Source organism: Cavia porcellus, unplaced genomic scaffold (genome assembly GCF_034190915.1).
Source record: "Cavia porcellus strain 051 isolate PalLab524CR breed Dunkin Hartley unplaced genomic scaffold, mCavPor4.1 scaffold_1, whole genome shotgun sequence".
Taxonomy (NCBI): Eukaryota; Metazoa; Chordata; class Mammalia; order Rodentia; family Caviidae; genus Cavia; species Cavia porcellus.
The window spans coordinates 18,952,262-19,072,138 of NW_026947484.1; the positions used below are offsets into that span (position 1 = coordinate 18,952,262).

Sequence of the window (119,877 nt, forward strand, 5' to 3'; positions counted from 1 at the left end):
TTATCTTAATTTCTACCACATGTTTACAACTTCTTTAGTTCTTTACATTTAGATAGTCTTAAATTTTGTAGATATTTTCTCACCATAATGAAAAAAACCTGAAACTGAAGCTTTCAAAAATTCAATAGACGGGGCTGGGGATTTAGCTCAGCGGCATAAGCACCTGCTTTGCAAGCAGGTAGTCGTGAGTTCAATCCCCAGTACCGATAAAAAAAAAAAAATTCAGTAGACACCAACAACAAAACTAATAGCAAAGTTTAAGTTACTTTTGATATAGTAGAGGACTTTCTTACATTTGGAACCAAGTTCTTTATAATGCTTCCCTCTCTTTAGCCTAAATATCTTATAGAATTTACTTGAAAATGTTATATTAAAAAAATGAAGCCAGGTGTGGTGGTGCATGCCTATAATCACAGTACTTGGAAGGATGAGGCAGGAAGACTGCTGAGAATTTGAGGCCAGCCTGGGTGAGTTCAAGGCCAGCCTGAAATATACAGTGAGATCCTGTCTCCAAAAAAAAAAAAAAAAAGAAAGAAAGAAAGAAAGAAAGAAAGAAAGAAAGAAAGAAAGAAAGTTAACACTTTATGTAGAATAATAAAACTAGAAGAGAAATTTTTTAAGTTAGAACCACCTTAGGTATCATTTGTGAATCTAGTGATGAGGTCAGGCTAAGGACTGGAAAAGCCCACATAACACAATCGCAGGACTGCTTGTCTTAACCAGCTCACTCGGAAATTCTCAACATTTGCCAAAGGTGAAAGAAGAGATAACACATTTGAATCATATTCATAGATAAATAAAGGTCAGTCAAAGATGGGAACATAACAGTTAAATCATAAATGTATCCTCTCAGATGAATTGTTAGTAAATGTTAGTAAATGATAATCCTGCAAGAGAAATATTTAGAACATGTTTTATGCAGTAAAGTTGCAAAAAGAAGTAGGAAACAAAACAGTAAATGAACACTGAAATGATGGAGAGTGCGCACGTTGCATAGCAATGTTCAGATCCGAGCAGAGCCTGAGACTCCGTTCCTGTGTGAGTCCAACAAAAGGAAAAATTTACCAGTAGTGAGTCTGTGGGCCTGAACTGCACGTCTCCTGGTCCCATCAAAGATGAGCCTAATAAAGCCTTAGGTGTCACAGATCTTTCTGGCTTTAGTGCTATATGACAAATAGATTACTATTGTTTCATATGAAAACACATGGCTTGAATGGACAGAATTTTGTTAAGAGTTTAAGAGTTAATTATTTTTTTAAAAAATATAATGGGCCATTCTTTACCTATTATTGGAAAATAGTCATTCTGTTACTGGGTTGGGGGACTTGTCCAGGTTCTCGATGTTCTCAAAAAGCACCAAACAGGACAGCTATGAGTAGGAGCAGGATCAAAGATTTATTTGGAAGAGACAAGATACATACAGCAAGCCAGTGAGAAGAGCTCATGGCACTGAGGGGTTTGGGTACTGATGCTTTTAAGCCTTAGGATTTAAGGTGCAAATGAACACCTTAGCTCAGCCTCTCATCATGCTGTGGAGTTTCTGACCTTTGATAGCCCTTGGAGGAAATGTCATGGAGGTCAAAGCCCTGGGGGAAAGGGGCAGAATATTGAATCTGCATAGTTAATAACAGGGTAATTAGGGTTGGGGCTGGTCATAGCTGCAGAAGACCACCGGGTGCATGCCCAGAGGCGTGCGGTATGTAAGCTGTTACTGAGTTACTTTTTCCCACTGTGTTTAGATGTGGGCATCCTGGTCCTGGGCTAACTAACGTCTAACAGAGGACACAGCTCTAGACCCAGAAAACTGGCTCCCAGGCAGGTTGCTCCCTTTGGTCCATTTCTCTCCTTGGTTCCCTTATGCCTCAGATCTAGCCAGGAAAGCAGGGTCTGAGGTAGGCTGACTGTCCCTTTTTTCTCCAGCCTTTTTCTTGCTACCTCCATGCTTTCCTTGTGTGCCAGGGCACCTGAATGTACGCACTTCATCAAAGTAGGCAGACATCATGTGGAAAAATACATGTAACACTTACTAATACAGTTTATTGATCAAACCTCAGGAAAGTGAAATTAAATACAGTTCACCAATAATGTTTCATGGGTATTATAATATGGATCCTAAAGAATTATTAGATTTTGAAGCACAGTATACTTGATAAAAATTATTATCATTATTTTAGGAGACTCAATAAGGGGGGGACCTATTGGCTTTATCAAAAAAAAGATATTCAACTCTATACTTGTTGTTGAAAGAAAAAGAATAGTTATTAGTTTTAAACAATGATCACTTCCTTAATTGCACATAAAGCAGATTATCAAAATGCAGGTGAATGGTGAGAATCAACAGGAACAAAAGCAATAAATAGTCGCTTATTTGCCGTCACGTACTTGTGCAGTTTCTCCTTAATAGCAAGTAACACAAAATGAAGAGTGCATATTCAAAGGACTTTGGCCAAGAAGGACAGGTAGCAATTTCAAGCATTAAAAACTGACAAAAAATAAATATATTCCTGAAAGCACACTCAGAATCCTCTTTAAAAATTTAAAAAACATTTTATTTGGAAGTTTTATACAAATTGAATATCTATTGTCTTTCCTGTTCTTCGGTGCTTTTGTTATATAAAGAAAACAATGATTATTTTTACCAACACCCATATGAGACATGTCCTGGTCCCTTAACTTTACCCCAGTGTGCCACATAGGTATAACCATTTTCTGTGCGTGATCCTGACAGGAAGCCTGAGAAACCCTGTGTGCAGCCTGGCAGTGTTAAATATAGAATTATTCAGATTATATGTGGTGTATTTTGAGGCTCGAGATACTTTCACACAAAAATAGTGAAAAGGAGCCAGAAAAACTAAAGTCTATCTTTACAAAATTGTTTTGAAAAGGATTATCATATTTTTTTAAAACATTAAAGCACAAAACTGAAGAGCTCCTAAACAAAATGATCAAAATGATAAACTTTAAGCTCATTCATAATTTTAATTTATCATCACCTTGAAGAAATATCAGGTATTAAAAGCCAAATGACTACTTCATATAGTAATGTGAATTAGTTTTTTTTAAGAAATGGTTTTATTGAAGAATGGGTTAACTTGTTACCCTTTTCTTCTGTTCTGGTCTTGCTAATTTCTCCCAAACTTATTTGCTCAGTTGAACCAAAAACAATTTTCCACTGTGTTCTCTAAGGTCTCCCACAAGGGGTCACCCAAGGAAACCAGGAGCAAGCACATACTTGTCATGGGAAAAGCACTACAGGGTCCCTAACCCTGCACTCTGAGTGACACAGACCTTGAAGCTATCGTCGAACGTGAGCAGGAAAAGGTCAGAGATAGGCACCAAGACAAAATACACTGGGCTGTTTCCCCAACACATGTCTCTTCACATTTAGTACCAGTCAAGTAGTATTTTCATTCCAGAAAGCATGAAGGTGACATAGTCACAATAATAATGGTCAGCAGCAAATAATTTCTTCAGAGGGAAGGAGAGGAAAAAGAGAGGAAAGGAATCTACCATGTATGCTGCAGTGATAGCCAACTGACAGAAAAAATTTGAAACAAAATTTCTCAAGTGGATAGGAGTTGTTGGAATATTAAGAGACTTTTACAATAGCAGTAGCAATGATAATTATTGCTATTGTAATCAAACACTATCATACTATTTTGATAATAAGGGATATCACAGACAGGGTATCTCCAAATCTTCTGAGACCTAAATGTGCAGTTTGTAGAAAACTTAAATTTATCAAAATGTCCCTTATATTAGTTAAAAGTCAAAATTAAAACCTCAGCCTACACAGCAGCTTCTAAGGCATCAAAAACTTGTATTAAATTCTATACTCTCTTTGGTTATCTGCCTTAATTCCAACCCTGACAAAAATAAATGAATTCAAGACATAAACATCAGATACACTGTATCTGGCCGGGATTACAGTATTACTAAGTATATTAAAATTGTCTCTCCTTACCTATGAACTCTGAACATTAACATAACTTTCAATTCATATACAACTTAGAAAACTAAACATCTAGGAAAGGTAATAATGATATAAGGTATATTTTACACTCAATATCATGGGTTACCCAAAGGTTTTCGAACCGTCAGTAAAAGATCAAATGCAACACAAATATACCACAAATAATATTTTGAAATTAGCTTTTAAAATATCACATGGAATTAAAATATAAAATATAACTCAGTTGACTGAGTTATACAACTGTCATTTCAAACAACCGGAGGCACAGTAAACACTCATATATAGTATAATACAGACAAGTAGCAATTATAAATATGTTACGCTAAATGACTTTAATATTTGCTAGTTAATAAAGAATCCCTTTAAGTCATTTTTTGGCATGGTGTTTAAAGGCTCTGTCAAGACTGGATGCAGGGCATTACTCATTCAAGGTTCACAGCATGTAGCACGGAGTCTTCAAGTTGCAATACAGTTAAAATGTAGGTTTGCTCATGTATTCTTCCATTGTCTGAAAGAAAACAGTGAATTAGAACAATTCTCTCTTAAATCACATCCTTTTTTGAAATTTTTTTCATTCTTTCATACTTCGGGGTTTTTTTGGGGGTTTTTTTTGTTTTGTTTTTTTGCTATTCCTGAGGAAGGTTTTCAAAAACATATGTGGACATAAATATTTATATGCTAATCAAAAAAGGTGGCTCAAAGTTTGAGTATCATTTGTATATACAATCATATGGCTGGAACTATATATAGTTTTCAACTGAGAAAAAGCTATGCTTGGTCATAAAATGAATGTCTTACAAGAGAAATGCAAAAGCAACAGCTATCAACGTGTCCCTGTCGATTTAAAATAAATGTCTGCCAAAGTGATCACAGAGATCACACCCAGGCACATGCACCAGGAAAAACTTCAAGTGAACTTGTGTAACTGATGTACTGTTCCCTATATTGGGTAGAACAACTCTATCACACTTATTGCCATGACATAAAAGTCATGACACATCATGACTATGAAGAACTTCTGGCATGTGTTTTGAAAAGACTTTCCTCCAAAGTATACAAAAAATTATTTCTCTATCCTACTCATCAGTTACCAAGTTTGCTAACAAGCCACAAAGCTATCATTTTCTTCCAGTGTGTGTGTGTGTGTGTGTGTGTTGGTACATTCGAAAAGATGTACAATTACAAGCAGTTATACAGTTACACAGTGACGGTGCTTTCTCTTACACTGCCTCCTAGGACTGGCTTGGGTGCTTGTGTAACACCATAGCTGCAGGTTTAATCAATAAGAGCGCTCAAGGGGGCTGCAAGTTATCCATAGGCAACACCCTGCTTCTTCCACCACCAACAACACCTTTAGCAATCAAAGCTTGATGTGTTCCTAGGCTTGGAAACCAGCATAGGCGATTCCTTCAAACCTGCCAGGAAACACTGCCATGTAGGCTAAAGAGACTAAGACCATTGGCTGTGCAGGCTGCCTAAAGGACACCAGGTTAAAAATCTGGCTCTCTAACTGCTTTTGCTGCTTTGTTTTGAATCCCTGGGCTCTATTGTTCAAAATCCTTATATTCAGTCATCCCCACTTTCTTCTCAAGCTCTGAACCCTCTAAATGAGCCCTGGTCCACAGAAAACCTCTCCCTGTACTTCTTCCTAAAGACACCATCCATGTTTATTACTTAGCTGGGGAATCACACTGGCCAGACAGAACCCACGCTAGCTTTGTGGAGCGAAGAGCTCATGCCATTTTAAAAAGGAACACAAAGTTATAAAAACACAATTAGGTATAGTTTATTTAGCATGAAAACAGAAATGATAAGTTACTAATAGTTAAAGAGTATAAATATTACAAAACCCAGAATAGCATCTATTTTCATTAATTAAATGCTTGACTCTCCTCTCTACTATCTTATGTTCATTGTATAGCTTTTAAGTTAACTTATTTTACTTTTGCAAATTTAACTGTGTCAGCATCTGAGCACATTTTCGGGCCATTTCTGCAGCCTGGGAGAAGCTTGGATAAGTCAGAGGCCCTGGATGGGGACGCATCCTATACCACCAGACGACTCCAGCCATTAAACCCTGCACTGATTGCCTGTCTGAGCCATGCATGAACCAGTAAGGCATTTTTTTTTTTTTGGTACCAGTAATTGAACTCAGGACCTTGTACTTGCCAGTCAAGAGCTTGTGCCACTTGAACTCGCTACTTGAAGGGTTTGGAACAGACTTTTTAAAAATTGATGCAAATTGGGGCTGGAGATTTAGCTCAACGGCATAAGCGCCTGCCTTGGAAGCAGGCAGTTGTGAGTTCGATATTTGGTACCGATAAAAACGAAAAAGACAAAAAAAAAATGCATGCAAATTTTAAGAATCCCTGATCTTGCTTTCCCAACAGTAAGGATGCAGTATGTATCTTGGGTTTCCTGTATTCTGCTAGCACTGTGCTATTTCTTACACATTCTGCACTGTATGCATGACGACTTTCTGCCACATTCTGGTTTGGCTTAGTTGTTAACACGGCTTATGCTTTGAAAGGTAACAGTGTTGGGGTGCATCAAATAGGTGCCCATGCATCCACACAAACATGGGGTATCATCCAGCTTGAGCTGAGACACGGCTTAGCATTCCTTAACATGCTTATTGTGTAAGATATTTGCTGATGGCTGCCCCCACTGGTGATTGTAGGAATTGCAACCTTTGGGTACTTTCTTGTTGAATTCTTTTTCCTTCTAACAACTGTCATCTTCACACTATTGATCCTTTCTTCCAAGTAAGTCATCCCAACCAATTAAGCCATTTCTCCCCTATTACCAGCATCTAGCTGCACTACACTCAGAATACACTGTGAGCCTCTGAAGATTTGAGACCATGTTTCTTCACACTAAATATGTGAAGCCAGCTTTTTCTTTCTTTTTTCCCCCATGAAACTTTTATCAAATGGAGACTAAGGAAAGGTGCAGGCCTACTTCAAAGTCTACAGTTGCTTGAAAAGTGAAAGCAAAGTCACTCCTTAACCTACAGGCACTAAAACCATGTGCTTTGGTCCAAAGAACAGACAATAAATTGATTTTTCCTTTATACTCTTATCTCATTTTCTTCTACTGCTTTTAAACTTTCTCAAGCAGAATACATATGCATTCAGGTTTTCAACGTGCTCCCAAAAACATTCTCTGAATTCACTGTGGTAGGTACTAGGGCCCAAAAGGAAAACCATAACATATTCTCTATTTGGGAGGTGCTGTTAATTCAACAAAAACAATTTCAGGGCAGCCATGGCATTCCCTGCTCATTCCCCAGAGATCTGAACCCCCAATAGTGCTGAATTGCAAAAGAACTCTCCTGTGAAATATCTGTTCCCCAGATTTCAGTAGAACTAGAAACTACATTGCAAGCTCTTTAACATATGCTATATTCAGTAGTGCAGGGGTAGGGATAGATTTTAATATAAATCATGGGTGCCTTGACCCCAAAACAGGAAGCTCTACCTACTGGAGCACCTGTGAAAAGCCTGTTTTCTCCTACAAGGAGATCCCACCTTAAGGACCTGAGGATACCATTATAACAACTTCAACTACCAACACATTTTAAAAAACATGATTCTAAGGAATTTCCAAACCACTGATTTCTCTAGTGCCTTATAAAATCTCCTTCCTGAAGTATTTGGAGAGAGCCAGGTAAATATCAGAGTTCAAATACATTTCTAAGGGAGAACACCTCTAGTAATGAATGTGTTGGCCTTCTGATAGGCCCCCAGAGCTGCTTAGGAGGGCCCACTCAAATAGATACCTGGCTTCCTGTTCACTCAGAGGAGGATGGAATTCCTGAGGGGCAGGAGAAAATGATCAGTTCAAAGAGGCCCCAAATCAGGGAAATCATGCCCAATACTGTTTCGTTAATTTAACTTTGCATTTCCGAACAGCAGGACAAATGGCTTTAACACCAAGTCCCCCACTTTATAAGGCTCAGCCTCCTCTTGACTTGCTGTTATAAAGCAGGAAGGTGGAAAGACGCACTGATGTCTGAGAAGCACCCAGCAGTGGCAGAGCAGAGATAGAACCCCAGAGTCCAGGACACACACGCAAGCTGCGGAGGACATAGGGGACTACTGTGGGTTAAGTTCCCCAGTTAGGTATAATGCAAATTCAAGGCTGCTCCTAAAAGAAAAGTCCTGTACATTTTAAGTACACCTCGCACACAGAGTCAGGAGCAGTACCAAAAGGATGATTCAGGGCCATTTACACCACTGCAAGCAAGTCCTGGTGTTTGCAATTTATTTATGCAAACAGGAACACACACAGGCTTCCCGGGAGGTGTAAGAAATTTTAATTAAAATGATAAATGCCATCTTCAATAAAAAAGCTCTAATATTCCCAGCAAATAAAATAACTATGTGCTGCTATTCTCCTTTCCCAAGGCAGCACAGATATTTTAATGATAGTCCTTTTATACAGCTCATAAAATTACTTTTGCAAAAACCAGCACTAAGCATTTGATACATTTTTTGACAGTGAGGTATCTTCACATTAAAAGCTCGGCCAAATAGGATGAGAAAAGACTTAGGAGCCCAACTGCTTGGGTTCAAATCTCTGTCCCATACCACTGGGTCCAACTGAGCAGGCCATTTAATCTCTGTATGTGTCAGTTTGCTTATCTGTAAAATGGGGTAACAGTACTACCTACTTCTAAAAGAGTTGCTGAAAGCAGTAAGCTAGTGCAGGTAAATTGCTTAGAATTTATAACTAGTACAAAATACTGAGTGTTGGTTAATATACTTGTTATCATCACCATCATCACCACCACCATCATCACCTCATCATCTTTTCCATTATCATCATCATCTTTTCCAGTGTATATAAAGTTATACTTACCTCCTGTAACATGTCAGACTCTTCAATGGCTTTAACAGCAGTTTTCTTAGATGTTTCCTGAACTTCTCCACCTATTATAAATTCATCCAGGATAAAATACGCCTTTTCAAAATTAAAGATAATATCCAGCTCACAGACCTAGTAGGATAAAAACAAATGTTTTGATAAACTTGCAGAAGTATCAACAGAAACATTCATGTGTTTCCATCTTATCCAACATTTGCATCCATGTAACATGCTAGAGCTAAAAATAACTGTATCAGTCACTTTCCCATGGATGGGCTAAAATACGCAACATTCACAATTTAAAAGAGGGGAGGTTTATTTTAGCTCAAGGTTTCAGAGGGTTCAGTTCATGGCTGGCTCCACAGCAGAAACGGTGTGTTAGAAGAGCATAGCAAAGGAAAACTGCTGTTCTCATGACAGCCAGGAAGCAGGGAGGTAGAAAAGGTCCAGGGACAAAAACGCAGCTTCCTCCTTCAACCAGCTCCCAACAGCTCATTCAGCTGTGAACTCACCAATGGATTAACTCACCGATGAGTACAGCATCCCATGATCCAACTACCTTCCCAAAGCCCAACCTGGGAGACAGTTTAGATCTAAACCATAACAATATCAGAAATTATTTTCAGGACAGAAAAATAAAACCCGAGAACCAATCAAGTAAAATCACATTCTATTAAAGCAGAGCCAGACCTTGGGTAATCATGTTTTATATCGCGAGAAGGTATCTGAGGCACCATAGGGGAACAAGGCAGCTGGGTCCTGTGACCTCTGCACAGAGGAACGCTGGCCCCAGCCACGCTGCAGGGACTTCTTCCCTCTGGTCTGGAATTCCTCTCTGCACTTTCAAATTCGTTCAAAAGTTCACTCTTCAGAGGCAAATCAGCTCAACCATGCTATTTTCTCTCAAAATTGCTCCACTGGCCAGTGATTCTCAAACTTTAGAGTGTCATCAGCAGACTCCTTAAAACACATACTGGGACCTTGTCCCTGGGTATCTAAAGGGTCAGACCCAAGAGACCACACCTCTAACAGGTTCTGATACGATGCTGACACCTAGGGCAGTGGTCAGTGGTCGAGAACCACTGTCACAGGTCACTGCTTCAGGCATAGCCTGATAGATGGTGGTATGGCAGGACAGCACAGGACAAAGCCACACACTCGCACATCCCAGACGAGGCTCACAGGGCCTCAACCAGACAGCACTTCAGGCGCTGTCCGTGCTGGCTTCCTCCCCCTTACACCTCAGTAACTTGCGGGCACCTGACTTTCCCTTTGCTTTCACACCCACCCTGCCCACCCGAAGCTGCTGTCTTCCAGGTGGCTCACTGAAATCTCCAGCACCCACATTTACCTCTTGGCAGCTTTGAAAAGCAGCCCACAGGTCTGTTTCTTGAAAATATCTTCTCCTGTGGTCAGCGGCTGAAGCAGTAGCTAGCGTTTAACGCCTATTCTCCTCCTCCCCCTCCGATGATTCCCTCTCAAGCTCTCCAGATGCTTTGTCTCCCTCTCTAACATCTTTCTTTTGAGACTTATGGAGTGCAGGGACAAATCCATCAGCAGAACAGACCACATCTCTGCCACCGCCTGGCCATGATCTTCTCCTTAAACACTGGTGCTCATCATCACAGCATCTTCTTTGCAACACACACACTCACGTGGACCCTCCCACTGGCTCTCAGGGCTGCATGCAGCACGCGGCGGCTAAGTAAACCTAGATGTCTGCCCCTGACCTCCACCTTGACACGAGCCCAGCACTTTCCCCTTTTGACAACTCTACCTGGACACTCCGTGGTTCCTATTACACTGTACCAAACAGATCTCAAGCTGGCTTTTTTCCTTCCATACTTATGTTTTTGCTTTGCAACTGCAACCTCTTTCTAGCTGCCCGATCTACTTCAGTCCAGAGCCCATCTCATTTTCTCCGTCTCTTGGTCTTGTCATCTATATTTGGCCATAAGTCCTACTAACCCCACCATCTAAATCCATCTCTAACCCTTCTCCTCTTCTCTGGTTCACAGGCCTGCAGTACCTCCTAAGGGGCCACCGCGATGACCTCTAGCAGAGTCTGTGCCAGCTCAAAGGCATCAGTCACGCACTTGGCTAAACTGCTGACCCTGTTCCTCTCCTGTGTGAGGTCATACGTTCAGGAGAAAGTCTAGTTTCTCAGCATCGTGTGTAGGAACTGCAACAGTCTCGGGCCAGGCGCTGGTCTCTGCTTTCCAGTGCTAGCATTCATCTCACACTACAGCCACGTGTCAGGAACTTGCTGTTGAAGTTTCCACCTCGGTGCATTGCAGCAATTCCTGGGATGTTTCCCTACATGCCCTTTCCTTTATTTACCCACTGGCGAAACCAAGCTCACATTTTAAAGACAAATTCAAAAGTCACTAGACACAGTGATCCTTCTCCACATCCTGTCTGCGTCATTTGCATTTTGTATCCTTTCCTCTAGGTTCTCCCATCTTCTGCACTCTGGTATGCACTAACCTACAGATCGATTAGCACTCCCTGAATTCTAAGCTCAGGGCAAAGACCTTGTCATAGTCCTACAAAGACCTTTGTATCACTGGTCGCTGGCAGGTGGGAGAGAGTAATAACAATGGACACAACTGCAGAGGCACTGAATGTGTCCACCACCACATGGGCTTCATTTCTATTCTGCGGGGACTGAGGGTCTTCCAGACAATTCTCTGATCCTACTGAACACTACAACTTTATATAAAATTGGTGTCAGTATTTTAGCAAATTGCTCCATATATTTAGGTCAATAAACTGCAGACTCCATGCCATGGAACACGGTTTATGTTGACAGATCCAATTGAATCTAGAAGCATGTGGACAAATGAAAACAGAATCGTTGTAACAAATTGCCGGCTCAGAACAGCTCATCTGACTCCAGTGCAGAAGTTAATCTTTTCAGTCACTATAAAACAGCATTAAATCAACCATAAGCAGATAGGCATGTAGGTAGATAAATAGCGATGTACAGCTACAATTCTCTCTCCTCCTTCCTAAGTATTTCTATATACATACATACATACAGGGCTGATTTTAAAACTTAGAAAAAATCTGTTCACTGGGATATGATGCAATAACTTAGGACTTCCCCACCCATTAGGTTTTCTTTTTAAGAACAACCTTCAAAGATAAGTGGCATAATAAAAAGGCATGTCCTCGGCTTGTGAACTCTTTTTTTCCCCCACTCACTGCACAAGTCTGAATGATAATGGGAACAAAGCTTTCTACACAAACATTTGGAGAGACTGGAACACAGTGTGGACCCAGAACCACTACAAGCAAGGTTAAAATCACAGCAACAGTGTGGGGACAATGATTGGAAGGCAGAGAAGGGTAGGTGGAGGGGAAGGGCTAATACCCATGATATGAAGGGATTCCTGCAAATCTCTAAGCCAAATCATAATAGAAAAAGCAAATAAAGGCTATTCGAAAATGACTCACAGATAAGAGATGAAAGGAAAGCAACCAATACACACCTAATAAAATGTGCACTTTCATCAGTAGAAAGACAAATAAATATCTGAACATTGAAATCTGAAGTGTTCATCTGAAAGTTAAACGGTAATATCTAGCCTGGTGATGGTACAGACAAATATATATTCACACTCACTATTAATGGAATTTATAAATTTTGTAGAATATTTTGGAGGGTTAAATTGCATTTACCAATTTTAAATGTAGATTTCTGACCCACACCACAAGGAATTTATTTTTAAGCCATACTCAAGTTAAGTAACAATAATACGCAGTATATGAATAACAAAAATAACAGAAGCATCATTTATAATAATAATTGCAGACAAGTCAAAGTCCATCCTTAGGAAATGTTTTTTGGGGGAGTAGGGGTAGTGGGAACTGAATGTAGATCCTTTGCACTGAGCTACATCCTCAACCATTTTGTCATTTTTTGTCTTGAGACAGGGTTTAAGTGACCCAGGCTGCGTATTGCCAAAATGGCATAGGAATTCTATGGAAAATTTGGAAAGAATGAAAATTTAGATACACAGATGTAGGAAAAAAGCTTCAAAATAGACTTGTGAGGGGAAAAAAAGAAACGTGTTGAATAATATGCAGAATGAAATCACATTTTTAAAACTATATAGCCCTGTTCTGCTGGGGATTGAGGGTCTTCCAGATAATTCTCTGACACTATGGAATGCTGTGACTTTATATAAAATTGGTGTCAGTATTTTAGCAAAGGACATGAAAAATGGACAGTATTTTGAAGTTTTAAATAGTATAACTAAGTAAAAAGGAATTGCAGATTACACACACAGGCACGTGAAAAAAAAACATAGAAATAAGAAGTGAGCAGAGATCAGGAGAGGCCAAGGTCAAGAATCAGAGCAGTGGGTACAGAGGAACCTCCAAACTCAAGATGGGGTAGACCAGGAATCCAAGACTGACAGGCACCTCATTAGATAAACCAGCAATCAGAGTCCTGCAGAATGGGCCTGACAGTCACCAATGCAAGCTCTAGGAAATTATTTATACCCCACTCCCAGGCCTGTAGGGTCTTCCGGCAGCCGTGGGGCATTTAACTTACTGTGACTAGTTTCAAGTTACAAGAATCAGATAAGGTATTGTGCACAATCAGACACAAACACACACACATACATGTAATGTAGTTACTATCTTAGATCATTAAGAGAAATAAAGGCACTAGATTCGGCGGCATTGTTGGGATTGATACAAATGAGCAAGTATTTCACTTACAACAACTCTAAAGTGCTACTGTATGGCTAGGCAATGAGTCTAACTCCATCTAAGAATAAAAAGAGGTAATATCCCAGGTAAAATTCAGGTTTCCTCAGTTACTACTTAATTATACAAGTCTTTCTACTCTCAGGTTCTTTCCCAGGAAATAAGAGCTTTGCGCTTGATGTTCAAGAGACTCTAGGCTATGTAATAATGGAAATACTGTGCCTTCCTCTCCGTGCACCATGTTCATAAACACGTGGACCTGGAAAACAGCTTACAGAGGACCTCACCTTGCGTTCCACTGCAGTGTGTCCTGAGATCGTCTTGGATAGAATACATGCTGCGATGAGATTATTTCTGGCATTTCACCAACTGAATCGTTTTGGATAAAGTCTGAGAAGCATCTGCCCTGAAATGAATTCTATTCTAAATACGAAAGTTTCAAACCACATGCAGGAAATGTGTCAAATGAGAAATTACAGATTCGCAGACTGGAGAGACAGAACCAGGCCTCACTAGGAGGAGGTCCCTGCCTGGAAACTAGCACCACGCGTGGGCCGATGCTGGAGTACGGCAGCCAGACCCAAGCTCTCTCTGTGAGTCAGCGCCATGCACAGCCTGCAGAGAGGACCAGGCCTCACCAGGGAGTGATCCCCGCCTGGAAACCATATCATTCTCAGTGTTTTCTTGAGTTGGATTTTATTCTCTTTTGTTTTGTTTGATAGCAGGAGCAGCTATTTAAAAAACAGCAAGACATATTATGGTAGCCATTTTGGATTTACTATTAGCTTATTTTGAAGTCCTTCATTGCATTCATTGTTTTGTTTTTTATTGTTTCTACTCTTATTCTGTTCTGTTTGATTTTTACCATGTCTGAAGGTATCTGCAGCTATTTTGAAGACAACAAAAAGCGTTACTGTAACTACTGTTGATTGCATAAGGTTTTGAAGTCCTATATCTCTTAAGTACTAGTTTATTTTGATTGGTTTTATCCTGTTTTATTTTCCTTGGTTTTATCCTTTTTTAAAATAAAAAAATAAATTACATAAACACTATAAAGCTCTATACAAAATAAAAAGAACTGTATGCAACACTCAACTATAGAGCAAGGAGCAGTTCATAAAATCTTGCTATTTACTCTCTGCTTGGCCTACACATCAGCCCCATGAGGTTAGCAAAGCAAATAGTTCTTTCTATTAACCTTTCTTTGAGTGTCATTTTTCTCATCTAGAGATAGAAGAAAGGTCACAAGTCACAGATCCGTTTAGTGGCCAGGCTGACAGTGGGATCCGGCAGCCTGCACCGTGCTCCTTCTCTTACAGGGGAAAAGCTGCTTACGTCAAGTCAGAAAACTCCCGGGACAGCAACATCCACGCGCTCTGAGTGCCTCACTGCAAATTCACACTACGCGTGGTCTGCAATGGAAAATATGACAGGTGTCTAAACTTCAAACAGACCCTTATCTACTGTGGGACTCTAAGGTATGTCTTCTTAGCCTCCATAAACTGGGGTTAATCCTGCTAACTGAGGACACAAAGATTAACTGGTTAATCCTTATAAATCTCTCTGGAATTGAAAAGTGCTTTAAAAAATACATAACAAATTAGTAACCTGAGATTTTGATATATCTGTCTTCAAAAGATAATATTTTTTAGAGTTAGAGGGAAAGCTCAGTACAAAATCTTTCCCTGGATAATATAAGGAATTCAAGGAAACCTCTGGTATTAGCATAAGAGAAAAAGAAAACCAAAGAGAAATATATTCCTGGGATGATGTCAATGACAATCACACTGGCAGCCTTCCCTCATCACTGTTAATTAATAAGAATTGAATACCTACGGGGCATAGAGCCTTGAAGTGCTCTTAGCTTAATGAAAGATTATTGCATTTTTTTAGTAAATTAAATTATGGCTCATGACAAAGACAGAGCTTCTAAAGGTGCCTCAGAAGAGGCTGGAGAAGTCCTACTGGAGAAGTAGGAGTTCCTTCTGAGTCTCCTGCTGCCTTTGTATGCGTGAAGGTCATTCAAATCCTCTCAAGAAGTAAAGTTTCCTGAGATATATGGTTGAATTTTGGTTAGAAACATTGAAATCAAAATTCAGCCTCACTTCCTGTTTTCACTGGTGTTTCATTACTGTTTTTGTTTTTGAGTACAGGAAAACAGAACAGGCCAAACAAGCATTTAGAAAGGAGGGGGGAAAGGCAAAGTATAGGGGAGCTCCAGCCCCTTGCAAAAGGCTACATCTGCAGTTTATTTCAAAGAAAAGTACCAAAATGTCAGAATGCACTGGAATGAAAGAAACTATTCTATGAAGTAATATTACATGCAAAAATGTATATTTGCCAATTTCTTTTTTTAAAAAACTTGGTGAAACAGGACAAAGATAAAATAGTGTAGCTGTCTTATCACTTCTATATAGTGAAATCCCTGCAGCAGCATTTTAGCTTATTTACAAGGAAAAAAGACAAAAGGAGGGAGAGAAAATCCTTTTATAAATCCTTCCAGTGTCCAATATTATGAAAACTTTTGAAACTTATGAAATCTGACAAAACTACAAGCAATATTTCTCAGTCTGTTCCTTCCATTATGAGAACACAAAAAAATTCTTCTGAAAGCAAATTCTTCTAACATTTGATAAAATTTCACTTGGAAAGCAAATTCACTTAATTTAAAAAAATTCTTCAGTGAAAAAGGAAACTGGGCAGAGAATATTTCTGAGAGGAAAACTTTTCCAAGTCCAAGGACTTATTTCTTACAGTGGTGAAATGGGTTAAATGTTTCTAGAGTATCTGCTAAAATCCGGCCCCAAACGGGTTATTAGTGGTAAGGAAAGTAACAAGCAGGTTGCTCGCTGTGACCGCAGAGACTCAGCCCGTGACGACCACGCAGCTCTGCATGACTTAGGGCTGCCGCTCACTGGCCCAAGTCCTGGAGCACTGGCCACAGAGCGCCAAGAGGGGTAAGCAAGGGTGGAGGCGTGGTCTGGGACCAGCGTTTTGAAAGCTTAAGTCCCAACCTAGGAGGTTTAAACTTTATTCATGACGGGTAATCAAAAGTGACTGAAGGAGCGCCACAGCTAGACCTGTACTTTGTGAGAAAGATGGAAACCAACAGGCCAAGAAAGGAAGCAAAAGAGAGCCCACAGGCAGAAAGAGCCAAAGACAAAAGTTAAAAGAAAAGCAAAACTGAAATCCCGTATTTATTAATCTATACTAGTAACAGTAGAAAGACAATAGATTTTAGTCTAATTTGAACAGACAAAGGCAGATTCTAGTAACAGAAAGAGAAAGACAAAAGAAACTGTCCTTATATACAAATGGCGAATAAATACATGAAGAAATGTTCACCATCACTGGTCATTTGAGAAGTGCAAATTGAAACAGGTTTGAGATTTCATCTCAACCCAGAAAGAATGGCTGCCATCAAGAAAACAACTGATAACAAATGTTGGCGAAGCTGCTGGGGAAAAAGGAACTCTGCTCCACTGTCGGTGGGAGTGTAGACTGGTGCAACCACTGTGGAAGTCAGTATGGAGAATTCTCAGAAGACCAGGATTGGAAGTTCCATTCAATCCAGCTATTCCCCTCCTGGGTATTTTCCCACAAAAACTGAAAAGGTCATATCACAGTGATATATGTGCACACAGGTTCATGGCAACACAATTTGTAATAGCTAAATCTTGGAAACAAACAACCAAGATGCCCATCAACCACAGAGAGGATGAAAAAGATGTGGTATTTTTATACAATGGAATATTACTCTGCTATAAAAAAGGATGATCTTGCGGCCTTCATAGGCAAATGGAGACAACTTGAGGCTATCCTCATTAGTGAAATAAATAAGAATCATATTTATAAATATCACATTATGTCTGTAGTGTAAAAAGAAATAAGAACTGTAGGAGTAATAAAACCCAAAATGTGTAATTGCTATTGTAAAAAGGAGAGGAAAAGAAAGTGCTCTAAAGGATATAACTGCATGTATGTTGAAGTGTGTAGGATTGATAACCATATTCCTAGGTTTTTGTTAGATAGTTGAACAATACTGTTGCAGTCTCGCTGTTTGAATGTCCACTTTCTCTGCTTCACTTTTGTAACTTGAACAACTGTTTCTAAGAGGACAATAGTTAATTATCAACCAGTGATTTCTTACTGTTTTTTTAAAATTATGTATTATTTCTACTCTTTTTCTGTTTTTTTTTTCTTTAAATTAAAAAAAAAAGAAACTGTCCTTTTGCATGGGAGGATTCTGTAATATAATAAATTTCACCAAGATAGATTAGATTTTCAAAGGATGAGTCTGGTTCTAGACCATGGGAAGCTCAGCGAAGACATCACCAGTGAGGAGGGGCCATCTGGCACAGGGTTTCCTAAAGAGTCAGGGGTCACATGCAGGGAAAGAGAAGTAAGAGGTTGAAAAAAGGAGGGGGAAAGGGAGTTTCCAAGGAGCAGCGTCCAGACTCATAGGACAGGAAGTGACCAGGGTCACAACAGAGCCAAGATGAGAGAACACAGAGAAAGCACTGCAGTGAGCAACGATACAGTGCTGTGGGGAGGGGAAAACATGAGAGGCCTCAGTGGTGATGTGATCTCCTGGGGCAGGAAAATCGGATCCGTTTCTGAAGACTGGGACAGCTGTAATATGATATTGGTGTAGTATGCCCTGGAAGCCAATGCAAATAATAATAATAAAACATTATAGAATAACAACAGGAAAGGATATGATTTGGGGATTTGGTTTGCTTTTTCCCTTATGTATTAATAATACTAAAAGACTTGCAGCTTAGGAAGAAAGAGAAGAGATAGAAATTTAAAGTAGAAAGGAGATGACAAAATCAAGGAAGAGTAAGAGAAAGAATAATCAAGAAATCCTTCATGATTAAATTTGGGTTCACTGAAAAAAGGTCTCCACTGAGACTCTGCTGAGAATTACACACTGGGAGAAGAGCCCATGTCTGATCCAAGACAGACACGCACTGTCACCGGGACAAATGCAATTTGTATTTTGGACTCAGAGAGAAGGAACTGAGAGATGACACTGAAGAACTGAGACGAAGTCTGTGCCTGATCCTCACAGACCAGAAGGACACTTACATTTCCAAAGTATTTGTCCAGCAACTCCACATAACGATGCACAATCTCTAGTGTCAAGAGCTCATTGTCTTGATTTTCTACTGCACAGCAAAAATATAAACTAGCATACCTTGAAAAGAGAAACATAAAGAAAGCAAATACGATGAGACATTAAACAACCTACAGATGCGTTTTCCCAACGAACATGCGAAACCACCTCCTTTTCTCCACAGATTCTCCCCATCCAAGAGTGAAATCACCATTCAGCACTTCAAATATCTTCCCCAAATATAAAACAGAATATATAAAAAATATTGTGGTGGGTGAGTCATTTGTGTCGATTACATGCAATGCTTTCAACAAAATTGTACCTTGAAAAGCTATGATCAGGGAGATGGTATTCCAGGCCCACGGTAATCAAGTTTATTTATGCCTCTTTTCAGCTTATGACTGGCCTTTGTGAAAGCCCCTGATGAGGCTCTCGGGAGTCAGTGCTCCCCACCTTTTCACTCTACATTGTAATGTGCCCATTCTAACGTGCCTCACTGGATCAAGACTAAAGCTGGGCCCCACAGAGGAAGCTTGCGCTGCCGCAGAGTGTACCCATGGGGTTTTAGGAAACTCTGCTGCTTATGATGCTGGATGCAGGGTCAGCCTGGCCACAGTTCGGTCCTGGCTGAAGCATCAGTTACCTGGGTCTTTCTGGGCAAATCTCTCAGGCCTCTTTTTTTCTTTTTTTTAACCTATAAACTGAAGTTTCTTTCTTACGTCTTCTTTCTAGTATGGTCTACGTCAAGCAGGTACAATAAAAACAATATTTAGGCTTGAAAGCCAGAAAGATCTTGATCTGAGTCCTGACCGTGCTAATTACCACTCGATTACTGTGACTGAGAACTAAGTACCTAAACTCTGGGTCTCAGTTTACCATCCACAAACATGAATAAGCACATAAAAGTCGCCCAGTGAACAAGTCTCCATCTTTCCATGCCCTATCCTGCCTTTCTCTGTAGCACTGGTTCCTAAATGAAAATATTTTATCTGTTTACTTAATAAGTAAACATTCCATAAGAGCAGGAATGCTATGTCTTTCTTGTTCACTGCTGTAGCCTCAGATATGAAGACAATGCCAAGAACGTATTAAGTGCTCATAAAATATTTCTCAAATTCATATATGCATTATCAAAACATAGCTCATCTAGAATTCATTCAGACATCCCAAAGTCATTTCAGTAAATAGGAGTTCTTCACCAGTTACTCCGCTGCTACAAATCTTAGGCTCCAGGCTTCAAAAATTGCAGAAAACGATGCAATTTATATTGCAATCTAAAATGTGCAGGATTAGAACAAACAAAGCAATAATGACAAATTCCCTTCTCATAAAGTTACTCACACCTTTTATAAACAAGTTTTAACTCCTTCCAGTCGATAAAACTGCTTGTCCTGTAGCCACGAGAGAGAATAATCTGAATAATTTCCCTGGTGATCTTTTTTCTTTCTTTGTCAGGAAGAGTGGTGTACCATTTCTGCAGCCGCAATTTCCCTTGTCGACTGAAGAGCAATATGAATTGTATCTAGAACAAATAAAGGACAGGGAAAAAAACACGTGGGCAACCAATCGTTCTGCACAGACACAGAAGTTCAGTGTCTGGGTTTACACAGGAATATAAAGTCTGAATGGGTGAGAACACACTTCTCAGCATGAGAACCATTTCATCTGGTAAATTATATTTAATCCACAAGAGAGGGGGAAAAAAGAAATGTGTACAGCACAAATATATCTTACTTGTATGAGATGAAGATACTTTTTAAGTTTGAATTCCTTTTAAGAGTTTTAAACCCATTAAGAGAAAAAAATATATCAGAGAAATAGTACACTGATTTAAAAAAATCAAATTCTTTCTTCTCTGGTAAAAAAAAAAATTAAGTCAATAACAGTAGACGAGGGTCTAGGGATTTAGCTCAGTGGCATAAGTGCCTACCTGGCAAGTGTGAAGTCATGAAATAGATCCCTGATACAAAACAAAAAAGAAGAAGAAGAAGTAGAAAATTTGCATTAAAAATTACATTCAAGCTGGGCTTGATGGACCATGCTTGTAGTCCTCGTAGTCTGGGAGGCTGACATAGAAAACACATAGAAGTTCAAGCCCACTCCAGGCAATGGAGTGAGAACATGTCTCAAAATATATTTTTAAAAAAATTAAGGGGGGAAATATAGCTCAATATCAAAGCCCTGCATTGAATCTCTGGTATTAGAAAAAAAAAATAGGCCCTAGTTTCATATCACAACTATAGAAATTAAATGAATGCAAAAATGCAAAGGAGCCAGGTGTGGTGGCACACTCCTATAATCCCAGCACTCAGGAGGCTGAGGCAGGAGGATCCTTGGAATTTCAAGACCAGTCTGGGCTGCAAAGTGAGTTCAAGGCCAGCCTGAACTGCATAGTATGACAGTGTCTCAAAAAGACAAGAAAGAAAGAAAGAAAGAAAGAAAGAAAGAAAGAAAGAAAGAAAGAAAGAAAGAAAGAAAGAAAGAAAGAAAACAAAGAAATGAAAAGGAATGAAAGTGAGATTTTAGCAAGGGGAAAGAGGGAGAAAGGTCCTAACCTGTCTCAGAGGTAAGCTCTTTACTCATTCTCATGGTGGTTTGCTTTCGTGAGAACTGCAGAATCAACCATCTCTAATTACAGCAGTGTTTAGCATCACAGAAGTTTAACAATTAAGAAGGTGTGGTGACTATACCAGGAATGATTTTATTTTCAAATAAGTTTTGAAATAAAGATTCAGATTTAAATAAATTTCAAAAGTTTCAACTAGCAGAAGACACTGTTCAATTTAGAAATTTACTATGGTTCCATGAAAGCAAGGTAGATTTTGTTTTCAGAAATTATCCAATGACCTGATCTTTATTTTATAAGCGATTTCCTTAACACATCACATTAGAAGGTCAAGTCTTAAAAGCATCATTTATTTTGTTGAGTTTTTGGTTTTTAAAAAAAGAAAATGCATTGTTACAGATCATTGTGTCGTGAAGAGAAAAGACATATTGAAAATGAAAAATAAGTACTTGTTCTAGTACTTGTTCAAGTTGTTCAACTTTTTACAAATATAATATTTAGCTCTTCATTCAAGAGGTTTAGCTGTGAATATCATAAGAGCCATGACCACTCGCGAGGTGGCAATAGTTGAGAGCCAGATGAAACAAACCTCTTCACCGACATGAGTTTAAAGTCTGCTTAACAGCTAAACTTTCGTCTTAGAAAGGAAACCTCTGTTAGAGCAAGGATCTGAGAATGAAGACATCACAGGTGATGAGAAACCAAGCTTAAAAGCTCCAGTCATTCAGCGGCTTTAAGAAAAATCACCCTCAGTGTGGAATTTTATCCACTTACAGCACAGTATTTTTTAAAATACCCACTTCCCCTAATGACATGGGAATAAATAATTCCGTAATGGAATGTATTTACAGTCACTATTGCCTAGGAACCATATTGAGAAGGATATTTTTGCTTCCAAGAAGAGTTGCCACGAAGACAACTATCACTCTACAACTGAATGGTTATAAGAGCAAAACTCTCTGCTTGATGAAACTGCTGAATCCATCAACTTTTGAACAGTCAGATTCTTACTAGAGAAATGAAGTCCACACATTTGCTAGGTGTTCACTTTCACTGCCTCGCAAGAAATATTTTTTCATTCCTATCTAACCTAAATCTCTTTTGGTAAAATTTAAAACAATTTTTATTGATTTTTATCCACAGGGCATATATAAAGAGACGATATCACCACCCTTAGGATATTGCATATCACTATTTTTCACATATTCAAAGACAGCCTTCAAAGTTTCCCTTAGACTTTTTCTTCCAGAAGAAATAATCCACGCTTTACATTTCCTCCTTATTGGCTTTTATAGCTTGAATCTTAAATGTCCTCCCAAAAGCTTATTTGTAGAATGCTTGACCCACAGCGATGGCACCATTAGGAGGGGGAAGAATCTTTAGGAGGTGAGGCCTAGTGGATGGAAGGCCACTTGGAGTATGTTCTGAAAGGTAGGCCAGGCCCTAGGGGGTCTCAGCAGTCTGTCTGTCTGTCTTTTGTGCACGCTCTCTCTTTCTCTCTCTTTCTGCCTCCCCCTTCCCTCTCTGCTCCTGGCCGCCATGAGGTTTTCCTGTACCATGCACCTCGCCTCCCACAGACAGCTGACTTCCCCCCTGGTTCTATATTTGGATCTCATAATTCTCACTGTTGTGTGTCCTCTGGGATTCTCCATGGGCTAAACATTACTTTAAACCCAGTTCTTTTGAGAGACAGGATCAGTTGCTAAGGTTAATGGCAGTCTCCTTTCTGCTACTTCGATGTTACACACAGAGCTCAGGATCAGATGCTCCTGTTGACACGGTGGTGATACAGAACAATGAACAAACAGCAATTTCCACCCTAGCTGTGAACTCAGGACTTGATACATAAATCTGTGTAAAACACAAAAATGTGCTCCATGTTCAAAAGAAGCAACAAATCCATTCAAGGTTATCCAATTACTGTGGCTGCCTAGGACATGGCTAGAAAGATCCAGTCCTCCCAGGTTCTGCTCCGATAAGAACTGAGCTTGGCTAGGGGACCATTCTCTCGTCAGACTTCCTGGTGTAGCTTGAACAAACTGGCAGAATAAAACACAGCAATTCACAAGTTCATCACCTCTAGCAATTAATTGTATCCAATTTATCAGTTTAGTGATTCAGGGCACATTTGACTAATACGTTCAAGAGGTTAATCAAATACTATTTTTGATTAGCATTAGCTTAAAAGTAGGACAAAAAAGCAAATGGGAGGGTTTTTTTTCAATATTTGCAGAGTCAACTTGAATTCCATGTCAAAAATAAACTCAACGTGAATTCAGTAAACAGCATCCCAACATTCTCCTGCAAAAACATAGCTGGGAAAAAGAAGCACAGGCTGACTTTCCCACAAAAGCTAACCAGCTGTGCGCAGGTGGGCTGATGCTTGCCTGCGGGGGGGGGGGGGGGGGGGGGCAGGCTCCGTCACATCTCTCATCCCCAGCCAGAGGAGCCGTTTCTATCGGCCACCATTCTGAGGAGTCTGGTTGTGGCAGATGACTCCTCTCACACATTCTTTGTCCTCACAGCATCCACCAGGGCAATCCCCTGCCTCATTGGGCAGATCCCTAAATTCTCACGTTGACTTGGAACTGGAACTATACTGGGTGTTTTCTTGTTATGTTTCTAAAGCTTGTCCAGAGAGGCACCATTAGGCCTCTAAGGGGAGCACAAAGCAGACTAGTACTGAGCCAGAGGCAGGGTCGGGGATACAGCTCAGCAGCACAGCACCTGCCTGGCAAATGCAAGGTCCTGAGTTCAATCCCTCGTACCCCGCCCCAAACAAAAGAAAGAAAGAAGAAGCACCGGGGATTTAGCTCAGTGGCATAAGCACCTGCCTGGCAAGCGCGCAGTCATGAGTTCGATCCCCGGTACCACAAAAAAAAGAAAAAGAAAAAAGAACCCGAGTTAGCATCCTCTTTCCAGTTGAATATGTACAGTGAAGGCTCCAAAGTTTTACTTTTACTTTTACTTCTCAATGTTTGCAAATCTTCCTGCTCCTAACCTGGGTTCATTAACTGGGTCAGCATCCAAGAAAAGAGGAATCCAGGAGTCTGTCCCAAATCTATCACGCCATGAAAGCCACCTTCTCAGGACAACCTGGTATTTCAGGATCTGAGCCATGAATATAGCAAATACAAAGAACACGTGCCTCTTCTCCAGTGGCGGGACCCTCTCCAAGGAATGCGGCTGGGCCTCTCGCCAAAACTGTGGTGGGGGCCTTCTTAGTACAAAGAAAGACAATGTGATGCAATTAGTTCCTGTATATGCATGTACAGTTCTATCACGGCTCTGTAACGCAGACTGCACCCAATCCAGCTATAGTTTGTTAGTGTGTCACCATATAAACAGACAAAGACACAAGAATTGTATGAAAGGCAAAACTCTGTCATACTGGGGCTCAGCCTTTAGATGTGAATCCACCAGGTCAGTGCCAGCCCAGATAAACTCGGCTTCCTGGAAAGAACCTCAGTGTTGGTCCCTCTATGCAAGAATCCCGCCAAGCTCTCATTTCATGAACCTGACTGTTGGGAGCTCGACCGAGTGATATGAGGCCTGTGGTGAGGAGTGAAGCCTGAGCTAGATTGCCCCTCCCGTCGACCGAGTGATATGAGGCCTGTGGTGAGGAGTGAAGCCTGAGCTAGATTACCCCTCCCATCGAGTATGCCAAGATGGCGCCCATTTCCTGCTCCCTAGCTAGTAAACAACACGCCCTGTAAGCTAGTCTGCCCAGCAACAGCTGACGCTGGCCAATCAGCTCGTCTTGCCTACTTTGATGTGATTGGTCGATGTGTCCATATATATGCTGACACCACCCCTAGTTGGCCTACCAACACAGCTGACAACACACTCCAAGGATTGGGGATAGTGGCTGCCCCCCAGGTTAGTGCCGTGACCCTGCCTTGGGGTGATGAGGAAGGTCACCGAGGACATTTTCAACCTTTTGTCTTGCAGCTGCCAGTATCCTTGTGGGGAAGAGACGTTCTCACCCAGATGGATGTCACTCTTACATCCACCTGCTCTCCCCAAGCCAAAGGGATACTCAAAAATCAGGGATATGTCCCCGGCAAGGGCCTGGGCGCAGCCCTGCAGGGCCGGACATCCCCCGTACCTGTAGAAAAAAGGGAAGGTAGACACGGGTTGGGTTTTTCCTAGGGGTCACTGAGAAACTTCTCCTGCCCGCTCCAATTAAGATCACCTGGAAATCTCAAAATCCAGTTTGGGTGCCTCAGTGGCCCTTACCCAAGGAGAAGCTTTTAGCATTAACTGAGATAGTCAAAACCCAGTTTCAGGCGGGACATGTAAAGCCGTCAACCTCCCCTTGGAATACCCCTGTCTTTGTTATCAGGAAGAAATCAGGCAAGTGGAGGCTGCTCCATGATCTGAGGGCTGTCAACTCACAGATGCAGCCCCTGGGGGCGATCCAGAGGGGACTACCAGCCCTCTCAGCCATCCCTCGGTCCTGGCCAGTCTATGCCATAGATCTTAGAGACTGTTTTTTCTCAATCCCCCTGCATCCAGAGGACACCCACAGATTCGCCTTTACCCTACCCACCATTAACCAAGAGAGTCCTGATCAGAGGTACGAGTGGGTTACATTACCCCAGGGTATGGCCAACAGTCCCACCATGTGTCAGATGTATCTTGATTTTCTACTGGCCCCCTTGCGTGAAGCCTTCCCCAGAATTAGATGTATTCATTACATGGATGATTTGCTAATCAGTGCAAAAGATGTGACTGAGTTGGAGGATATGCTTGGCCAATTGGTCAGGGCCCTGAGAAAGGCAAATTTACATATTGCCCCTGACAAGATTCAGGGAGGAGACATAGTGACCTACCTGGGCACCAAAGTCTCCCCCACATCGATTTCTCCACAAAAGGTAACCATCAGAACAGATAGCCTAAGGACCTTGAATGACATGCAAAAGCTACTGGGAGATATAAACTGGATCAGACCTTATTTACACATCCCTAACTCGGACTTAAAGCCCCTGTTCGACCTCCTGAAAGGAGACCCGGATATTGCCTCCCCCAGGGAGTTCACCCCGGAAGCCAGAGTTGCTCTGAGAAAGATAGAGGAAGCCCTAAGTACAGCTGCATTGCGGAGAATTGACTCAGAACAGCCTTTTGAGGTCTGCTTGTTGCAGACCGTTTCTCAACCTACGGCAGTGATTTGGCAAAAGGGACCACTTTTGTGGGTGCACCCTAAGGTCTCACCTGCCAAGATTATCGAACATTATCCGGAAACGGTCGCTTCCCTGGCCTTGGAGGCACATGGCAGGGCTATCCAACATTTTGGCTCTGCACCCCATGCTATTCGGGTACCTTATACCGCTTCTCAAATAAAAATCCTGACTGCTTGTATAGATACGTGGGCCATCCTGAGATGTGTTTTTCTTGGGGAGATAGACAACCAGTTCCCCAGGGACCCCATACTACAGTTTGTTACTCAACATCCGGTGATATTTCCAAAAATCACCGCGTCCACACCACTTACTCCTGCAACAACGATCTATACGGACGGGTCAAAAACCGGGATAGGGGCTTATGTGGTCTCAGGTATGCCTCCGATCAGCATACAATTTGAACCAGATCAACCACAGGTGGTAGAGTTACAAATTGTACAAACCGTCCTCGAGAAGTTCCCAGGGGCCCTTAATATTGTTTCTGATTCAAAATACGTTGTTAATGCCATGCAGGTCCTTGAGACTGCGGGCCCGATTAAGCCAACCTCCAAAGTGACTAATTTGTTTTTGTCTATCCAGACTCTGCTGATAAATAGACACAACAAAATATACATCACTCACATAAGAGCACATACGCGCCTGCCAGGGCCCATGGTACAGGGCAATGCGGCAGCTGACGTGGCCACTCGCCCGTTGTGGATACTCAATATGTTATCTTCAATAGAACAAGCCCGTCTGTTTCATGACAGATTTCATGTCAACGCCAGGACGTTAGCCAACCAATACCACATTTCCAGGGCTGACGCGCGGGACATCGTACGGTTATGCGGCTCTTGCGCCACATACACACCCGTCGTATCAACGGGAGTTAACCCCAGGGGATTGATTCCTGGCGACACTTGGCAAATGGATGTCACACATATGATAGAATTCGGATCTCTTAAATATGTTCATGTCTCTACGGACACCTGCTCTCATATTATATTTGCGACTGCTGAAACTGGCGAAAAGGTGTCTCATGTAATCAATCATTGCCTGACAGCTTGGGCCGCATGGGACAAACCAAAAATATTAAAAACTGATAATGGACCAGCTTATACAAGCAGAGCCTTTAATGAGTTCTGTGAAAAAATGGGGGTACAGTTAAAACATGGCATCCCATACAATCCCCAAGGTCAAGGAATTATTGAAAGGGCTCATAGGAGCCTTAAAGATATTCTACAAAAACAAAAAGGGGGAATAAGTCAGGGCCTGCCCCCAAAGGCACGGCTCTCCATGGCACTGTTCACATACAATTTTCTGAACCTGAATAACAACAATCACTCCCCGGCCATGGAACATTGTAATCCATCTCCTGGCAATAGGGGATGGGTGAAATGGAAAGATGTCCTGACGGGACAATGGATGGGCCCGGATCCAGTAGTTAGCTGGAACCGAGGTGCGGTTTGTGTTTTCCCGCAGGAACCAGGACGAGAACCATTGTGGGTCCCAGAACGGCTGACGCGTGTGGCGAATCCAACGAAACATAATGCAGGAGACACTCCAAAACTCAACGGCAGCGGACAGCCTAATCAAGATCGGTCCGACCAGGATATTGCTGCTCGACCGAGGAATACCGTATGACTTATGGGACACAGTAATGATTATGCTCTCGATAGTAATTGGCTCTCTTTTAGGGTACGGTGCAGCCAGAGTGGCTAGGCCACGCCGCCTTCCGGCAGCCCCCTTCCTTCTGGTTTTGATGCTCACCACCACTACTGAAATAGGAGCAGACTTGGTGTGGGCAGCAATACATCATCCGCCAGCGCTAGCCGCTATCTCCACCACAGCCCCCTCTCTCCCAAAGTTGTATGCAAAAAACTGCTCCGCCAGATTGCCTTGCATACCAGATATACCGTTAACCATCAGACCCATACGTTTTGACCTTCCCATCACCAATGACGTGGTCATTTTTTCCACTAATAGTAACCCCTCGTGTCACCGGGGATCCTGCGTTAGCTTCCTGCCCCTCCTTGTAAAATGGTACAATACCTCCCTGACGGTGAGGTTGTCTGTCCCATCCCTGCATTCGCCTGGATGTTTTAAAGCTGGCACACTTAGCGGCGGAGTCATCACTTTTAACTCAACCTGCAAACCCCGAGCAGCCATGCACACCCGTCCCGATTTCCCCACATGCCCATACCGTGTGTCCCCAAGCCGAAAAAGACAGATGGTGGACCTGTCACAACTTTCATGGCAGCCCTGTACTGTCGACGGCGTGGGAGTGACTCATCTAAACATGTCTTGGTGGTCCCGGTTCTCTCCTCCATCCGGTAGTAACAACATATTCGCGTTGACCTGGTGGGAGTCCTACCTGAGAGTGAACAACAAGTGGGCAATAAGCTTCCCCTTCCCCCTTAATGAAAATTGGTTGTGCCTCTCCACCGGAGCCTGCATGGACTTAAGACCCATGCTCGCTATTAACGCTTCTGCCTCTAATGGAACCACCAATGTCACCCTTAATTCTGAGGCTGCATGCGTAAAACCGCCCTACTTATGGGTATTCTCTGCTGACATCTCCTTTAAGTGCAGTAACCAACCATGCTTTACAGGGAACTGCTGGAATGGGTCTTTCCCGTATGCTATGTTGGCTCTTCGACCCCCACTGATGTGGGTTCCCTTTAACGAATCTGTTTGGGTTCATCCCGTCTATCAGCAGGACCAACTACCCATGCTCAGACGTAAGAGAGATTTTGGGATCACAGCGGCCCTGACAGCACTGTTCGTGACTCTGACTGCGACGGCTGTGACGGCTGCCGTTGCTCTGACCCAGTCTACGCTGACGGCTCAGGCCTTTACCAATCTTACGGACACCACCTCCCTGGCGCTGAGGGAGCAACAAGAAGTCAACCTCCTCCAGCACAACGCCATAATGGCGTTACAGCAGCAGATCGACCTAATCGCTCAGGAAGTCCAGGGACTCTGGGAGGTGGCTAACAATTTATGTGACGCCAGATGGGCATTCACCCAGTTGTGCGTTACCCCCATCCAGGTCAACCGTTCGGCTTACAGGCAATTTCAGGATTATGTTCTCACCACCTATAATTCTTCCTTTTGGAACGCTAGCGTGCGCCTGGATATGACTATCCGGCAGCTAGATCAGATAGAGGTGCCTATACTTACAGCCTCCTTTTTTGATGATGTCCTAAGCCAGATAGGCTCCTTCTTCAAACCTTCGTCACTTCTTGCGTATGGGATCATTCTTGCTCTTGTGATTGTCACTCTCGTGACTCTTAGGTGCCTGCGGTCGATAAGGGCGACCCAAAAGACACATATGACATTGATGATGTTGCTGGCCCAGAGTCAAGGGGATTCCACACCTAGCGTTTTCTGGGCTCAGGCTAGAAAGGCACGGCTCCTTTAACCAGTACGTGGCTGCCCTCGCCATTATTCTTACGGATGTTCTAGTATTATTACGTACGTCTCCTTCCCCGTCGCGGCTGCGAACTTAGACTAGAAGGACCCCACGCTTAAGGCGTGTTCCCATTGATAATTAGAAAATAGTAATTAGTGATTGTAGTGAACGGGGATTATGGTTGGTAATTAGTGATTACGCGGTTCCTCAAATGTCACTCGGCTGACCCCTCCGTGTCTCCCCCAAGATATAAGCTTTAAGAGTTGAGTGGGCAAGCCAACGACGGGTAAGACGGGAGAAGTTCTCCTGATCAACCTAAGACAGGCTCTACTCCGAGGGTCCTCTAGGGAGTGAGAGTTATGGCATTGAGATGCGAGACCAAGGGTACTGCAGTGCCATCCGCCTCGAGGGTTGAGGGGAAGGCAGGAATGAATGTCTATATGCATCCAGGTTCGGTTCACAAAAGCCTGGCCCTGCGAAAAAATGAACCACTCACCTTGAGCATGGTCCTGGCGCAAGGATATGTACGAGACAAGGTGATGCACAGCAGGGTATAGACCTCTACATTCTCTCATGCCTCGGCCTGCGAAATAGGCCCACTCCCAGACACCTCACATGGACCCACAGACCACACTATCTTAATAAATAAAGAAGGGGGAGATGTTGGGAGCTCGACCGAGTGATATGAGGCCTGTGGTGAGGAGTGAAGCCTGAGCTAGATTGCCCCTCCCGTCGACCGAGTGATATGAGGCCTGTGGTGAGGAGTGAAGCCTGAGCTAGATTACCCCTCCCATCGAGTATGCCAAGATGGCGCCCATTTCCTGCTCCCTAGCTAGTAAACAACACGCCCTGTAAGCTAGTCTGCCCAGCAACAGCTGACGCTGGCCAATCAGCTCGTCTTGCCTACTTTGATGTGATTGGTCGATGTGTCCATATATATGCTGACACCACCCCTGGGGCGAGAACACACACCAAGGAGAGGGACTGCTGAGAGAAGCACACAAGGAGCCGTAGGGAACGGACCAGAGGAGGCTTCCCTCAGGCGGGATCCGAGATCCCGGAACAGGGCGTACGGAGAGAGAAAATAAATCAGAGGCTATCCGCCGACTACTCGTGTCGTGTGTTTTTTCCTGCCGGCCGGGATCGACACCGACACCTGACTGTCCTTCTCCTGTGGGGGCCTGGATCCTCTGACACATCTTAAACCACCTGATTCCTCTGATCTTGGCCTCTTGGGTTCTTTTTCTAATCTCTATGGCTCCTCTGCAAATCCCAGCCTGGACTGGTCTGGTCCCATCTATTTTGATCTTTTTTCCAATACCCACACACCCAAGAAAAATCACAGAGGGCTTCACAGGTTGGTGCCACTCTAACTGTGATGGGCCAGCTCAGCTGAACCTCCGATGGTGCTTAGATGTTTCCCGGGCACCTCCCAAGGTAAAGAATCTCCAGTCATCTGCCTTTCTCTTGTCAGTTATTCTACATCACCACGTCGCCCCTCACAGTCCCCGCTTCCATCCTCACTGCCACTCGGGGTGCTCCTCAGCCCCTCCAACAGCTGCAGGACACTTTCTTCTGCCCTGGCCTTCAGCCCTCACCTGCCTCTCTGGGAGGGTGGCACCATCTATACTCCCAATCTAAGCCCATCTTCTTGCATCCTGCTGCTGCTGAGAAGCTGAATCTCTCATCCTTCAAACAAATGGCCCTCTTCAGAACTCTAATTTTCCTAAGAAGTAACTGAATGGAAAGTGTCAAAGACCCAGTAATTCTATTCCTAAAGCCTATCTTAAAATGTACCTTAAGATGCAGATAGATATTTAAGTACTAGATGTTTATGCAGTTCTTTACAGTAATATGCAAGCAATAAATAAAACTAGAAAATAACTTCAAATCCAAAACTAAAGTCTTAAGTAATATTTATTAAGGGTTTCAATTAAATAAGAATATCTATGTTTAAAAATATATAAATTGTATGTGTAATATTATAGCAAAAATGTATTATACTCATAAAGAAGTTATATGGAGGAAATACATTGTTATTAATAGTGGTTATCTTAGAATAGTGGAAATATAATTGTTATTTTCTTCTTTGTACTTGACTGACCTTTCCAAAATTCATGTATGTGGTTCTATAATTAGAAAAAAATACACAAATAAAAAGAATCTTGGTGAGTTCAACACATATCAGTCAGCATTCTCTCTGAAGGCCTAATACTAAGTAAATGCCAAGGTTCTTTCAACAAATATAATTATACCTCAGAGAGATGGCACACAATTCAGAAGAACCTGCGGTATTACATAAAACAGTAGGAACCATGACCACCAATGTTTGTAGAGAGCATGGGGATGAAAAAGTGGGGGACAGAGGACTGTTAAGGCAGTGGATCACTCTATCATACCAAAATGGCGACACAAGCCATTGGAAATTTGTCCAAATTGATAGAATGTCGAACACAAAAAATGGACCTCAATGTACTCTGGGTGGGCTTCAAACTCATAGGATGTAACAGACACACCCCTCTGGTACAGGACATTGATAAATGATGGTGGCTACAGTGCAGGGAGCAGTGGTACATGGAATGTCTCTGTCCTTCTGTTCCATTTCTCTGTGGACCTAAGCTGCTCTAAAAATACAATCTTAAAAAAAAAAAAAAATAACAAACTGTGTAACGAGACAAATGTCTCCTAGCCACAAGATGCCAGGTAGGTATGTAAAAGGACAAAACAGAGTAGGCAGGAAGTGTGTGAAGCAATCATTGTGGCCTTCTTAGGAAAGGGAGCTCTTACAATTACTTTTCTCTCCTTTCAAAGCAATGTTATTTAATCTGGCAGTGAAATGAGAAAGGGAGGAACCCAGAGGTTAGGCCCTCTTCACACTAAGGACAGCATTGCTTTGGAAATAGCAGGCCGTGATTGCTGAGTTGCAAAACAAAGTGGATCGCATTTCTCTTCTTTTTAATGAAACAGAATAGAGGAGAGAACAGTGCACCCCAGAGCAACTGCACGTGGTCAGGTAAGTACTGTTTCCAGAAACGTGACTTGATCGCAGACCTCAGCTAGGTAGTGGTATAAATAAATGCGTGTCTTGCTATAAACTGTGACAAAAGGAAGAACAGAAGGAGGACTGAATGACAGCGGGGAAAGTCATCCGCAGGAACAACACGCCTGAGAAAGGGATTCCACAACCAGGCAAAAAGCAAAACCAATGTTTAATGTGGGGCTGGCTCAAGAAAATGATAACAGAAAAGTGAAAACACTTTTCATTTAGTGTTAATATTTAACTTTTAGTCAGTGTTGGGTACCAGGAAGAAGCCTTATATACAGCTCTGTTTTTCAAGCTTAGGAAGCAATTATTTGGGTGGGACATTGGGTGTGTTAAACAGTCAGAAAGCTGACCTTCAATAAGGGCAGGAAAAGAGCTAACAGAACAATCCTGCATTTGAAACAGGAACAAGCCCAGACTTGTTTTTCTTAATGCTGAAAAATGTAATAAACAAGGAGAATAAAGACAAACACTAACTTCTTTCATGTGTCAGTTTGCAAATCTTCCACCTCACAACCAACCCTTCCCACTGTCAAGATGAGCCTGAAATAGCCAGCTAAGATAATGGGATTTTAGAGACCTGTCAGCAGAGATCATTTATTCATTTGACCAATACCAATACTTCCTGACTATAAAACATACAAATATAAGGTTTGGGTCCTGCACCTCAGGGAGCTTATAATTGTGACAGATAAGGAATCAAAAGAAAGTTCAAGTAAACATATTGAATTACACACAGACCTTTAGTTACCCCCCCCCCATAGTGGCATGGTACGGTCAGTAATAAAATTTCCAAAAATGTATTACGTCCCAAAGACTAAGAGCCTATGGAAAAGATGACAGGAGTGGAAAGGTTTCCACCAATCTCTGGAAGACGGAAAGGAGACACATGTATGACCACTGATTTAGCAAAATAGGGAAAGCTACAAATTTAAAAGGTGGATCCCAAAGAGAAACCAGCCATCTCTCACGGAGAATGCCCATGGGCGGTACTTAGGGGCACCTGGACCCTAAAAGGTAAATGACAGGAGATGGTTGAGGACAGGAGTCTGGCTGAAAATCGCCCTATGCTATGGTTGGCATTTGCCACTCGCAGCATTCCCAGGGGCCACAGCTAAGTGAGAACACATAATCACATGCAAACATGTACACACACATGCACAATGTTCCCAATTAGTTTTTACAAGGATAAATATAGCAAAGGCCATGCACGTGCAACACTCAGAACAGCTCCAATCACAAACACATGAATAACACTGCATACAGCATTGCAAGATGTCACTGGACAACACAGGAATTGCCCAGCCCCATCATGTGACCACTGTAACAGACACTGTTGGTAACTGAAAGGTCATTATGCAACACATTCCTGCATACTTAACACAGGCTGTATTTCCACTGAAGCGTTCATGCAAACCCTCTAGGTCCTTATGAAGAAATATTTACAGACTTCTTCTACTCTCCTACCTCTTAAACCAAATTCAATCTTTATTCAAGAGAGAAAGTGTTTCTGAACCACTACCTTTACCTCTAGATAAAGGATAAAACCCATCTCTTCATTCAACAGACTGATTCTTCCCTGAATCCGTGAAGTAACAGAGCACAGACCACTGGGTAACAGACAACCCTCTCAGTCCTGGGTGAACACTGAGAGCTGCCTCTGAACGTCTTAGCACTCCACTGCCAGACCCAAGCAGAGCACACAGGTCCCCGGGCATCTCAGAGAAATTTCTAACAAGAAAGAAAGAGGCAGAAGCTGAGCACAAATCTGTAATCCCAGCTACTTGGGAAGCTGATACAGGAGGGTCACGAGTCTGAAGTCAGCCAGGGCAATACAGCAAGGCTTTGTCTCAAAATGAATAAATAAATTTTTAAAATTTAAATTAAATGTAAAGAAGAACAGAAGACATGAAACAAGTAAAGAAAAGGAAACCATTGGATAAAGTAGCAAAGTGCGATACAGAACACACTGTTCCATATACACACAGACACACACAAAATATGCTCAGAGTTAAAAGAAGGTAGAGTCTGTAACAACAGAATAAGGTTCTGTTTTTTAAAGGACAAGAAAAATCTCTTGAAAGCTAAAAGTATGATGACCAAAATAAAGAAATCCCCGAGACAGTGTAACAAAATAAAATAAAAATGAACGGAAAGTTGAGGAAAAGATAGAATTATCAGGAGACCAAACCAGAAGGTGAAATGTCAAGCACGACAGAGCAGAGATGCTGGGAGAAAATATCAAAGAAACAATTCAGAATTTTTCCTAGGACTAAGGAAACAGGACTTCAGATTGGAAGGACTCACTGAATGTGCATCATAATGAATTTTAAAAACGCAGTAGCACAAAACTTGAGAACAACCAAATAAAGACTTCAGGATATCCAAGGGATCAGAAATCAGAAACATTCCAACACTCTCGTAATAATAGATGTTAGAAACTAGAAGTCCACCCAGAGCCAAATGATCAATCAAATGAAAGAGAGAGCTAAAGAGACACTGGATATTTTTAATCAGGCAAAGACTGAAACATGAAATGAAAATAAAAAAAGAAATATGCCACTAGAATTTCCTAGAACCTACTGAGGACACGCGTCAGCACACAGGGGAGGGAATGCAGGGGCACACGGGACCAGGTGAGAGCCAAGGAAAAGGCCAGAGTGACTGCAGCCCACAGGGCTGAGCGGGACTCCTGTGGGAGGGCGCGGCAGGAGAGAGAGGGTCTGCCGTGTGCAGGAATATCGGATTTCATAGATGACTTGATTATCTGTTGGTATCGTTGATTTTGTATCGTTGGCAAAAGGACTGACAGGTATTGAGATGCTTTGCTAGTGTACAATACTGACAGATACATAGAGCAAGTTGGAAAAATGAGAAAATTACAACTCCGAGGGAAAATTATACAAGAAATCATATTCATGGGTCTTAAACTAATTTAGGGTATATGTGTGTGTGTGCATTGGGGATGGGGAAGGGGAGACAGAATAAAAGAAAATGGTCAGTTACCATCACAGAAAATACATAATGTAAAAACACGATGAATGGAAAACTACCAGCAAGACATAGGATTCAGAAAAATAAAGACAAACAGTAAAAGAAAAGGTTGCTCTTTAAAGTAATTGCCTCTGGGAGAAAAATTTGGGAACAAAGCAACGGCCACTATTTTAATTATAAATAATCTCTGATTTTTGAAATTCTGTGTGTTTGTGCGGCTTGGATTTAAAAATAAACAAGTAACTTTAAACTAATAAGAGGTGGTGGAGTACCTGTTTGACAGGGCCATAAAACCGGATTCTGAGTTGCTGTTCTCTCTTCTTCCTCCCAGGTCAAATGCAAGAGTCAGATAAAATCCAAAAGTTTGTCAGTTGTTCTAAACTACCCAATAGGAGCTGTCGTTTGATTTTATATACGATATGGTTTTGTTTTTCAACCTGAACCAGTTCAGTAGGGGAGGATACTATTAATTTACTAGCTTCCAGATTGAAAAAGACATTTTAAAAGATTTACTTAGGACTTATAACATTCGATTTGAATTCTAATATTCCTAACACAAAGTTTTCCAGCTACTGAGGTATCAGTTGACAAATAAATTTAGATATATTCAGTACAAAATGGGACGTGTGATATATATGCACAATGTGAAAGGTTTACCACACTCAAGCTAACATAGCCATCACCTTAACTATCACGTGTGCCTGGGTACAGGCATGTATATGTCATGCATGTGGAAGAGGGTGGATAATTTAAGATCTATTTTGTTAGCAATTTTCAAGTATACTATTCAGAGGCTATTCCATAGGTAAGTAGAAGGACACTCCACTGATTCTTTTGGTAGTAACAGACCATGCAATTTCTAGCTGACTTGCTGTCTTGTTCCCTCAATGGCAATTTTCATTAGTAACCTTTTGAGTGCTTAAGCCAGGAGTCTACCCCAGAGCAGCTCGAGGTTGTTGATGAATCAGTCATTCAGGCTCCTTCGCTTCTTTCATCTGATGACCAGTCATCTTCTGGTCAGGTATTTATCCAGTCTTCCCAAGTTTCCTGTAAGATGGTACTTTAGGAGTCCCCAATTGTTCACCTGTGTGTATATTCTTTTTGAGTGTCTTTTTAATGATCAATGGTACCAGCTTTTTAATTTTTAGTTTTTACCTTCCTTGCAGATTGTCTACTTGAACTAAGATACTCCTTTATGCAAAATCGCTTGCTCCTCCCACCCACTTCTAGCCACAGAAAAGCACAGGTTTACAGGAGCCTCAAGACAGGTGAGCCCTGAGTCAGCTGCCAGCCACCTCCCCAGACTTCCTGCCATCATCTAGGAAATATGAGAAAGGGTCATATGTTCAGATACTTTCCTTGGGCTGGGTAGAGGCAGGTAACATATTAAATGCAGGTAAAGGTTCAGTGTAATAAAATACGGAGCAAGAGAGACAAACAGTCAACTATGACCCTCAAATTCCAATGCAAACAACAACCCTAACTCAGTTTTAGTTAGTGCTGCTGAGAAAAGAAACGTCCATCACCCTTGCCAGGTGCTAAAGAAGCCTGCAGTCTGGAAGGTTACATGAAATACTGGGACTGTTTTATTGTTGGCAAGTAGTTATAAAAGCAAAAAAATACACTGCTCAAAGCACAAAGAGAATGAACTTGGCCCTTTTGAGCTGCTTTTGGTTGAGGCTGCTTTTGAGGTTGCTACACTAGAAAAAGGCTGAAGACTGACTGCACTAATATTCTAAGGCTTCTTCAGGATCAAAAACATTTCTTTTTTGTGATTTCAAAGCTGCCTATTTGAGGAAAATGACCCAAGCACCTAGTTTCCACATCTCACCCTGGTGTCAAGTCTATTCTAAGATCAAGTACTCTCCATTCACGTTTATTTGCAAATTTTATAAGGTTTTTACCCCTCAACATTGCTAGCCTCAATTCCTATTTCCATAGAAAAAAAGAAGAAAGAAAGAAAATGTATATGAGTAATGAAAATCTACACAGCCACAGCAGCTCCTTTTGGCCTGTTGTTATCCATCTTTGTTGTGAGATAAAATGTAGGCAGGCAACCACACTGGCTCGTGCCTCTCAATTCTTTTCCCAATCCTTGTACACCATCTGGTGGTAGAACTACCTGCTTGTAAGATGGGAAATGTTCAATACAGGAGGCGAACTATGTACACTTGAGAAACAGGAAAGAGAGGCAATAAAAAAAAGGGGCAGTATAAACAGAATACTATAAAATTAAACATCAGACCAGCCCTGTGGATGACTAATCTGCAAATTAAAAGGCTAACTGCTAAGAATTAGCCACTGGCCTAAGTTATGTAAAACTTTAAAGTTCCCTCCGTAAAGAAAATTCCACATAAAATTGTTATGTCTTCGTTTGTATTGTGTAATGTTTATCAGAAAAGACTGAAGAAAGGAGAGATAGGTAGTTATACTTAAGGACTGGAAAATCAATCTGCTATGAATGGATTATGCCATTCGAAAATTCATGTTGAAGTCTTAAAAAACCCTGGAGCCCAGGCTGCGGCCCTTCCAGGGGGAGAACCACCAGCATCTCCTGAGATCTGCGCTATGTTGGAATTTAGGAGACTGGGAAACCAAGCAACCAGCCTGCCTCCCTGCTAAGCAATAGTGAGCCTACTGGTATGCGGAATAAGAGTCAAACATCCCCTACCCACTTTCCCCTGCCCCCTGTTATCAAATGGGAACCAGAGATCTGAGCATCTATTGGGATGTTGACCATAGCAAATAAGGGGGATGACCATAGCAAATAAGGGGGATTTCCTTCTACCATCTCTTTGAAGGCAAATATTTTTATTAGTGTTTTGCGTTATTCTGATTAGTGGTACTGCTCTATTCAATATTCTATTTTGATAAGTTCTATAATGTTCTGAATTTCATTTTATTTTGATATACATAATTGAAAAAACAACTATTGTGACGATAACGAGGTATACTGTGATACCTATTACTGTTACCCTGGTAACCTGCTGTGAAGTTCTGTACCAATTTCACTACACTGTCTCAGTTGGCTTTATTCTGTCTTGTTCTGTTGTATTTTACTACCTTCAAAATTAAAAAATTTTTTTAAAACCCTGGGGCCTCAGAATTTGACCTATTTAGAAACAGAATCGCTACAAATATAACCAGTTAAAGTGAGGTGGCGCTGACATACTGTGGATCCCTCATTCAATATGATTGATGGATTCATTTAAGAACAGGAAATTTGAACTTGAACACACACAAGGAGAATGAAAAAGGAGACAGTGATTGGGATGATGCCAAGGTCCACCAAAGATAATCAGCAAAAGACTAGGACCAGGGACAGAGGCACAGCACAGATTCTCTCAGTGTTCCCAGAAGGAACCAACAATGTTGACACTTCGATTTGGGGCTCCCAGCTTTGAGAACTATGATAACAAATTTCTGCTATTTAAACCACTTGGTTCCTGGTCTCTAGTCACAGCAGCCTAGCTAACAGCTAACAGCTAACAGTATATCTCTGGCTGGCCTTGAACATGTGATCCCCTGCCTCAGCTTCCCATGTAGCTGAGATTCCAGGCAAGAACCACTGTGCCCTGATTTGTCTTTTTTCCCTGTTTTTAAAGACCATCATCATTGTTTTTTTGTGTCATTGAAATTCAAAGCATCTACCATCCACATTCCAGAGATAAAGTCAGCAAATTCCGTTCAACTTAGCAAATATTTATTCAATATCTCCCATAGTGAGGTATTTAAAATTGAAATAACCAACCATTGCTAGACTAACAAAAGGATATTCACTAGAAGGGACAATAAAGCTGGTCCTGATATAAACTTTACCATCTTAAAACTAGACATCCACTCATGAATGTAGATGCAAAAATTCCCAACAAAATATAGCAAACCAAATCCAGTAGCATATATGTCAAATTATATACCATTGTAAGTGGGGTGTATCCCTGATGTGCCAGGATAATTCAACATTTTTCAAGGATAATTTTAAAAATCTATAGGTTAAAGAAGAAACATTGTACAATCATATCAATAGATGCAGGAAAAGTGTCTGGCACAACCCAACATCAACACACGTTGACACCCTCAGCGCACTTGGAATAGAGGGGAAAATTCTCAGACTGACAAACAACCTATGGAGAAAGCTGGAGTTCATGTCATCCTTAGTGCAGAGAAGTAGCTTCCCCCTTAGATAAGGAACAAGGCCAGGACAGCCTCTCTCACCACCTCGTTTCAACATCATACTGGATGTTCTAGATGATGCAGTGAAAGGATTTTGGCCCAGTTGGGACACTGTAGCTGGTAAAAAGCTTGGAGGTGGAACCAAGAGGCTCTATCTTCCCCGCCCCTAGGAATTTACCTGTGGTACCAAATGAATACCAACGGACTACCTGTGCATCACTAATGCATCTCAGGCACCACCCCAAACCTAAGCTACATGTATGCCCCCACTCCACGTGTCCCATGGAGAGATTGCCCGCCCCAGGTGGGGGGAGATACCACACCCCAGGGGCTTAGGGGGTCTCTCCCCGCATTCTTAAAATAAAGGTCATTTATATTTCATACTTCTTATCTTTTCAGCCACCACCACAATTCTATCATACGGTTTCTTGACTGGGAATCCAATTCTATCAGCAATGAGATGGAAAGGGAGAAAAAGATAAATGGTGCACAGATCAGAAAGACAAAAGAATGAAAAACACCAAGGCCTAGAGAGCTGACGGCCTTACAGAGCTCAGCATCACACCTGGGACAGAGTAGAGCTACAGGCTGCTTACACTCAGCACTTTGGACCACTTTTCCTGCCCAGAAAGGATAAAACCATTACAGTTCTTCACTGTTTCCATGTATGAAACCATTAGAACCAGACAAGACTTTTGCAATTCCCAGAGACCTACTTATAACTCTCAATCAACACGTACTGGGCACGCGCCAGACGTGATGCTAAGCACTGCACAGGCATTCCCTCGTGTAACGAAATAAATCCTGAAAGAGAGAGATACTCTTACCTCCCATTTAACTGATAAGGAAAATACAGCCCTACAAAGTTAGTCAAGGTCAGTCATCTCAGGGGCAGAGACCACTCTCTAAGCAGCTATGTAAAAAATCACTGGTACCAATTAAACTAGTCTTGCCCATTTTTAAAGTGAATATGACACTGAATCATCATTATAATGAGAGGACAACTCCTTAAGATCCCTCTACCACACCAAAAGTTTCTGTAGTAATCATAAAAGCAATCAGGAGAAAGCAAAAGTTCTACATTTGTAGAGATCAAGATAAAAAGAACAAAAAGTTCAACTCAAAACAATAACGACATTAACACCGAATCACTCTGAGTCATGACTATCACATACGTCACAGAAACTGATAGTAAAATGGGAGGGAAAAGCTCTAAGCAAAGATTATTAAAAGGCAAATACCCCCCCCCCGCAAAAAAAAGCTATCTGAAGTCATCTAAGTGTCACAGTGAGATCACACATGGACCCTTATCTCTTTTCATAAAAATGAAACTTGGACTTGGAAAGACTGACTTGGCCATCTGTAGCAAGGGTGTGCAAGGTTACTGAAAGTAGAGTCACTATTTCCTTTGAAACTGTGTGATACTGCACTGGTGGGGACAGTCTCTGTCTCTAACAGCAACAGCAGAGCTGCCACTTGTGGGCTTTCCTTTTTGAGAATGCTTTGGGGTTCTTCTGTCTTCCTTGGATTTTGTCCTTCTTTTACGCATTCATCCAGCAAGTATTTTCTGAAAGTCTAGTACATACCAGGCACTGTGCCAAGAGATGAGGACCCCACCAACCCCAGGGCAGACCGTGTGCTGCCCTCACAGTGCAAACACTCTCATGCAAGGAGGTCAGCGACTAAACGGCATGGGTTACATCGAGCAGAAGCAGAAGGAAATGGAGAAACAGACGACCTCAGGAAAGGGTGAGGGGCACTTGAGTGAGTAAACAACTGTCAAGATAAGACTTAAAAGATGAAGAGGTTTCACCAGCTACAGAAGACAAGGGCAGGGGGCCAAGGAGGCATGAGCAACCAGGGGCAAGAGGGTAAGGAAGAGAGCGAATCCGGCATCTTCAAAGGACTGAGGCCAGCAGGGCCAGGTTTTAGGAGTCCTGTGAGCTGCCTTAAGAAGTTTGGGCTTTCAGCTGACTTGGAATGAAGCAGCACAGGAATGCAGGAGGACGACAGCAAGGGAGGTTTGTTGGGAGGGCTTGAGAGAGGGGAGAGAGACAGAAACCGACCTGCAGAGCTGAGGACGGGCTTAGCAAGTCTATCAGGTCATGTTTCAAAATCCTTCGGAATGCGTGCATCCTCCAAGAAAGGTTTAGAACACATTCATGCAGGGAGAATCCTCCTGGATCATCCACTCCAAGCTTATAGATTACAAATGAGGAAACTGAGACATGGAGAAGGGAAACGATTCACTAACATCACAAAGGCAGATGTAGGGGCCAGGCCCTGTTAACCACTGTACGCCACCTCTTACAGTGTCCTTCCTGCTCAACACCTTGCTAGAGCGAATCTGTCCACTTAGAGACAGAGCATCCTGTGTTGTGCTCAGCTTTTTCTTCTACCTTTTGAATTCACCAAAGGAAATCATTTCAAAACAGCTTAGTAAAATAATAACAGTAATATCATCCTCATCTACCTCCTCCTCCTCCTCATCATCATCATCCTCATCACATGCAACCAAGAGTGGTGGCACCCAACAGGCTGAGGCAGGAGGATTGCTGTGAGTTTCAGGCCAAGCTGGGCTCCATAGTGAATTGCAGGCCAGCTTGAACTACAAAGTGAGACCCTGTCCAAAAAAGTCAAATAACAATAAAAGAAGTAGATTGAGGATATCTCAGTAATTTTTCAAAGAACAATAGCCAGAAATATTTACATAAACATTTTAACAGTGTAAGAAAAAATTAATATTATTTGCTGGATTATTGTAAGCCTTTAAGTTTTCCAACATAAGAATATATAAATGTGTTTTCTTTCAAAGCATTCTGTAAAAATTATCAATAGTCTTTGGCTTTTTGATTTCTAGCAATGAATCCTACCTTTATAAACTAATTTCCTACAGCCATAACTGTTATTCTTAGGCAGTCTACTGAACTGTGTTAAAGACAGGTGGTTTTTGTTTTTGTTTTTGTTTTTAGTTTTTAGTTTTTATGTTTTGTAGTACTACAAAAAACCTAGAACCTCACACATTAGGCTTAATCACTGAATTATATCCTAACCCTTTTCATTTATTTGTTTTCATTTTGAGACAAGGTCTCCCTAAATTACCCAGGTTAACCTTGAATTTGAGACCTTCCTGTCTCAGCTTCTAGAGTAGCTGGGATTACACCATGTCCAGTGACAGTAACTCTCCAACAACTTTGGTAACTGCATAAATCTCCAAGGCAGCAAAGGCAAACTGTTGTAACAGTACACTATCCTTTCAGTTACTCTGACATATGTTCACCCACAATAAGAAGTAAATTGTTAAGAATTTCATCAGTGTTCTTGGGAAGAGCCATTGTTACTGAAGATTTGATTTACTCCATCATTCACACCTCTCAGAAGAGGTATCTTTCTGGAAACCACATCCTCCAGGATTAGTTCTGAAGAATTAAGCACATATAGATGAAGCTACAGTAAATCAACATCCTTTGCTACAGAAATCAGCATGCTCTATAACCAAAGTAAGACCATTTTCCCAATAGTATAATCTATTCATTTGTACTAAAATCAGGATATGTCCATCAATCAAAATTTCTGTAATGCTAAATACAGACCCATCTTCTTCCTGTGACTATTTGAATCCTGTTTAAAGAAACTTTAAATTATTATATTATAAACTGTAAACTAACATATTTGCCAGCCAGTTAGAAGGATAAATGCCTATAAATCACTGGTATTCAGTGAAGACAGCTGCCCAACTGCAAGGTCTTCTATCCTCAACCATGGCATTAGTTCACTTATAAGTTCAGTCTTCCAGCCAGCTAATGCTTCATTCAAAAGCCAATGCAGCCAATTCATTTTTTAAATGCATATTCAAGGGAAATTAAGAGGAACTACATGAAATAGCATGCAAAAATCAGGTGCTGTCAGTAAGGTTGATAATACCCCAATGTCATGGTGTCATTTTGTGTTACTAAATGTTATGGGACATAGTTCCCACATAATTGCTTTTCATTTTATGAAATTAATGGGTTTATCCACATCACAGACACCTTGGATGGTGCTAAAGGTGGGGTGCTCGAAGAAAATCATTCTAAAAAGTCCTAGGATGGCAGGTCACTTACTACTTTTGAGCTGGAAAGTATTGATTGAGCTCAGAAAGCAATGCAAGCAATTTGAGGTGACAGAAACAAGGCCGAAGACCAATGAAGATAGAAACAGTGATGCCAAAAGATATTTCATCATGATTACAATATTCCTGTCCTTTGAAAAGTATAGCAAATAGCACAAACATGAGGTGAACTGACGTCTTCACTACACTGCAGCAGAATGTGGAACTAAAACTGACCTGCTCTGCAACAGTTTCTCATACACTGAGCAATGGCATCTTAATTTAAAAGCATGATCAAAGTCAGGTAAAACTAGACATGATAACCTCCTGCCTTAGTTCCTTTTCTTGTGGCTGAGACAAAACACCAGACAACCAAAGTTAAAGGAGGAAAGGTTTGTTTAGCCTACAGTTTGTAAAGACATCAGTCCATAGTTAGCTAGTTTCAAGGCAGGGTAGTATGGCAGAGGGGCATCACAGAGGGAAAATGGTCCATGGCAAAGCAGGCAAAAGACAGCAAAGCAGCAAGCGGCAAGCAAGCAAACAGCAGGAGCAGCTTGTCTGCCTTCTTTCTGTCCCTTTATAGTCCATCCAGGTACAAGCCTATTGATTGGTGCCACCCACACTGAGCGCAGGGCTTCCATTAACCACACCTTTAATCCCAGCATCACACCCTTAATCCACATTCACACAGCCTAATCCAGCCACCCTCAAAACTCCCCACCTATGCCTGCATGAGGCTTGGGGGGACATCTAGATACAAACCATAACACCTCCCAGTTGATAGCTAGGCAAATGCGCCTCAATTAAGTCCCACTCCTGCTCCAGCAGGAGAGAAGATCAGCATCACACAAGGGCACACTCCACACCCTCCAAACGAATGGCTGTGAACACAGCCATGGGCACTAATCAACTTCATTACATGCCCTTGAGTGAGCATGTCTCCCTCCCAATGCCAACACCCTGATCCTGCGGCTTTTCAAGCCACTGATGTCAGAAAATACTAGAACCTGCTGGATTCAATTAAAAGGGAAGGGAGAAACAAGACTAAAATGTGTATGTGCCAACTCCCCACAGTGAATGTATTATTCATTATGTATTATAACATGCACTAATAAAATAAAGAACATTCTTTTTTTTTTTTTTTTCTTTACCAGGGATCAAACTCACGGTCTTGTGCTTGCCAGGCAGGTGTTTACACCACTGAGCTAAAGCCTCAGCCCCTAGTATAAAGAATATGAAAGACAAAATCTATAAATCACATTTGCATGTTCACCTCAGCTATCCATAGTCAGGAAAAGATTTAACTTTGCATCACTATTGCGGAGAATGGGGAGCTCTGGTTCCACTCAGCTGAAATCACAAAGGATCTAGGCCTAAAACTCATGTGCAAAACTACAAGTCAAATGAAAAGAACCTTGGAGATCATCTTCAGGAAGAAAGAATGGCAAAGTAAACTGGCCTCTAAATGCTCCAGGAACAAAAAGCCAGCATCGGGCAGAACTTGCCCATGTGTCCAGGAAAGACGAATAATAACTGCAGCTTCAGAGTCTGCTCAATACAGTCCCCCAGATCGCTCCCGAAGATGGTGCTTTGTCTTTATGTCTATAACATACAGTGCTACGCTGCTGAGGTCCAGACGAAATTATTTCACTTCAAAGTTTATTCTGCAAGATAAATAATCCATCAGATATACCAGTCTAAACTACTTGAACCAATATATGCTAATGCCTCATCTTGAACTTTTTTGTTTTATTTTACGTACTGGGGATCAGACTCAAGAAAACTCTAAAACTCTTTCTAAATTTTTCTCTTTTATAATAGGAAATCACTAGTTTGCCCAGGTAAGATTGTGAGCTTCCTGCTTCACTCTCCCCAAGAGCTAGGATTACAGGTACCTGGTTCCCTGATTGGTTTATCTTACAAAGATTTAAAAAAAAAAAAAAAAAACAGCTTGCATATTTTGAAGGCTAGGACCAGGTATTTAGCTCAGCTATTTAAGTGCCAGCCTAGCGTGCACGAGGTCATGAGTTCGATTTCCAATACCAAAAAAAAAAAAAAAAAAACCATGGCCATATTTTGAAGTCTAATCCTCAAACAGCTTTGTTTTTAAGTTTTGGAGAGGTGAGGAATTTTTCTTTTATTTTTCTTTACCTATACAATATATATAGTTTAACAACCTATTTTCTGAACTTTTACAAACGATGGCTCTGAGGCTAAATTTGAGTAATTTCTGTGTCTTCCCTAATCTGAATATTGCCAGAAATCTCCATCTTAATCCTGGGGACAGAATCAAAAATGGTACAAGAGAGTTGGTGCCCTATATCAGTAGAGATTTTACCAAGAGAGACAACCAAAAAGAAGGTCAAACATTTGACCTTGAGAAAAAGGAACATAAAAAACAGGGCCTACACAAACACTAGTGAAAGTGCACAGTGCTCTAACTGGCAGGAAGAATGTAAGCTTCCATTTGTACAAGGGCTGAGCCCAAGTCACACTCCCACATCAGTGAGCAAAGGCAAAAGGCAGAAACTGACAGGCACACTGCAGTTTTTGGTATAAACAAAGAATTACTTTTACATCATTTTAGCTGTATATAAAATAAACTCAAAGCTTTCTTTTAGTTTTCTTACTATGAGAAGTTGTCTTTGTACGTTCAGTATTTGGACCATGTTCATATTCAGGACTCTGTGTGTGTGTGTGTGTGTGTGTGTGTGTGTGTGTGTGTGTGTGTGTGTGTGGTTAAGAGTGTGAATTTTCTTTCTGGGGGTCCCAGTATCTGAAGATATTGTTTGTGTTTATAAGATTTCAAGAAAAAATTTGTAGTGCAAATAGCATTTCAATGGCCCTCTTAAAACACACTTTCAGGTAGTTCTTATTTTCCCCTTTTATTTCTGTTTTCTTTTTCCTCTCTCAAATGTTCTACAGTAAGTTTACATTACTGACATCAGCAGAGGAAGGTGACGTGGCCAAGACTGAGCTTCAAGGACTCAGGCAATGCCACCAGGGTCTCCTTGGTGCCTCTCCAGCAGGGAGCTCAGCGCCCAGGAAGAAGGCCCCGCTGAGATGTGCAGCTCTCCACCTGACCAATCTTAAAACTCCGAGTTAAGTAACACAAACTTCATCCCCGAGCCAGGGGAGGCGGAAGCACCCCTGAGGAGGGTCTTCCCGCAGTGACTTTGACATCAGAGAGTTTGAGGGTGTGCAATCCCTAATTTAAACGGCTCATCTTTTCCTTAGAGTAGAATTAGTAATTAGACTGGCACTCTGCGGCACACAGAGTAATGCACCAGAAAACAAGTTTAGGCAACCCAGTTTCCTTAGAAATTCTCAATATCCTTCAAAATACTCAACACTTCATTTTTTAATAAGTTTTGACAGACTAGTGAGGTTTCAATCAAGCACACTAAGAAACTGCTAACAAACACCTCCACCACTGCTTCTTACAGTCTGCTACCTTTGGTCACCACAGGCACGGACTGCACCAAATGCTCTCTGCAAGAAATGGACAGATCCTCACTTTCCCTACAAGGTCCTGCTCTACATGCAATTGGAAGGTGGGGATTTAGCTCAGCGGCATAAGTGCCTGCCTTGAAAGTGCATGGTTGTGAGTTCAATCCCTGGTACCAAAAAAAAGCAACTGGACCGTTGGAACTCTAGATGTAGTAGCTTAGGACATGACTGAGGGCAAATAAATGATACTCAACCCCATCACAATTCTCTGATCTCTTTTGTAGTTTTCTAATACACAGTTGGTAAATTTTTATCTGGTCCAAAATACAGTATTATTTTTTTTTTCTTGAGACACCACACAAAGTAATGGCCTAAAAGAAAAGATGAGCTATTGTACTTTTTAAAAAACAAACTGCTATGTTGAAAATGTTCAACAAATACTTTGCATTTCATAAAAAAAAAATTCCTAGGTAATCAGGCAGTCATTAGTTATTTTAGAATAGACTATTCCCAGCCTTTTAAGTGATTCTTCCCTCACAGACTCATTCACTATAATATTCTTCTAAGAAGAGCATTAACTTTGTATTGTGGCTTACTCTTTGACTCTAAATTTTAAAATTCTTTTGGCTTTTAAAATATTCATTGTGATAAAATGTACATTTATCTCTTTTACCATTTTTAAGTGTAGTTTAATGGCAGTAAGTAGAAGTCATAGTCACTTCTGCCATCCAACTCCAGAAGCTTTCTCCCTGCTCCATAACCATTTGACAATAACTCCTGGGCTGGGGACACAGCTCACCGGCACAGCGCGTTCCCAGCAAGTGCAAGGTCATGAGTTTGATTCCCAATATCAAAAATAAGAAGAATAAGAATAAGAACTCCTATTTCCTTCCTCCCCTACCCCTGGACAAACCTCATGCTACTTTCTATTGCTATAAATTTGACTATTCTAAGTACTTCACTCAAGTGGTATTACACACTGTTTGTCCTTGGTGGCTAAGACTTATCCCGTTGTAAGTACCTAGGTACAATACTTTGTTTATCCACTGACCCTTTGACGGATCATCATGTTATTTCTACCTTTTGCCTATGACATGGGTATTCAAATTCCTCCAAGTTCCAAGTATCGAAACTTTGGAACTTATACCCAGGCATGTAATTACTGGACGGTAGTTCTGTTTAATTTTTTAAGGAATCGTCATACTGTTTTTCCACACTGATCATTGCATCACATAGCATCACACAGCATGCAAGGCTTCCACTTTTCACATCCTCACCAATATTTGTTCTTCTGCTTCTATGAGAGTGATCATCGCGATGGTTATGCGCTGCCATCTCACTGTGGTTTTGGTTTGCACTTCCCTAGTGATTAGTAATTTGGGGATTCTATGAGTTTGTTGACCCTTTGCATATCTTTTTTGGAGAAGTATCTCTTCAAGCTCTTTGCCATTTTTAATCAGGTGTTTTGGTCCCAGCTCGAACACTTCTATCTGCATACAACTCTCAGTTTGGGGATGGTCTTGGTCAATGGTTATGTGGAACTTGGATTTATATCTCAGGGCCTCTTGGATATAAGATGTAGAAAATTTGAATACATGATCTGTTAGTTTTTAGTATCCTTTAAGTGATGCTGCTGAGCCAGTAAAATAATTGCCTTAAGAAGCAATATGCCACAGTTGTGGAAAATGAGCTTAAAAGCTCAGACCCCAACATCTATTTTATGAGATTATACAAGTTGACTAGTATCTCTGGAGGCTGAACCTAAGGGGATTACCAAGGTTTCTTTCAATTCTTACTATCTGACCCTTATGTCCTATCCACAACACGATGATAATCATACATTCCTTAAAAAGAATGAGGTATAGAGGACTCTTGGATCAGCAGTCATGATGCATTCTTACCTACTTCTCAGAAACCAAGTACCACAGAATAACACAAATCACCTCACTGACCACGTCCCTCCCCTGCTGGTGCCTGTGTGCATTTCCATCCTGATGAGGCAGGGGGAGGGAATTTCAGTTCCCTCTTGAACTCTCTGTCCTTAGAGAAGTGGTTCTCGCATTTTGTGGGTAGATTTTTAAACATGGAAACTCTAGATCTACAAAGACGTTAATGACAAAAAGTGAGAAGTAAAATTTGAGAACCTCTGGTTATAGTTTGTAACCAGCCATTTCAGCCTCAGAACATAGGTTACAAAATTCTAGGAGCAATTCATTCTATGACTACTGAATTCTATCATTTAGAATTCACACCTAGAGATGAAACCATGCCCTGCACTAATGGATCTTAACCATCTCCACAATCCAAAAGACAAGAGAGTAAATAATAAAGGAATAAATAAATAATACAACAAACCATAATTTGTGCAATACCTGAAATATCCTTCACCATGTGTCAGATTTTGCCACAAGTATTTCAATCTCTCAGTCTCCACAACACACGCATGAGGTGGATGACAAGTACTCCCTATCTTTAAGACAAAATAAAGCAGGCTGGGAGTGATATAAATTGGTAATAAAGCACTTTCCTAGCATATGTGAGGCCCCGGGTTCAACCCTCAGCATTACAAAGATAAAAAGAAGTAACTGAAGCTCAGAAAGGTTAAGTAATTCATCCAAGTTCACACTATTACAAATGGCAGAACTAGGCTGTTATAGATTAAAAACTGGTGGTCAACTTAACACCAGTGGAATTAAATCACCACGGTGCTGAGCGTAGATGTTTCACCTGAGGAAAGTTACCAGCACAAACAGAGACATGGCGAAGGAGAAGCTAGGCATTGAGGTGTTGCGGGTTTCATTAAGTGTTGCTGTTTAAGCCGTTGGTTCTCCTGGAGGAGCTTGTCATGATAATGTCCCCAGTGTGAGTTGGACCATTGTCATCAGAGGAGCTTGGGACCTTGTTGGTGAGAGTGGCTGTGGTTTGCTTTGGCGGAGCTCTGGTTCTTACATCGAGCATCGCTTCCTGGCTCTGGAGGGGAAGACGTGTGCCACTTAATCTCCAGGACAAACTCCGCATGCTGACTTCCTGGCATGCACTCTACTGTGCTTATCATCAGAGGAGCTTGGGACCTCCACGTCCCAGCTGAGGATGGCTGTGGTGCTTTTCAGGACAGCCCTGGTCTTTGTTATGAGCATGACTTCACACAGCACAGCTCCTTCACCCTACTGGCACAGACTTTCTAGCTTCCACTGCTGACCTTTGGGCCTTCCCAGCACAGATCCATAAAATGGACTGGCATGAGTCCTTTTTGTGGGCTCTGGACCTCCAGTTGGACTCATGGGAGGCACTGTCATGGGCTCTGGGTTTTCATCTGGACTCATGTAGGACATTGCTGTGGGATTCAGGCCCTTGGCTGAATATTCTCTGTCTTTGGTGTTGTGGACAGATTTCTTGCAGTTTCTTGTGTTAACTCTGTCCTGTCTGTCAGACATAGCTGGGCTAAAGCCACTCTGACACACTCTTTGCCTCCTTTTATAAATAATTTTCCAAATGATGGATAGTGTGAATGCCAAAATAGGGGATAGCAAAGACGAGCAAGGCTGCAGAATCTCCAGGTGACCTCTTTAGGGGAAAGGGTGAGGAGGGAGGGCGCCTTCACCTCTGCAAAGGTCTCCGGTTCAGAACTGTCATAATCTCTAGGCTTTCACAGGGGTACCCAGATGCTGCTGTATGTTGGAGGTCCTCCCTGCAGCCGCAAGCACATGTCACACTGCCCACCTAAGACCCTGGCTCAGAGAGTGGGTCCAGATGTTTTTATGAATCCCTAAAACATTTTGCAAAAAACTAAATGAAAGTCTGGGGATTTAGGTCAGTGGCACAAGCACCCACCTGGCAAGTGCAAGGGCATGAGTTTGATCCCTAGAACCAAAAAAAAAAAAGAGCTAAATGAAAGGACACAGTATTGTATGCATGACACATCTCTTAACCTGTTCAGCATAAAGCTTTCAAAAGTGGCTCAACATCTACAGGTTTACTTGGTTACTTCAAGCTTTTTCTCATGTGGTAGGCTTCTGGAAATAAAAGTGACCTGGACTTTCCAAGCCTGAGAAGCCCTGCACTTTTGTGACTGAAAAGAAGGTAAGGAAAAGGACTAAGGTTCCCAGCTGACACCACAGGCACCACCCTGTCTGTGATTCTCTTAAAAATGGGAGGTGGCTGGCTATTGTCTGCCTTTCGTTCTCTGTTCTGCCCCTTCTAGGTCACAGATATCTGTTGCATTAAGTTTAATAAGAAAACAAAAAGTTAAAAAAGGGGATTCTGCTCATGTACTCAAAAGGGAGCACTAAAGCATCTCTGCTCCCCAGGCCAATATCATCAGGAATGTGCACCCGAGACTAACTTGCCAGACTCTTGACGATCTTCCCAAATGTAATTCTCACTGATCACATGAACATACACTACTTGCAAAACATTCTCCTGTTTCAAATACAGACACTCTTGGTTATTCAAACAAACAAAGAAAGGAAAAATGCGGCTAGTATGTTGAACTACAAACAAAGAGTTCTAGAAATGCACAAGTGACAGGCTGACAGGAAGAATAGAGATCAATCTTTATTTCAAATGAATGTGAGTTAGTATTTGAGTTAGTTTTATTCATTTCACCAATAGAGTTGACAGAGTTAGTAAAACAATACCACAGACTCTAAAAACAAAGTTAACGTTTAGAAACCACAATGGAAACCCTTTGAGTATTTTTTATTTCTACAAAACTGTAGAGAGCAGGGACTCTAGCTCTAGCTCAGTGGTATAAGCGCCTGCCTGGCAAGTGTAAGGTCATGAGTTCAATCCCTGGGACCAAAAAAAAAAACTCATAAATCATAAAACTGAAGAGATCTTCACTGGGCCTCTTTATGTGGAAAGCTTGAGTCCTGGTCTCCAGTCAATGACATATTTTCTTTGGGAGAATTAGGACAAAATATCCAGGATTGATATTGAAGCAAAGTATAGAGACTGAGTTAGTTAATCCCAAGTACACCCAACTAATGATTCTTTAGGGTCTGACCCAACTCACAAATTAACAGTCACTTGTTCTCTGAAGTTTATGAACCATCTGCTGTACTATGCAACCTAAATGAAAGCATGACCACATTTGTTAAGCCAACCTAACATATGAACCCTGTAAGAAAAGTCCAGGCGACAGTTCCCTCTTGCCTACAAAATCTAAATACTTTTTAAATTCCACAACAAATAAGCCAAATACATAAGCCACCCCTACACATGCATTACTCTGCCTTCAGTAGAACACAATACTCCCGGGATGAACTCTACTATCAATTGGGTTGCCTGATTACATGAGGAATGAAAGTAATATTTAAGTAAACCTCTAGAAAAGACAGTGAAGGATTATTCTTCCCCTTCCTATGCACATGAAAATGAAACTACTTCAGATGATCACTTGTGAAAAGCAGAGCCAGAGATCAGAGACTCTTTTTGTGCAAAATGGGTTCTAGACCATAGGTGCACAGCACTGCTAAGGGAAACCAGAAATACTGGTCACCATAACCCAGAGAGCAGGTTCAAAAGGAGGCCATGGGGAGTGTCTCACAGAACCTATGTTAAGGACTAAGCTCAGCAGTGACAGGGACATTCTAATACCAGCCTTCCTACCAATCAAATGCACTCTTCACATACATACAATGCCACCAATCCGAGCCTTCTGAGTCTCTGCTGAATCAACACATTACAAACACAGATCACCCTCTGACTTGACAATCAAATAAAATAGCCCATAACCAATGTGATGAGCCCTCTTCAGAAGAGATGGCCCAATCGATATGACTGTGGGGTAGTCACAGTAAGACACAGCTGGAATGATAACCAGACAGTGGCTCCTGGGTGTATCTACAGAAGTCAATCTAAAGAAGATGTGTTCACAGCACCAAGACGCAGTGCTTGCCAAAGATGAGGAAGAAACAGGCGATCAGTCTGGGTTTTAGGAGTATCTGCTGTTGGTTTGCTTACCCGGAGTAGAGACAGATACAACAGCTTGGAGTTAGAGCACCAGGGATGAATTAGTTACCCCTTACCTCTTGCTACTTTGATTACAATCTCTCCCAAGAAATCTTCTGATTTCCAACTAAATTCTCAGGGTGACTCTCCCCCAGCAAGATTCAATATGTGGAGCAACTAATATGAGCATGGCACTCCAGGTAACAATTACACTCGTGGGTAAAAATGACTTACTGCACAGTAGCTGCAGTGCTGGGGGGAAATATTTAGTCCACTTACTTGGGAAATTATATTGAAGCCAAAAAGAAGGAGAAAGAAGAAGAGAAGAAAGGAAGAAAAGGAAGAGGAAGAAGGAGGAGGAGAAGAAGGAGAAGGAGGAAGACATGGAGAAGTAGGAGGAGAAAAACAAGGAGGAGGTGGTGGAGGAGGAGGGAAAAAGGAGGAGGAGGAGTAAGAGAAGGAGAAAAAGTAGCAGGAGGAGAAGATGGAAGAGGAGGGAAGGAAGAGGAGGAGAAAGAGGAGAAGGAGGAGAAGTAGAAAACAAGCAAACAAGTTAGCTAAGTTGTTGACATCAAAGGCTTTTCTAGAATCATCAAAACATAGATGGCATGGCTACATTCTGAATGCAGGTTGGACAGTTCAGTTTTTTGTTTGATTGTTTATTTGTTTATTTTTTTAATGCCCAAAGTTCAAAGATAATCTGGAAGGAAAGGGGATATCTGTAGACTTCCTAAAAATATATGCAAAAATCTGGATTTATAATCATAGTTGTAGAGGCAAGACCCAGAAATTTTAATAGATTTTCAAAGTTGTTCTTGTCTTAGAAAACTTTACAATATATTTTGAAGATAACAGTACTTAAAAGTTATACACTGAAAGTTCAACTATGGGAAAATAGTTTAATACAATTTTAATTATTATTAAAGTAACTCTAAGACTAATTCCTTGGGAGTGAACTCAAATCCCATGACAATTCCTTTCAGGGCCTTTTCCTATCCTTATCAGGTGATGTGGAAGAGGGAAAACAGAAGGTAAACATCACCTGCTCTCCACCTGCTGGCCTCTAGTTCTCTATGCACAGGTGACATAGCAAGAACCAAATCCACAGCCCAGCTGGCCCACTCTGTGGTCACGGCAGCAGCCGTATATACAATTCTGCATACTTGCTTGTCTATCAGCCTGTTCGTGCATTTTACACAGGCCTGCCAGATAGTCAAATTACAGGAAGCTTTTTCAAGGGTGAGCATTTTCTGATCTCTTCTGCTGGAAACAATCATTTGTCACATCTCCCCACCGAGAAAAACACACTGCTTTCTCTCTTCTTTCCCTTGCGAGCTATTTCAAATAGTTGTTCTAAAACTCAGAAATCCAAACTAATTTTAGCAATGCATACCAATAGAATAAATCATAAAGTCACTGACACCCATAAGTAATTATAGAATTTGGCAGCAAAACTACTGATATTTAATTATGAATCTTTCAAGGGTATTATAAAAATATCATTTCAAGATGCTTTGTAAGGAAAAGGAAGTCCTACTCTGAGATTATCTTATTCCACAGTTAAAAGAGAATTTTGTAACTTTTTTGGTCGCTCTTACTCAAGGTCCTAAACTTTTAGTTTCCATAGTCAAGAGTCTACTGCAGAATATAGTGTTAAATCAGAAGTACAGAGGCATTCACGTTACAAACATCTATCATAATGTACTCTGCTCTTTGAACTAACTGATAAAAACACTTTTACATTCACAGGTTGTAAAAATGAGCTCAGGAAAAAATGGAATTTAAAAGCTGGTTTATTTAAAAATCTAATTGATTGTTGTTAGCAAAATTTAGTGTAGTCTTTAAAATATCAAAGCCTTGACCCAAACTGATTTATCTACAGAAGAGATTGCATCAAAGTAAATTTTATTGGCATAATGTTTGCTAAGCTAATTGCCCCCCAAAAATACATCTTATCATGATTTAAAGGGGATTTTTATATTAATTTACTAAAAAATCAGACAAGCTCATCATTTCAATGTTTAAATGGCTTTTTTCTCAGACCAAGAGTTATCTTGCAATTGACACATAATGAAGGTCTTTTTCCAAATGCTTTATGCAGGCACCAGAGCTGAAATTTTTGCACCCAATACATTAATGTTACATTAGTGTTTCAAAATCTTTTATTATTGAATAAAATTAGTGCTTTGGAGTTTAATAAGCATAGGCTGACATAAAGCTGCACAGTGAGGATTTATTGCCTGCACTGCCTTTCAGACAGCCATAGGCAAAGACAGGCTTGAGTTTTTCTAAGACATGTGGTTGTATAATTGATATAATGTAAATAAAACAATATAAAATCTTAAACTTGGGAAGTGGGAAAAATCTGAAAAGGATTTTCTGCACTGTCCACCAGATGAATGACCAGGAGGAAATCTGTCACCCAGCGTCTACCAAACACTTCCACTTTTTCTTCACAGGTACTAGATTTCTTAGGACTTGGTGCAGGGGACCTTCTGAGCTCACTCCCCAGGCAAGCTGACCTTCTCGCAGGCCATGAGGCACATCTTGCCAAAAGCCACCTCACCGCCCCAGTTCCACACTGCTCCCCAGGTCTAAAATACACTCCATATCTCCTTTTATAGATGTTTCACTCCTCACAGGAACAGAAGCATAATTGGTTTGATCAACACAGCATCTCTTAATAATCTCAGAGCTTGGGGCTGGAAATCCAGTTCAGCGGTATAAGCACCTGCCTCGTAAGTGCAAGGTCGTGAGTTCGATCTCCAGTACCAATCATCATCATCATCTCAGGGCTGGTTCAATAAAAGTGGATCAGAAACAAAATAATAGGTCTGTGTTTTGACACTTAATCTCGTTGAAGCCAAAATTGTACCCACTCTGGTGAAAATACAGCCACACACATCTGTGCAGGTGTGGTTCCTTATGCCAACAGCAGACATGGAAATGTACCCACCAGCTGTGCTTGGAAGAGCCCAGCCCACAGAAGAACCACTATAGTGGATACGTGGATTGACAATTTCACATCAGGCCAGCCACACTTCCAATTCTGACACACTGAGAAATTCACATGCATCACATACATCAGGTTTAGAGGAGCATATTATTATTTTCCCCTAGCTGATTACAGATTGTCAGAGCCAGAAGGCGTTTTTAAGATTCTATCTCAGGCCCTGGCTCTTCGTCCTGGGTCAGCTGAGTGATCTGATGAAGCTGTTGGTGAAACTGGGGACTAAACTTGGGGCTCCTGAGCTTCCAGCCCAGCAACCCTTCCAACAAACTCTCTTCTGTCTTCCTATCGATGTTTGTCTTAAGCTGCCAGCAAAACAAACTCCCTCGTTATATCAAACGAAAAAACTGCTTCACCACAAAATAAACAAGCAACACAGTGGAGACATAACCCATCGCCTAAGACCAAATATTTGCAAACCACATTCAAGGGGTTAATATCTAATATATCTATAAAGAACCAAAACAACCCAATAGTAAGAAAACACATAACCAGATTAGAAAAGGGGAAAGTGCCTAAATACACAGTACTCAAAAGAAAATATAAAGATGGTTAATAATATAGACAAAAATGCTCCCTATCACCCATCACCACAGAAATACAAATGTAAAGCCACAGTAAGACTGAAAGGATAGTACCAAAAACACAAAGAGTAGGAAGCATTATTAGCAAATATCTGGAGAAATGAGATCACTGACACCCTGCTGGAGAGAATTTAGGTAGAGCTGCGATGGAGAACTATGTGAATTTTCTCTACAGAAATTCAAAATAAGCTCTTATAAGCCCTTTATAAGCTCTAGCACTGCCAACTGAGTCTATAGCTAAAGTGAGATCAGCATATCGAAGAGACAGCTGCACCCTCATATCTACCGGTACTGTACTCATAATAGCCAAGAAATGGAAATAACCTAGTTTCCATCAACAGATACATTTTTAAAATGTGGCACTTATCCACGATGGAATCTTGTTTAGTCTTTTTTTTAAAAAATCAAGAAAATGGGGCTCGAGGTTTAGCTCAGCGGCAGAACTGTCTGCCTAGCAGGCGCAAGCTCGTGAGCTCAATCCCTGGTACCAAAAAAAAAAAAAAAAGAAAGAAAATTCTGTTATTTACAAACAATGTTAATGAACCAGGAAGACGCTGTGTTAGATGCAAGACAAATACTACATGATATCAATTCTCTGTGAAACCTAAAAAAAGATGAAGTCATAGAAGCAGAGTGTTAGAATGGAAGTCACAGGAGCTGAGCGGAGGAGGAAGAGAACTGGGGAACTGTCAGCCAAAGAATACAAACTTTTAGACATGAAGAGTAAGTGCAAGGAATCAACGCACAACAGAGTGACTGCAGTTACTAACAATGTGTACAATTAAAAACCGCTAAAAGATCTAAAGTGTTCTCACCACACAAACAAAAAATGCAAATATCTGAGGTGACGCATATATGCTAGTTTTTGATTTAGCCATTCTGAAATACTTACATATATCAAAGTGACGAACTGTGTTATCTTTTTGTCTTTTTTTTTTGTAGAGACAGGACTCACCATGCTGTTCAGGCTGGCCCCAAACTCACAGCGATCCTCCTGCCTTAGTCTCCCAAATGCTGGGATTACAGCTTTTGCAGTTTTTAGAAATCGATGAAAGTCAAAGAAAAATAAGCTTCCCCTCTCAAAGACAAACACTAACATGGCAGGGGAAGAGTGCTGGAGACAGACACACAGAGTACTGCAGGGGGACAACAGTGGTCATTTCTTACCAGAGAGCTACACAAAGGAACTAAATCTACTCCAACACAGACGCCCATGCACCTGCCTCACCTGCAGCTCTGCACTTCGTCTGCCCAGGAGGCGCGCTGTATCCAAAACCTCACAGTGGACTGGAGGAAAGCCCTTCCTCGCTTTGGACAAGCCTCCGCTCCATTTGACTCCTTCCCCCAAAGCTTCATATCTGGTATTATTTTTTAAAATATTACATTTTAACAGTTATCTAGAAAATCCACTTGTGAGAAATGATAATTCTGGCTAATTCCCTAGTGGGTTTGGCCGGGGTGAGAGGATGGACATGGGAGGGTCCATGAGAAAAGGTTTCCGTGTGGGTGACCTTCACGCAGCGCTCCTCCAGGACTTGCAATTGCTGAGTCACTGCCCCCTTCTTCATAGCCCTCTCACTATCCCATTCCCACTCACACACAGGCCTGACTCGCAGCCAAGACTCTTCCAGAAATCGGAGGGCAAGGCCACCTTGACCTTATAGGCGCAACCCAAGGTTGTCTCTCCAGTGAGTCCCTTTCTTTTCATCCACTGGTTCCTGCCATCATACAATTTGAGCAACACAGTTTAGAGCCTAATTTTCCACTCCCTTAGTTTTGCAATGAATGTGAAAAATTTCTCCTCAACAACAAGAGTCATTGGTAATGAGTGACATGTCTTCACTTGTGAGATTTTCTTTCCTGGTAAGCAAGGACACAAAGGTGGACTAGTGGGAAATACCCTCAAATGTGATCCAGGTAGTGCTTACATTTATCATTTCCCCCCGGACAGAGTAATCAACGCTGAATATATCAAGACACCTTTTTGTTGGTGGGGTATTTTTTTTCCTATAGTAAATACATTCAGACTGGATTTTCCCTGGAGTTCTCTGAGAGGAGGACTATTCTTTTGTTCTGTTTCAAATCATCTAAAGAGAAAAATAAAAAAAAGATACTGGAAACAGAAAATGAAATTTCCAGGCCATTTTCAGTATGACTTCGATGCCAAATAAAACATTAATAATTTGAGACCCCATCCCTATTTTATAGTGATGTTCATTTGATCTTTCTTAACATGAAATTATTTTTAACTTTGTTCAAGACGCAATGCTTAAGATGCTAAATTCAAAGCTCTGCGTGGTAATGACCATTTAAATGTTTGTTAAGAACTTTCACTTTCTTCCTCTTTTAGCCTCCTTAGAACTCGTTAGAAATCTGTCCCTAAGGAATTTCTACATTGACAAAATGCTTTTGGTTGCAAATAAAATTTGTTAAGAGGCTGGCAATGGTGAATCCATTATACCCTGTCAAAGTCAATCAATCAGAGGGACGGACTTGCTTTGATATATATATGTAAGCCTCCCCTTTAGGTTTTTGCAAAGGTTCTTTGTATGGACTAGATTATCTGCACTCTTTAGGCACTGTAACCATAGACCAAATGGACTTTGAAGGACAGGACTCACAGCGTGGACCCGGAATTAAAGACCTGGCTTCAGTAAAGAGACTAAAAATAAGAAGTACTTTACCACATTAAAGAAAAGAAAAAAGCCAGCAGGTGTGGTGGCTCATGCCTCTAATCCCAAGACTTGACAGGTGGACTCCAGAGCATCACAGCAAATTCGAGGCCAGCCTGGGTAACAGTTCAAGTCTAGCATGAAGTACATAGGGAGACTCCATCTCAAAAGAAAATTTAAATTAAAAAAAGAAAAAGAAAAGACAAGGTACATTCAAGAGTCCAGGAGATCTGGCCAAGAGCCCAGTGGCGGTAGGATGGCAGATGATAGAAAGCGTGTTTGTGCATGTCTGTGTATATGTGTGCATGTCGACTGTGCACATATGTGTGTAGGTGTGTATGTACATCTATGTATTTGTGTGCACGTTGACTGTGCACATATCTGTGAGTGTGTGTGCTTTAAGGGGCCCCTTCTGCTTCCATCCCAATTTCACACCTACCCAGACCTGGGGAGTTACAAAGCACAGGGAACAAACAAAACTGTTTTCTGGAGTGATATAGATGGTACTACCATAAAAGTCATTTTTCATGTTAGTTTAAAGTGTGTTATATGTGAATAGGAAAAATGGAAGACTTTAAAAGAATACATGATTTAAAAATGAATCTTTTTACCACATCAGATTCCTGGAGCCCTTCCTGGGAATAACGGCCTTCTTGTATATACTTCAAGAGAGTTTACAAAGAAATAATGCACAGAGAACAGTTCTCAAAGTGCTGCATGTGGACTTCTCACAAGATGGCCTGGACCTTACAGCAGGCCGAGGCATGAGGTGCCAGCACTCCCTCGCAGGACCTGCATGTAGAAACTCTTGCGGGTTTCCTTAAGAATCAGATAGGATAAAAGGACAGAAGCCCCAACAAGACCTTGCTGTGGTGGCTTTCCTCAGGCCAGCCCACCGTGTATTCCCCAGGGTGTACTTTTATCTTGCTTTTCCCTCTTTTCCCTCCACAGAGCCAGTTTCTCTCTCACTCTTCACTTTCACTTTTTCAAATAAATCTTGCCACTGCTTTTTGCTCAAAAAAGAAAGAAACAATGCACATGATCGAGTCAGTAAGTTACACCACATTTGTCGGAAGAGCGAAGCCAGGAGGGGCTGGAGAAACCTGAAATCCTGCACCCAGGGCTCACACAGCCCCCAAAGTGAAAGCAAAGGCCAGGAGATGGGCAGGACTTCTGGGCTTTCTGCAGGGTCAGAAGTGGCTCAGGAAGTGGCTGAGCTGCTGAGGGAATGGTCCTGCTCCTCAGGCTGATGAAGCCACCAAAGCCAGCACTCTTCTCCACCCAGGTGCTGTGACTGAGTCCCTGTGCCACCAGTCAAAACCAAAAAGATGCTCTGACTGACTGGTACTCAGCAGTGGATTCCACTACTATGTGACGGAGCTGCAAAACACACAGAGCTTAGAGAATTACCCACCCTAAACAGGAGGCCAGAGGGCTTCTGGGCCACTGCTTAATGCTCGAGCATCACTGTCTTAAAATTCTCCATATTTTTTGAACTACGGATCTTATGCTTTCATATTGAACTAAGTGCTGCAAATTATAGAACCAGACCTGCTTGTTCTAGAGCAGATCCCAACTTATTCATTCATTCACAAATGAATGAATTAGTAAGTTGCCTTAGAATATGGGTCAAAAAATTATAGCCTGGAAGCCATGTCTGGCTCTCCACCTATGTTGTTCATGAAGTTTCATTAAACACAGCCCCATCACCATTTGCATGCTGTCCACGGCTTGCTTCCCTCTACTACACAGCAATAATGACAGAGACTGCAGGTCCACAGAGCCTAAAATATAACCAATGGGCCTTTTCCTGAGAAAGTCTGCTCTTCCCTGCCCTAAATGGTCTCTCAGATTTTCCTATCCACTGAGCCAACAGCTGCCAAGGCAGGGAGCTTCATTCAACCAGGTATGTCAGCCTTGAGCACATGGGCACGAACAAGCTGTATCTTAGAACAGTAAGTGTGCATGAACTTTACATCTTGGAACATAAAATATACTTGTGCTTTAATAAAAAAAACATTTTCTATTGCCAGGTGTGGCAGGGCACGCCTGTAATCACAGAACTCGGGAGGCTGAGACTAGCCTGGGCTACAAAGTGAGCTCAAGGCCAGCCTGAACTACATAGTGAGACCCTGTCTCAAAAAGACAAAAATATTTTCTTCTAAATGTAAGCAACACTCCAAGGTTGACTTGTGTTTAGCTCTGACACTCCCCCTCAACAAGAATGAGCGCTCAGAGGGTGTATGGGGTCCCCAGTGGTCTGAGTTCCTCCTCTTCAATGCGCACTGTAGTCCTGTAGCATTTAACCATCTACTGAACTGCAACGTGTACCAGCCATTTCCTACCAGCAAAAATCCTTCCAGAAAAAATCCAACCAGGTCACTGACACATAGAACCCTCCACGTTCTTATTCGTGACTGAACGTACTCTACTTCCATGCCCCATCGCACTGGAAGACTGAGTGACTACCTTATTTTTCCCTGGGCAGTTTTTAAAAACTATTTAAAGCAATTTCAGAATCCAGTTCCACCTGTCAGAAAATATACAGGTTTGGGACTCTGGCAGAGATTTTTCAAAGGCCAGCTTCCTCGTGGAGGTCAAGGGCATTGCATTTCTACATGAGCTATCTAGTGTACTCCCTGAACTATTGGATTCTTACTTTACCTTGATGTTTAACAGTCACACATTAGGATATTTCTCTAGTTGGTTGGAGGGCTGGCTAATAAAAGTTTTAGGAGCATTTCCTTCTGTTATCGGTGTGCATTCTTTTGTGTTATAGGACCAAGGAGCTTCCAGTTGTGTAAAGAAAGTATCCCTGGACAGGTGAATGGCTGAGATACTTCAGGAAAAACAGAACTCCATCAGGAAGTGGTATCACAGAAGGAGAAACTGTATCAAAAAGGAAGATTTGCTGGGGATTTAGTTCAGTGTCTTAAGCACCTGCCCGGCAAGTTCGAGGTCCTGAATTCGATTCCTGGTATTAAAAAAAAAAAAAAAAAAAAGGGAGATTCCAGGAGACAGGCAGAGACAAGTCTCCAGGAAAATATATATCACAAGGAGTCTCGGGTCTCTGGAAGCAGCGCTGGCTACAGCAACAAGAAGATGAAACTGGCATGGAGATATCATGTCATGGAGACATCAAGAAGTGTTTATCTCTTGCCATTTATGCCTTAAAAGAGTCTTAGTCTCTCAGTCTCTCGGTGTCTCTCAGTGAGTCTCTCTCTCTCTCTCTGTCTCTCTCTCTCTTTCTCTCTTTCTGGATGTAAGGGGAAATCTTACCTATAATAGGGGCAATTTTACCTATTATGTATTAGCCAATAAAATAGTAATTCATGGGACCCCAAAGAATAGACATTGGCAACCCAGGGCAGCAAATACACGGTATGCAAGTGGCTTCTTTCCGGGTGCTTATTATACAAAAACTGCAAGCTACTGACTGCATCACAAACAAGCAACCCAGGAGAAGGGTCCATGCAAGTCTCAGTGATGCTGGGAGCCACATAAGAAGAGCCTGCTGGGGAGAGGGGTGCTTAGGACAAGTGAACCCCACAAAGGGTCATTTCTCTCCCCTACTCCCAGCTGCCCACTCCACACTCACCACTGGCCAGCGGCCCAGACCAAGTTCCAGGAGGGAAGCCTCATTACTCTAATGGGTCCCTTTGCCCTCAAACTGGAATTTAAACTGCCAAAATAACTACATACTTATGACAGTTCATTTAAGCCTCAGTGAAACTGACATCCTGGGAGAGGGGCAGGGCAGGGGCTGCAGGTTCTGGGTTCTGCTTCGCCACCCTCGGGTCTGCACCCTTCCTATTTCTATGTAACTTGAAATGAGAAGGAACAAGAGGAATCTTTTCACAACCTGATTTAAGAGAAGGGTACACTCATGCTGTTTCCAACTCATGTGAATCTGATAAAGAAATGGCTTCATGTTTACTTCCTTCCGAAGTCAGATTTTACATCATACACATAATCCTTGAATTTTTAACCTGTCTGTCTCACTTCATATAAATCACGTGCATTGTGAGAACTGAATTTACATCACCAGAAATGATTATTCACATTTCCAAAAGGGTCACTTTTTAGTTTCTTCCAGTAAGTGATTCTCCTATTTTGTTCACAACATGGTTTAAAAGTCACATCATTTTTTCAGAAGCACAAGGACAGCTTAAGTCATAGTCCACTTGCATTCTTATTAAAGGCATCTCTAAGGCCCCTCAACTGTCACCTTATCCATCTCCAAAGTCATTTCCCTAAAGGACAAATAAAAGAACAAGGACAACAAAGTCCCTGTTTTTCCTTCATCACCTTGGCTAATCTTTCAATAGCAAATTCTTCCTAGGAAGATTTTAGGCACACTGAGGTTTCAGAAGCATACCAGGCCTAGCATTGTTTTCCAAGGTAGAAAGTTTTTAAGCAGGGGAAAGACAAATTAGTGTACATAGTTGATGTAAGCAGAATAATCCAGATGCAAACAGGCCTCCAAGTCAGCCTCAGCAGACTGAGATAAGTAACCAGGCTTGCTGATATGGAGGAAACCAGACATCCATGTTCTGTATAGAACACCAGGAAGCAAGGAGCAAGCATTTTCCCTTTTCCTAGCAAAACAGTCTGGTAAGCAACAGCCAGGAAACCAGAAAACAGTAGGGAAGAGGGAGGACCACAGAGTACCCCTGAACAATGAGGGCTGAGCACCAGTGCTGCTGGCTGGTTCTTTCCAGAACATCAGCAGCAGATGACAGGTGCTGATGCTGCATGCATAGTGAGGGAAGGTGCCTGGAGGTGTTTTCACATGCACTAGCTTGTGCTTCCTCCATCTGTTGTGACATTGTTTTTTAGACTTTTTTATTTTTTTTATTTTTATTTTTTTTTGAGATAAGGTCTGGCTAAACCACTCAGCTGCCCAGCCTGGGCCCAAATTTGTGATCCTCCTGCCTTAGCCTCCCAGAGCGCTGGGATTACAGGCATGCTCACTATAGTCAGCTTGCAAACTCTTAAAAACTGAGCTCATCCCAGAGATTGTTTATGTGATTATATCAATTCACATTTACTGTACTAGAAATTAAAACAGAAAACACTGTCAGTATTAATTCACATAAAAAATAATAAATCTATTATACATTAACATAAGTATTACTTTTACCATTGCTTGCCAGGAGGAAAAACAAGAAAAAAAAAAAAAAAACTAGTGAAAAGAGTGGCACTGTGTCACATTTTTGCAAACCTCCTTAATGTCTGGCCTAACAGAAAATAATTCTACTGCATCGGATTTCTTGTGCTACTTTGGGTCATGTGGACTCAAGTTATGAGAATAAAAAAGACAAATAACATCTTTGTGTCATTACAAAAAATAGTCTTGACCTTGTATATCTGTAAAGTCTTGGGGACTCCTCAATGGTACCCAGGAAATGTTTTGAGAGTCCCCTGCCTTTTCAGTCAAGTGCAATTATTATCCCAGTTGAATAAACTGAGACAGAAAGATCAAAGCCCGGTGCTCCTGGACCAGCTCAGAGCAGGGGGACTGCAGAGGGCGATCACCCTTTGCTGCAAGGATGCAATGAGAGCAAAATAGCCAGTGGGACGTCTCCAGTGACTTATCCCAAGTGCTCAGTATCAGCATCTCCCTGGTACAGAGAAACTGGAGATCATTTCATTATGATACCAATGAGAAAAAGTAAAACCCTCACCAGGCACTGTCTGCACCTCCCAGGTCTTGCCCCAGCCCATGGGACTGAAGCAGCTCTTGGCTACTCAGAAACTCGGGCCTTTTTCTATCCTCCACTAGGCAAATGAGCTGGTATGCCCACTTGGGCACATTGTCACCTTGTTCCTTGAGAAACCTGAGCAAGCCAAGAGAGCTGCTCTATTATTTACAGGCTCCTTTTTGCATCACGCTGTACATATAAGCAAAATGGGCCTCTAGCGTGTGCAACCAGGCCTCTCCTGGAAACTTGCATCGCGGTCCCAGTGTCAGGTGCTGGACACTGGGCAGCTCTACCTGTCCATCAACCTGCTGACCCCACTCAGCGGCCCCCAGCTCTCTACAGTGCAGCTGGCGGCTGGCAAGTCAGTTTGCTTCCACAGGGGAAGTGGGACTGGTGCAGTTCACATCGCTGCACTCTCGGAACAGTGAGCCAGCAGAAGGCAGGCAAAAGAGGAGCTGGGGCTCCTGCTTCCTCCCCAGTGCAGGGCTGGACACCTCTCCCAGAGCAGCACGGTCACCGCCCTCCTAGTTCCACCTAGAGCCAGCCACCTTCCAAGCCAAACGCGCGCGCGAACACATACACACACACACACACACACACACACACACACACGCAATGCATTCTCCAACTGCCAAAGATATCTTTCAAAAAGTCAAGGTCAAAGTTCTTGTTAAAACACTCCCAAGGTTCTCCACTCGGTTGGTCTTCGAACAAAAACCGAAAACTCCTCACTCCAGTTTCTGAGGACCCGCGTCACCAGGGCCCGCCCCCTCGCCTGCCCCCAGCACGGGAGGTGTCTACCCAGGGGTCGTCGCTAATTTTTACGGCTGCAGCGCCCCTCGGGGACCTATGGCAGCTCGAACTCACCTACTGCCAAGAGACCTTCGCCGCTTCAAAAGTTGCCTCTCCTGTACCGGTCTGGTTGGAGACTTCAGAGCACCCCTGATTCTCCAGAGTTACTCATCCTCTACACATCCCCTTCCCAGCGCATCCCCCTAGACATCAGCTCCCCAGGAACAGGGGATCCCCAGGCACCCCGTGTCCTTCCCGGCGCCAGTACCCAGCACAGACTAAGCTCTCTGCAAACGTAGATCCAATGAATGAAGCCGCGGCGCCCGGGCAGCCGGGCTGAGGTCCTGCGGGTCACCCGCACCCTCCCGGCCGCACTCACCATGGTTGCCGGGCCGCCGCAGCCCCTGCCCGGCACCGACACGGGCACGCGAGGGCCGGAGCAGAGTGCAGGAGCCCGCGGGGCTGGCAGGTGAGCGCCCGCTCAGACCATGGCTGCTTCCCACAATGCCCCAAACGGAAAGTTCACTGACTCCTCCCCCGCCCCTCCCACTCCTCGTCCTCCCTACACCTCCACCCATCCCTCCGCTCCTCTTCCTCTTCCCCTTCCTCCTCCGCTCTCCCCAGCTCCCTCCCTCGCTCCGCTTCCTCCCTTCTCCTCCGCCGCGCCCCGCCCCGCGCTCCGCTGCCCGGCCACGCCCAGGCCACCTCCCCCGCCGCCACAGGTGCGCGGCCACCTGCGTGCGCTCGCCTCCGCCCCACCTGCGCGCTCCCGGCACCCGGGCCTCCAGCTGTGGCTTCCCACCTAGGGCGGCTGCCTGGAGCTGCCGCCACTCCAGCGCGTCCCGCGTTCCTCCACAGACGTCCGCGGCCCTAGCCAAGACACTTCCTGATGCACTTCTGGACTGGCCGGGGAGGGAGGAGCAGTTGGCACAGCCGCCGCCGTGCACAGTCCGTATTTTGCACTGTAAACTCTGCAAGCCCATAGTTTCACTGTAAACTCTGCAACACCAATAGTTTCAAGCTGCCTCCCCGCCACCCGTTTTTTAAATTATAATTTTGTTTTTAATTTCATTTTATTTATTTAGTCTTGGAGTCCTGGGAATGGGACTGAACGCAGAGCTTTTGCACTATGCCTGATTGATTTTTCCACCACCCCTCTTAAAGGTTCTCTCCTAAGCATGTGGTGTCCAAACGTGATTTTCTAGTTCCTCTCCTCCGCTTCATTTTCTAGGATATTAATCTGGGACGTTGGGCATCCCCAGAGCCCTAAGTTGTAGCCAGAGTTTTGAGTGCACAGTTAGGAGGGGCATGGACTGTTTTTGTCAGATAGCTAAAGAGAGAGCTCAAGGTTCCCATCATAAATACCATCTGCATTTATGCTGCGCGGGCCCTGCCAGGAGCACACAGCCACCTTCCTGCCTCCCAATGCTGACAGTGTCCTGTGGGATGACACACAGTAAGCTAGTAAATAAATCATTGCGAAGCAAATGGATGCTAAGAAGGAGACTCCAAGGGTAAGCTCAGAAACTGTAGTAATTTAACTGGGCAATCATGGAAGCTCCTCACCACCATCACCAAGTCGCAGAAGACTTGGGTGGGAGAAGCCATACTCTGACTCTGAATCTGAGGGGAACTAAAGATCCCAGAGAAAGCCCGTGTGGCTGGTGTTAAGAAACAAGAGGTCTGAGGGGTGACAGGGAGCCCCAGAAATGTGCCTTCTGGGCTACCACTGAACCAAGAGTAAGGAGGGCAACTTCTGAGGAGTTCCCAAAAGCCCAAGTCACACTCTGACAACTCTTTCAAACCAGGAGTGGGGTATCTGCTGGGACATTGGGAAAGGATTGGCTGATTAAACTCCAGACTATAGCCAGGAGGGCAAGGTGGATCATGAGGGTAATCCCAACTACTTGCAAGACTGAGTCAGGAAAATCACAACTTCAGGATCAGCCGGGGCAATGTAGGGAACCCTATCTTTGAGTAAATGAAAAGGGCTGGGCTGTAGCGCAGTGGCAGAGAGCTTACCTAGCATGTGCCGGGCCCTGGGTTCAATCCAAGGTACCGCAAAAGCAAACCAAAAGCTCACACAGGCTACAGGGTGGTTTTTCAGCCTGAAAGAGAAAGGAATTTTAGGAAGCTGCATTCTAAATTCTGCATTATGCATTATATCTCCAGGCTCACATGCACATGTACACACACACACACACACACACACACACACACACACACATCTTTGCTTTACCCAGCGTTCTAATCTTTGTGCCCCGCCCAGCTGTGTCATTCACCTTCCTGAGTCTGTGGCACGCACCCAGAGGGTTTGATAGCTAGCAGAAGAGAGATAGTATTTCTAACAGTGAGGTCTAAAGCTACACAAGTCTCAGAGATCTTGTCAGACAAAAAAACAGAAGAAACTCCCCTAACTGTGTGGTCTGCAGTAAAGAGAGTGAGATTAGAGAAAGAGGAAGTTTAACTTAAAAACAATTAGCATCCTTGCCGTATTTCTTGGCCTGGCTGACATGGGCAGTGGACACTCTCCTGCTTAGATTTTCTTCTTAAACAGTCTCCTGTGTAGTTGGGGCCCCTGGCAATCATCCTGCCTCAGCCCCCGAGTGGGTTCTTTCCTCCACACACTCACATCACACCCAAAGTCATCCCAAGAGAAAGGCCTGCTCTGGACTGCCCATTTCACACAGGTGATCATTCCTGTTCTCCAAACAAAACATCAGAAGAGAGGCACTGTGGGGATGACGGCCCAAGGCCCTGAGACAGCGAGCGCAGACCAAAGTAAGCCTGGACACAAAAACCCAAGACCCAGGCCAACGCAGTGTCTAAAAGGTGCTCGGCTCTCTCTGCAGAATAGCTTCCCCTTTCAGTTTGACTTCCCATCGGCACGCCTGGCTCCCTGTGGGGGCCGATGGTCAGGCCAACCTTGGGGAGGACCCGGAAAACTCTTATCCCAAGATGCTTCCCAGCAGCAGCAGCCATGACTTCATCTTGTCAAGGTGAAACTTTCAATTTCAGGCCCAGTGTTCCTTAGAAACTTTCCTTTCCTTTTCAAAACAAAGCATATTTATTCCAAGTGGAAGAAGACCATGATATATTTCTAGAAAATACTTACAGAAACTGTTCAGTTATAAAATGAGTTCATAGTAGATTTTGAAACTGTGTAAAAAGCATCCATTTTTAAAACTTCATTCTTAGTTTTGTCATCAAGAAACAACCACCATCATAGTTGGTATATTTCTTTTCAGGGCTGTGTTGCGTGGGCGTATGGGAAAGGAGAAGAGGAGGTTTTGGTTTTTATTCCTTTTAAACAGGAAAAAATAATAAAAACAATGATACAGAATTTCAAGACAAGCTAATGGGGATTAAAAATATAAGCATGAACAGTTCTTTTCAACGAACTAATAGAAATCAGTTGTGTAATTATCTTAGCTATTATATGTATATATTCTTTTCTCGTCCTCCTTTTCTCCTTTCTCCTATCCCAGTTGTTCAAAAAGTAAAGAAGTTTTCTTTAGAAAACAGAAAGTTTTCTTTAGATCCTCCTGCTGTGGTTCCAGTGTCTCCTCTGTGAGTCCCTCTTGTAGGCGTCCTGGGAGGCGGGGTCTGTGGGGATGTAATTAAGGCAGAAAGCTCTGCCTTATAAAAGGGCTGGAGGGAAACTGTTTAGACCAAACAACACGGGTCCCCTCCAGAGGATGCCGCCGTGAAGGACTGAGCCCTCATCAAACACCCAGACTCCTGGCGTCTGGATCCTGGCCTTGCAGCCTCAGAAACTGAGAACTACCTTTCTGTTCTCACTATGTAAACCAGTCCCAGGGAGTTGCTCACAGACACACGAATGGACTGAGACACCTACCACAGTTACTATTTTCATCTGAATGTTCTATTTTTTGCAGCACAATTACTGAACAAATATTTATTGAGGATCTATTCTGCACCAAGATGTGTTTTGCATTGGTCACAGAACCGTGAAAAAAGAAAATATTGCCCCTCTCCAAGTAAATGAACAGGGCGATTCAGGAGACACACATTAAACAGGCTGCACACACGAACGTGTAATTACCACAAATGCTGCAAAGGGATCAGACGCCACGTAAACCTGTAATAAGGAGATGCCAAGCAGACAGTCGTTTGTCTCCCCAGGGTCCATTCCCTCGCTTCCTGAATTTCTGTGTTTGGATCTGAGGACACGGCTCCCGGTATCATTTTTCTTCCAACAATGCTGCACTCTAAAAAGCCGTGTGCCTGGTAAAGGAACCCAAACCAAGGAGACTAAGTCCTCGGAAAGCTGCTGGAACCCTGTTTGGGAAGCACACCCTCTCTTCCTCCTGGGTCTGAATGTGCAGAAGACTGAAGCAGCTGTAGCCAGTTTAGCTCCATGAGGACGAGTTTCTCTGAGGAAACAAATCAAGACGGTCAGAAAAATGGGTGGAGAAAAGAAGTGAGTCCTGCGGACGCCTTGAAGGCCTAGGTCAGGCCTGAAGCCAAACTCAAGCTTTTCGGTACCTGAACACTGCAGCATGGGTTGTCCCCAGGGCCCAAATGATTCTAGACACAGGCAGGTCAGCAAACATTTCCCCAGGGTGGGGTCATGTATGCCAAGACCCGGAGCATGAGTAGGGGAGAGCTGAGCCTGGGGAAGAGTTCTGGGTCACAGAGATGGACGAAGCGGAAATGGGTGGCACATCCCTAACACACGGCATCAAGAGAGCCGGTCAGGGGGCCAGGGATGTAGCTTAGTGGCACAGCACCTGCCTGGCAAGCACAAGGTCGTAAGTTCAATTTCTGGCACCAAAGAGAAAGTGAGAGAGAGCGCCAGAGTCCTAGTCAGCAAGTCCTTGCCTGTGCCTAGCTCTTGAAGTATTTTCCCCTATTTTTCCTCTAGCAATTTCAAAATTTCAGCTCTTACTTACGAGTTTCAGGTCACTGATCCATTTCAAGTTTATTTTTGTGCAGGGTGAGGGATAGGGGTCTATCTTCAGTCTTCTACAGGTGGTAGTTTCACTGCCACCATGGGTAAAGAGGCATCTTTTCTTCAATCTATGCCTTTGGCCCTTATGTCAAGCATCACATGGTTGGAGCCAAGCATAGTGGTGCACGCCTGTAATCTCAGGAGGGAGGCTGAGGCAAAGTCTCACTGTGAGTTCAAAGGCAGCCTGCACTACAGCGAGACAGAGCTTGCCTTATTAAAAAAAAAAAAGGATCAGATGACTGTAGGTGCATAGGTTACTTCTATGTCCTGTATTCTCTTCCACTGGTCTGTATGTCTATTTTAATGCCAGTTCCATGCAATTTTTGATACTACAGTTTTGTAGTATATTTTGAAATCAAATATTGTAATGCCTCCAGCATTACTTTTTCTCAAGGTTGCTTTTTGGCTGTTCTTGTCTTTTGTGTTTCCATATGAGTTTTAAGAGCTTTTTTCCCCCTAGTTCTTTGAAGAGCAGCATTGATATTTTGATCCATACACTACTTTTGGTAATCTGGCCGTTTAAACAATACTCATTCTGCCAGTCCATGAACATGGGAAGTCTTTCTGTTTTCCGGTGTCTTATTAGATTTTGTTCTTCAGTGTATTGCAATTTTTATTATGGAAGGCTTTTGCCTCCTTGATTAGGACTCTAGAGAAAATCCAGGGCTATATGAAAATGGAAGAGAGACTTAGAGAAATGGAAGAGGACTGGAAGGGAGCCCGGGGGTAGAGCAAGGATAGGTAATGGGGTGGCCATGGTCACAGTATGCAGAATGTGTGGCAGAGGGGGAAGACGCGAGGGTGATCCCTAAAGGGTCTCAAATATTTCAGGGAGAAATGACACAGTGGCTCCAGCCAGGAGGATTGAAATAGACTTTCTCATTTAATCTTATAATATGATAATTTCCCAGGATCAATTTCTACGTTTAAAATAATATTTAAAGGATATATGTTAGACAAATCTTCAACTATTCATATATAATCTTTATATAACTGAATAAGTTACATAATTCCTGGCTTCTATGTCCTCATAACTTAATACAGAGACTGTTTCCAATTCTACAAATACTGTAATTGCAGAGGTAGTAGAATTCCTGGAGTCTATGTCCTCATAACTAAATACAGAGATTATTTCCAATTTTACAAATACTATAACACAAATTAAGCACATGAGGTTTGCATCCAAGTTTCTGGTTACATCAGGATAGTTCATAAAATGAATATTACTGGCTTAAGCTTTCAGTATATATCGATCTGTTTACATTTATACATGAGAAAGGCAGACGCGTTCACCCAGGGATACAAGAGTCCCTGTTTTGCCACATTCCCGCCAGTATGAACCACCCACCTAACTCTTGAGTTAAGAATCAATGTCAACATCAAAGTTCCCATGGAATTTAAAGAGAAAAGCTCCAGACTTGCAGGCTAAACTCACTTTAAAGGCCGCTGGAGAATCTAAGTGGCCTGAGGCTAAAAGCGATCCCAGCCTGCCGCTACTCCGTTTCCCCGGAGGACTTCTCTTTCCTTCCTACTTCAGGACCTCTTGTTGTTCTTTTGTCAAATGTCTCCCTGAGCATATAGGAGCTCTCCAAAGACAGCCAGCCTGAGACAATCAAGGCCCAGTCTTCCCGCACACTCTACCTCTCCAGAGTTCCTGCTCACCGTCCCTGCTGTCACTACAGTGAGTGGCCTGCGGTGCCAACCCTGGACCCTTCCTCTCCTCCTTCCACGGGGCACAGAGTCACACTCTCTGCAGTGAACAAAGGCCTCCTTTGGCACTTGTTACTCTCTCATTCATTGTCTTTTCCCCTGTTTATGGGAAACTTTTCGATGTAATGCTTTAACTCGAAGTGATGGCCTCCATCCCTTAAAAGCAAAACAAAACCTCCTTGGCCTCTTAGTCCCTTCCAGTAGGCACCCTCTTTCTCTGCTCCTCCATAGGGGAATGACTCCCCGTGTTGATGCTCTCCTCTCACATTCCTTTGAAGCTACCCTCTTGTGGCTTCTGATCATGAGAGTAGCAAAATCTCTTAGTGCCCAGTCCAGCGGGCAGCACTATCTTTACTGTCTGCCATTTCTCAGCAGTGCTGGACCGAATGGCCCCAGCCCCTCAGGAAGCACCATTCTGTCTGCTGTCCTTCCTTGTTCCTGTCCTGGTGCCTTTGCTGAATACACCTCATCTTCCAGATCTCTCCACTTTACCATACTCAGCATCAGTCTGGTTGTTCCGATGCTCACTTTCTCCCACGTTTAGCGGGATGTGGAATAAATTGGAAGAGTGGGTATTTAAAAGCTCCTAGTCTAGGTTTGGACCAACCTTTATTTTGTTTTGTTTTGTTTTGGTACCAGGGATTGAACTCATGACCTCGCACTTGCCAGGCAGGCACTTATGGTGCTGAGCTAAACCCCCAGCTCAATGGACCAATCTTTAAAGGACACTAATGTCAGGCCAATACTTTAGGCAATGAAGAGTTTTGAGCCGGAATGAGAACTGGGAGGAGGAAGAACTGGACAAGGAAGGGGTTGGGGTGCAACGCAGTAAAGCTGTGCTTAAAGAAGATAACTTGAGAGGATACCCAGTTACAGGCTGTGAGGACTTCAAGCTTGAAGGAATCGTTCCAACCTCTGGATGCCCAGTGAGGTAAGAATTCAGATGTACTTTTGAGATTTGAGAAGGAAATGATCATCTGGCTGGATTAATCTGCTACAAGTTCAGCCATAAATCAATTTTGCCCATTATTTCCAGAGACATTAGTTTGCTTTTAAAAAAACAAAAACATTATGTACATATTGCTAAATGTCTGCACCTCTTGACATTCTTTCTTGACATCCTGAAGGAGTCATGCAGCCCTCTGAGAATGTGAAATTTTGTATTAAAGAATGAGGCAAATACCTGAACTGTAAGTCTCATCTTTGTCCTAGGGTTTTAATGTTCTCTTAATCCACTTGAGCTGGGGATATAGCTCAGAGGCACAGCACCTGCCTGGCAAGGGTGAGGTCTGGTACGAAAAAACAAATTCCACTTGACCTCTATGAACTAATTAATACCATTCAAATGTCATTTTATCACACTGGAAAGGCTAGGTTGTCATTAGAAAGGAAAAAAAAGGTGAATGCTCAGAAGCAGAGACAGCATTTTGATCTGTGATATTATGTAAAGCTCTTCCTGATACTTACTGAATTCTTATCAATAATCTCTGAACTCTGCAAACAGATGTGACTCATTTGGCTTCTTCAAATATGATCTATCAGCAAGGAAACAGTTTTCCCATTAGAACAGAGCCCAGCGATAATGGCCATTGGTTAAAGGCCAACTACAGCAAAGTTGACTGCACCCAGGAGGTGCAGTCCCCAAGGTTCTCATCTCCACTGTTGTTGAATGCTTTACCATAGCGGGCTAAAGTCTGGTACGACTACGACAAAAAGAGAAAAAGAAATGGCACACAGATGTGCTTTGGACAGTGGCAAGCCAATTAAAATGGATTACATGCTTTGGATAGTGACAGTTAAAATCACAATTAAAAATGTACTACATGTCAGGGTCACGGGTGCTGAGTAAGATTTGGAGGCCACGAAGCGCTCAGAATGTGCTCTCATGCAAGAGCCAGGCTTTGGTTTCCTCCCTGTGGACAGCAGGGGTGGTCTTGCCTCTCTCCCTCCGCGGCTTGGCGTACAAGGACTGGCGCCTTCCTGACCCTCAGATTCCACTCCTGTTTGCCACCTCTGCCTTCCTGCTCGCATCCCCTCTGCTTCTGACTGCTGACTGCTCCTTCAATTGCTGCTCTCCAGGAATTTCTCATGGATGCTAATGTGGCTGCTGGGCAGATCCAGTGGCTAGGATTCCCTGAGGAATTAGAGACACTGGCCAATCTTCCAAGACATTGACGAGATGTCGGGGCCACAGTTAGAGCTGTGCAGGAGGAGATAACCCCCCAAAAGAAAAGCCTTCAGTTTAGTTTGAACCTTGAGGCCTCACTGCTGTCTGACCTTGACAGCCTCCTACTGAAAGTACTTGACTCCTTAGTTGATACTTAAATTCATCAGCTAAAGAATAGTTGGTTCTGGTGCTCCTGATAAGAAACAGTCTTTAGTTTTATGGCTTTTAGATAAACTCTACTTGCAATCTTGTGGCCAGTGTGAAGGCTAAGCATCAAGTACAGAGTCACTAGGTAAATGATATGTTAGGCAAAAGACTGAAATTTAGGCCAGTAATTAAAAATCCGGAGAACAGAGTTGAAAGGAAGACATAAACAGTCACCTAACCTTCAAGTGAACTGGAATAGAGAAAGGGCTGAAAGCCAATCCTGGCCCAAAATAAGATGACCCCACAAACCCATGCTGGCCCTGGCACTACCCTACTAGAGGAAGTGCATCCCTGCAGCTGGATCCCCCGAGTGCCAATCCAGCCTCTTCTCCTACCAGCCGGGTGGCTTCGAGCAAAATGCTTAACTTCATTTTGCCTCAGTTTCTTAATCTATAAAACAGAACTAATAATTCTGATACCTCTTAAAGATGCTGGTACGATTAATCAGTACTCAGTGATTAGAGCTATGATTATCACAAGTAATACATTTTAATTAGCATTAACAATGAAAAAGCTACCTTGAATAATTACTGATAAAATATTTTATCTAAAGCACATTAGAGTCATTTGTCCTGAAGGAACAGTGACAGCTGATCGGGGTGGCATGGCACATCACCGACAGTGTAGGCCATTAGTGGCTTTCACATGACACTTGGCAAATGAGCAGAACAGTACTCTGTGCCACGCTCTAAGAGTATTTAGAATTAGTCCTGTGGATCTCCTGCAGAGGAGGAGCTGGGCGGATCCGGAGTCCCTGCAGAAGCCCGTTCCTTTGTCTGAAGGACTGAATACTTCTGCAAGCAGGGAGGCATCGCAGCTTCCTGAGGCACCTCAGCCTGTGGTGAGTGCCCAGCACAGTCTGCCCAAATCTCAGACTGTTCCGGACCCCCCCAGGCTTCTGGGTGCAGTGAAGTGGAGCAGTGGGTTAGAGGCCACTACAGCTGCCTCCCCATCTCCCCCCCCCCCTACACTTGGAAGTCTGCTGAGCTCCTGACGGATGGGTGGGCCTACACTAACCCCCGAGCCCAGCCCCGCCTAGCCATCTGCCTGCAGAGGAGGAGCTGGGCGGATCTGGAGTGCCTGCAGAAGTCCCTTCCTTTGCCTAGAGGACTGTGGATATCTCTGCAAGCAGGGAGGGATCACAGGCTCCTGAGGCACTGTGGCCTGTGGAGAGCACCCTAACCCGGCTGCAATTGAAGAGCTGTGGATCTTCCAAGGGGCAGGTGGGCGCACAGTGTCCCTGAGGCCCAGCTTGTCTGGAACTGCGGAGTTCTGAGCAGGCAGAGGAGGGACACTGGTTCTGCAGGCCCAATGGCTTGGGGTAGTGCGGTGTCAGAGGCTCAGTAGCTCCAAGCATAGAAGGGGATTTTCAACAGATCCTGAGGAAGCTTTCAAATAACACTTGAAACACAGAAATATACAAAATGACAAAACGAAAGACCAAATTACAACCTCAAACCTCCAGCCCATCTCAGGAAACCCTAGGAGCAATGTATATAGAAGAAAATATATCCCATCCACCTCATATATCGGACATAATAGCTACTGAAGTTGACAAACAACTCCAGGAAGCTTTAAAGAAATTCAAACTCGAAATAATCTCCCAGATAAAAGAAGAAATGATAAAAGAAATGAAAGAGATTCTAAATATATCTAAAGAAAACACAGATAAAAAATTGGAGGAACTAAACAAAAAGATAGAATCCCTAGACGAGCAATATAAGAAACAAACAGAATACATAATGCAGATGCACAGAGATATACAGGAAATAAAAAACTCCACTGAAAGTTGTAAAAACCGCCTTAATGAAAGTGAAGATAGAATTTCAGACCTTGAAGACATGATTGCAGCTAGTGAACAGGAAAGGAAAGATCTTTTGAAAATAACAAGGAATCAGGAAACAACAATTCAACAACTGCAAGACGATGCAAAGAAGAATAACATAAGAATGATAGGGATTAATGAAAGAGAGGGAGACAACATAAAGGATGTCAAGCGGATATTTAGAGAAGTAATAGCTGAAAATTTCCCAAGCATGAGATCAGAAACTGACATCAAGATCAGTGAAGCATATAGAACTCCAAACACTCATAACCAAAATAAAACTACACCCAGACATATAATAATCACCATCCCAGAAATCCAACACAAGAATAGATTACTAAAAGCTGTCAGAGAGAAAAGACAGATCACTTATAAAGGAAAACCTATCAGAATCACAGCAGACTTCTCAGCACAAACGATAAAGTCAAGAAGAGCATGGAGTGAAATATTCCAGATCCTAAAGCAAAATGATTTCCAACCAAGACTGATATATCCTGCAAAACTATCATTCAAAATAGATGGTGCAATACGATACTTCCATGACAAAGAACAGCTGAAGAACTTCATGAACACCAAACCGACCCTGCAAAAAATATTGAAAGACAGTTTAGATACACAAAGGAAAAAACCACTAAGCAAAGCAAATAATTAAACAGAACAGAAAGATAAAGATGCAACAGCAGAGAGATAACATTCCTACAATTAACCAGCATTTAACAGTAATAACCATTAATGTAAATGGTCTCAATGCACCAATCAAAAGAAACAGACTAGCAGAATGGATCAAGAAACAAAATCCAACCATATGCTGTTTACAGGAAACCCATCTAACCCAGAAGGATACTCACAGACTGAAAGTCAAAGGATGGAAAACAATTCTTCATGCAGCAGGAATCCAGAAAAAGGCAGGAGTAGCCATTCTGTTTGCAGACAACGTGAACTTTAAACCAACAATGACCATAAAGGACAAAGAAGGTCACTACATACTTGTAAGGGGAAAACTCCAAGAGGAAGAGATAACTATCTTAAATATATACGCACCAAACTCCAGAGCACCAAGTTATATAAAACAATTATTAACAGAAATGAAAACTCAAATTATCAGTAACACAATTGTAACAGGAGACCTTAATACGCCATTGACACCAAGGGACAGATCAACCAGACAGAAAATGAGCAAAGAAATAACAGAACTGAATCATACCTGTGAACAAATGGGTTTGATAGACATATACAGGATGTTCCACCCAACAACATCAGAATACACATTCTTCTCAGCAGTACATGGATCATTTTCTAAAATAGACCATATATTAGCTCACAGAACATATTTAAACAAGTGCAAAAGAGCTGAAATCATCCCTTGCATGTTATCGGATCACAGCGCTCTGAAATTAGAAATTAATGATAAAAGATACTGCAAAAATCCCACAAACACATGGAAACTGAATAACACACTCTTGAGTAATCAGTGGGTCACAGAGGAAATTAAAGAAGAAATCAAACAATACCTAAAAGAAAATGAAAATACAGATACAACTTACCGGAACCTGTGGGATGCAATGAAAGCCGTCCTGAGAGGAAAATTTATTGCACTGAGTTCCCACATCAGGAAAACAGAACGAATACAAATAAATAACTTCATGCTACACCTCAAACAGCTAGAAAAAGAAGAGCAAGTCAAGCCCAAAGCCAAAAGAAGAGAGGAAATTATAAAAATCAGAGCAGAAATCAATGCAATAGAGACTAAGAAAACAATCCAAAGAATCAACAAATCAAAGAGTTGGTTCTTTGAAAGAATAAATAAAATCGATAAGCCCCTAGCCAACCTTATTAAAAAAAGGGAAGAAAAAGCTCAAATTCATGCAATAAGAAATGAAAAAGGAGAAGTCACTACAGACCCAATAGAAATACAGAGGATCATCAACACCTATTTCGAAAACCTCTACTCTCAAAAGTTTGATAACACAGAAGAAATAGACAGATTCTTAGAAGCATATGAAGTGCCAAAGCTAGATCAAGAGGATGTAAAACTGTTGAATAACCCAATCTCTGTTACTGAAATTGAAAATGTAACTAAGTCCTTACCCACCAAGAAGAGCCCAGGCCCAGATGGATTCACTGCAGAATTCTACAAGAAATACAAAGAAGACCTAATGCCGACACTCCTCAAACTGTTCAATGAAATTGAAAGGGAAGCAATCCTTCCTAAGTCGTTCCTGGAAGCAAATATTACTCTAGTACCAAAACCTGAGAAAGACCCAACTAAAAAAGAGAACTATAGACCGATCTCCCTAATGAACACAGATGCAAAAATCCTCAATAAAATATTGGCAAATAGGATCCAGCAAATCATCAAGAAGATTATACACCATGACCAAGTGGGATTCATCCCAGGAATGCAAGGATGGTTCAACATACGCAAATCAATAAATGTAATCCACCATATCAATAAAGCCAAAAATAAGAATCACATGATCATTTCTATAGATGCAGAAAAAGCCTTCGATAAGGTCCAACATTTATTCATGATAAAAACTCTACAGAAAATTGGAATAGATGGTCTTTACCTCAATATAATAAAGGCCATTTATGACAAACCAACAGCCAGCATCATTCTAAATGGCCAAAAATTGAAAGCCTTTACTTTAAAATCAGGCACAAGACAAGGATGTCCTTTATCACCACTCCTATTTAATATAGTACTGGAAGTACTAGCCAGAGCAATTAGGCAAGAAAGAGAAATAAAAGGGGTAAAGATAGGAAAAGAAGAAGTTAAGTTATCATTGTTTGCAGATGACATGATACTCTACATAGAACACCCCCTAAACTCCATTGAAATACTCTTAGATACAATAAATAAATTCAGTAATGTGGCTGGATACAAAATCAATACTCAGAAATCAATAGCATTCCTATACACGAACAACAAAATTACAGAGAGGGAAATAAGAGAAACTGGACTATTCACATTAGCAAGCAAAAAAATGAAATATTTAGGAATTACTCTTACGAAAGAAGTGAAAGACTTATACAGTGAAAACTATAATACACTGAAAAAGGAAATTGAAGATGATCTCAGAAAATGGAAAGACATCCCTTGCTCATGGATAGGAAGAACAAACATTGTGAAGATGGCCATTCTCCCAAAACTCTTATACAGATTCAATGCAATCCCAATAGAAATACCATCAACATACCTTATAGACCTAGAGAAATCACTCCTAAATTTCATCTGGAACCAGAAGAGACCTAGAATCGCAAAGGCAATTCTAAGCAGCAAAGGCAAAGCAGGAGGCATCACAATCCCTGACTTGAAATTATACTACAAAGCAACAGTAGTAAAATCAACATGGTATTGGAATCAAAACAGAGGCGAAGATCAATGGAATAGATTAGAAGATACAACCACAACTACAAACACACTCAACCACCTTATCTTTGATAAAGGAGCCAAGCAGGTTCACTGGAAGAACGACAGTCTCTTTAATAAATGGTGCTGGAAAAACTGGCTCTCCATTTGCCGAAAACTAAAGCTAGACCCATGTCTATCACCATGTACTAAATTAAAATCTAAATGGGTCAAAGATCTGAATATTAAAACAGAAACACTAAATCTATTGGAAGACAAAGTGGGTAGAAACCTTGGAGACATAGGAGTAGGTAGAGAATTCATGAACAGGACTCAAACCGCACGGGAAACACTTCCCAGAATCAATAACTGGGACCACATCTTATTAAAAAGTTTCTGCATGTCAAAAGAAATCTCCAGCATAGTGAAAAGAAAACCCACAAACTGGGAAAAGATTTTAGTGAACTCTCTCTCAGACAAGGGACTCTTGTCTAAAACATATAAAGAATTAAAAAAACTCAGACCTCCAAAATTCAAAGATCCAATCCAAAAATGGGCATCTGAGATGAATACGCAATTCTCAGATGAAGAAATGCAAATGGCAAATAAATATATGAAAACATGCTCATCATCATTGGTCATCAGAGAAATGCAAATTAAAACCACACTGAGATTCCATCTCACTCCTGAAAGAATGGCCAGGATCAAGAAAACCAACAACAACAAATGCTGGAGAGGATGTGGGGAAAAAGGAACTCTCCTGCACTGTTGGTGGGAGTGTAGACTGGTACAGCCTTTGTGGAGGTCTGTCTGGAGGTTTCTCAAAAAGTTGGGATTGGAAATCCCATTTATTCCAGCTATTCCACTTCTAGGCATATTCCCAGAAGAACTGAAAGCATCATACCACAGTGATTTATGTGCACCTATGTTTATAGCAGCACAATTTGTAATCGCCAGATCTTGGAAACAACCCAAGTGTCCATCAACTGAGGAATGGATAAAAAAGTTGTGGTATTTCTATACAATGGAATATTATTCAGCTATAAAGAAGGATCACATTGAGATATTTATCAATAAATGGGCGCAGCTTGAGACCATACTCATAAGTGAAATAAATCAATCTCGCATGTATGAATACCGAATAGTTTCCCTAATGTAAGTAATGATTCAAATATATGAAAATATGTGGCAATCATGATTCCCCATTATGTGGCCTTGAAGCCTTATAAAATTTTCACTTATTAATTAGAAAGGCTTTATTCCGGGCTTCTTGATATGGAAATATTTGAAGCTATAGTATATGAAGTTTTATCCAAATATCTCAAGGAAAAAGACAGACACTATGTTAACTATTATTCTTTAAAAAAATTATTTAGTTATTTCTTATGTTTATTTTAATTAAGGGAAAAATTTAAAAAATTAGGATATATAATAGTAACTCTTTTCGATTTCCTATTAACTTGTTTTGAAGTCCTGTAATGCTCCCACGATCTTGTTTTGACTGATTAGACTCTGTTCCATTCTGTGGGATAGTATCAGGTCCGAGGGTATAGGCAACTACTTTGAAGGCAGTAAGATTCACTAAGATGCCCATTCTGGTTTGACTATTGTCTCCTTTGGAAGTCCTGTAATGTTTACAATGTCTAAGTTTTATTGGTCTTGTTCTCTACTGTTTTGTCCAACTTTATAATATCTAATGAGATAGACAAATCTTTTTAAGGAAACAAGAGACAACGTTGATAACTATTGTTAATAACCGTATACTCTGTTCTACATCATGTGCTAAGTCTATCCTTGGTTTTCACTGACAGCTTTGTTCTGCCATATTTGACTTTATTCTCCCCCCCCCCAAAAAAAGTAATAAGAACTAAGGAGTAATAAAATCTAAAATGTGTAAATTTTGTTGTAAAAAGAGAGGAAGGGGAAAAAAGAGCTCTAACGGATATAACAGCAAGTGTGTATAGGGATGTTGAATAGCTGACTATATTAATGTTTTTGGATCATTGAACACAGCTGTTTGTAGTCTCTCTGTTTGAATGTCTACTTTGTATTCTTTGATACTGTGATTTGAGCAACTATTTCCAAGATGATAATATGTAATCTATTAACAGGTGATTTCTTACTGTTATGCTTTTTTTTGTAGTTCTGTATTATATGTAACCTTACACTGCTTTGTTTTGTTTTGTGTTTTTCTCTTTTTCCTCTTAAATTAAAAAAAAAAAAAAAAAAAAAAAAGAATTAGTCCTGTGAGTTCTTGTTTTTGGTAGACCTGCAAACACAAAGATTATTACTTGAGAAGATGTCTGTGTCTTTGTCTATTTCCCACATTTAGAAATTTGCAAGAAAAAAATGTATTCCCTTTTGTTTAAGGTAACGAGGTATTCAGCCATAAAATACAAAATTGTGTCATTTGCAGGAAAACAGGTGGGACTAGAGATAATGTTAAACAAAATAAGCTTAGACTCGGAAAGGCAAGGAAGCATGTTTTCCCTGATGCGTATAATCTTAAGCAAAATTACATGAAAGTAGAAAAGACACCATTAGACAAAAGGAAGGAACCAAGAGAGTGGAAGAAGGAAAGTGTACTAGGGGATGGAGATAATCAATGCATATGTCAAATACCATCTATAGGATATGTTAAATACCACAATGAAACCCAAAACTTCATAAATGTATATATATATATATATATACATATATATATATATGCACGTGTGTGCACACACACTGAAAAATAGAAATAAGAAAAAAATCAGGACAGATGGGTAAAATTCATCAAAACAAAACAAAAAAAGGTACTTTGCCTTCTAATTTCTGTCCTTACAGTATTCTTCCAATCATAATTGTCTGTTACATGTTGGCTTTTTCTAGCATGAGCATAAGCTTTACCTCATGAGGTAACAAACATTAGCTACTAATCTTGTCTTTAAAACAAATATTTTATCCCTTTGACCTCCTGTTTTAAGACTTGGGTAAAGCAAACAGTTGCTGGGAATTACTCAGCAGGGAGAGCTTTCTCCACAGACTCTGTTTCCTGAAACCACATTATTTCCCTGAGCTGCCCCCGCCTCCAAAGTTCACTGTCTTTAATTCCAGAAGGAGCTTCATCCAGATTTTGAGCTTTCTTTTGTTTTGTCCTCTTCCCTTCCAATTCACTTGGCTGTACTCACTCTAACTGAATTATAGTACTAGCTTCCTGTCTAATTTATAAAGAGGAAAGTTTATTTTGGCTCACTATTTCGGAGGTTCCAGTCCATGGCTGCATAGTGTTACGTCTCTGCATGCCTGGTGAAACAGCACATGTTGGTGGGAATGCGTGGCATAGCAAATTGCTCACCTCAGGAGCCAAAAAGTAAAAAAGGAAAGAGAAGAGATGCATTCCACAGAACCTCCTCCTAGGCCTCGCTTCATAAAGTTTCATTGCCTCTCAGTAGCAAGCACAGCCCTGGGAACCCACCCTTCCATTCATGGATCTTTGAGAACATTCAACACCCAAATTAGAGCCCAGAACTTTGGAGCTTGTGGGCAAGATTCTGAAGACATCTGAAGACAGGCCCTGTCCCTGGCCCAACATTCCTGCTTTGCCTCCTTCTGAAGTATGGAGATGCCAGCCTGCACACGGAATCAGGGTCCAGCTGAGTAGGAGAAAGAGCCCAACATTCCAGAACAAAGTCCTGCTGTGGCTTGGGGAAGCTGTGAGAACTCCAGGCGAACTCCAGGCCCCTCTGTCTAGAGCCTGTACACCTTCAGCTTTGCTGTGCACAGAATCACTGTGAGAACTTGCTACAGCATTCCTCCCCAGAGAAATGCTGATTCCCATTTATCTGAAGGCTTCCAGGGAGGTGGTCATGGGCTCAGATGCGAAGGCTCCCATGTCAGTTCTGCTCAGCAATGGTTAGCCATGCAACCAATTACTTCACCGCTTGGTGCCTGGGCACCCTCATCTGCAAGTAGAGATGATGTTAGATGATATTCTGTTGTGAGAATTTACTGCAACAATACCTTAAAAACTGTTTAGCTGGTTCCTGTCATCTAGTAAGCACTTAATAAAAGTCAACCATTTTGTGAGCCATTGTGCTAGGCAAACACAAAGGTCTCCTCAGACTGCATCTGCCCTAGGACCAGGAGAGGATTTAGACTTCTGACTCTCTCTCTGCCAAGGTAAGTACATTCACCAGGTTTCAAAGTGAGCTATTTTTCAGACCCATCCCGCTCAGTGACTTGCTACATTCAGTTCCCTGATAAGAAAAAAAGCACTGATCCCTGCCTCTGCACAGGATTCCAGACTCAAGGCAGATGACACGTGTAACTCCTCAGCATAAGAGACTAGTGAACTTGCATTGATTAATACACTTTTAAACACAAATGACTAACAGACTTGGGTTAATTATTCATTAATTTATCAGTAATTAGCAAATGATTAGAGATTAGAGATTAGAGAGTGCTTTCCCTATTCACAATCACCACATCCATTCACAGTTATTTCCGTCCTTATTTACCTCACGTCAGCAACTCTCTGTTGAGTCCGGGCTCAGTGCTGGCTGTGTGCTGTGAGTGTAGCACCAGTGCATGGGGCAGATGGTGCTCTTGCCCTTTGTGAGCTCATCATCCAGTAGAAGAGCTGCAGGGAGTGAGTACGTAAACCGAAATAGAATAAACGGAAACTGTGCGCACTTCTGTGAAGGATAAAACCAGGCAGAGACAGGGAAAAGTGAGGAATCTACTCAGCTGGGGAATTGAGGAAGAGATTCTCTGAGGAAGGGACATTTAACCAGAAACCTGATGGGGGGAAAGACAGGGAAGTTCTCAAATTAAGGAAAGTGGGGCTATGAGAAGACAGGGTCCCAGATGAGGCAGGCCTTGCAGCTCTGAAAAGGGCTTGGGTTTTCTCAAAAAAAGGACCTCTATCTTTGATCTTTCTGTGCTAAATCACACCCAAATCTCATTGATAGGATTATTTCCAAAAGATGAAAAGTATTTCCAAAAGATGAGAAGTATAAAACAAAAAGAGGCCTTTATTCTGAGAACATGGAGAGAGATGACCAGCACCCCCCACCGCTGGAGTCCGGCATTCTCTCCAGCGGACACGTGGCATGGGGGGTATGTAAGTAGCCTCGGTTTGGGATGGAACCTAAGGGGGCATCAGGGATGCACAGGTAGCTCATTGGTCCTAGGTTTGACACCATAGGTAAATTCCCAGGGGCAGGAAGATGGCATCACAGGTAAATTTACTTACAGTGCCAGGACAGCCCAGGGCAGGGTTCTTTCTGGGCAAACCTGTGTCCACACTCTAAAATCTCTCACGTTCTTTGGGTTCGGATAGCCCAAAGCAGAGATTTTTGGACCGCCCACACTGAAAGGCCCTCACTTCCCTTAAAACCTTGTGATTTCATGGGCAAAACTGTTATTGACCCCACGTGGGCTCCACTTGTAAATCTCTGAGTGACAACTGGAATATACAAGTTTTTGGAACCTTAGCCGCCGTGTGGTACCACAAACAAGTGACGGCTTGTTCTCTGGACCACGGCTTATTTCTGGCCTGAATCAGTCATGGGAAACATATTTTCTAACTCCCAAAAGACACCTTTACAGTGCCTAATATCCAATTTATGTACTTTAAAAATTAAAAGTACCATAAAAACTAAACAATTAACTTTTTACTGCCGGGAGGTCTGGCCAACCTACCCGCTTATCGGTAATTGTTGGCCCAAGGAAGGAACATTTGACCCCTGTATTCTCAGGGATTTGTATGATTTCTGTCAGGCTGGCGACAAGTTATCACAACTCCCTTATATTCAGGCCTTTCTTATTCTGAGAACACGCCTGTCTCTCATTAAGTCTTGTGCTCCTGCTCAGATACTTTTAGCTAACTCTACGGCGCCGCAAATTTTCCGTCCTGCCCTCTGGTGTTTTCCTGGCCGCCACCTCCCTACCCCCAAAATGGTTCCTCGCCGTTATCTCCCGCTGTGGGATCCTCTTCCCCTCCGTCTCCCAGGACCCATAACTCTCCCAGCAGCTCTAATCCCTCTGTTAGTGCTTCCTCGAAGTCTCTGACTTCTTATTCTCCTGAGAATTCTCTATCCCCTACAGCATTCTCACTGCCTGCCCATCATACTAAGTCTTGGTCACTATGTCCTTCCAGCAGGCCACGTGATTGTTCCAGCTTGCGCAGGGAACGGTCGCCATGTTACAACCCTCTGCCACATGGCCGGGCGCCGCCATGTTTGCAGGGGTCTCATTGTCAATGGGCGCCCCCTTGTGGCTCCTCTTGTGAACTACAACAGCAATCCTCTCGCAGCAAGGCACACAGTGAGACGCCAACTGCCTGTGTTTCCTTGTCCCAGGGTGAGCGGCAGCCTCTCTGTAGCCACTCTTCAGATAATTCCTCACACGTGTCTACTGGACAGATGGCTGCTCAGTGGCCCTCTACTCCTCATTCTTCTCCTCAAGCTCTGCTGCCACTTCAGGAGCAAGCTGGCCCGAGGGACTTGTTAATATACATGTGCCTTTTCCCCTTTCTGACCTATCTCAGATTACTCACAAATTAGGTAGCTTCTCTGTTGACCCACAGAATTATATCAAGCAATTTGATAACAAACTTTTACAACAGGTCCAGGAGGCTAATCAAAACCCAGCTGTGTTCCTAAATCGGCTTTCTAATCCTCACGCCCTGCCAGCAGTTCCAGCTTTGCGTGTTGTGTCAAGCCGCCTCCCAACCCCTCCCCCATGTGCCATCCCAGCCCCTCCCTCCCCTCGCCACCGCCTTACACGTTTCCGGGGGCAGTCCCAGCCCACCCCTGCATGCTACATCCCGAAGGTTGCCCCACCCCCACGCTGGCCAGCATGCCGCAAAACAGCAGCTCATCGGCTCTGCTCAGGCATGCTTTTTTTTACAATTCGGCTCCGCTCAAAAGATGCTATTTTTTTTATTACAATTCTCGAACCATTTAATGAAGGTTACTGGCCACCTGATAATTTTACCAGCCTTGTTTATCAATCAAAGCCTTGACTAATCTCCTGTTTTAACAACTAAAATTAAGAGATATTTATCAATTCCTTTTGCTGTGGACCACCAGTAATGTTATATGTTAAACTTATTGCCTGTATTATACTATGTTGTCGCCAATCTCCTGTTTAACAACTAAGGTTATAAATTCCTTTTTGCTGGAAACCACTAGCTCTGTTCCAAGACAAGGGTTTTGTTAAAAGTTTTAATATTGTCTAAAAACAAAATTTTATTTGTCTTGGCTCATACTACTGCAAATAACAGGTTTTAAAAAAGTAAATGTGTTCAAAATTTGATAGTATTAGATCAGTTTTCATAGATTTATTCATAAGATTGGTAAACCTTTATTGCAAAATGTTTCCATTAAAATGAGATTATACTCCAAAAGGGGGAGGTCAGACTAAAAATATATAATTCCACACAACACCCTAAAAGTGATATGTCATCCAGATAAACTGCTCTCTGATCTGAAATGCCAATATTAAACTCCTGCATATTTACTTAATTCTACTGTAGTCCAAATCCCAAACAAAAGGCAAAACTTGACCTTCAAACCTTAGAGAGATCTTAATATGGTTTTTCATATTTTTAACACTTTTGACACTTGGAGTTCTGAGGCAGGTAAACCTACACAAGGTGGAACTGCCTGCTACCCCCCCCCCATGGACCATGCTCAAATGCAGCAGAAGACATTGGGCAACAAAATGCCCCATCCTGGCGTTCTTTGAGACCTTACCCCAGGGCTGCTGGACTGTCCTAGCCACCAGAGAGTGGGTAAGCCATCCTAACTTCTAGCCCTCACAGGAAATGTCAACACTGTCAGATTCATCACCAACAAAAATTGCTGCCGAAGACTGAGGGGGTTCAGGGCAACAACAGCCCCCTTTAAGGTGTCCGTCTCAGAGTCCAAGTCGCACTAAAGTCTCAGGTAAGACAATTCTCTATTTTTGTGGACATAGAGGCCATATGTACAGAGTTATTCCTGAGTTTTCAGGCTGCTATATTAAGTCCTCAATCTCTATGATGGGGTATTGATGGTCAACCTATGCCATTTACAAACAGGGCCTATTTTGTGCAGGTCCCAGTCCTAAATATATAGGCTAACTTAGACACACTGAGGCCTCAACAGCTTCCACCTGTTATCACTAGTAAACCTCTCCTCAGTGATATAAGACCACCCCCTTCCTTTCTTATTCACCAATTTCTCAGGTAACCCTGGTCAAGACTGACAGATACATTTTGTCTTCTCACTTTGTTTATACTTTTGCAGGATACATAAAAGCCTTTCCCACAACCAGGAAAACTGCTGATACACTTGCTAAAGTTCTGTTATGGCAAATCATTCCAAGGACTAAGTTGCTAAACTGCCATTCTAGTTTCGCATCACTCGTACCCTAGATCTGACCATCCTTTTCCTACTCATCTCTGCCTTACCAAGGCCTCACGGCCACGACTCACAGGTTGTCATGTTTTGTTATCCACTTTGGTTCCTAATTCCTTACATTCTATTCATGATCATTTTTACAGCAGGACTCTTGACAGTCTTTCCTAAAGACTCCCACATCATGCGTAAGATAATCTTCATAATGTTCTATATGATAACAGTTGCAGTTCTTTCTACCCTCACCTGTCTGGTTAAACGTGACATCCCTGAAAGCCTAAGCCCTTACCTTCCCTATACGGGTACAGCCACCGCCTTCCCTGCTCCCCCTATCTTTTCCAGTTCAACTCCTAGACCAGAGACAAGTTTTATACACCTGCCCTCTTAACGTTTATGCTTTCAGATGGGGGAGTAATCACCTCTCATAACTTCACTCCTAACCCCACATTTAATTTTCAGAATTCTGCCTTACTGTGGAAATGTTCCTACCTCAACGTTGTCCTGATATAATGACATGTCTAAGTCAAAGGCACCTTTCCTTCTACCTCACCTGGGTCCTTAAATATGACAGTGCCATGTTTCCTCATAACATCTTGTCTCTTTGTTTTTCCAGTCTAACATACGTGCATTCACCAGTGAAGTTGTCCTGGCTAAAACACCTGGCACCAGCTTCTTCCTGGGCATCAACTGTCATCCCGTTGACTCCCCTAGGCTCCAGTACAGTGCCCTCTGCCAGCAGGAAGTAGTTAAAGAGAGAAATCTTTGTCCCTTTTCATAATAACAATCATAAGATGGGATATGAAAGGGTTTTGGCCCAGACAATACACTGTAGCCAGGAAAACCTCAACCGGAACCAGGAGGCCCCTATTTCCCCTGCTCCTGGGAATTTACCTGTGATGCCATCTTCCCCGCCCCTGGGAATTTGCCTATGGCATCAAACCTAGAACCAATGGGCTACCCGTGCATCCCTGATGCCCCTTAGGTTCCACCCCAAACCGAGGCTACTTACATACCCCCCATGCCACATGTCTGCCAGAGAGAATGCTGGACACCAGCAGTGGGGGTGCCAGTCATTTCTCTCTGAGTTCTCAGAATAAAGGCCTCTTTTTGTTTTATACTTCTCATCTTTTGGAAATATTTTTCACCTTTTGGAAATAATCCTATCATTCATTAGCCTTCATCAGGAAGAAATTCACGTGCAAAAACCCTGTCTCCTATTTCCCTGCCTTTTCCTCTTTAATTTCTTTTTCAATGATGTCAGCCATCACAGTCCTTGGCAGTAGAGAATTTGCTTGGTTGAGCCACTCTACGAAATGGAAACACTTTTCTTGGGAGGGGATTATTGAGAGTATTCTAGGCTTTTCATTGTTCCTTCTTAATAGTCATTGAACACTGACTTAGTTCCCTTACATCAAACAAAAACAGGGGCCTAAATATTAGTTCATAGTTGGACATCTAGTAACATGAAGCTCTCAATCTAGTAAAGGAACATTTTACAGTCTTTTTTCCCATGGACATTAAAGATTGGATTCTCATAGTCTTACAGAAGAGTTAGGTGCAGATTATGTTTAAGGAAGGCCTCAGTCATTTTAGGGCAAGACATGGTAGTGGAGATCTCCTGTGTTCGTTTTGAGTAATAGCTACCAATAAGAATCTTTGTTGTTGTTTTTTTTTCTCCTGTGAGTTAAAGAAAATTTAAGGCAGTAGGTGGGAATTTTTTCTTTGTGTATCACAGCCATTCTGAAGAACTTTGTTCATCCATTCATTCTATGAAAACGATCAGTTGTTCCCTTTTCAAATACAACTTATAAAGCAAGGAAGTTTGCTCACCAAACTTCAGTGTTATCATCTAAATGCCTCTGGGCATTTTAGAGTTGAAAACACTTCTGAACAGTGAATGGTCCAAAATGTTCTGATTTGGACCACTGACTGTTCAGAAATGTTTTCAACTTTAACACTGCCCGGAGGTGTTGCCTATGACTTGGGTGGTTAAGTCACTGACCCCTAGAGATAGGAGAATGAATGAAGTATCCTTTGAAGCATTTTCACTGCAGCTCAAATTTTATAAATTTAAAAATGTCCACCCAACTTCACCACTGCCACTTGTCCAAGTGCACGGCACTGCTTCAGATTGACCCTCAACCTAGAGTCACTGGCACTGCACTATGGTCTCTGTCCCCAAAAGAAAGGGTATAAGAACAAAGACCAGTTGGGAACTAGAAAGGGGATTCAGACATGAAGCTGTGAGGTGTAATATGGAATCTGCCATACAAGATAGGATTGGAAACCACTTTCTGGACTTACTGGATATTCTCCACTGTAATTGTCTTGACAAGATTCTACCAGCCACTGGGAATAAAGTCTTCAAGTTATACAGGGCAACTGTTAATCTTTAAATTTCTGATCTCCTGGCACATAAAAATAACCAAAATGTACTGGGCACCGTGCATGTGGCAGGCATTACAGAAAGTATGTGGTGAGCGTGAGCTCACTACGTCTTCACTACAACACGCCAGAGGTCATTGCTCCACACCTGACTGAAGCAGCAGGGATGTCAGAGAAACAACCAGTCTCAACACACTGCTCCTCAGGAGCTCTGGTCCAGGGAGTCAGCCTGCTGCTCCAGCTCTAGCAGCCTTCTGCTGCTGCTCCCGGGTGCACCTCTGGAGACTTGGTAAATAAAACACGATGGATCTTACTTCAAGACCCCACGGAAGAATGTTCCCAGGCTCTAGGTTCCCATACCTGCCTTGCTGGACCCTGAAAATTCTCAGCTGTGCAGCTCCCTCCCATGTTTTGGAGTGTTTCTCCTCTGCTGAGGACTCTTGCTCACCCTTGGAGAGTGAGACTCAGCCACACTCAAACCTGCCCACTCAGTCTTTACTAGGTCCTTCTTCCAGGAAATAGAGTACAAGCATCCTGGGGCAGAATCAGACAATGCTGGAGTGGTACTGCCCAGTGTCAGCCTTCTGTGAAAATACCCCACACTTTCTCTAGGCTACAAACCAGAAACTCAGGATGGGGCCAGGCCACACACCTCTGCTCTCCCCAGCAGAGCCAGCCTAGCCTCCCAGGACTCTTCCCAGTAGTGCTCTGCTCTCCTCTCCTCACCCTCATCACCCTGCCCAAACAGCTCAAGCTTCTAGTGATCTTCATCAGCTCCAAGCGAAGAAAGGGAGGAGAAAGGCATTTGTACTGTGGATTCTAGGTTAGCTGCTCTGCATGCTTTATTTTTTCATACATATTATGCTAAACCAGCCGATGCCTGGTGTTTCCAAGGCTGGTAAATGTTAGTGCAGTCAGGGAGCAGTGACACTGGAGTCCAAAGTCAGATAAACTGGAACTGAAGTCCAAGTTCTTCCACCTCCTGCAGGCTTGAAAGTGTTTCCTGGTACTTCCTGTTGACCTCCTCCAGGATCCAGAATTGTTGAGATATATGGTAGGGGAATGCATTTTGGAGCTGGAAACACTGAATATGATGATCATTTCTTTATCTGTAAAATGGGAATAAAAAACCTACCTTGGTTCATTTTTTAAGATTAAGTAAGGTAATATAAGAAAAGAATTTAGCACTGGGATTAAAAAAGTAACACTGCATATTAGCAATTGCTTGCTTCTCCCCTTTTCCTCCTCCACCTCTTCATTTCCTTTTTGATCATCTGGAGGCTTGTGGATGTTGAGTTTCACACAGGAGAAGCAGCAATGCAAGGCCAGTCAGAAGATGTACTGGTGGTGGTGGTGTGGCGGTAAAGACAAGTGCTAACCTTGCACCCATACCAGCTGGCTTGGCCTCACGTGAGCAGAAGCTAAGGTATTATGAAGACAGAGATCAGTTCAGTTCTGATTCAGATGTTTAAATGAATCACCTAAGATAAAAAAACAATAAATAATAATACAGGGAACTAGAGAGGGTGGAGGGGGAAAGGAAGGGAAAAGAAGAAAAAAGATTTAAAAAATGATAAAATGCAAACAAAGCTTTGCAAATAAAGGTATTATAATCCCAAATACAGATTACTGTAATCCAAGTATTATAATCCCTTTTTCAGTCTTCCTCACAATCCAAAAAATTATATTTATAATCCATTGAGATGTTATTGGAATCCCTGCAATCTACTACCTCCAATGCAACTCACGGCAAGTGTAAAGACACCAAGACATATTCAAAGTTATGGGCAGCCAAGGGGTGCTAAGCCTGATCCCTATGAGGATATTTGGACAAAGGCCCTGATCCAAGGCCTCTCCCAGAATTTATTATCTTGTGGAGAAGGGGGTGGCTCAGGGATGAGTGACAGTGAGGATGGTAAGAACTATGTGAGTATCTTGAGCTGGCTGGCCAGGTGGGGAGAAAAGCACGTTTGCAAAATGCAGGGAGAATGACGTGTAGAAGGATCAATCTGCAAAATTCAACTAAGGTAGCATTTGAATGAATTGAGGAGGCTGTTGCTGTAGTTTCTGATATGTAAAATTTTGTCCCCCAGGAAGTCATAGCCTCCTGCTTTGAGGCTCTACCCAGCTGACATTCCAGGAGCTAAGTGGCTCTGCCATCCCACTTAGCTCTTCTTTTACAGAGAGCACTATGCCAAGGAAACAGGAGACTGTCTGATAGCTGTAGAGATTAAGTGCCAGTACCTGGATAGCCTTATTTGCAATGCTTAGAGCCAACTGAAGAGAGAAGGAAATACCACCGTCAGCTCTGTATGCATCAGTATATGGAAATAAGCCTCATTTAACTAATGTTGCAGCAATTGTTCTGTATTCAAGGGGAGTCACTCAAATTGTTTCCTACAAGAAGGATTAAAAGGAGAGAGAATTTAAAAAAAAAAAAAGAAGAAGAACCAGGATATACCATGTACACATACAAATCATTATGTATATCTAAATTGTATCAATAAACCTAATTTTAAAAATAAATAATACAGGAAAAGTTATAAATTAAAAAGATGAAATTACATTGATCTTTGCATTTCTAAACAATCATTGTGACATAGGGGAGTGAAACTCCCAACCTATTATATATCCCATATAAGTCCATGTTCTCTAAAGTCGAAGAATGGATTTTAAGAAGAATGAAGGTTAAGAGTGGAATATATTTATTGAGAGAAAGAAAGCTTCTGTCTGAGAGAGAAAAGAGGGGTCCTGAGTGGGTTGCCAAAGACTCTGTTTTTTAGGGACTTTTATAGAGTAAAATCATGAGGTTAGATGGATCTAAGGTGGGGAAAAATGGGAACTCGCAAAGTGGGCATAAGGCAAGTCAGATCTGTGGTCAAACACAAAGATTAATTGCTCAGGTAAAATTTCTATTCTTCTTAGACCTTGAAGAATATACTCTTGAAAATATCTCCTGTTCCAATCTCCTGTATTATTGGCAGGCCACCTGGGGTCTTAGGTAGGAACTGCTTGTGCACCAATGGGAACTGGTAGTTCCGCTGGCTGTTGATCTTCTGCCCTTCTAAAAGTAACAATATGATATTCATCTCCAAAGGCAATAGCAGCTTGCAATACTGCCTGTCTCTTACTAGAAGTCAATATCTGATTTAAGAACAACATCACATCTTTCTAATCTAGCTCATAGATCTGAGTAAGCCCTCTAAGGACCTCAATGTACTTATGAGGGTCATCTGAAAATTTCTCAAGGTCTGAAGTAATCTGTTTTAAGTCCCTGAGAGAAAAAAGCACATGAATTCTAGAAGTCCCAAATTGTCCGTGTACTTTCTGTACAGGATATTGCCCTTGAGGAACTTCCATGAACTCAGCTAAGGATGGGTGAAGATCTCTGTAGAGGCCTAGAAGCCTCATCGTTAAGACTGGAAGGGCCAGTAGGGGAAACCCCAGGTTTAGTGGTGAGTATAGATTTGATTAAGATCATCTTGTCCTCAGGTTCCAAAGGTTTGGGAGGAGTAATTTGAGGCTAAGGGGCAGTAAACACCTTAAAGGCCTGAGGTGTTGAGTGTTCCTGTGGCTTACGTTTACATTTAGAACATAATAAAGAGTATTTCTCAAAGAATGTCTGAGCATAAGGCAATTCAGACCATTTCCCTCTTTTTTATAGTATGCTCCTAGTTATAAAATAGCATCATAATTATCACTTCCCTCTGCATCCCATTTTGGCTCTAAGGGTAGGTAGGCCACACACAGGTGCAGAGAAATGCCAAACAGCTCTTTTTCAACATGGAAGGGTTGAATACCTTTCAGTGCTTAAGAGTGCATTCCAAAGGAGCAAGAGACTTTGGCATTGAGTTTCCAATGTCTGTAATGTAAACAGCAATATGTAAGGCTGGGAAATGTTTTTGGTACCAGGGATCCAACTCAGGAACTTTTGCTAAGCTATGTCCCTAGCCCTGTAGTGCAAGAGACTTTGACATGGAGCTATCTGACTATGCAAAAAGGAGATAACTAAGGCGTCTCTTATTCCTATTTGATAAATATTCTCAAGGCGTCCCTCAGGACAACCCTGCTCCAGGGTAGGTGGATGCCACCTAGAGAGTGTAGAAGATAAATTTGACCAGCCTACCCACCCACAGCCTGGTATGCAGTCTTCTCTTCCCTGATAGCTCATGAACTTGTTTCCACATGACATATGTAAGTTATTGTGACAGGAATGTTTAAAGAAGCATAACTTTGTAATAAACCACCACTTTGGTTCACTGGAAGAAAGGATATATTAAAAAGGTGAGTTGCAAATAGAGTGCTTCTCAGGTTGTAAAGTAACTCGCCTCTAAAATAGGCAGAACAATTGACTGGAGGGACATTCCCTCCATGCACTAGGGCAAAGAAGTCTCCAGATACTTGTATCTTTCATTTAACTACCTAGCAAATCTTTCCTACTAACAGGACAAGGATATACTTTATTTAAATTTCTATACCTTTGAATGTCACTGGTTAAATTTATAAATTATCATCTAGCAATCACATTTTTTTAACAATATTTTTTTTTTTGCCTTTTTCATTTTTATCGGTACCAGGGATTGAACTCATGACCACACACTTGTAAGGAAGGCGCTTATGCCACTGAGCTAAATCCCCAGCCCCTAGCAATCACATTTTAAGCTAGTAAAAGGCACACAGAAAAGGAAAGCCTATCATAGGTAAATCATTCCCTACTAGCTGCTGTGGAATGTAAGCAATTGTTGCAAGCTACCTCAGTTTAATTTTTGAAGGGTAGGATGGTCTAAGTGACCTGAAAATCCACTGAAAAGTTTAGTGAGAATTCTTAGTCTAGTACCAGAGAAAAAAGAATGACAGAAAAGTGGAGATTTTCAGTGGTCATGAGCAAATGTCCACTGAGGAACCTTTGGGTGTCCACCAGAGAGCCGCCCTAGCCAGGAACCCTCAATTCTCAGTTTCTGTTGCCTCAGATAACCAGAGGTCTCCAAAAAGGAATTCAGCTGTCTGTCTGCTCAACGTTCATTGACTCCATTGGCCACTGGCTTCAGTGGGGATTCACCTAACAGATGCTGGGAAGCTGTCCTCTACTTTTAAGGATGGCAGCTGCTATAAGAGCGATTAATTAGCTGACATTATGTGTCAAACTTCTATAAGGGATAGTTAAAAGCCTGAGCAATATCATTACCTAGTGCTCTTATAAAGGTTGTAAAGTCCACACTTGAAAGGTAGGAAAGCCTCCCTCTTCTAAATGCATTTAGATCCCGGATGTGTGCTGCTTTTGGGGATAGCTCCTTCCACTGCCATGTGAAAGTCAGTTCTCCCCACTGTGTCTCAGTTTTGATCTCGGGAAAAGATTGTGGCCCCGAACTTTAAGCCAGACACAGCACTCATGCGTGTTCTCCTGGATAGACATAATTCCGATGTCTCTTGTGACCCAGACACAGGGTATGTGTCCTTTATCTAGATGACTTCCCTGTCTTTGGTGTTAGCAAACACTCATTTTCTACGGGCTTAACTAAGAAGCAAAGGTTTGAATAGTCTGGATTCTTTCTGACTTCTTGTGCCTCTATGAGGAAAGTGCAAAGCGGGAAATGAGCAGCGGTAAAGTCAGAGGGGGGAAACTGAGGCAGAGCAGGCCTGACGTTTCCTCTAGAGTACAGCAGAGGCCCACAGCCCGTCTGCTCAGGGAAACCTGGCCTCCAAGTCTTGGAAAATGGCCACCAGCCTAATGCTTTTTAAATGGTGGAAGGAGTCCCATGGTTTATTATAGACATGTATATATTCTAAATCTGAGCTACGTTTCATTTAAAGGAACTATTTTACAGAAGTTTACATTAAAATCTGTTAGGTGTATTCTAATATTATTCTCTCTAGTACTATTGTCTAAATAGAGTTAGACAAGGAGTACCAGTAAATTTAGCAACTAAATTGAATTTAACATGTACTAAAACAAAATAATAAAAATGTCCCATTAAAGGAATACCATGACCTTATAATTTTTCTGTTTTAACTTAGATTTACCATTATTTTAACAAAACTAAATAAGTGACAAAGCAATTATAAACCATGAGGAAACCCGAAACAAAATGTAAAGCATAAAAACTTGTTACCTAAATGAGTCCCAGTTCAGTCTATGAAACAAAAGCAAACTCTTACCTCTATCCAATGATCTCAGTAGAAGACCTCCAAATGATATATAGGAATGAAACCCCCACCCTGTATGTCCAGTATAAGTTTGGGTTCTCTAAAACTGAAGAATGAATTTTAGAAGCAATGGAGGTTAAGAGTGGAATATGGGTCCTGAATGGGTTGCCAAAGACTCTGTCTTTTCCAGGGACTTTTAGAGTAAAATCATGAGGTTAGACAGATCCAAGGTGGGGAAAAACGGGAACTTGCAAGGTGGGCATAAGGTGGGACAGAGCTGTGGTCACCCAATAAGATTAACTGCTCAAGTAAAACTGATTAAGTTAGGAGCAAATGGGGGAGCGAGTCACATAGTGAGCAGGCATGCTCAACAGTGGTGACTCTTCCTGTAGGTGGTGGGATGCTGACTCCTGGCTTCCTCCAGGTGACGGAGAACTATTTGGACTGTCACAGTTGCATCTTCTTTGCCTTTTGTCTTGAGATCTGGCCCACAGCAGGAGGTGTTTGTCTCTTCAAGGCTGCCAGGTATCTGAACTTCTGCACTGGCTCCTTTGAGGGCTCAGCCCTTTCTGACTGCCTGTAACATTTCTAACTAGCCCAGCTGCCTGTAACAATTAGTATGCTCTATCACATGCACAACTTGTTACAGTCTTCTCTCTGCACATCTATGGGGGTAGTACACACATATATGCAGAGGTGTGTGAGTGTGCAAAGTAGGAGGTCTCCGATGAATACAGTGATTGTTCACTTTTCTTCACTTACCCTTGAAGTTATTTTAATAAAATTTAAAAAGGGCTTTGCAAAAATGATGAGGTATAAATCTAAAATTATGAAAAAATCACTGTGACCAAGTTTGGAAGCTACAGGGAAAACTGCTTCAGAAGACAAGAGAAGGCTGAAAACCTGAGTGAGCAGCATGGAGAATCCAACTAGGTCCCCCCTCAGGACTCCCCCAGGAATTCAAGGTTTAAGTGTCTCAGGATGAGAAGCACTTGGTCCCTACCAATTCCCTTTCCTGCTTCAGGACTTTGAAAATAGGGCACTGTTACATGTGGGGGATAAGGTGTCACACTTTTCCCTAACTCAGCACCTAGAAACCTGGGTCTGTATCTACAGACAGACTGGGAAACCCCAGAGTAAAGGCCCTCAGACATGACCACAGGGGCTCCCCTGGGAAGTAGCCCAGCCTACTGACTGCCAGAGGCTGCCGGTGTTCCCAGTGCCGTGACCTCAGCTTTTCAGGCACTGTTTTTAGATCTGAGCAGACCGTTACAGGTCTCTCTTCCCGACACTCCTAGGAAGATGGGACCAACAGGAGCAGACATAGGACAGGACTAAAGCAGCTGGAAACTAAAACCAGAAAGATGACAAGAGGATTCGTTTGAGTAAACTGAAACAGGGAGGCATTTTAAAAATTCAAAGAATAACCTAAAATTCTTAGAAATTATACATCTGAAAGCTGAATTGAAATGTTAAATTAAAAAAAGTTACAGAATTGAGGAACTCATCTAGAAAACAGAACATATGACAAAGAGATGGAAAACAGGAAAGGGGAGGAAAACCAGAGGACCATCCAGGACATCCCACAGCAGAACAGCGGGGGCCAGGTGTGACAGAGAACATCCGGGAGAAATTATGAAGCAAAGATTCTGGAAAATCTTCAGGAACCAGGGGCTGGGGATTTAGCTCAGCGGCATAAGCACCTGCCTTGCAAGCAGGCAGTTGTGGGTTCGATCCCTGGTACCGATAAAAAGGAAAAAGACAAAAAAAAAAAATCTTCAGGAACCGAAAGACATAAATTGTTGGGCCCTAGGGTATCCTTTATCAAAGTTAAACAGAAGACCCTAAAATCATTGAAAGAATAAAACACTACCCCACCCCCAAAATAAGATGATTTCTCTCATCATGAGAAACTAGAGGGCAATAGGAGAATCTCTCCAGTGCTTTGAAAAAGATATTTTTCACTCTGAAAGTTTCATTCAAACTATTATTCAAATATTCAGAAAAAATAAAGACATTTTTTGATGTGCAAGGTATGACAGATGCTGTCTTTTGTGCACCCAAGACTCATTCCGTTCCTTTCTTCCTGCAGACAGGATAACAGCTGTATTAAGCAATGGTGAAGTGTCCCTGGTTCCAGGGGAAGGAGACCTCCTCCAGACCGCTCACAGCCAGAGACAAGTGTGCAGCCTGATTCTAGCCTATGTGTTCTGCACAGACAGCCATTTTGGAAATTCTGGGGAATGCATCTGGGTTTTTTTCCCTAAAAAAAAATAACTAGAGGTGTCTAAAGACAAAGCATTCTGTACCTACACCTTTTCTCCCATTTTAGAACAGAAGAATGTCTTATAAGGATATATGGAGCCACCTGGAACCAGAGGATGATACTCTAGAAGACAGAAACATCTAGTATTAAACACAGTGAAGGCAGGGGAGAAAGAGCCTGGGCCCTTCACTGCAGTGCAGGACAGCTGAACTGCCTCTCCCAGGCAAGTCCTGGAAAGTGAAAAAAAAAGACAGATAGACAGACAGACAGATTGATTGATTGATTGATTGATTGATTCAGGTGCCACAAACCAGGGATTCTGTAATAGGCAACGAGAAGTGTTCCTGTCATAAAACCTCAGAAAGCGATCATCTTCTGTGCTTCTTCCTCAGACACTCAGAGGAAGTGTCCTACTAAGTCAGATGAGCAAATGAGAAAAGCAGGAAGGAAGGAAGGAAGGAAGGAAGGAAGGAAGGACAGACAAGGGAAGGGGCGAGGGGAGGGGAGGGGAGGGGAGGGAAGGGAAGGGAAGGGAAGGGAAGGGAAGGGAAGGGAAGGGAAGGGAAGGGAAGGAGGCCCAGGGAACAACTCAACCAGCGAAGTCACAGCCAGCTGCTCTCCCTGTCCACCTCCACTATGACCACCTCCTCCTGAGCCACATGGTCTCTTTAAGCAAAAGGCCACTGAGGAGGCAGTGGAGAAACTGGCTTCTTTCCTTCCAGACCTTTCCCTCTCCTGCATAAAACACACAGATCCTCCCAGCCTCCCCAGCGGCTCGGTCCACTGCTGGCTTCCTTCTGAGTAACTCCTGGCACCACTGACACCCCAGGGCTTCACTGACCAAAAGTCTTCACAGCCTGTTCACTGTGCTGCTCACTCAGCCCAAATAATAGGTTGTTTCTGGTAAACTGAAACTTCCCAAGGATGCGGACTTTCCTTCTTACAAAGCCCTCTATATTGCTCAAAAGAATGTGGCATTTTTGTGAAGCAGGAAATAGATTTTGCAGTCATTGAACACCAAATTTCAGGCCCGGAGGGCAGGGTTCATTTGCTTATTGCCACATCCCTGGTGCCAGCACCTAGCAATGAAGAGGGTCTGTGAAGAACAAATGAATGAACAGATGACTAAGGATTCAGCTTCATGGATACTCTGTATCTTCTATGGCCTTTTTCTGTCTTTGCTGTAATCACCATTTGGCTTATGTAATAATCAATTTTTTTTCACCCCACCAGAGAGGCCTAAGAAGAATATACTGAGACTTTTTTCTTTTTATGGAATCAAAAGAAAGCTTGGTGCGGGGTTGGGGGAGTAATTCAGTGGTAAAACTTATATGAAACATGTACACTTCTTTTTATGCACTCTTCGGGTTTTGATTTCTGGATACTAAGTGCAAACACCAGATAATTCTATGATGGTATTTTATTTTCTGAGATAACTGCCCTGTTGGATCCTGCTGTGACTTGCGTCTGAGTCTTAGCCAATAGGTGTAAATTAATCCAGCATAATTAGAATTCTCTATTGCTGCCATTAGCATCCAGACAAATAGTTTAAATAGAGAAATTAAAGAGCAATTAAAATGATTATAGGAGCACAAAAACAACTTCACAACTGGGGAGAATTTTCCTAAATGTGCAATTGCATTTTCAACACAATTAGGTGCTTAACTGAGTGTTACCCACAGTCAATACATTTGAACAAACAAAACATTAGACTTTTAAAAAACTATGTGTTTACTGCCTTTTGGAAATCTGAACAATACAAAAAGTCTCTTTTTATCCTCTGTCCATTATGACATTAAACGTTTGAGCAGTTCAAATTCATACAACAGTAATCTGCTTACTTCCAATAAATAATTTTTAAAATTAGTCTTTCAAAATTGTAAAAAAGGTATGTGAAAGAAACATGGTGACAACCCAGTAAAGAATGCACTTTGGGGGTTCCAAGCAGAACCTCCTGGAGTAACTCCAAGGAGAGTCCAAGTCCAGTTTTTATTGAGTCAGATCTTTTATGGATAGGGTAGGGGGGTCAGTGGGACAGGGTTAGGGGAGGTGACACAAAGATGGGGGGCCTTGAGGTTGGGGGGTAAGAATGGCTGAGAGGTGGTCCAAGCAATAGGCGCTGTGACCTAGCAGGTGCGGTGGGTGTCGGATCCTAATGGAGCTATTGCTTTTGGCCTCGGATGGGGGCTGCAGGGTGTAGGGACAGGTTGTGATTGTTTAAGCTCAGGAACACTGGCAGCTTTTGGGGTGGGGGGCAGAGGCAGAGGGAGATAGGGGGACAGGCCTATCAAATATTTCATGTTCCTAGATAGATACCAGACATAAAATTAACATTATTGTGTATTATTAAAATAATTACATCTGAAGGTTTGAAATGACACTAAATTGAGACATGCATGTCTTAATTTTCATTTATACATTTTTCACAAGTTGCCCTAAAAATGTGGCACAAAAGAAATCTTCAAATGCTTCATTAAACACTTGCCACTAATATTCAGGTTTTACAAGAATAAATGGGCTTCCTTGTGGGAAAAGATGGCATTATTTAAAAACCCTCAGCACTCAATGAAAGAATTCAATCAAGGAGCATTGCATGGCAGGCGTGGTGGCACATGCTTCTAATCCCAGCACTTAAAAGGCTGAGGCAGGACAGCCTCGACTTCAAGACCAACCTGAACTACATGGCATGACCCTGCATGAAAGAGAAAAGAAACAAAAAGAGAAGAGAAGGGGAAGGCAGGGACAGGGCAGGGAAAGGGGAGGAAAAGGGGTGGCAGGGGAAGGGGAAGTGGAAAGGAAGGGAAAGGAACAGGGCAGAATTATCAATAAGCAAAAAAAGCCAACAGCCTTTATTTACATAAACAATTACCAGTGTTAGCAAAATCCCTGCGTACAGACAAAGGTGCTAAAAACTTGGGAGTCTGGGAGGAAATTTAACATGAAATGTGCAAAACTTTGAAGAAAACCAAAGCATTTCTGAGAAACAGTCTACACTTCAAAAAGTAGGTGTGATCCTAAGGAAGAACATCCTTTTCCCATAAAATTTCTCCACATCACTCTGATAGAGAACCATGTGTTAGCTTGGGTAAGAAGCACCCAGCCTATTGGCTCAGCACAGTTCTGGAGAGGCTGGAGGACAGTCACTGGACATGGGAGACTGCCCTGGGTGTGAGTGGCACCGCCCCAGTGGCATGGAGCCTGAATCAAATAAAAGAGAAAGAAGGGCCCCTTCCCTTCTGCTTCCATAGAGGAGTGCCAGGCTTCTGTGCCTTTGCACCTGTCTGCAGCCTTACAGCACAGGTGCCCTGGCTTCCTGATACCGACTCCCATGGACTCTGTGGTGAGTTCTGGCTCGAGACTGCGTCCCCCTGCTCTCCAGTGCGCAGATGGCCCTTCAAGCTCTTGCACACCTGACTCTGTGGGTAGCCGCTGTGAGCCCACCTTGTGAAACCTCTACTTTGTTACTTTCATCTTATTGCTGACACACCAAGGTAAGGGAGCAAAGGTATTTGGCGCTATTTGTAGAGGTTTCAGACAATAGTTGACTGGCTCCAAGGCAAGGTGGCTTGGCAGAGGGCGTCGCAGAGGAGAAACAGCTCCTGGTGGCCAGAAGGTAGCAAAGCAAGCAAGAGATGACCACAGTTGTATCCCTTATCTTATGCAGGCTGCTTACGGCAGGTGGCACTCCCAGCCTTAATCCTAGGGCCCTTGAGCCTAGCATTGCAACATGAATCAGTCTTAGCATTACACACTCTAGATCCAGCCACTTCTGAAAAAGCCTCACTTATGACTGCATGAGGCTTTGGGGGACATCTAGACACAAGCTATAATATATACCATACATATACCATGTCTGTATTTTGAATTATATACATTTTGAAATATTAAATCCATGCCTCTAGTGATACTTAATTGATACAATAATAAAGACACCAAAACATCAAGACATCGTTTACAAAGACAGACAAGTAGAAAAAGTTCATATGGAAAAATAAACTTGTGAGAAGAATTGGGAAACATTTACAGAGAAGACCTACAATGCAGACCAGCCTGACTAAATGTTACAACCTACCACACAGCCTTTATAAAAAACAAGAAAGCACATCATGTGTGTAGACAGACCAATGCAATAGCATATAAAGTCCAGAAATAGGCTTTCTATGCAATGCATGTAAAGTGAGAACTTTATCACTAAAGTGATATTTCAGATTATTGAGACAAAAGTTGTTTTTTGTTCATTTGTTTTGTCTTGTCTTTTGCAGTACTGGGAATCAAATCCAGGGCCTGTACACTCAGGGAAAGCACTTTACCAATGAACTCTACTCCATTCCCCCTCACTACTATTCCCGTGCTCTGAGAAAGGGTCTCACTACATGGCTCAGGCTGGCCTTGAACTTGCTGTACAGTTCATCTGGCTTTGAATTTGTGATCCTCCTGATTCAGCCTCCCAAGTAGCTGAGATTACAGATATGCACCACTACGCCTGGCTATTGAAATAAATAGTTCTGAAACAATGATACGCCATTTGGAAAAAGGTAAAATTAAATCTTTAGCTCACAACACACTACAGTGAGCCTTTCTAGACCTCGCTGCAGTCTGGGGAGTTTATATTTGTAATCCCATGGAAAAGTTATTGGAATTATAGCAAATTAATTCTAATCTACTATTGCTGGTGCAACCTATGGTGAGTATAAAGATCCTAAGGCATATCTATAGTTGTGGGGAGTCAAGGGGGCTCTAAGTCCAGCTAGGGCGATGGCTAACTGAGACAAGGGCCTTGACTCACTACCAAACTAGGTTTTATTCATTCGTAAAGAAGAGAGTGCCTTGGGGTTGAGTGATTGTGAGTGGCAAGAACATGTCTAAGTGCTATGAGCTGGGCTAGGCAGGAGGCCTGAAATCACCTCTGCAATATGCGGAGAGAAGGGCATGCAGAGAGAATAATCTTCATAACACAACTTGAAGTAGTATCTAATGTTTTGAGGTCAGTGATGTGTAATCTTGTATGCCCTGGGAAGTCACAGCCTCTTATCAGGAGGCTCAGTCCCAGCCAACAGTGAGAATAAATTCTATAGGAAGCAAGCATCTAAAAGTAAAGCATAAAATAAAACCATATAAGTACTAGACAAAAACATATAAAATCATTTTTAACCTGTGCATAAGGATTGTTTTCCTAGTAAGCACCAGAATTAACAAAATGATAAGTTTGACTACTCTACTTAGGGATTTAAGAAAAATTCACAGAAAGCAGTAAAAAATCATAAAAGCCAAAACACATAAATGACAAAATAGATAAAAAATATTTGCTATCTATGTCCTCAATACACAGCTATCTATATCCCTAACACCTACAACCTTCTTACATTTGATGGGGAAAGACTCAAAATAACTGATACAGAAATGGATAAAAGGCATGAACAGTGAAGGTCACACATACACACACATTTAAATTTAAATGGTCCTTATAGATGTGAAATTTACAACATAAGAAGAGCTGGATCACAGGAATGCCACTTTTTGCTTTTTGGCTAACAAGATTACAAAGGGTAGCAAAGCTATATATATATAATACATATATCACAAATACATACAAGAGATATATTCAGTACTACTGATGGCGTTATTTTTTTACTGCTGGATTAAGTTAATTTTCCAACATACTCTTACCAATTGTTGTCAGTAAACTATTGTAATGGCTTAGGACAGCAGTAATACATTCCGTGTAAATTTGTTTTTCCAGCTTCGTTTTCATTATGTCGGCCTACCCAACCCCGAATTTTAAAAGATATTTCAACAGGGACATTTTGTGGATGGACACCATTAAGAACCTGGTTTTGCTTTTTATTTTGGGGGTACCAAAAATATGCTGTTCAGTAGAACAATTTAAGTGTAAAGATGAATAAACTCTGGTCAGCTTTTAAGAATTTGTCAGCTTTAAGAATAATCTATAGGGGCTGGGGATTTAGCTCAGTGGCATAAGCGCCTGCCTTGCAAGCAGGCAGTCGTGAGTTCGATCCCCTGTACTGCTAAAAAGGAAAAAGACAAAAAAAGAATAATCTGTAACAGATTCGGGGGCTTTGACTATTAAATACATTTTAAAAGGTAATAGCATTTTAAAGCTTTTTTTTAAACTTTTCATAAAGTACAAATAAGAATTAAAAAAAAAATGAGAAGATTATGCAGTGTAACAGCACACTCTGCTGGCAACTTGCAGGGAACCAGCAGGACTGCCCTTCAGTTCCACCTTTTATGCAGGGTAAACTTGGCAACATCTACTACATGTGCATTCAGCCTCGTGACACATCAATTCTGAGTTTAAGAATGTACACAAGGATACACCACCACTTACACAGAAATACACATGCAAGTGCTCAATTACCGCAGCATTATGGACAATGTAAAACTACTAGAAATCCCTCATGCATCCTTGCCTGGCAGCCAGGTACACTGTGCAGCCATCCTCAAGGATGAGCAGAACCTCTGTGACCTCGTCTTTCCCGGCCCTGGCTGCTGGGTTTCTCTGCTGACCAAAACCAAGCCACTTGCCACCCACCCATCTCTAATTGTGGTGTCAAGTACACAGTCTTGAAGACAGCCCTATTATTTAACTCTGGTATTTATGTTAACACCATAAGACTAAGGGCTAATATGGGGGACCAGGTGCCCTGTAAGGGTTAGATTACTGACCACTGGGCTCTCTGGGTATGCTGGGAAAGCTCATTCGCGGCTTCAGAAGGCAGGAGCAGACCACAGCTGAGGATATTGGCCTCTCACTCCTGTTCCACAGCAGTAAGCTGCTGACCTTAGAGATAAGACAGTTCTCTTAATTAGCAAAATTTCCTACAATGTCTTTGTTCTAACATTGTTCTACAATGTCTTTGTTCTTTGTTCTCAAGGTCTACTTTTGCTTCAAATGTGCCCTCCACTTCCTGAAGTCTGTGTCTTAGCTCTAAGAGTTCTGATCTTCCTGGACCCCATAATCATATCACATGGGCTATTTTATTTGTGCCTTTGCCAGTACATTCATCATAGGAGCTCGGGAACCCAGTGAAGCTCCAGCAGGCTGGCCTGGCTGTCTCAGTACTGGACTGGCAGTAATCAGCATTATGAATGCAAGACAGCACAACCCATTCAGGATCTTCCTGTGTCTCAGGAGCTATTCCTATTTCTCATTTCTTTTCTCCAATACATTTTCCTAAAAAAAATGTAGGACAGGGAAATAGATAATGGTGTGCATACACATACGTTGGCAGACATGTGTGGTGTGTATGTCTGTGTGAGCATGTATGCACATGTATGTGTGTGAACTATAGCTCTCCCCTGGGGAAGTCTGGAAGCTGAGACTCTGCAGCAGTGAATACACTCAGCACTCAGATTTGGTCTCTCAATGCCATAGAAAGAAACATGGTTTTTTGCAGCAACAGCAGGTGCCAGGGTTGATCTAGGAAAACCAAAGAAAGGCCCAGAGTGTCTTGCTGTGCCAGAAAGTAAAGCACTGCTCAACAAATGAGAGGAACAAGCCAAGAGGACATGGTAGGAAGCTTGAAGGGTCTCCCACTGACAAAGTCTGAAAACAATGTGAGCAGTAAAACCAAAACAGTGAGAATAAAGGATTATAACCTACTGAATAAAATGTAAATCTATGAAGCTTGCCACTAAAAGAACAATGAACAATTCTGAGATGACAAATGGTTTCTTCCAAGTCAACATGAATGGCCATGCCCGGAAAGACAGACATCACAAGCTCCTTGAGGACTGGGTCCTTCTATGAAGGGATCACACAGCCTTTTTGTTATCCCTAAAGAAAACAGGCAGGGGCACCAGTAAGGCAACCACAAAAAGGCTGGGAAGTCATTTTTAAGTTCCATCAGGTGTTTTCAGTGAGGCAGGGAAACACCGCCTGGCCTCAGGTGCCCTCTCATCCCAGCCTTGAGGTTAAAGATCCACCATCCCTGACAGATACCTGGGATTGAATCCAGCAACCACACAGAAAAATGCTGCCAGGCAGGACGCCCTTAATAAATGGTTGTCGAAGGGGGCTAAGGTAACCCAATGAGCAGGCTTCTTAATTTACAACACATCGACTCTGTGCAGTCACAGTGCAGTGAAATTTAAACAACTCAAAGTTCAAACGCAGCCTCTCTGGAGAAACATTAGTTCACTGGCCACACATATTGATTTATGTATAAAGAAACAGGCAAGGAGACATGGGAAGAGAAAGCTCTTCACACAGCAGGCAGCAGTGCATGAATGGAAAAGGAATGCTGCAATCTGAAGACCAGCGAGCTTGGAGAAAACCAGAAAATCATCAAGCTACAATCATCAGCTGATGCCAAGCCTGCGGGTTAAGACATGAAAGGTCATTTATGTAGTCTCTGAGTGTTAATTACATATGGCAAAATAGTAACTCTGCACAATCTGGGAGGGGGCAAGTTTTTAACTCCTTTCGATTTTTGTAAATGTGAGATTAGGTCAAAATTAGAATTAAGGAAAAAAGCAGCTGACAGCTTTCTCAGTGATAACTAAGTTCCAAGACAAATTCAATAAATAGCCTTATGCAAAGCCCCAGACAACTGGATTGCTAAAGAAAACACTAAAAAGTTGATGAGTATATTATCCATTTATCTTAAAAGATTTACTTCTGTAATAGGCTATTATAAAATATGTATCAATTATTTTAAAGATAAAGCACCACTGAAACACTTTGAATAAGAGGTGAAACTCATTGTCAAATTATTGAAAACTGGAACACTAGTTACTTTTTCTGTAATAATTAACAATAATATGTCAAACAAAAGGTTTTTTAGGGAAGTGAAAGGTGTCATATCTTAAAAGTGGTTTATTTGAAGTAAAAATAGAAACATTTTAAAATTATATTAATAGCTAGGTGTGGTGGTGCACGCCTGTAATTCAAATACTGAGGAAGCTAAGACAGGAGGATCACTGTGAGTTTGCAGTCAGCTTAGACTACATAGAATTCAAGACAAGACTGTACAACATAGCAAGACCCTGCCTGAAAAAAATTGTGTATGCTATCATAATAGTTGCAAGTCTTGGTGCTAAGTTAAAAACCTAATTAAAGCCAACATATATCTTCATATTGATGATTATTGAGTCATTTTAAGGTTATAAAATCAAAATATAAACAAAATGAAAGCTGCATCATACTCTAGTACTCATTAATATGTTTGCAAAATTTTAACTTTAACGAGAATAGGTCCTACTTTAACTGAGTCTCTTTCAGAGTATTATAGCAACCCTCACCTTAACTAATCTCTGAAAATATAACAAACAGGAGGCATTTAAGGATAATGATGTTTCTATTTTCTGAGAACTTTATAAACAGTGCTGGTGTTGAATAATCTAGTTTGCTTCCCTCAGAGCTATACAGCCTTTCCTTGCTAGACAGAGGGAGTATCTGATAAGCTGAATTTGAACTCTATCAAATACACTGGCTGAGCGCACAATCCACGTGCTAAGGGCTATTCCAACTTTTACATGGCCTCACAGATCCAGCCATAACCATTTTTCAGTGATTTAAGGTCCATGATAAGGTCCCTTCAAAGACTGGGAAACTAAGGGGCCAGGGATTTAGCTCAGTGGCACAGTGCCTGCCTGGAAAGAGTGAGGGCCTGGGTTTGGTTTCAGTATCCCCCCAAAAAGAGGAAAAGAGAGATTAGGAAAGTAGAACTCAAGGCGGCTGAGTACTGACCTCTGATCATACAGCCAGTAAGCAATAAGCAAGATCATACACCCACCAGGGTCTGTAAGCCTTTTACATGTGTGTACACGCACATGCACACATGCTGTTTGTTCATTCGGGCATTTATGATCTTTATTAGAACATATTCGCAGTATGTAAATACACTCATCACAGGGAGTTGGTCATGTGCACAGCATATCTTTTTACCCTCCCCCTCTCTTGATCTTCCCATTTGCAAGAGATCGATCTCTGTTTCCTATTATTTTTTATTGTCTTCTCTAATTCACTTATATTTTGGGTCTGTCATATGAGAAACAATGTGAAATTTAAGCTTCTATATCTGATTTATTTCATTTAAAATTATGGTTTGAGGGGCTGGAGATTTAGCTCAGCAGCATAAGCGCCTGCCTTGCAAGTGTGCAGTCGTGAGTTTGACTCCTGGTATCAGTAAAAAAGAAAAAAACAAAAAATAAATAAATAAATAAATAAAATTATGGTTTGAGCTGCGTCTACTTTCCTACAATTGACTCAAATTTATCCTCTGGCAAAGTAGCACTCCGCTGTGTGTTAATACCACATCTTCTTCACCCACTCATCTGCTGATGGACATACAGGTTGCAGCTAAGATTTAGCTATCATGCATTGTGCTGCTATAAATACAAGTATGCACGTATTTATCATTGTCACATGACGTTTTTACTACAGTGTCTCTTTCCCAAAACAAAGTTTGATTCTCTTTGAAAGGGCTGCCTCTTACAACAAAAACCAAAGTTTTTAAATATATCCATTGTATTGATCAATTCCAATATATTGAGACACATTGCAAATTTTCTGCTGTTGAGATCTGAAATATGAACCTTTGTGAGCCATCTCACACTTCATCAGGGTGTTCAAGAATTCACCAAGATTTATCTATATCTCTTCCAGAAAAGTATACATAAAAAGTGCAAATTAAAACTCAGGGAATTGACACAGGAAGACAGTAGGCAATTTTTAGATAACAAAAGGCCAGAGAAGAGAGCAAAATAACCAACTGTTTTCATCCAAAGCAGAAAAAAATGGGCTACTACTTCATAAAAAAAGCTGGGCTGGTCAGGAAACTTTCAATTTTTGTAGTCTTTGCAAATTACCTGGGATGGCTTAGAGAGTCCCTGGGCATTTTTTTCATCCTAGATTGAAACCTGGGTATAGTAACAGTAAGATTCATTGTGACGCCCATTCCGGTTGACTATTATCTTCTTTTAAAGCCCTGTAATGTCTCCAATGTTTTGGTATTATTCTTTACTGTTTTGTTCAATTTTATTATAACTGATGATATAGGCAATTCTTTTTAAGATAGCAAGAGGCAGTATGGTAACCATTGTTGATCATCTTGTAGTTTGTTTTTACATTATCTATTATGTCCATCCTTTTGATTTGACTGACTCTGTTCTGTTATGTCACATTTGGTTCTACTCTCTTCAAAAAAAAGTAATAAGAACTGTGGGAGTAATAAAACCCAAAATGTTTAATTGTCATTGTACAAAAGAAAGGAAAAGAAAGTGCTCTAAAGAATATAACCGCATATATATTTAAGTGTGTAAGATAGATAACCATATCATTGAGTTTTGTTGAATCATTGAACAGAACTGCTTGCAGTCTCCTGTTTAAAAGTCCACTTTGTATGCTTTAATTTTGTAACTTGAACTATTTCTAAGATAAAAATATGTAACCTATTAACTAGTGATTTCCTATTGTTTATTTTTTCTGAAATTCTGTATAACTTGTACCCTATTTGTTTTTTTTTCTTTTCTCCTTAATAAAAAAAAAATAAAATGAGAGGAATTGGCAGAATGTCAAAAAAAAAAAAAAGAAACAATAACAATAGGACTGTTTGCCCAAGTTCTACTGTGCCCAACTCCAAATCTCTACTGTAGTTGACATTCACTTCACTGGCTCACTCAAGTGACAAGGATTCCTTGAGCACCCCCCTCTCCGTGACAGGTGCATTCTGGGAGGCAGGACAAGGACTACATGGAGACTTCCCATGGCCAGAGCCACTTCTGCTTTCTGCTTCCTTTAATAAAACATTAAAACTCTATTTAATGACTACATTAGTAAAAAGACAAGTGAGCCCTTGGCTGGATTCATTACTGTATATTTATTCTTAGTATATTCTTTTTTTTTCCTGCTTCTTATAAAGAAACTAAAATTAAGCATTTTTGAAGATTCCTTGAAGTATCATGGCCCCCAGCAATATGCTGACTGAATATGTACAATTTGATGAAACCAGAACGACTGCAGGTGAACAATATCACTGAAGTTAGAATCAAAACGATTTTCATGCAGCCCTTGAACAGAGCTCTTAAAAATACAGGTATCCATGCATGCTCTTCTGCATTCTGAATGATTTATTCAGAATGGTTCTTCCATACTGGGAGAAGACATTTGCAGCTCACTTCCCAAAGACAGAGGGGTTCAACAAAATACTTCAGAACAGTCTCCAACACAAACATCATCCCCAGGCTGAAGACACCAGGAGTAATTCATGCAGCAGTAGCTAAGCTGCTAGCAGCTCCAGATTTTAGCATTATCTTCCTTCTGTTAAATAATTAATTACAAATGCCTGATAAACCATACATCTTGCTAGACTTGCATTACATGGAATTATTTAATAGAAGGAAGATGATTCAAATGTCAAAAATAGGTAAGATGGTTCAGCGTAGTAAAAACATACAGGCCACTCACTCGGGACACTTGGAAACAATAGATACTTGAACACCTACATTTTGAATTCATCATTCTACAATTAAGGGACTAGCCTTAGCAATAGGGTTTCAACAGTCTTCAGCAGCCATGCATTGAAGCTGTACCAGATCATCATATAAGAACAGAGACCATTCCAACAAATAATGGGGAAAACGAAATCAAGAGGATTGTGATTATAAACACATGATGCACCTGCTGGCACAGGAGGGATATTAAGAAGGCAGAGACATGTTTTATGTTTTTATTTTTTATTTTTTTGGTACCAACGATTGAACTCACGATCTCATGCTTGCTAGGAAGGTGCTTATGCCGCTGAGCTAAATCCCCAGCCCTAGACATCCTGTTATCAGTAATTAACCTTGTTTTATAGAGGCAATGGTTAAATACGGTATGAAAAAGCAACAAATAGTAAGAAATCAGCTTATAAACTTCCAGATGCTAGAAGCAACAAGGACCAGAATCAAATCCTAGCTCTTAATATTTAGGTTAAGGTCCTTAACCTTTGTTTATCTTTTTTTCCCCCCTTTAGGGACCAGAGGATGGTACCCAGGGGCATTCTACACTGAGCTATGTCTTCAGCCTGTCTCCTTTTCTAAATTAGTTAAGATCTTGCTAAGCTGCCTAGATGGGAATCAAACTTTCAATCCCCCTGCCTCAGTCTACCAAGTAGCTGGGGTCACTGGCAAGCGCCAAAGTACCCAACTAGCTGGTCTTTCAAAAGGGGATACATCCCCATTTGTGGATGTTGTGTAAAATAAAAGGAAAGAGCTCATATAGAGGGTGGATTTGGTATTTAATTCTGAATATACTGTTCACTTGCTAGCACTAATTTAGACAAGGGCTGCACACCATCTACTCATCATCTCAACTGGTCATCATAGTATTTCTGTATAGATCTGACTTCCCAGTTGCTCAGGGCAAACTTTGATTGATTCCTCACATACAGCAAATCCAGGGCAACAGACTATATGCAGCACATGGTCCCTCTCCCCCTTCCATTACCACTAGCCATGACCACGCCTCTATCACCCTTCACCTGTGTCACTCCAGTCTCTCTAGCTGCCTCCCAGTGTGGACATTTAACTACACAGCAGAGCTGGCCGTGACCATAAGCAGGTCAGATCGCATCACTCCTGTAGTCAGGCATCTGACGGCTCCCACCTCCTTAGAAAAGCCAGTGGCTTGCCAAGACCTACCTGATTCACCGAGCTTTCTCCTCTACTAAAACGCTCCCGTTAACTCACTCCTCTGTGGCCACTGCGTACTTTTGCTCGGCCGTTGTCTTAGAGGCCTTGCTCTATATTCTCTTCCTAGGACCAGTTTCTTGGCTATTGTCAACTTTAAATTCTGCATGGATCACTCAAGCTTCATTTACCAAATCGTTCTCCCACCCCACTCAGTTCCTGAAAGTTGTTCTTTTTCTTCTCTTCAGTGTATTTCCTAGTTACCATATCATTTACTAGGTTCATTGTATTATCTTCCTTTTCAGGAAGGGAAACTCCACAAGGGCAGGGATTTTTGCCTTGTTCACTGCCCACCAAAAAGCAAGCAAGTCAGCCAGCCTAGAATATACCCTCAACCTATTTATAAATGGAATTTATTGTCAAAAAAGTACAACACATAAATTAGATATGTGTATTAGTGGTTTCAGTGCACACACTTGAAAAACTGAAAGTTCAGTTCATTTAGAACTTCTCTTGGGGGGCTGGGGATTTAGCTCAGCAGCATAAGCGCCTGCCTTGCAAGGTGTGGTCATGAGTTCGATCCCCAGTACCGATAAAAACGAAAAAAGACACACAAAAAAAAAAAAAAAAAAAAAAAAAAAAAAAAAAAAAAAAAAAAAAACCAACTTCTCTTGATGTTGTGTATCATGGTTCACAATCCGGCTGCAAATTGGGCAAAAACGTTTAAACATTCGGTACCTTCAAATGTGGCTAACAAAAAACTCTGTATATTCCACCTTGGAACAGATCAAAACCAAACGGTCAAAACTTGGTCAAACATCGAAACAACAGGCCGGTCATGATGGCTCACGCTTGTAATCTCAACACTGGGAAGGCTGAGGCAGCAGGATCGTTGCAAGTTTGACACCAGCGTAGGCTACAAAGTGAGCACAAGGCCAGCCTGAACTGCATAGCAAGACCTTGTCTCCAAAAACTAAAAAAACCACAACAAAACAACAAAATACCTTGCCAGGCATGGGGTACATGACTATCATCCCAGTACTTGGGAAGCTGAGGCAAGAGGATCACAAGTTAGAGGCCAGCCTGGGCTACATAGGGAGCTCAAGGTTCAGCCTGAACTACACAGCAACACCTTGTCTCAGGAAAAAAAATCCCTGCCACACACCCCAAAGCAAAAAGAAAAACCTTATACCTATGTCCATTCCCACCAATGGAGAAGGGTTCTTGCTTTCCCCAGTCTCACCCAGTGCTTTCCCCCAGCACTCATTATTTGATTTCTGGAAGGGGATCAAGAATTGGAAGGCACAAGCAGGGACGGAAAGAATTGAGATGTGTTACGTACATGCACCAACTCTCCAGCATAAACACAAACAATATGCACTACAGATCTGTACTAGTAAAAAAACCAAAAACACTATAAAAATCTTGGAGTACAGTTAGGGTCTGGGTCTGGTGGGCCAAAATGGGGAACAAGTCTGAGATTACCAAGGCTTGCGACTTGTTGCTATGGGCTTCCAGGCCACTCCTGTGGGTACAGCTTGTTCCAACTGAGGAAGCTGCTCATCCATCCTCTGCCTTGTGTCCACATTGCTAGCCTCCTTGGCTGGGAGCCTGCTCTGCACTCTGGTCTCCCCAGGTCTTCAGGATATCGTTGGGGTATTAACACTTCACGCCAAAACTTAGTGATTCCCAACAACCCATCCTTTCTGTGAGTGAACAATTTTATGTGTCCAGAACAGGAGAAGTGCTGTGATAGGATGGGCAATCTGCTTTGGGCAGCAGTTGTGATTGCTGGACTTCAGCTCGGGAGGGCTGGGTGCCCATGATGGTGATTTCTGACCTAGCCTGACACTGCAAGTCCCTTTAGTGCCCAACCTCATCTGATGAGTGGATCACAGAGATGGGCTCAGATTCAGGGGAGAAAACATAGCTATCATCATGCAGTGAAAGATCTGAAAATCCATGATGGGTTCACTGCCTGCAGAAATTGTTTCTTCTTCACTGCTGCACAGCTGTACACAGACATCGTCGTTTACGGGCCTGTGGTGTGCCTGGCGCTGTGCTCTGGATTTCTGTGCCAGCTCCCTGTGTCAGAAGTGAGTACAGACAGCAAGAAGAAAAGCCTTATGAACGAGCACATGTAGGTGACCGTGGCAGGTGTCAGGGCTTGGGGTGGGCAACGGGGATGCTGCAAATGCTGGGAAGGGTGCGAGGTGGGGGAACTCGGGGTTTGAGCCACCCTGTAACAGCTGTGTTGTTGACAACAGGCTGAGGGGAGCAGGTTAGGGGCTAATGGAAAAGTCAAAATAGTGGTGGAATCAACTGTGGAAGGCAGCAACCAAATGGTGAGTCATGGCCTTGGCTGGGCTATGTTTTTATAAAGGACAGTCAAGAAGCACATGCCAAGGCTTGGGGCCATCTGCAAGCTCGCCTGTTTTTAGCACACACTTGCAACTTGGCACTCATCCGGTAGACAGGACCCCAGCAAAAGATAGCAAATGCTCTATCCAACACACAAAATGCAAGAAATATGAAAACACAACTTACACGCCTCCAAGTCACCTAAGTAAAGAACTTTTTACACGAGTAAAGTCAGAAACAATCACATTTGTTCTTTTTTTTGCTTTTTCATTTTACATTTTTGCCTTTGACCATGTGTGTTTTTTCCTTTTCCCTTCTCCTTTTAATATACTATGTTAATTCGATTGGCCACCCCAACTTCAACGAATTGTTGAGTGCTCAGGAACAATTTTCCTTTTTCTGAATTAGGATATTTTAAATTCAAATTGTACAATCACATATATCTTCATAAAACAGGAAAAATACACAGCTATTAAAACACTTGGTTGTGCACTACTGTCAAAATTTAAGATCCAAATTATTTAATAAGGTAATATACACGAAATTCTCTTAAACACTGAGACCATGTGATTGTTTAGTGACTCCATTGTTTGCATTTAATCTTCATGGCAGAGTCTGCAAAGAAAGTGTCATTTCCCAAACACTGTAAGAATAAGGACAAAGATGGGGCTGGGGATTTAGCTCAGCGGCATAAGCGCCTGCCTTGCAAGCAGGCAGTCGTGAGTTCGATCCCCCCGTACCGATAAAAAGGAAAAAGACAAAAAAAAAAAAAGAACAAGGACAAACTTATATAAATGTTCTTCCAGCATGTTCTGGCTTTGCCATATGTAGTGGGCATGCCCGTAACCCCAACATCAAGGCAGGAAGACCACTGAGTTCAAGGCCAGCCTGGGATACAAAGTGAGTTAAAGGTCAGCCTGATCTATGTAGCATGACCCTGTCTAAAAAGCAAAGAGTATCATGGCTTTCACTAGCCATCACCTAGAAAAGCTATTCCCAATTTCTTTAAACTTATTAGCCTGATCTGAAGACACCTCCTACATTCTTTGCTACGCATTAACGTTCCTCTATTTTAAATTAAAATCGTAAGGTATCATAAAACAAATTCAGAATCACTATTGCTTGGGGCATGTAAAAGTGAGTGATTAGCTTTGTGGTAAACTTGGTATTGAATCATCACAGAACTCACCTGCCAGTGCCACTGCTGACTCATGACTCTAGAAGGAAAAGAAAAGGAATGGTTGGGGGGGGGGGGCAGCAAAGATGGTGGATAGATAATAACTGGCTACAGAGGCCCCCTGAGATAGTCAACTTAGAATTCAACATAATACAGAGTGGTATACAGAGGAAGATGAATTCTCTCGTACCAAGAAGAAATTAAGGAGACTTGCTGAGCCATCTGTGGTCCCGCCACTTCAACTCACTGGAGGTGCAGTTACAATGAGTTCGGGGGTCAGTGAGCCAAACGGAGTGGCGGAGTTGGCAGGGTGCCTACATCGACCTGTGGTGAATCACAAGAGTGAAGCCATTCCATAAATAGGGGGACTCTGGCAGACGACATTCTGGGGCCAGGCAGGACTGGTAAGTACAAGGGGCAGCAGTGACATCAGTCAGTTGTTCCCTTTCCAAACGGGATTGGTGGAGTGAGCTAGGCCTGAGTCATGTGACCTGACTGAGACCCAATAGGTTATCCCAGGTCAAGTCCCTGCAGCCATGGTATACACTAACTACACTGGCCCAGTGGTGCCTCAGAGGTTTGGCTGGTTCAGAGGGGAGGTGGCACAAAGTAATACAGTGGCGCAGGCCACAGCAGCTTGACTGATCCGGAGGGGAGGGGCCAGCATATTCCATCCCTGTCTGCAACTCACTAGCACACTACAGTGTGAAAGGTCATCTGGCCAACGCACTTCAGAAGAATTGTAACCAACAAAGAAAGAAACTGGGGCCTCCTGGAAGAAGCAAAAAAGATGAGAAGAGGAAGCAACAACAAGAAGTCCCCAGGCCCCAACCCTGAGAACACTGACCCAGGACAGGTAAATAAAAAGGAGTATGAGAACAGCAAACATGCAATATCAGACACAGCACCGGTGGACATAAAGATATATTTTTGGGACCTCATAGACAAGTTCAAAAGTGAAATGTTTAGCCAAATAAAGCAAAATATAAGAAGATTAATAAAAGATACTAAGCACCCTTCAAGCAGACATAGACAGAAGAAGGGAGGGACTCAAACAAAGGAGAGAACCATTTGATGAAGAATATAAAAAAATATAGAATACATGAAGTAGATTCAAAGAGATCACCAGGAAATTAAAAACTTTATGGATAGATGGCAAATCAGTTTGAAAGAAACTAAGGATAGATTATCCAAAATGGAGGACAGTTTTGCAATGTGGGAGTATGAAAGGGAAAACTTAAAAAATAACAAGGAAACAAGCAGTAAGACTACAAAGGCTAGAGGATGATAAAAGGATCTATAACTTAAGAATAAAGAATGTAAATGAAGAAGCTGGGATACAAACAAAGGAACTACAAAGGTTATTCACAGAAATGATTATGGAAAAATTCCCAAACATAGGAAAAGGAAATGATATTCTGATGTATGATGCTACAGAACTCCAGCCACCTACAACCAAAACAGAGCTACACCCAGGCACATAATAATCAAGATCCCAGAAATTCAATATACGAACAGAATATTAAAAGCTGTTAGAGACAAGAAACAGATAACCTACAGAGGAAGACCCATTAGAATAACGGCAGACTTCTTGACACAACCCATCAAGTCAACAAGAGCCTGGAGTAAAATATTCCAAGCCCTCAAAGAAAATAACCTCCAGCCCAGATTGACATACCCTGATAAACTGTCTCTATAAATTAATGGAGAAATAAGATGCTTCCAAGACAAAGAGGAACTTGGGAAATTTGCAACCACCAATCCAGCTCTACAGAGAATACTGCAGGGCATTCTAGAGAGAAAGTACTAGGATTCCAGGAACAGTGACAGAGAGGCCTCAATGAATGGAGCAGAAAACAGAATGAAAAGATAAGCAGACAACTGATGGAAAAAAAAAAAAGGCATAACAGAAATGAAGCAGAGAAGATTTTATTCAAAACTGGTATGATTGATAGTATCTAGTCTGAGAGTATAGGCAACTACACTGAAGATGACAAGACACTACGATACACATTCTGGTTTGATAACTGCTGGTTTTTGAAGTTCTATACTATATACAAACTTGTGTTTTTATTAATACTGTTATGTACTGATATATTCAATTATATTATGGCTGATGATATAGCCAATTCTATTGGCGATAAGAGATAACACAGGAACCAAACGACAACGGTCTTATATTTTTATCTCGTTTCGTATGTTTATAGGAATGTTGTTTTGCCTTGCTTTGTTTTGTTTCTCCCTCTAATATAGAAAGGATAGAAATACATGTTAAGACTCATGCATGCGTAGAGTCTATAAACAGTTTATGAGAACTGATCTTAATCACGCATGATGAAATGAACAGATACTTTAAAGAAAAAGAGACACTAAAATATCCAGTGCTGATCCTGGAATGTCATAATGTGAAATCCAGCAATAGTACTATTCTTTGTTCAGAGTGATATTAGCCTGCTTGGGTCTATTCAATCTCAACATAATTGAAGATACGGATAACTGCATGTATATTTAAGTGTATAGGATTGATAACCATATTTCTAAGTTTTTGTTGGATCGTTGAACAGAACTTGTTGCACCCTCTGTTTGAATCCCCACTTTATATGTTCCACTTTAGTATCTTGAATAACTATTATAAGAAGACAATCTGTAATCATCAACTAATGATTTCTTACTGTTTTTTTTCTTTGAAATTATGTATTATTTCTACCCGTTCTGTTTTGTTTAGTCTTTCTTTACATTTTTTTAAAAAGTCACTACAGTACCCAGTGCTGATCATGGATAGTATTGCTGGATGTGAAATCCAGCAATAGTATCATTCTTTGTTCAGAATGATTTTAACCTGCTTTAGTTTGTTTAAACATAAATGAAGATATGGATAACTGCATGTATGTTTAAGTGTATAGGTTTGACAACCATGTTACTAAGTTTTTGTTGGACAGTTGAACAGAACTGTTTGCAGTCTTGCTGTTTAAATTCCTACTTTACATGTTGCATT

At 42.0% G+C, this 119,877-nt stretch overlaps 1 protein-coding gene across 1 annotated transcript; it reads right to left on the reverse strand.

The window, feature by feature from the left end:
* Nucleotides 1–2,527: 2,527 nt before the first annotated feature.
* On the reverse strand, nt 2,528–66,809 carry Ap1s3 (adaptor related protein complex 1 subunit sigma 3). Its single transcript, XM_013146148.3, has 5 exons — nt 66,671–66,809; nt 20,027–20,205; nt 18,656–18,764; nt 8,837–8,974; nt 2,528–4,481 (listed from the first exon to the last, which is right to left on the reverse strand). The coding sequence occupies exons 1-5, from the start codon at nt 66,671–66,673 to the stop codon at nt 4,446–4,448; spliced, it is 465 nt and encodes a 154-aa protein (XP_013001602.1). The 5' UTR covers nt 66,674–66,809; the 3' UTR covers nt 2,528–4,445.
* Between the last annotated feature and the right edge of the window lie 53,068 nt (nt 66,810–119,877).

Bases quoted from the DNA above. Each gene is read 5' to 3' on its own strand.
- Ap1s3 (XM_013146148.3), bottom strand. The intron at 8,975-18,655 runs GTAAGTGTCCTT...TTATCCTACTAG, and splicing joins TGGACAAATACTTTGGAAAT to GTCTGTGAGCTGGATATTAT. The intron at 4,482-8,836 runs GTAAGTATAACT...GTTTTCTTTCAG, and splicing joins AGTCTGACATGTTACAGGAG to ACAATGGAAGAATACATGAG.